The 121,490-nt window shown below is 39.4% G+C and overlaps 8 protein-coding genes and 4 long non-coding RNA genes across 12 annotated transcripts; 8 read left to right on the forward strand and 4 right to left on the reverse strand.

Annotated features, from left to right (window-relative positions):
* Nucleotides 1-2,343: 2,343 nt before the first annotated feature.
* On the reverse strand, nucleotides 2,344-21,108 carry LOC306706640 (macrophage mannose receptor 1-like). Its single transcript, XM_079173789.1, has 32 exons — nucleotides 20,984-21,108; nucleotides 20,479-20,835; nucleotides 20,087-20,257; nucleotides 19,365-19,520; nucleotides 18,968-19,078; nucleotides 18,625-18,762; nucleotides 18,332-18,511; nucleotides 16,983-17,137; nucleotides 16,534-16,647; nucleotides 15,669-15,784; nucleotides 15,397-15,545; nucleotides 15,107-15,306; nucleotides 14,434-14,555; nucleotides 14,203-14,275; nucleotides 13,739-13,892; nucleotides 13,500-13,538; nucleotides 12,745-12,908; nucleotides 12,564-12,625; nucleotides 11,111-11,211; nucleotides 10,826-10,968; nucleotides 10,576-10,681; nucleotides 9,205-9,332; nucleotides 9,057-9,107; nucleotides 8,184-8,258; nucleotides 7,763-7,865; nucleotides 6,537-6,769; nucleotides 5,610-5,775; nucleotides 5,231-5,401; nucleotides 5,025-5,141; nucleotides 4,199-4,357; nucleotides 4,052-4,078; nucleotides 2,344-3,960 (listed from the first exon to the last, which is right to left on the reverse strand). The coding sequence occupies exons 1-32, from the start codon at nucleotides 21,054-21,056 to the stop codon at nucleotides 3,713-3,715; spliced, it is 4,362 nt and encodes a 1,453-aa protein (XP_079029915.1). The 5' UTR covers nucleotides 21,057-21,108; the 3' UTR covers nucleotides 2,344-3,712.
* Nucleotides 21,109-24,283: 3,175 nt separating this feature from the next.
* mrc1b (mannose receptor, C type 1b) lies at nucleotides 24,284-41,755 on the reverse strand. The gene is made up of 31 exons (XM_079173641.1): nucleotides 41,647-41,755; nucleotides 40,745-41,101; nucleotides 40,277-40,447; nucleotides 39,883-40,038; nucleotides 39,118-39,228; nucleotides 37,895-38,032; nucleotides 37,588-37,764; nucleotides 36,414-36,568; nucleotides 35,956-36,069; nucleotides 35,597-35,712; nucleotides 35,338-35,486; nucleotides 35,026-35,225; nucleotides 34,555-34,670; nucleotides 34,201-34,273; nucleotides 33,880-34,033; nucleotides 33,372-33,410; nucleotides 32,615-32,778; nucleotides 32,447-32,508; nucleotides 31,909-32,009; nucleotides 31,634-31,776; nucleotides 30,522-30,627; nucleotides 30,180-30,307; nucleotides 30,045-30,089; nucleotides 29,700-29,802; nucleotides 29,205-29,434; nucleotides 28,714-28,879; nucleotides 27,601-27,765; nucleotides 27,373-27,489; nucleotides 26,679-26,834; nucleotides 26,186-26,218; nucleotides 24,284-25,971 (listed from the first exon to the last, which is right to left on the reverse strand). Exons 1-31 carry the CDS (start codon nucleotides 41,741-41,743, stop codon nucleotides 25,724-25,726), a joined length of 4,290 nt encoding a protein of 1,429 aa, XP_079029767.1. The 5' UTR covers nucleotides 41,744-41,755; the 3' UTR covers nucleotides 24,284-25,723.
* Nucleotides 41,756-47,505: 5,750 nt separating this feature from the next.
* LOC306705929 lies at nucleotides 47,506-48,511 on the forward strand. Its single transcript, XR_013767356.1, has 3 exons — nucleotides 47,506-47,536; nucleotides 48,096-48,224; nucleotides 48,420-48,511. It is a non-coding gene; the product is annotated as an uncharacterized lncRNA (long non-coding RNA).
* Nucleotides 48,512-49,470: 959 nt separating this feature from the next.
* Nucleotides 49,471-55,616, forward strand: LOC306706035 (MAM and LDL-receptor class A domain-containing protein 1-like; the record flags this gene model as incomplete). The annotated part of the gene is made up of 13 exons (XM_079172946.1): nucleotides 49,471-49,648; nucleotides 49,822-50,084; nucleotides 50,696-50,786; nucleotides 50,917-51,057; nucleotides 51,874-51,996; nucleotides 52,873-53,006; nucleotides 53,111-53,282; nucleotides 53,480-53,599; nucleotides 53,694-53,848; nucleotides 53,932-54,027; nucleotides 54,501-54,591; nucleotides 54,684-54,803; nucleotides 55,510-55,616. 13 exons carry the CDS (start codon nucleotides 49,471-49,473, stop codon nucleotides 55,614-55,616), a joined length of 1,791 nt encoding a protein of 596 aa, XP_079029072.1.
* Nucleotides 55,617-55,824: 208 nt separating this feature from the next.
* On the forward strand, nucleotides 55,825-56,797 carry LOC306706555. The gene is made up of 3 exons (XR_013767387.1): nucleotides 55,825-55,849; nucleotides 55,993-56,212; nucleotides 56,753-56,797. It is a non-coding gene; the product is annotated as an uncharacterized lncRNA (long non-coding RNA).
* Nucleotides 56,798-57,366: 569 nt separating this feature from the next.
* Nucleotides 57,367-72,104, forward strand: LOC306706036 (apical endosomal glycoprotein). Its single transcript, XM_079172947.1, has 27 exons — nucleotides 57,367-57,483; nucleotides 57,591-57,669; nucleotides 57,769-57,924; nucleotides 58,648-58,773; nucleotides 58,987-59,202; nucleotides 59,279-59,398; nucleotides 59,777-59,932; nucleotides 60,482-60,570; nucleotides 61,367-61,534; nucleotides 61,827-62,009; nucleotides 62,137-62,245; nucleotides 62,804-62,926; nucleotides 63,110-63,209; nucleotides 63,410-63,569; nucleotides 64,406-64,520; nucleotides 64,662-64,805; nucleotides 65,426-65,613; nucleotides 65,958-66,123; nucleotides 66,726-66,944; nucleotides 67,468-67,646; nucleotides 68,290-68,527; nucleotides 69,166-69,325; nucleotides 69,415-69,529; nucleotides 70,264-70,384; nucleotides 71,145-71,241; nucleotides 71,344-71,419; nucleotides 71,495-72,104. Exons 1-27 carry the CDS (start codon nucleotides 57,379-57,381, stop codon nucleotides 71,594-71,596), a joined length of 3,810 nt encoding a protein of 1,269 aa, XP_079029073.1. The 5' UTR covers nucleotides 57,367-57,378; the 3' UTR covers nucleotides 71,597-72,104.
* A 1,233-nt stretch (nucleotides 72,105-73,337) lies between these two features.
* On the forward strand, nucleotides 73,338-76,348 carry LOC306706334 (peptidyl-prolyl cis-trans isomerase Fkbp12-like). The gene is made up of 4 exons (XM_079173367.1): nucleotides 73,338-73,435; nucleotides 73,535-73,582; nucleotides 74,315-74,427; nucleotides 75,419-76,348. Exons 1-4 carry the CDS (start codon nucleotides 73,399-73,401, stop codon nucleotides 75,545-75,547), a joined length of 327 nt encoding a protein of 108 aa, XP_079029493.1. The 5' UTR covers nucleotides 73,338-73,398; the 3' UTR covers nucleotides 75,548-76,348.
* A 1,358-nt stretch (nucleotides 76,349-77,706) lies between these two features.
* LOC306706037 (plexin domain-containing protein 2-like) lies at nucleotides 77,707-87,700 on the forward strand (the record flags this gene model as incomplete). Its single annotated transcript, XM_079172948.1, has 14 exons — nucleotides 77,707-77,803; nucleotides 80,189-80,403; nucleotides 81,198-81,341; nucleotides 81,849-81,918; nucleotides 82,496-82,618; nucleotides 82,736-82,854; nucleotides 82,934-83,033; nucleotides 83,150-83,245; nucleotides 83,365-83,446; nucleotides 84,388-84,448; nucleotides 84,534-84,762; nucleotides 86,029-86,064; nucleotides 86,539-86,696; nucleotides 86,986-87,700. 14 exons carry the CDS (start codon nucleotides 77,707-77,709, stop codon nucleotides 87,190-87,192), a joined length of 1,737 nt encoding a protein of 578 aa, XP_079029074.1. The 3' UTR covers nucleotides 87,193-87,700.
* Nucleotides 87,701-88,130: 430 nt separating this feature from the next.
* LOC306706038 (uncharacterized protein) lies at nucleotides 88,131-108,099 on the reverse strand (the record flags this gene model as incomplete). The annotated part of the gene is made up of 16 exons (XM_079172949.1): nucleotides 88,131-88,270; nucleotides 88,591-88,651; nucleotides 88,761-88,862; nucleotides 89,077-89,238; nucleotides 89,378-89,560; nucleotides 90,039-90,095; nucleotides 90,607-92,433; nucleotides 93,056-93,363; nucleotides 93,779-93,914; nucleotides 94,678-94,827; nucleotides 95,030-95,110; nucleotides 96,193-96,290; nucleotides 97,219-97,299; nucleotides 100,716-100,852; nucleotides 102,263-102,484; nucleotides 107,990-108,099. 16 exons carry the CDS (start codon nucleotides 108,097-108,099, stop codon nucleotides 88,251-88,253), a joined length of 3,735 nt encoding a protein of 1,244 aa, XP_079029075.1. The 3' UTR covers nucleotides 88,131-88,250.
* A 2,003-nt stretch (nucleotides 108,100-110,102) lies between these two features.
* Nucleotides 110,103-111,661, reverse strand: LOC306706529. The gene is made up of 3 exons (XR_013767384.1): nucleotides 111,522-111,661; nucleotides 110,447-110,573; nucleotides 110,103-110,259 (listed from the first exon to the last, which is right to left on the reverse strand). It is a non-coding gene; the product is annotated as an uncharacterized lncRNA (long non-coding RNA).
* On the forward strand, nucleotides 111,195-113,080 carry LOC306706528 (uncharacterized protein). The gene is made up of 2 exons (XM_079173652.1): nucleotides 111,195-111,466; nucleotides 112,413-113,080. Exons 1-2 carry the CDS (start codon nucleotides 111,214-111,216, stop codon nucleotides 113,012-113,014), a joined length of 855 nt encoding a protein of 284 aa, XP_079029778.1. The 5' UTR covers nucleotides 111,195-111,213; the 3' UTR covers nucleotides 113,015-113,080.
* Nucleotides 113,081-118,539: 5,459 nt separating this feature from the next.
* LOC306705914 lies at nucleotides 118,540-119,977 on the forward strand. The gene is made up of 4 exons (XR_013767351.1): nucleotides 118,540-118,737; nucleotides 118,969-119,064; nucleotides 119,154-119,197; nucleotides 119,301-119,977. It is a non-coding gene; the product is annotated as an uncharacterized lncRNA (long non-coding RNA).
* Nucleotides 119,978-121,490: the final 1,513 nt, after the last annotated feature.

Consider the following 121,490-nt stretch of genomic DNA (forward strand, 5'->3'; position numbering starts at 1 on the left):
GTAACTTTAAAAGTAACTAAAAAAGTAAAGTAACTTTAAAAGTAAAGTAACTAAAAAAGTAACTTTAAGAGTAAAGTAACTTTAAAAGTAACTAAAAAAGTAAAGTAACTAAAAAAGTAACTTTAAAAGTAAAGTAACTAAAACAGTAACTTTAAAAGTAACTGAGTAAAGTAACTAAAAAAGTTACTTTAAAAGTAAAGTAACTAAAAAAGTAAAGTAACTAAAAAAGTAACTTTAAAAGTAAAGTAACTTTAAAAGTAACGTTTAAAAGTAAAATGTGTAGTTTTGGTTTTCCAAATGTGCAAGGTGTTGTAATTAATGCAGTGTTTACTCTGAATCAACACTACAGGGATACGGAATAAGAGTTTTTCAAATAAAAATAAAGTAACTAAAAAAGTAACTTTAAAAGTAAAGTAACTTTAAAAGTAAAGTAACTAAAAAAGTAACTTTAAAAGTAAAGTAACTAAAAAAGTAAAGTAACTAAAAAAGTAACTTTAAAAGTAAAGTAACTAAAAAAGTAAAGTAACTAAAAAAGTAAAGTAACTAAAAAAGTAACTTTAAAAGTAAAGTAAATAAAAAAGTAACTTTAAAAGTAAAGTAACTAAAAAAGTAAAGTAACTAAAAAAGTAAAGTAACTTTAAAAGTAAAGTAAATAAAAAAGTAACTTTAAAAGTAAAGTGACTTTAAAAGTAACTCCGCAGCAACTCCCTTCATCAACATCGATTGTCTTCCTTCAGGATGGAGTCCAATCGCCAAAGACGTTGCACTATTCACATTTGTACAATGTGTAATAAATTATTGTGAAATTCTAATGAAGTGTCTCCTGATTGAATGACTTTTTTGACTGTTTTTCGACTTTAACCCCAGTAGAACAAACTGAAAAAACACAATTGGGTTTCATCATTAAATTCTTTTCTTTACTGCATTTGCACATAATTCACTGAACACATGGAAGTCCAGAAGCATCCAATAGATAAACTGACTGATGAAAACAAGGTAAAAACAATACGTCTGTAATAAAATACACTTTCATGTTCATGTATATGCATAATATAAAAACAATAAAGGAAAATATTTAAATTGCAGTAATTACTATTTACAAAAGGCATTTTCTTTTAAAAGGAACTTTTACAACTTCAGTACCTAAAATAAATCAAACTATATGCAGGTCAGGTGCAGTAGTACAAAAAGGCTTTGATATCAGGAGAGTAAGGTGACAGTTTCACAGCAGGACAGAAAGGCGGGATAAGGCCTGATGAACATTAGGTAGCCTGGAGGAGTTCACCAATGAGGAGCGAGTGCTTTTCCTCCGTTTCGTCTCTGGCCGGTCCAGGTTGCCTTCCAACCCAGCTGATATCACACAGAAGTTCCAAATCATCAAGGTTGATAGGGTGAGGTCATTGCTAACGGAAATAACGAGCCTGTTGACGAGGGCAAACATATCAATGGTACAAACTACTAAACTTTTTCCCCCTATCATGTCCTACAGCCCGTCAACGGCCTCCCTACTGCACAGACCTGCTTCTTCCTGTTTCGCCTGCCCCCTTACACGTGCCAGGCCATCCTCGCTGAGCGTCTGCGTTACTCCATCCACAACTGCCCCTCCATCGACAACTACATGCTGACCCACAACACCGACACAGCAGACAGCTCCGACACAGAGGAGTGAAGCGGCCAGCTGTGGTCAACATGATGAATGTATCTTCTCCCATACCATGCACATTATGCACTGAACACAGACTTCTATTCGCCAAACCTGTAAGGTAGTGTACTGTACTGTTTATATGTTGGTTGAAATTAAAGATATGTGTAGTTTTGGTTTTCCAAATGTGCAAGGTGTTGTAATTAATGCAGTGCTTACTCTGAATCAACACTACAGGGATACGGAATAAGAGTTTTTCAAATAAAAATAAAGTAACTAAAAAAGTAACTTTAAAAGTAAAGTAACTTTGAAAGTAAAGTAACTAAAAAAGTAACTTTAAAAGTAAAGTAACTAAAAAAGTAAAGTAACTAAAAAAGTAACTTTAAAAGTAAAGTAACTAAAAAAGTAACTTTAAAAGTAAAGTAACTAAAAAAGTAACTAAAAAAGTAAAGTAACTAAAAAAGTAACTTTAAAAGTAAAGTAACTAAAAAAGTAACTTTAAAAGTAAAGTAACTAAAAAAGTAACTTTAAAAGTAAAGTAACTTTAAAAGTAACTAAAAAAGTAAAGTAACTAAAAAAGTAACTAAAAAAGTAAAGTAACTAAAAAAATAACTTTAAAAGTAAAGTAACTAAAAAGTAACTTTAAAAGTAAAGTAACTTTAAAAGTAAAGTAACTAAAAAAGTAACTTTAAATGTCTCCGTGGCTGAACGTTAACTGCTGTGTTTTTTTTGGTGTTCTGTTACGTGCTGTGCAGCTTGGGCCAAGTTGCGGTTGTGTTTTAACTGCCCCTCTATGCAGACACTGTCGCAGGGACGGAGTCTGTCGTGTTTTGGATAGTTTGAGAATGTCTCACTCTTTTGCGTCAGTTGGTTGCTCCAGCCACCTTTTGACTGTGCGTGACCTGTGCACGAGCATGTGTGCAAAGGTCTGTTGGTTGCTTGTGAGGAGTGAAGATAGTTGCCTACTTTTGTATTTTGTCTTTAAGCTGTGTTGAGAGTAAATAGCTTTAACCAGTGATCAGCATGCTTTTAGGGCGTGCAGGCTCTCTTTTGATATGCCAAGCACATAGGTAAGAGTGTGCAAGTCATGCATGGGATGTGAACATTAACTTCTGTGAATGTTGTTGGTCTCTGCATTATTTCAATACTATCTATGTATAGTTTTACATAATTTCACATTTAATTTCTGTCTCTGCATGTTTAACCTGTTGCTGCTGGAAACAACAAAAGTCTGAGAATTCTGTCTGATATTCAGCAATTCATGTTAATCTGATGGAGTTTAATTTAGACTTGTGCCTTTCTTGAAAGTGATATGGAAATATTAAGTCTGAGCTAGTTTGAAAGCTGTCGTGACATTTATTTAGAATGGATCAGGGTTTTTATTTAGACATCAGCCAGGCGACATGTTCAATTGCCATCAGATTAAGCCTGTATGTAAAGAGATGCATGTCTGAAAGGGGCCTGCAGTGACAAAGGCCTTAAACAAGAACATGTTGCATTGGTTCCTTTTTATATCATGCTTTGTATTGATACATGGATGTTGAGTTTGGGTATTTAGCGAGCTAAAGAGTTACATCATTTTGCGCTGGCCAGTAAAGAGCCAGTAGGAGAGTGAATATTAAACTTGCTGGATGACCAGAAACATGACTTCAGAGAATTACTAAAACACACTCTCCATGGGAACTTTATGTGGTGATGATACCATGTCGGTGTCGTGTTTTGAGCTTGTCTTGCTTGTTCTGGACATCAAGAACAAAACGGAATAACTGTTTGAACTGTGAATACACAATAACATCGCCATTTACTAGCAGCCTCTTGGTAGGTTTAGATGTGTCTAAAAAGTTATATATCATGAATTCAACAGATTTAATCGACGTTTAATGTTTATTTTACATGTAAAACCTTGAAGAATGATCAGTAACCACAACTAGCAGATAAATGTAAATGATATAAAAGTACAATATTTATGTCAGAGAAGTGGTGGGCTAAAATGCTAATAAAAAACATGAATTGTTTAAGCTAAGTAAAGCTTCACTGAATTCAATCAAATAGATTCTGCTGGTATTTACATCACATGGCTGTAACAGGCCCAGGATTCTCCTCCTCTGCATTTGCTACCAGCTTATTGGTGTCGAACTGCTCGTTGTTGAAGAAGAGTGGGTTGTCAAAGGTAGATAACTTCTTAGGGATAGATAAGCGGCGTCCAGACTTCTTGAAGAGAAACACGGCGATGACTGTTCCTATGGCAATCGCAGTAACGACCAGCACAACTGCCAAAATGTTGTGGCGACGGGTTTGAAGAGCCACCGTAGGATTTACTGTACAGATTCAACAAGTAGAGGATGAGCCAGAAGAACAAATCTATAATTGTTATTCGTCAAATATAAAGAATACAGAGATGTAACTTACCAGTTGTCTGTGGTGCGTTTCGTAATGCTAGAAAGATAACAAACATGAACAAAATCATGTATCATTACATTATACTCTAAATATTTGATTTGGCACTATATGTTCCACATTCCTGTTACTTTAATTCAAACCGCATGATGATCTCACTTTTAGGCATTTTGCAAATGTATCCTCTGTCATACCACCCGTTCCCTGACACCCATTTCCCATCTGCACTTTTAATCATTCCATAAGTGCTGTCAGATGGTTCATCTTCATTCCAGTTGTTGTAGTCCATGGTAGCTTTATCCAACCACTTCCAGAGGCCTGGGGACAAATAGAAATCCAGTATTTATTTTTATTTTTTTACCAGATAAAGCTTTTCTTGAATTTGTTACTTAATATCTGTTTTTTCAATGTGAATGGAAACAAGATTTTGCAACATTTAAGTTTTACAAATCTGCTGGTATAACCTATCATTTCCCATATTATGTTGATTGTGTACTGATCCCAAAGCCACAATAAAGTTGTTTTGAGGAAACACTTTAGCAGACAGTTGTCTGACAGCAAACGCAGAGCAACATTAGCATTTGTAGATGTGTTTCTGGCTACCTGAAGAATGCCAAAAAGAACGTTCAGTCTCCTTTTAGCCCTGTTTTTACTCAGGGGAACATTACTTTTTAGCTGCTTGAAGGAATACGTCAACCTTAAAATTTCCATTTGTGTATCAATTACTCCAATGTTACCTTCAAGTATTGAAGAAAAAGTATTTTTTCTCGCATGCTTCTATTTGAAATAACGATGTTGATGGATATATTCTTTCTTCACTTATTGTTGACCAATCGTAGTTCCAGTTCTCTCTTTAGCAGGCATAAATGATTAAGCTACTGTCGTTCTGTAACTTCTTTGTTTCAGATATAGATCATTTTCCTTCTTAGTGTCAAAATGTAGTTCAATGTTTGTTTTTATGAAAGATAAGACAATGTGACTGTACCTCCGTGAGTTTTATACAAGCCCATCCAGAATGAGGGTTGGATGTCTTTAAATACTATAATATTGCTTTGAATGAATACTTCCTCAGAAGGATCTTCAATGCTGACAAGATTTCCACCTTCACAAACAAAAAAAAAGTCGGTGTTTAGTTGAAGCTAAACACAGTTATTAAGAATCTGTGTTGGTCCATCCATAGAAAATACTTACCATGTCTTAGACAGTTAGAAGATGCATCTGCCCACTTCGTCCTTTCTGTGATAAAGAGGTAACAATTACCCTTAAATGGTTGCCAGTTGTTCATTTTGCGCAAGTATCTTGATGTGTCCGGGTCGTCGGGGCAAAATCCTTGAAAAGCACTTGACTCTGTTGGTGGCACATCTGTGAATGAGAGACACATTCACGCCAGTTAAACCAACTAACCACTGTATAGTGCATGCTTTCAAACACAATTCAATCAAATCGAATACGATGATAACGATTGTAACCATGTACCAAACAGGTAAAGGCAGGATGTATGTCGACGTTACAGGGTGAGATTCAGGAATGCGTCCCAATAAGAATTTATTAAAATATACATGATCCTTACCTGTAGACTTCATGCAAATACTGGCCAAGTTCCGATTGCAGTCAGCAGTCTTCCATTTTCCGTCTACATCCACGAACACACAAGGAAGGGACGGGCTTGGTTCACGTCTACCCCAATAGGTTGCGGTGAGGCGCCAGCCATCAATATTTCTGAAATATCCACCAGTCTGAAAGCAAAGATTGATCAAACTGCATTTCAGTCAGGAACACTCTCGTTATAGATTTTAACCATTTATTGCAACAAATGGAATACAGTTAAACTTGGCTTTAATGGCTCCGCTCTTTGAATGCTCCCCGGATTAGCCAGCAGCTACTGAGCTAAGACCGGGAGCACGAGCAATAACCCCCCTGGGTTTACAGGACAGAGGTACATTTTTTAAATACATTTCAAACATTTGCCAGAAGATGAACTAACAAAGAGGTGGAGGCTGGGGTGGAGGAGGCGAAGCTTCGCCAGCAGTGTGGTCTGTAGCAACGTAGATGTAGAATGAATCAGTGAGAAGGAAGCCATATTTAAATAAACCTCCGTGAAGAGAGAGTGGGCTGTGATTGGTGCGTGGCCGATCGGAAGCTATGATTCAATCGGCTGGCTGTCAGCTGGTTACAGCTGGGGCGTATAACTTCCGTGTCCTGCATGAACTTACGCTAGCTTCATTCAGCATAATATACATTTTTTTTTTTCAACGAAATCTGTAATCTTTGTCATTTTTTAAGTAAATTGGGAACTTCTTCCCCTATGTAAAAGTATGTTAAATGTTTTCTAATCTGAAAACTCAAGTACATCAATGCTGCTTTATCAGGATTGTACGCTACATCATGGACAAAACGTCGCACACATTTAGCTTCATAAAAGCCATCAATAATATAAATTGAGTTGAATATTTGTTATAAATATTTATATTTGAAAAAAAATCTTTCTGTCCTGTACCTCCATTTTGTTCATTCCAATCCACACAGGATCTTTGATGACATTCAAAGCCAGCTGCTCAACATAGCTCTGTGACCACTGGTTTCGCAGGCTAGCCAGTTTGGCACCATCCCTTTCGCAGTGCATTTTGGCTTCCTCCCAGTTCATTTGTTGAGAAACAAGCTTGATAGAGTCATTAAATATGTTGACATAGTCAGTCATTGTCGGTTCAGGGGATTCTGGGAAAGAGGGATCTGTTTAGGGTGAAAAGATAGACAAATTTAGTTTTTTCATTTTTCTTTAAAGTGGCTCTGTTGTAGAGATACTGTACAGTTATTATTTTCAATTTTTTTGAAACTACCGTGTTTGAACAGAGCTGCATTAAAATTGTTATTGATGAAATCAATCAATCATTGGGGAGTTTTGATAACAAAACAGTCACACAACAAATCTCGCTTTGGTATTGGTGCTGTTGTAGGTTGAATTACTCCCAAATTGAAAATCCACGCATTAATATTAAGTCAAAGCTCCACTGAGGAATAGTGTCTAAAGCCAAGTGTGTCCTGAATTATACTTCATTATCTCTTGTGTTTTTATCACCGACAACTATTTGTTCTAAAATCCACCAACAGTCTCTTAGTCATACACCATGCGCCTGCTGCTATAGTGTGAGCTCCCACAACTGGGCACTGTTCAAGCATGTGATGCTTGTGAGTTGATGCTTGGCTGATGGTGTTTTGTCAATTGGGCAGTGGCGGGCCGTGCTTTTTATACCTGGGCCTTCAGTGCTGTCCCACTACAGTTGAACTACCTCCTAATAACCTCATTCTTTGTTAATAAAGAGTCCAATACATCTGTGCGTTTCAGTTCCAGCAAAAGGTCTTTCTCGATTCATGGACGGACGCCAGTGATGACAGCCGAGTCTCCCAAGTTGTATTTCTTGAATACGTTTTAATGCGTTTGTGCGCTGATATGTCCGCTCGACAGAGGTAGTAGATATTGGGATTGTCACCGCCCAACATGTCACTCTAGCCCACTGACCAATCAAGCCGCACGTTAATGCTGACATACTTGTAGGCCAGCTAGACATGTCAAAGAATACGCCCAACATGTCAAACTAAAGATCTGATTGGTTGAAGACTATGACAATCAACAATATCGTCCCCCTGATAAAAGTAATACAATAATATTAATCATTCTAGGCCATAGGAAATGCATTCAGGAGAAACGGCGGAGGATAGGCTCACCAACATTTTGAAGACAGACATATCCATTGGTGTCATTGCAGGACCTTTTCATCCATTTCCCAATACCACTGGTGGGATTGGGAGTCATCACAGCACATCCTCCCTGGTGAAACACAGCGTTGATTGGGTAAAGAGTAATCTATGGTAAGGTCCAGGGGACTGAGAGCATGTTTTCCATAAAAACTAATTACTAATTTGCAAAATATGATGAGTCACGAAGCAGTCCTAACTGTTAATCACCACCATGAGCAAAACCAATGAGATGGCAGGGCACCCAATACTTTCTATACAGTATACTGTACTTCTAAAAGGATTCCCTCTACATTCTTGATTTCAATATTAATTTCATTTGATTAGACATGCATAAATATTTTTACAAAATAACCAATAATCGAGGTGAAGACAAGTGAAGTTGTGTTACCGTGTCACGCTGTATCATATGAAACCTTTCATAATCCGTTTCAAAATCCATGCCATTGAAATGCCTATAGTGCCACTGGAATGGAAAATCAAGGTTTCAGAAATATTAATCAATACACCCAAAAATGTATTACAAACAATGCAGATGAATATCATTGATGAACACTGAATAAAGGTTGTGTATACTTGAGGCATAACCTCAGTTTACAGAAGATATAGCAGGGTATGCTTTGGGGCGTGGCTACTTTGGGATTGACAGGCCGCTACCACAGCGTTGTCCGGGGTTTTCGTCTAATGCTGTGTCCACACTATGAGCAACACGGCAACAAGACTACAAGTTATTTTCAATGGAAGCCTGTGACATGAAGCTACAAATCCAAGTTGAGCTGGTCTAGGTTTTTTTTCAACACTCCAAACCTGAAGCGCCAGCCGATCATATGTTTTTGTTTCACTCTGTTCCATTCCATTTAAGAAATGCCGTTAACCAGTTCCCGGTCTTATTAAATGACATAACTATAATCAACGGGCGCTTGAGCAACACTTCAACGTGACTCAATGACAATGTAGCTGGCCACACTGGCCACTTTGTTGCCTTTGATGCTCGCAGTGTGAACATACCATTTCAACTGTAATTCCTTTCACAATAAGTCTTCAGTTCATGAAAGTTGATATTAACATTTTGGTCATCTAAAAATCTCTTTGAATTTTTTTTTTTTTAATGTATTTGTGCTTTAGAACATAATCACCGTGAAACAGTCAGAAAATAACATTACATTTTTCTGATTCACTGCTTTGTTTTTGCTAACGCCGCTCCCTCTCTTCATTCACACTCTATCTTGCTCATTGCTTGACATTACTACATAGCATACTATACCGAAGAAGGTCTCATTGGTCTCATTGACGCCTCACGAAAGCGAGACTGCAACTATATAGAAAGAGTCACATTTTCAGGAAAAACGATGATTTAAAAAATAAGATTTGTAGTATCATTATGATTTAACAAAATCAAAGTATCCACTTACATTAGTTCCCCAATTGTTGTATCGCATTGGTCGGCCATCAGTCCAGACAAATTGTCTGCCATTCGCATTATACAAACCAATCCAGAGGTCTGTGGCAGGTGCCTCAACAAATGTAGCAGTCAAAAACACTGAAAAACATATTGATCATATCATTTCACCATTTCTTTAACTAAATAATTATAAATGAACGAAATATTTCTACAAAGCTCTTGATCAGTGTGTTGGTCTACTTCAACAACAACAAAAGAAAGCAGAAAACCTCCCATGAATGGCCACTGGTTTACATTTTAATACTTAGTAACACCCATTGTTGCGAGTGTGTATCACAGTCCTGCTCATGCCCTCTGACCTTTTGTTTAGACCAGACTTTGTTGCATATTTATTTTCTGGAGAATTTTCTCCATTTTATTTTGAAGTTAACCCCTCAGTTAGTTATGTTGGTTAGTTATGCTGCCTGCTCTCCAACCTTGACAGTGCGGAGCTCTGATAATGGACAAAGAAGTTGGTTGGTCACTGTTTGATGCAGCATTAGTCTGCTAGCAGGGCTGGTGGGCCGCTGATGTTTCTGTGGTATGTCAGCTACTGAGGCATTAGTCGACACTAACGGGCACCTGTTTGTTACATTGAGCGTGTACAACCCAGTGAATTAGACTTATGATATTTCCACTTAGTGGAAGTCTTCCCATGTTCTGACGATGTAAAAATCAAAACAAAGTTTAACGGTGCCATTTGCAACTTTTTCTCTGGCATTCTCAATTTGGGTTTTGAGCATTTACCAAGACTATTTAAATAGAAATGACAGCGTAGCTTGTATTGTTTCTTACTGACTAGTTAATTCTTGTCACACAGGTGCAAAACATAATGTTCGTGTACAGTATTTGTTTAGTTGGATATTAGATGTAGACTTTGCGTTTCTGAAGAGTGAAGCAAATGCGGAAGTGTCTCCGGGGACGACTCCTCTGGTTGCAAATACAAGTCAGATTGTATGGAAGTCTATGAAAAAATGACTCTACTTCTCACTTGATTTATTACCTCAGTAAACATTGTAAACATGAGGTTATGTTCTTAATTGCTAGTTTCAAGTCTTCCCACCAACAAGCCACCCAACAATATAACCAAAACGGGTTAAATCTAAGGGTGGTCTGATCAATATTCGTTTGTGTGATCATTGTACTTCCTCTAGGTCCTCTTTGACCTCGTCTTGTTCAGGACCTGTGATCTCTATAAAGGATGATCAGAAGAGCGATCAGATGACGCTTCAATTCTGAATTGAAAAATGTTCAATACTTATTTGCCTGCTGTCATGCTTGTTTTTTTTAATTCACTTTCAGGATTCATAATTTTCTACAAAAAACAAAACATAAAACAAACCTTGCACTTTTCTCGACAGAATTGAAGCCAGTTTTCCTCCCATTGCTTTGCATTGTGCCTTCGCTCCAAGCCACGTCTCATTCTGGTTATTGATTATTCTGTAACACTATATTGGAAAAATAAACAGCTCTGTGTGATTATTGTTTTATCCACAAATAGATCAATGCTTTGTCAGATCGAGGGCATATTTCATGCAACATCAGTTGTATCCCCAGTCTGCCAACTATAAAAAATACGAGTGACCTCTGACCTTTGAGTCAAATTTTTTCCAGTTTTGTGGACAGCCACCTGTTGGAAGAACTGTTGGTGCTACAGTGGCGTTGGCATGTGGTGAGTCACTACGTTTGCAAATGGACCTGTGCTCAAATCCACAATTATAGACATGCCAGAACGCTGTAAATCAATCCAAAATATAAAAAATAGATCAGGGGAAAAAAACACTTTTTCATTTAAAATCAAATCTCAGATTAGTTCTGTATTAAATTAATTATATGAATGTATGCTAGTGAAGATTAGTCAGGTTTAAGTTACTCACCCGTAAATGTAGTCATGACAGCACAATTCTCATCATTGTGTTTGAAAAGAGGTTGATTTTCATCCCACCTTTGAAACACCACGGCAGAACCATCCATCCAACTTTTTGGAACACAATAAAATCAGTTAAAAATGTAAAAGACACGTCCATGGCACACTCTTACTCTCTTTTCCATATTGCTTTTCCGTCAAAAACAATGTTACAGACCAGCAATATTATTGTCGGGCATTATGGCATTTACAATATCCAGGTGTCAGACATTCTATGTTATGGATTACGGGCAGGTGCTCTTGAGTCAGCGCTTCATAATTTGCATCTCGTTTTCCGTGATTGTTAAAGCAGACACTAAAAGAAAGGGGAATTATATTTTAAGCAGGAAGAGTGGGGCAAACCACAATCCTTATTCTAACAAATATATTATGCATTTTGTCAATCTTGCATTGTATTCTTTTTATATTATAAATTCTTACATTGAAAAATACATTTAAAATTTTTTTTTTTTTTAATCCAGGTAGTAAAATCCACCAGATTTTGTTTAAAGAAATAATTTAGCTGCTTTATAAGTAAAGCTGCATTAATAGCGACTTTGATGTTAACTCTTATCATCTTATGTTGATTCTTATTTTGAGTATGTGTAATGAGAAAGAGGTTGGCAGATAATGACAAACCCACAGGACTATCTGGGGGACTGCACTTAAAACATTTAATTTACACCTGAATGTGTCAATTATCAAAACAAAACAAAAACGGATTGGATGGCGCGTCCTTCTCTCCACAGCATCCAGGCGTCGTCCTACTGCAGATTCAGCTTGTGCCTTTGGAACCAATGCTATAGAGTGTTTATCACTGCGTATATGCTACCACACTCGATTGTAGATGATACAGAATTAAAGCATAAGGTGTATATATATACGTGCATTTGAGTCAGTCTGTTGTGTTTATTCTAGATGAACGAGCATAAACTACAGCCCAGTAAAGGAATTATCAACAGGTCTGAATTTCACGATGGATTATTACAGAATTAGAATCAGAAATACTTTATTTATTACCGGTGGACATTGAGTGACATTTACATTATTTTAATATTTATTTATTTGTATTGACAATATGCCAGTGAGTGCCTTAACTGTTAAAGTAATTATTATGGCCAATGAGCAACTGTTGAATGTTAATAATTTTCAAAATGTATTAAATAAAATGTTTTTTATGCTTATGTTCTTTGTTTTTCCTATTGTACCAAAAACTTTCTGAACAGTGACCCAAAAACCAAACCGAACCGTGAATTGTGTTCCGTTTAACCCCTCCCCGTAACTAGGCCTGTTTAAAAATGTTCCTATGACATTACATACAGCACAACCCATTATTCAACGGGTAACATCATAGTTTTATATTTTTCTTCAACTAATTTTCTCATTTTATTTAATCCATTAATCATTGATTAAGTCATACTCACCCATATGTTTTATCAAGATCTACGTTCAAGCCTATCCAGTAATACCCATAACTTTTGGACACCTGCACAGAAACAGACAGAGGCACACAGTGGAGCAGTACCTACATTATAGTATGTTCTCAGCTTAAATGCCATGGCCAATGAGAAATGTCAGTAATGAAGAATAAATGTCACTCCTCACCTGTTTCCATAAAAAGACACTTTCAGCTTCGCTGTTGATAACTACCAAGTCACTATGCCTCCTTTGGCAGAAGCTACGAGCTTCTTCCATGGCCATCGTGTTGCTGTTAAAATAATACTGAGCCCCATTCCATTCTAGCCACCCGTCTGAGGTCCTATTGTAGTCTGAAAACATGTCAGAAATATGTAATGTATTACAGAACATGTGCAGGTTCAGATTTCTGTTGCTTTCTGGCCATGCAAGCAGCATGGCTCTATGGATTGAAAAGACATTCATGGTTCCCAAAGTCTGAATTGACTTTGGTCATCCAATGCCACCGGCAGTGAAATATCTCTGTTTCTACTTTGTGGATTGTAACAAACCTTCCAGTTGATGTATCCTATTGACTTTAGGGATCTCCAGACATTTCCTCTTGTACCACCATGAGGCTCACCATTGTGGCTTTGAGTAAAATATCTCAGCAACTATTAGGCTTACCATGAAATTAGCTGCAGATCTTCATGTTCTCATGACATGTTTGCATTCTGATGTTAGTATTTAGTACAGCCGCTAGCACGGCTGTGTGCGTGTTCTTGGAGTATGAAGTTTGATGTTAAAATGTAAAGATGTGTAGTTACAAATATTAAGGGAGGATTAACCCACAAAGAAGTAACAGCGGCAGCAAATTTAAAGCATACAATAGCAAATAAGGTTTGTGCTAAAAGAGTATTTCTTATATTTTCTATGTGGTTGCATTGAAAAAATGGCGCACTTACCAGGAGTGACAGCGTCTGGAGGCGGATTTGGAGTCACTCCTGTAAGGAAATAAATAATATGAAATGATACTCAAATGAGCTCTGGAGTGATAGTAGACAGCGCTGACCTAAATAAATGTGAGGAAGATATTGTTGGAAGGTCAAGCTTGCATGATTAACCTTCAACAAAGTTTACAAAAGAGTGACATGCTCTTAGAAAACTTAACAGAGAATGAAGAGTTTTCATTCCCTCATTTTACCTGCACGAATCTGGCACAGCCAATTGTTGTATTTTTCACAGTGCACATCGTTCCAAGACCCACTGCTGTGCGACTCAGACATCTGGAATTCAGTGCAAGATTCCACATTGTTTTTATTGTTTGGCTCTCCATCTTCCCAGTGTTGGAACTGCAGCTGTAAACAAACATTTTTATTTATAATTTTATAAAGAGCTGCAGGGATGTTGTATTTTTGTAGTTAGCATCGCACTGATTCCCTCGACAAAAAGCCAATAGGATTTTTGCATTGGATTAAATAATTGTTGCTCTGTGACAAACACAGGTATATGATACTTACACGTTTTTGTTAGCACATGCCTTTTTTATGAGAAATTTTGACGTATTTTACATCGTAGGACAAAATGTTAATTATGGAACGAGGGAACAGGAAGTGCAAAAATGCTAACTCATTTCAAGGTTTTTTTAGGAGAAAACCGTTAACTCACTGGGGATCGATCGCTCCATACATAACCGGTGACTGAGTCAGGAGCACTTAACCCAATCCAGACAGTTCCGGAGCTATGATGGACAGTGATTACATTGTAAGGTTATTGTATTGATGATATATTTAAAACCTGTTGAAGCCCTGTCTCATGCTCTGCTGGCCAACCTTCATGTTCTGCTGCAACTCAGTTTTGTATTTTCTTAATTTTGTTATGTGACCAGTCATACTGTACCGGACTGCTAGCTGTTGTAGCTCTTCAGCACTGTGGATGCTGACCAGGTCTCCTCCAATGGCCTTGCAGTAATCATTGGCCTCATACCAGGTTCTCCTTGTTGAGGATGATTGTATAAACATCTTGACCAGAAGACAAAGAGGTTCAACATGATTGGTAGTGTGACTTTCAACAAGCAAACTGTATTTTAATGTCTTTGCATTCTTTGTATGTGTGCCTTTTATAAGTCACAGCACACAGTGCCGCTCTTACACGCACACGCACACACACACTCTACACTAGGGGTATTCAATTAATGTCCAACAAAGTCGATGCTTATCGGAATACACGTATTTGATTGGGTGAGTAGCATTACCTGATGTGATTAACAATGCATGCAATTGGTCGGTATGTTTCCTGGGCAGCTGAGCGAGTGCCGTAAAGTATACCAAAATGTAATGATTCTCACTTATCTATCGGTTGCAGGTCCAGGTCCGGACCGCGTTCCCCCTATTAGTTCCCCCTGATCTACACACAACAAACAGTGCTATCGCTCTGAAAATAACACATTTATTTATTTGTGGGCTATAGTGGATACGTGAAGACGGTTATCGTGGCCAATCAATATCATTTAAATGATAATCTTGTTATATTGCCCAAGACTGAAGCCCAACATGTTACAGACATGGCTCACCTTAAAGCAGTAGTGTCTTGATGCAAATTTACTCCAGCCGTATGCACACATGGTAGAGGGAACACTGGGTGGTGCAGGAGTTAAAACGGCCCCCTCTGCCAGGTGTTTGCAGATGTATTTCTCCTTGTTGGTGCAGGGCAGCACATCCCAGAGGCCAGCAAAAACACCAGTTGTCATGGCAACACAGCCCTGTCGGTGACCTTGCATTGTCGAGGGAGAAATGGTGAAAAGTCAATTGAGATGCCACTTTTGGACAAATCTTACAGATGGAGTTTAACTTTTCTCCATACCTGGCATTTCAGCGTTCCAGTGAGTAAACTTCACTGAATCTCTGTTTGTCCACACAAATTCATCAATGTTGTTCTGATTCGAGAGGCCTAACCAGAAGTATTTCTCTGGTCTCAACCCCACCAAGCTGATAAGGAAGGCATTGTCCACCCTGGAAATATTTACACAATTAGGAGCGTGGGATCTGTTTTTCCGTTTCTGTCCGTAAATGTCAATGTATTTGGGCTCATGAAATGTAGTGTTGCTCAAAACACTTAAAAATATATGTTCTTACACATTTGAAACATCAGCTAAGTAAGACTCCGAGCTTGTGCAGTCATCTTTGGCTTCATCAAAAGTTTTGGTCTGTATCCCTATGAAGTAGCAGTAAGAGCCGTGTCTTTTCCAACCCTGGATTGTTGGAAAAAAAAGTGAAGAAAGATCATTTAATGACCATCATGATTTTTCATAATGTATGTAGTTGGCCAATTTTTAGAGGGGGAAAAAGCAAAGAGCAACACACCCCGCCAACTTTTCCCTTTGACTGTCTAATTTATCAATACATTTACAAACCTATGCCATATCAGAAAAAATGAAAAATGTTATAATCACTACAACCACAAACATTATACATTTAAACTTGGCATAAAAGCAGTATAAAGTATTATAAAGTTATGGATTTTAAAAGAAACCTTTTCTACCACTTGGGCAACTCTACAACATGCTACAACACACACAGCCCTTACATATTATTATTATTATTATATATATATATATATATATATAACATAGTAATTAGGAACATTAGCATTCATTTGAAGCTTGGTTTCGGTCCACCTGTATATTCAGTTGCCTTTTAGCTGTTTGTTTTGGTCTTGGTTGAAAAAGCACTTTATTTTTCTGTTTTGTCGTATTGCTTGTTTTGTGGAGCTATGCAGGTAAAGTATTGAGAGTTTATCTGATCTTTGCTGTGCTGGAGACAACCAAAACCCAAACAAAAAGGCCAAGAAAAAGGCTAAAAGGATCTGTTGAGCTTTGGGAGATTACAGAGTTAAGTTGAAGTTCAGGCACTACACCAAAGTTCAACTTTAGTGATTGTTTCATGAACAAAAGCTAAACAGTTTTTAAATAGATAAAAAAAGTTAATAAACTTAACACACAGTTTTGCAGCCTACATCCTGCTGCACTTCATCTCCAGTGGGTTTAGAGGAACTCATCTTCATACAAATGGAGCCATGTTTGTCCTCACACACACGGTCAGCCCAGTTCCCATTCTGCAACAAAGTACCGTTAAATGTTTATGTGGAAACTGCAGGTACTGGAAGATACTACAGTCAATGCACAGGTAAATCAAATGTCAATAAACTCGCCAAAGTCTTAAAACTATACAGATTTCACATAGTACTGTAGATACAGACATATACAGTTGACAATGTAATTTAACACATGTACAATTAAGTTCACTGTGACATCTAGCTGCAAAATTAGCTTTTTCGCTGCCTGATAAATCGCATTAAAGAGCATCATTAAGATACCGCTTTCTCAAGTGAATGTTATGTGGATAAACACAAAGGTGATATGCGCACCACACCCACATGCTGTCTCTTACCTCTCCCCTCATGAGAACACAGTCCCTTATATCAATGGATGCAGCAGGTTTCCCGAATTCCCAGCTAGTGAAACTGACAGTAGAGTGGTCAATCCAGTCAAACAGTCCCTCTGTCTTTCTGTCATTAAGTCCAATCCAAAGCTCATCAGTGGATACTGCAGAGATGGATAATAGAACTGATCTTTCCGTAAACTATTTGCAATTAACTTAATTAGGGTTCCCATGAATCCTGTAAATCCAGTAAAACAGCTGACACATTTTACAGTCAATGAAAACACATTGAAAATTAGAGAAAAAGTTAAATGTCCTGGAAAATGATTTCAACATTCTCCTATTATCCTTTAGCCAAGAATTAACTACGGGGCTAATTATCAGAGTTCTCCAAAATGGTTAACATTGCTATCTGAAAGGGAGATTCCGGTTATGTTCAGGATCATATAAACGTTTAAATGGCAATCATGGACGAGAGTATTCTGGATAGGCTGCTTTCTGTTATGTTGAAACGCTGTGAACACACCTCCACATGGCAGCACATGCAGGCTGGATGACATAACGATGCTTTCTTCCAAACTTGATTCAAAAGGTTGAGTAAACTTGAATTGGTTGTTTGGTTCAGTTGCTGAGGTTTGACAAAGCTAGCTTGTTTTGCCGAAATGTTTAAGGTTTGTAATTCTACTCTGGCTTGGAGCAATGGTTTCAAATGTGTTTTGGGCATTGTTGAGAGAGTTGGACAACAATGAATGGGAAGCAGGGACCCAAACAATGTATGGAAGTCCGACTGTATGTGAGTCAAATACTGGCTAACTGTACCTTTTTTACTTTGCTAGCATTTTCTCTTCAAACGCAAAGCTGCATTGTTAATGTAAAATGGACAACATGACATGAAATGTTTAACACTCTGTTCCATCAACACTCAAAATAGTGTCATAAAGATGTAAATATGGCAGCTTCATTTCCATTTTATGTACCGTAGACCGTCTACGGTTTATGCACATAGTTTCATCCTCTGTACAACAAATCTCAACGCTAAAGCGGCATGCAAATGAGGAGAATTTCACGTATTCACCTCATTCACGTTGCGTCATTCGCGCTGCCTGGCCACCCAACCTGTTCACCCTCAAGTCAACACTGTTAGCTCTGTCAGCACTGTTGCTGTTTGTGCTGTTAGCACCATTAGCATCAGCTGCATTTATTGGGAAGGCAGCTGTTTAGACCACATTCTATAACTGAACTGACATCAAAAAAATGTATGAAGATCTGTCATCTTCATCTCAGCACATGACAATGAATGATTGTTGATTGTACATTCTCTTGGGTGTTTTTTTTAAATTATTTTTATTTTGACGTACCGTATCCAAGTTGAGCGATGACAAAGCTTTGTTCCTCCACATTTCTGATGCAGACCAGGTCCCCTCCTCCATTACGACAATCTCTCTGAGCATCAGGCCATGTTTTCTGAGTACGATTAAGGTGGAAGCAGTGTCCATTGTAGGGAATCCAAGGTCTTGAACAAAATCCTGTCACACCAGCTGATCATGAAAAGAACAAAGAAATACGGACTGAGTGACGGATACAGTATACAGTGTAGCTATACTGTTCTGAGGGGATGTGTACAGTCTATAGAATACACCTTTTTCTTTACCTTCTGCAGGCAGTGTTTCGGCCACTTCACTGTAGCAGATGTACCCAAGTTTCTTGCTGCAAGGTGAACTTTGCCAGGAGTACTGTACAGCAGGATCAGCAATTGCACAGTTGTGTCCCGGATTAGGAAGTGGATGTCCTTAAAGAAGATAATGGTTATACTTGTTGTTGTTCGTTTTGAAAACAGCCTCATATCAGCTCTCAGATTTGTCTGTTATATTCTTGCACATAACACCCCGTAAAACCACAAAGTGTCATCTTTACTTTTCCAGTTGGAACACTACACTGGATTCTAATATGTTTTGATGTATCACCACTTTAAATATAAAAAAGGAAAAAACTACCTGAGTCCCATTTCAGGTAGCGGTAAGGCCTCCCATTGGACCATATCCAGCCATGTTCTGGATCCAGGATCATCCCAGTCCAGAGCTTATTGCCCCCTGTACCTAGTAGTGCTGTTTGGGGTAATGGTGAACAAAAATTACACAATAATGAGTCTATCCCTATGTCATTAATTGTTCAAGGCTCAAAGTTCCTAACTATTTTGACAACACAATAGTTTCCTTGCCAACATTCAGATATCGATGCAAGTAATGCTAAGAATGTCAAAGAATGATCTTCTTAATTAAGAGTGCTATTATAAATCAAATCCATTAATGGAAAAACAAATAGCACATCATTATTGTATGTGCCCAAGTCCTCTCTTTGTCACATCTTTCATTACAGTCAGTGTCACCTTACCGGTGACGTAAGCCTGCTGGTGAGGATCGGTGATGCTGAGCAGGGAGGCACCCTGCTGTTTGCAGCTTTGTTCAGCTTGAGACCACGTCAGAGCCGACTGTGCGTTCAGCTGGTAATACGCTCCTGTTGTTGGATGTATAGTCCAGCCTTCTTTGGCTGTGAACATACAAAATATGGAAATGTTATGTTTGCTTCAAAGTATAACACTTTATTGCTAAGGCTGTATATTTGTTTTGTCTTCATTAAATAATGGGGGTCGACTTAACTTTACAGTGGGGGTAGGCCCTAAATGAAATGATGCCTGTAGGTGCTGTGAGAATTAATTACGCCATGCACCTCGTGACAGTGTTGCCAACTTGGTCATCTTCTCGCTAGATTTTGCAACGTGTAAGACCTTTTTAGCAATTATCATTTTTGTTTACAAATATAGCAACTATTAGGGCAGACCTTAACTCCTCTCCCATGAAGAGTAATATGTCTCAGTTAATGTGCTGCTTGACAAATAATACAAGTTAATTTCCAGTTAGGCTAGTTGGAGTCTGTTAAGTTTAGCTAGGCTTTTGATTGTTTTTTTTTACATTCATTTAAAAGAGTGACGTTTGCAACACTGGCTCCTAAAAGCTTTCATGACTCACTTCTTTTCAATCGGTATACACTAGCATTGTAAATATGTCCTGATCCCACTGCAGTGTTAAAAGAACATTCTCACTGGTAGTACTCACAAGTACTTGGACAGTATCCCCAGCGTTCATTTTCATATTTTGTCTCAACCGAACACCAAAGATACTTTTCTGAAGAGTCAACCGTAGTGCAGTCTGAGTACCACTGGTCTTTGTACTGGAAGGGAAACATGCATGGCAGTCCAGCAGCATTTCCACCAATTGCATATAGTTCTAAGAGGTGATGAGGACAAAGCAAAGATTAGTTTCAGAACATTTGTACCTGCAGTGAGTGATGTACCTTATTTTTTAACCCAACACAACCTCATCATCTCCCTTAAAACATAATCTCTAAATTTGTCATCGTCATTCTATTTTTGTGCTTGAAATTCAATGAAAATTATGATTTAGTATGAACAGTGCAAGTCCTCCAAAACAACAGTTTTATACTGTACCTCTGTACGTTCTTGCACAAGCACCGTTGGATGTCCCTGTAATGGTGATGTGGCTATTGGACCCGATTGTTTTGGAGAGGACTGCTGTGCTGTCTGCTGTGAGCTCAATGTAAAACTCTTGGTCTTTGAGGGCGAGCACTGTTCCATTCTTGCATTCCCACTTCTGGAGGTCGTTCTTTTCGTCACAATCGTAGAGGCTTATTTCACTTCCCACACTTTTCCCCTGGGCTCCCAGGCACTTCATCCTTTGTGTAACCAGAAGTCGATCACCAGTTGTCCAGCGCATGTCATTGCAGTTGTTGTTTGTTTTAACCAAACAAAACCCAGTGTCCTTGTTAGTTAGTTGAAATGGTGAATCTGTTGAGAAAGAAAGAATTACGCACTTTGTATGTTTATTGCAGAAAGAAAATACTATTTTGACATCCCGTATCTGCAACATATTAAAAACAAAAAGTAAAACCACAATCTCACAAACAACTCAAAATTAAAAGTTGGAATACTGTACCATCGAAAGCCAAACATTGTAATGTTTGGATGAGGAGCACAAAGGCTGTACAAGTTATCTTCATTGTCAGCATCAGTCTGTCTCACAGCTGAAGACTTTATCCATGCATTTCTCACAAGGGATGTAAGAGCTGTGTGAATGATTGTCGAAAGTCAACCTTAATAGAATTGAGACATCCCGTCTCGTCGTGTCGTCATGACTTTTTTTTTTTTTTTTTGGTCTAGTGTTAGACTTCTCACTTATAACCGTTATTTAAAACCGGAACCCAAAAGCTGATATTTGCACATTTGGCTTTTTCATTGCCATACACATTCCCAGAAGACGTTAGTACGTGGATGTGTCATTTGCCATTGCTTAATAAACAACAGACAATGTGAGAAACAGGAAGTGCGGGTATCATGCTCCAGTAACTGACCTCTTCAGTGATGGCCAGTCTACGCACATAGCAAACACGTAGACCAGAGCAAAACATTTCTTTTCGATTTGTGATGGTGATGGTTGTCATTTATCTTTACATGCAGTACAAGCTATTAAGGTAACCACCAGTTACTCCACTTATTGATCATCTACAGTAGTATTCCTTCATGTATTTTACATTCCTGAATGTGACTTAATGGTTTTTAAATGGTGTTTGACACCATATGTAAAGAGAGGAAGCAGATGTGATACAAATTGCGGTTGGAGCAGATAAGCATGATTCACACAGATTGTAGAGAACATTGCAGCTGCCGTTGGGTTCGTCCTTGTCCGTTTCAACTTGACTGGAGGAAGAATTGTGTAATAATTACGATGGAGAGGTTTTCATAATGCTGACTTTCTGTCTTTTTCCTGTGAAATGACGGACCTTCTCAAGAATTTATCAGTTACTCTTTAGTATGTTTTGCGCAATGGCTTGTTTCAAAACGGTTACAATCTAGAATACTTCTCAGCAGACACACCTAAGCAATACTAATGCGGTTTGAAAAAGGGACTGAAGGGAGGCTTATATTCAATAACAAGAGAGCAGTTGGACTAGGAAAACAAAACCAGAAGGCTGAGGGCACCACATGCCAAGTCAACCTTAAAAGAACTGCACAGACAAAGACCTTTGAATGCGTTGCGTGTTATCCCCTCGTACCTGTTAAAGGAGAAATATCATGCTCAATTCCACGTTCCATGCTTGTATTTATGGTTTCTACTAGAACATGTTTACATGCTTTCATGTTAAAAAAAACTAAATATACCTGTATTCACAATCTATCTTAAATTCTCCACGGACTTCCTATCGCTTTCACAGTATTGATATAGCAGTTTGACCAGCGTAATAATAAAAAAGACCTCAAAATCTCACTTTTTACTATGTGGGACTTTTAATGTCTTCCCGTACCTGCATGTGCATACTTCCACAGCCAAGACACCCAGTTTAGGATAATTGGCAACTCTAAATTGGTTGTGCAATTAAAGCCAATGGTACAGCCACAGCACAAAAACTACAGGCAGTGGTCAGCCACCGACGGCTCAATGGCGCCTAAACTTGCTAATATGATTCTTCATAACTGCTTGTCGAATGATCCAATAGCTTCCAAAACCCCCCTCCCACTACACCAATGTTGGATTAAGGGAGACTGTGTGCGACCATTTATTCATCTTTCATGTGGGAGAAGACTGTAAGACTTCCTGGACTGAAAACGTTACTGTTCAAATAATCCAGGCAGCAATTATTTTTCCCTACACTGACAAGTGGAGATGACATAGTTATGGCTGCTGTCTTTGTATGCTAGTGCAGGGTCAGCGGAACAACTCTAGGCTTCTGAGAATCACAGCAGAGGCACGATTACGGCTGATGAATCAGTGTCAGCTAAGGAAGTAAAGGCTGCAAGTCTGCCCACATCCTTAACCCTCGGCTTGCAGAAGCAGCAGAGGAAGTAGGCCCTCATGAGAGAAAGTGTTTGATTAAAGACTTGATTTGATGCTGTAATACTAACTTAAAGGAATACTTCACAATACTTTACCTTGAATTCTTAAACAAAACTTAGTTTTTCTCACATCCCTCCATGGCAAACAGATCTTGATGAAGAACTAATGAGTTGAAGTAAATTGGGCCTAAGTTTAACAACAGCAAAACTATATCGAAACACACGTCTCCAAACTCACACACAACTCGTGTAGTATAATCAAAGTGCCTTTTATTGAATGTTCAAATACATGCATCTTCGGTAAAACCTCATTGTTTTAAACACTTCTAAATAACCAGACCAACGCTTGTGCAGGCGCTACTTGTCCATGCGAATCCAGACCAGTTTGAAGTGTTTTCCATTCCCCGCAGAGGCATGCGAGACAAACAAAGTTTTCTTTCATGAATTCAAGACAACACAGGATGAATAATTGATATACAAAAGGTCATTTTGAGGGTGAAGTATTCCTTAAGAGTTTAACAGATTGATCTGCACACCAAGTAGCTCCCATGAAATAGATTGTATTGATGTGTAACGTTTTGAGCACCAGGCTCTTCCTCAGACTGAAGTGGTCCTTTAAGCACACGTATCTGAATACCCACGCAAGGATAATTATTTCTGTACTGTACATGATTTATATATTGTGTCATAGAGTTAATAAGTAAAAAGGTTGTAGACGGTATGATTTGGTCGATTGGTCCAACTACATTTAAAAGGAAATGCATGTGTGCCTTTTTTTTTTTAAAGAATGTTGTGTTCAAAGAGGAAGTGGCTTCTGTGAATTTGAGAAGTGAGCTGTGGTAACTTTGGAGTTGAGTAAGATGTCAGAATGTAAACAGGTGAGGTGTACTGGTAAAAAAAATTGCTTAGTAGACAAAGCAATTAAGCAACATCGAAATCTTTTTGAGTCTTTCAACACAATTTGGCAAAAACATTTCCTCTAAAGAATATTTGGCCTCCGCAAAATACATCTCCTGTCTATTTTTGAAACTTAATAATGTAAGTGTCTTGCCTGATTATATTAATATTAATGGTGTAAAGTCTTAAGAGGGCAGCGGGTTAGTTTGCTGTTAAGTTGCTGATGGACTCTGTCTGACAATCACCGTCACTTTTACTCATTGTTTTTATGAGCAAGCCGTATGTTAGTAGGTCACCAGAATTTACAGCTGGATAAGACTATGTCTCATATAACTCTCAGCAGGATGAAATACAGAAATGATAACATATGTTATATGTATTACTTTGTTAATGCTATTTAGACATTACTCTCGACTTCACACAGCAGCTGATCCGTAGCAAATACACAGGATTATACTAAAAGTTATAATAAAGTAAAGAAAAAAAGTGTCAATTTCATCCCAGTACATCTAATTAACCAGTCTCTTTTTATTTATTAAAATACATGATTAAATACAGATTAATTCAAACTATCACTTCAATTAAGAAGACCTGCGGTCTAAATTCCTTTGGCCATGTTAGCCACTCATTGCCAACTCTAGTGAAACCATAGACTGTATATAAGAAGTGGATCTTGTCATCGTGACGTCACCCATTGTTTTGTGGACTACCGTTTTGAAGCCTTGAGTTTGGTGTCTTGGCCGTCACCATCTTGGATTATGGCCGTCGCCATCTTGACATTTTTGTAACCAATAAACGGAAGTGACTATATTTGAACGGCAGAGGAGTGACGTAAAGACTCTTTATACGACTCTGGTTGGGTAGCAACCTGTCAATTACAAGGTAGCCCCGCCTTGAATCATACTCTGCTTTATGGTCTATTTTACTCAAAATGGGACCACAATTTATGAAATGAACATCATGCTGTACTGAAGACGACTTGAAACTAGCGATTGAGACCATAAAAAACATGCTAACAATATTTACTGAGTCATTTTCTCATAGACTTCTTTTTGCAACCAGAGGAGTTGCCCCCTGCTGGTCAGTAGAGAGAATGCAAGTCAAAGACACTTTCGCATTGGCTTCACTCTTCAGAACTGGAGGCTTCCGCCTGAGTGAAACTCTTTCTATTTTATAACGGACTGAAATCCTTGGCCATGCAAAAGAGAAAGCCACCGTCCAGATGCCCGCGATAGAGTTTGTGTCCTATTAGATTCTGTTTTGTCATAACAGACTCGGTGCTCTCTTCCTCTGCACTCTCTACTAGTTTATTGGTTTCAACCACTTCAGGCTGTGACCGCTCATCGCTGAAGAAGAGTGGGTTTTCAAAGGTGGTTTACTTGTCAGGGATCGGTAAGCGATGAGCAAACTTCATCGTGCTAATATGTTATTGTGGGGCCTCTGGGGATTCCCACCCCAGGTGGGGACTTTTTGGACAGCTACAAAAGAGGATGATGGGTAAATTGATCCCTCGTGTTATTTAATTTCTTGATGACTTTAATTATTCTTTAGTGCCAAGTTTAATTTTCATTTAACAATGACAGGCAGTAAGATTTCTTTTTTTTTACACATTTCAAGTACAAGCAATGAACAGCATCTAGTGAGCATAAGCATAACATGTAACAATTATATACATTCAATCATAGATATAAAGACAGAATCAGACACCAATCATTCCCACTGAGACATCCTAGAGCCTAAATTGTTCTTTTCCATGAGGTCAGACATCGCCAACTCCATTAAAACTCACACTTAGTGACGTATTGTTAAATAACTGAATATATATTTACTATATACTATAGTAAAAAACCAAAGCTAAAACATTAATGAAGCATCCAAGTGTAATACATCAGTTTGGGATAGAGTACAGTACAGTGCATGTCCCGCTAGATTTCTGCTACTTTATAAATCACAGAGTTATAATCGGCTCAGGGTTTTCTACTTCTGCATTCTCTATCAGTTTATTGGTATCGACCACATCGGGCTGGGATCGTTCACTGTCGAAGTAGAGTGGATTGTCAAAGGTGGGTAAAGAACGAGGAGACTTCTTGTAGAGGAAGAATGCAACAACTATCAGCATAGAAGTGATAGTGATGATCAGCACAACTATCAAACTCGTGTGGACGCGACTGCGAGGATCCTCACCTCCATGAGGTTCTGCACAAGCAAATAGATGTGGATCAGTCAAAACAATTTAAATCAAATGTAGCTTTAAGTATCATTTATATTCCTTTTAATTACATTTCACGACATGTTTTTATTTGTAAAATAACTAAGTTTCATTACATGTAACACTCACCATTTCAAATATTGTTATTGTTGTTAAATTATTAAAATACTCAACTTAAGGAGATACAAAGGTGTAACTTACCAGGCTTTCCTGATCCTGAATCTATGTCCATCACTGTTTAAAGAGAAGAGAAAAAGGAGAAAAAGAAGGGAAAAGTGCTCAGATAACTAATCTTTTTTTAAGGAATACATTCAGGTCTAATTTCCCCTGGAGGGACGGCACTGACCCCTGTCACTCCCCAGTCTACCTTTATTTCAGCACTATATACATAAAGCAACACGTAAAATAACAGAGTCACAAAAGGTGATCTGAGGCTGGCTGTTGAGTTTATGGCAGTTGATGGAGGATTACCTTTTATTACCCCGTAATAACAAACCGTACAAATCATAAAGTTGTAGGATAATAGGAAGTTTTTCTCTCTTTGTTTTATTAGGTTTTTAGGAAAATGGACCTTTTAATAGAGGCTTGAGTGTGGCTCCCTCTTACTCCAAAGGCTTTTTGAACAAGGTACATGTATGAGGAGAACTTATATAAAACACCTTATATTCAAACCACATGGGAATGATAATCTTACCTTTGGGTGTTTTACAGATGTATGCTCTGTCGTGCCATCTGCGACCTGTCCTCCAAGACCCATCTAAGGTTTCAATCTGTGCATAGTCATTATCAGGCTCATCTTCAGACCAGTTAGTGTAGTCCAGGACTGTTTTATCCAACCACTTCCAGTCCCCTAGGGCCAAACAGAAACTTGATATAATACGATTTTCACTTTTATAGTTTGTTATATAACTTTTTGATATAATTATGTATTTGTAATCTGTCAAGGTGCGTACGAAAAGTAAAAAAAGGCCAAAAATATAACAGGGTAACATCTAGTAAACACAATTTAAAAAAAGGGGATTTGAGCTAAAAGTATTTTCTCAAATTAATAATTTTCCCAATTTAGTTTGTTTGTTTCACTTTCATCAGCAGGAATATTTAAAACAATGTTTAATGTATTTTTAAGATGTGATAAAATGTCTTATTCAAGTAGCAAACTGCTCTAATGAATAACTAGGTTGTGTACATAACGTTTGCGGGTGTGTGGTGTAGAGAGAGAGTGTGTGCGTGTGAAGGTGAGTATGAAATAAGCAGTGAGGTCATAGCTGTGAACGCAGCAGTGCAGTGTGTGTGTACGGTTTAATTGTGGGTGAATACACTTGTTTGTTTACAAGAAAACTCCACAGGTCACCTTTTTAAGTACAGTACAGAAAAGAGTGTAATCGTACCTCCATGAGTTTTGTACAGGCCAACCCAGAAAGCGCTGTGGCTATCTTGAAATATTTCCACATTGCTTTTGATGAAATCTTGCTCGGGAGGATCTTCAATGCTAGCCAGGGTTCCACCTTCACAACAACAAAAACAGTCTGATTGTAACAATTGCTAACCACTTATTACTGGTTTCTGTTTATTACACCATACACTTGATCTACTCTAGATCTAAAAGTGTCTCTTACCATGCCTGACACAGCTGCTAGCTGCATCTGCCCATTCAATTTCATCGGTTATAAACACGTAGCAATAACCCTTGAACGGCAGCCAGACATTGCTCTGCCGGTACTCCTCATTCGTCTCATGAGGGCAAATCCCTGGAAAGACGCTTGACTCTGTTGGTGGCACATCTGTGAGTGACAGAGACAGGGATGAGGGGATCAACTACTTACTAAATATTCAATGCAGTGAACTTAAAACCTCAAACTGTCGTTGTAGTAACTCTCTCTGCTCCACATCCTGGATCAATTCATTTATTGCATCTGAGTGAATTGACATTTTTCAAAAAGTCAGTGCTCATGAATTTCTTTAATGGAAGAGTGTGGAAATCACAAACTCTCATCAAGGTGGTTATAAAGTTGAAAAAAAACAACACATTTTACACTAATGGTGCGATTGTTAGACTGTAGACTGTTGTAATATAACTTCTAGCTATCAGTGTAAGCATTGAATGCAATGCTGCTTAACAGTACTCAGCAAAGAAGAAAAGATGTGCCATCTTTGATTTTAGATAAATTGTATTCACTCACCTGCGATCCATCAAAGTATGTCTTCTTTGTAATACTTGATGTAGTGTTTTGAAAAGCCAATATATCAGCTGATATGAGTTTATTGCAGATCTATTGGCAACTAGGTTTACTAGGTTTGAGGTCATTTAGAAAATGTGAACCATGACAGTTTGTCCATCAGATGGCACTGATATATTTAATTTGATACAAATAAAATGTTACTCTTAGTATTTAGTCACAATCCTTTAAAATAACTTTATATGTTTATGTTAAAATAAATCATTACCAGATTATTTAAGGTCTAAAATATTGATAACAGTATCTTCCTCAAAAACCCGGTATCGGTTGGGCTATAGTTTAATCATATAGAACATGACCATATTATCTATTACTGCAGTCATGGATCACAGCGAGGTTAACAAGCTAACATTTGACACACCGTATGCTAAAGACGTAAGCAAAATAAACTATATTACAGCTTTTACAGTAAGATCACTTAAACCTTCAGAAGTTGACACTCGGCATGACTCGTGGATTGTATTAATTTACGCTGCCTGCTGACGACCGTACCTGAAGACTTCTTGCAAACACTGTTCATGGTCCGATTGCAGAAAGCAGTCTTCCACTTTCCATCCACATCCAGGTACACACAAGGTCGGTCTCGGCTTGGTTCACCTGAAGCCCAGCCGGCAGAGGACAAGTGCCAGCCATCAGTATACCTAAAATAACCGTTTAGCTGAAAGCAAGAATGGATAAAATCAACATTTGAATTCAACATGCATTGTATATGGCTTTTTAAAATATCTCTCTTTGCCAAATAGATTGAACAAATGTACATTTTTATAAGACGCCACAGAGTAGATCGTCAGCTGTCTTGTGAGGCTTCTGTGTCGTTTGTCACGGATAAAAGCTAATCATTTTGTAGTAAATTAGTCATTAGTAATTGTTGAATAGTATCTGACTGAAGGATTACAAAAACAACATTTAAATTCCCTGGAACTAGCCGGTAATTGTTTTTTTTGTGCTCCAGTACAGTACTTTCAGTTGGTTGCAGCCTGCACCTGTTTGTTCAGTCCAATCCAAAGAGGAGCCATGAGATTCATAGCCAGCAGCTCGACGTAGGCTTGCGTCCACTCGTTTCGTAGGCTAGCCAGGTGGGCGTTATCACCATCACAGTGTTTCTTGGCATCATCCCAGGTCAGATTTTTAGTCACAAGCTTGATACTCTCATTTCCCAGAGTTACATAGATGTTAGTAACTGCTGGCTCTAGTCGAGTCGGCCACCTTTTGTCTGTTGAGAGGGAGATAAATATAAATACAATTAAAATAAATATATATATTTATTTTTATTACATTTGTACAGACAACTTTATTGACACGGGAACTACAGGTTAAAAGGATTGCTTTCCATTTTCCAAAACCATGTTTACTCTACTACATGGAATGCAAACTGAGTCTTGGGCAGTATGGAGCTGTTCTGTAATGTAAGACATTCTATATTGATTGATTTATTATTTTTTGCCTCAGATAATTTCTTAAAGAGAGAATAAACTCACCAACATCTCGCTGACAGACGAATCCATTGGTGTCATTGCAGGTCTTAATGAACCATTTGCCGGTGCCAAAGGAAGTACTGCTGGTCAGCAAAACACATTCGTCCTGGTGAAGGACAGAGGGAGGGGTTACAATTTAAAAATCTTTTCAATGGGACATCAAAACTACTGACTGGCTTAAACGTGCAGTGGTCTTAAGTGTTTGAGTGAGTGATTGATTTGATTGATCAACCTGATGATTTCCTTAACTCTTTGATGTTTGCTAGCAAGGGACTTTAGTCTGCTCTGTCATGACAAAAACTAAAAAGGAGTTAAATTTTACTTTAAAATCAGTCTTGGATATGTTACCTCATCCCATCTTTGATAAAAGGACCCTTGACGACGTCGATTTGCCTAAAGAGCGGAACAAGAGAAACAACAATTCAAACATTTTTATGTCTATTAAACAAGACTCAACACTAAGCTAAGATTGCGTGTACTTACAGAATAGCCCCAGTTGGTGTATTTCCGTGCTTTCCCATCAGTCCAGTAAAATCCATCTTGTTTGAAAGCACTTAAACCAATCCACAGGTCTGTATTTACCGTTTCAGCCATTTTGGTGGTCAAAAATGCTGAAATTTTAAAATGTAGAAATTAAGTAATTTTCAACTTTATTTTCACGTAGTTTTGGCAAATGTTTAAAGTAAATTCATCACTTTTCCAAAGATATTTTTGTTGTTGTTTTCCAGGTCAAGAATGAACTTTCACACTCGATTTACACTGTACACACGATTATGTATGATTATGATCATTGTTGAAAATATATGCAAAAGCAGTAGGACAAACCTTGCACACGCCTTGAGGGAATTGAGGCCAACTGTCCTCCCATGTCAATGCACTTTCTCATTGCTTCCTCCCAGATGGTCGGCTGGTTACTAATGATACTGTAACACTACAAATGAGAAATGAAATTGTGATTTTTTCACTCTACAACCAAACAATAGGCTTCTTTCATTAAGCTTTGATGCCATCTGATCTGATCTTAAGAAATGCCTGTGTACTTATTTCTCTACCAAACTCTGTATTTATAGTTCCTCCGTTGTTGTATCCCTAAAACCATTGTAACCTAAAAGAGGACGAGACTCTGTTGCATCAGGAATGCATTGTTGCATAAAAGCTTGTCGATAAAAGACATTTGATATTTGGTTGTTTCTTCTGATAATGTTACCTAAGTTTTTTTTCTCTTTTGAGCAATTTGTGATGTTCCAGTAGAAGGCATTTCACATCTTTAGTCTTTTCTTCACTCACTCTTTGTGCTCATTTGTTTTGAAAACCAAATGTAAATGTATCCCGTGTAAAACTCACTCACATGTAACTTCCTACATATGTGAATTCATCTTATGTGAAATAGTGTTTCACATTTGATATATTTTGTATCTTATATTTACATAACTTTATATATAAAGTACTTTTAAGGTTCTATCATTAGTTATATTTCAAAGATGCATCTACTCGGTATTGAAGATAACAATAAGTATAATTCAAAAATAGAAAAACCAAGTAACTGGCCCTATGTATAATGAATTGCCCAAAGGATTGCAAAGCCCAATAACTGATAGATATTATGTTTTTTTTCCATCATACCATTTATGAATGTAGGGTTTCCAAATGAAACTATGACGAGCCTGTTTCTGCTCCACCAATAACACCAATAGTTGCAACAACTGCTTAAATAAGAGCATGTTATATGTGTAAAAAAGGACAAGTCGTGTGGCTTGACTGTAATTCTGAAAGCTGATTATTTTACCACTCGGATATAGAAAAACTGTTTTGTAAATCACACCTGGACACATTCATTCAGTCCCAAATGCTCTTTAATGAGAGCCAATGTCAACTTGTTGAGCAGAGTAAACGAATAAACTGAAAATCGAAACTAACGGTTAACAGTGATTTCTGACCTTTGAGTCAAATTTGGTCCACCTGGGTGGGCAGCCACCTGTAGGGGGAACTGTGGGGGCTGCAGTGGTGTTGACAGGTGCCGAGTTTCCTCGTTTACAAATGAACTGGTGTTCTTGGCCACAATTACAAGTACGCCAGAAGCCTGTAAGTACAGTGGAGCTACAATGAATAACATTTCAGCATATTGCGAGTAGCATACTCCTCTTATCCAGAACATCTTATCTAGGATTAATACTTTGTTTAATTTGTCATTCGTCAGTTTGCAATTACTCACCCATGTAGTAAGTCATAGTAACACAGTTCTCATTAAAAGAATTAGAATCTGGTTGATTTTCATCCCATCTTCGTAACCCCACTGGAGAACCATCCATCCACCTTAAAGCACAGTTTGAATTATGACGTATAATCGTGCAAACAATAATTGCTTCACATTAGACCTTTTTATCCAACTTTTTGCCATTCTGCAGTAATGCTAAATAAGCAGAGGACAAATTAAATATAGAGGTGACAATAAATGTAGTTAAAAAAAACAGACAATCAAGAAAACTGCTTATAAAATCAAGCTGAAGTTTTAAATGAGTTTAAATGTCAGTACTAGTAATACTTACAAATAATAAAATACTGATAAACAATAACTTAAAATAAAAAGTGGGATAATTTCTTTTATATATATATAATATATAATATATGTGTGAGGATAGACATCTTAAAAGTAGTGCAAAGTGACATGCATACTGTAATCGATAGGCCAAAGAGTTTTCACTAACCAATGATTCACTGTATTCAATTTCATGGCATTCATTGATACTCACCATAATGACCTATCAAGATCCACCGACAAACCTATATAATATGACCCATAGGTTCTTGAAATCTGTGAACACATACACATGAATACACACACACTTTTAGACCTACTTCTTTCAATATAAATAGAAGTTGAATTGTTGTTTAGCAAACCAAAGAAAATAAACACCTACCTGTTTCCATAAGAAGACGTTTTCCTCTTTACTGTTGAGAGATACCAAGTCACCATGCCTCTGCTGACAGTAGTGACGAGCATCCTCCATGGGCATTGTCATTCTGTTAATAAGGTACTGATTCCCTCTCCACACAGTCCAACCATCTGAAGTGACGTTGAAGACTGAAAAGGTTTTAGAAACATATTGACAATTTGTGTTTTACTTTGAAGTGTCTTTCTGTTACAGTAAAACTATTACAGCTTAATGTCTGTCAAATGAAAGGTTAAACATCATCAAAGTGAATGATTTGTAATGGTACTCGCTAGAAGTTGTAATATTACTGATGCCAAGTGTTGCTTTTTTAGTTTTGTTTTGTTTTAAGGTGTATTGGTCTGGTCAAGTGGACCAATAATATCCTGTATGTAAATGACCTGATCAATGGAAATGTGTTTTTGACTCTGTGTTGTCTGAGATTTCTAATTCAATTTAATTCAATTTTAATAAACTGTTAATGACTCTTTAAAACATATCTTTGTTCGTATTTCACTTAGATTTGTTCAATTCTGATTTAGCAAAACATCTTAAACAGTCAATTGTAAGACTGTCGTGATCGTTTTGATACCTGCTCATTATTACAGTAATCTCAAAATGTTAAATGACTCCTCAAAAATGTGACATGTGAAGTTATACCCGGTCTAACCAGACATCACCAATGTCCCATTTTCTCCACCCTGTGTGTGTGTGTGTGTGAGTGTGTGTGTGTGTTTTAACTTACCCACTGCAGTATTATTTGGAGGTAGTTTAGGAATCACTCCTGTAAAGCCACAAGCAAGTGTCAATTTCATGTAGAGGGAACACAAACACATCTGCCACTGTCCCCACTCTGTCCTCGGCTATGAGTCGAATATCGTACTGTGGGATAATGTAAACGAATGAGGGGAGCATGGCAGTTCCATGGCCGTTTGTTTGACCACTCGCGCTATTTTTGTCTTTTATTGAAAAGACAAACCTCCATCTTGCCTGGTTTTAATATCTGAACTGGTTACTGGACAGATAAAGCAAAGATAAATCAAGTATGTTATCATACAAGTCACATCAACTCTTCACCCCCACTTTTGGAGATGTGTTTGTGATACAGATGTGTCTTGTGGGCAGTTTTTCAGTATGGATGAAGGCAATCAAAGGCATGAAATATCATGCATGTACAAGTCAGTTTTTCCTGGATGACTGTTAAAAATATTTTATAAAAATAGGCGTTTAGTACACATTTTATTCAACTGTACCTGCACGGATCTGACACAGCCAGTCGTTGTAACTCTCACAGTTCACATCGTTCCAGGACCCAGACTCATCCATGTTATACGTTCTGAATTCAGCACAAGATTCTTCATTATTATGATTGTTTGGCTCTCCGTCCTGCCAGTGCAGATAGTTTACCTTTGAACAGAAAGAAACAACAAACAATACGGTATGTTACACATGTTTTTATATATATATATATATATATATATATATAAATATATATATATATATAAGCACAAAAATACAGGATTGAATGATATGGGATCAGTTTAGTTGTAAAAAGTAGAGCACAGTTAACTAACCGGGGATCCATCACTCCATGCATAACCAGCGCTCGTATCAGGAATATGAAGTCCGATCCAGCCTCTTCCATGTCTGCAGTGCACAAAATTGTATAAATGATTCATCGATCTAACTTATTTTAGCACGCCGTTGCCCTGTAGAGGCAGGACGTAACTGATTCTATTTCATCTTACTTTGATATATTCACTGTGAGTATGAAACTTAAAATATTGATTTGCTTTTCTGTAATCCAATTGTGTGCCTCTGTATGCCAGTATTTGTGCTTTTTAATCCTCTTACATTCAGAGGGATATTTTACAGTATAATGGTTTTGTTTTCCACTGAAGTTAAAGTTATAATTAACCGGCTCGTACCGTCCCACACGTAGCTCGGCATCGCCGTGGATGCTGAGCAGGTCTCCTCCGATGGCCCTGCAGTAATCCCTGGCCTCATACCAGGTCTTCTCGTCTGCCCGAGGCCCTGTGAAGAACTGTGAAGAACACAACGGTGAACGTTATCATTCATTTGACATGAGGCAAGTTCCAGTTTACCTGGCGAAGTCTAATATTTGCTCTGTTTTAACTCTGTATTGGTCACTACCATCTTTTTTTTTTAGCTACTAACTCTTCCAATATGCTCACTAATCAAGAACTATGTGTGTTTGCTGCTGGACGTAGGATAAGTTAAATAATGTTACATTTACAAAATAAAGACAACATATGTAGAAATAACAGCATATGTACCGTATGTTATGGTGATTGTGACAGGACACTGGTTTTGTTTAGTTTGTATTTGCAGGAAACGTGTGTTGATGGCGTTTAGCTGAGGTTAACCTCTGAATGTACCTTCGTGCAGACGTTTCTTGTTCCTACTCGGACCCAGCCCTCCTCGCACTTGATAGGGGTTTGAGTCGGTGGTGCAACGGTTAAAACTGCCCCCTCTGCCAGGTGTTTGCAGATGTACTTCTCCTTGTTGGCGCAGGGCAGCACATCCCAGAGTCCGGCCAAAATCCCAGTTGTCATGGCAACGCAGCCCTCTTGGTTACCTTGAGTTGTGGAAGATACCAAATAGTGAAGTGTAAGTGACATAGCTGCTGTTCGTGCCCTCTTTTTCTTTTTTTAAAGATGGAATCTCTCTCGCTCTCTCTCTCTCCATACCTGGCATTTCAGCGTTCCAGTGAGTAAACTTCACTAAATCTGTGTTTGTCCACACAAATTGATCAATGTTCTTCTGATTCGAGAGGCCTAACCAGAAGTATTTCTCCGATCTCAACCCCACCATGCTGATAAGGAAGGAATTGTCCACCCTGGAAATATTTACAATAGATTGTCTCATCCTGTGAAACACTCGTACAATGTATAGTACTTCCACACACGGTTATATCATGGCGAATAAAAAACACGAGGTGTTGTTTACCCATTTGAAACATCAGCCAAGTAGGATTCTGAGCTCTTGCAGTCATCTTTAGCTTCATCAAACGTCTTCGTCTCTGCTCCCACAAAGTAGCAGTAGGAGCCATGTCTTTTCCATCCCTGTAGGAAGCCGAGCACTGATTAGAACGGAGTAGTTTTAAAATGCAACACATCCATTCTGTTCATAGAAGACATTTATCTGCAGTGCGTGATGTAGATGCTTAGCTGATGTCCAGCTGAACGTGATATTGAACCAGTTACTTTTCAAAGTTAATTTCAAGGCTATCATAGTGCACTTTGATTAGCCAGATGTTTTTGGAGATCATATACTTTTTTTTTTTTATAGATTATACATGTACTCACAAATTTGCAGCCTATATCCACTTCTACTTCATCTCCGGTGCGTTCAGTGGCACTCTGCTTCATACAGATAAAGCCAAGTTTCTCACTACACAAGCGATCGGCCCAGTTCCCATTCTGCAAGAAGAAAACATTTACATACTTGTAGATTTAATGTACTGGACGGGTGGACTAGATGTACTTAAATTCATAATGCTTTCCGCTTTGTAAATATTTGGGTTAAAAAACAACGATGAGAGTAATAATAGAAAAGAAAAGAATCCGACAAAAGGTCTTAATTTGATTGTTCGCTCTAGTTAAAATGCCTGCAAGCGTAAGGCAGTTCAGTATCTGTTGCACAAATCCAAAGGGGCTTTTCTTAAAAAAATTGATATTGATAAAGTGATATACTCAGATATACATGATATGATATAAGAAGATTAAACCATATGTGCACCATCATATCACATGTTGCTCCTTACCTCTCCTCTGATATGAACACAGTCATCTGCATCAGTGGAGACAACCGGTTTCCCATACTCCCAGCTGGTGAAGCTGACAGCGGAGTGGTCACTCCAGTCAAACAGCCCCTCTGTCTGTATGTCATTCAGTCCAATCCAAAGCTCATCAGTGGATGCTGCAGACATGGTCAGGGAGGAATGTGCCTCATGTCAACCCGTGGCTAAAATTTCACAATGTTAATAAAGATCTACATATTGAAATGAATGGAGCTATTGGTACCATGCGAACCATTGGCAAACATGGATTGTAGACATTGAATCTGTCAGTAAGTATTGTCTAAATTCTACTTCATGGAGATATATTGAATGAGTATAGCTTATGTATTTGTTTATTGAATATACTGCATGTTACACGCATCAGTGTCATTAATTAATTTCCAATTTTGAGATTGATTCATGTTTGGATGATTTGAGCAGAATCAAGAAAAGTCCCTTTTTTAACATGATTTGCTTGGAAAAGTAAGTAGATCCTACTGTATTTCTTAGAATTGCAGTCGTGAAAAACTCAATTTTTGATGTTCACAGTTCAGTCAGGAACACTCTCGTTATAGATTTTAACCATTTGCAACAAATGGAATACAGTTAAACTTGGCTTTAATGGCTCCGCTCTTTGAATGCTCCCCGGATTAGCCAGCAGCTACTGAGCTAAGACCGGGAGCACGAGCAATAACCCCCCTGGGTTTACAGGACAGAGGTACATTTTTTAAATACATTTCAAACATTTGCCAGAAGATGAACTAACAAAGAGGTGGAGGCTGGGGTGGAGGAGGCGAAGCTTCGCCAGCAGTGTGGTCTGTAGCAGCGTAGATGTAGAATGAATCAGTGAGAAGGAAGCCATATTTAAATAAACCTCCGTGAAGTGAGAGTGGGCTGTGATTGGTGCGTGGCCGATCGGAAGCTATGATTCAATCGGCTGGCTGTCAGCTGGTTACAGCTGGGGCGTATAACTTCCGTGTCCTGCATGAATTTACGCTAGCTTCATTTTAAAGTCTGAGGTCCTCCCTTCCTATTCTGACTTGTTGAGCTCTTTGGATTCTCATATTTAATGTAAAAAAAGATTTACGTTTTTAAAATCAGTCTACAGCAGAAACACGCAGAAGGTTGGACTGTCTTCCCGTCTATTGTCATCACGTACCGTATCCAAGTTGCGAGACGACAAAGCTTTGGTCCTCCACATTGCGGATGCTCACCAAGTCCCCGCCCTCTTTGCGGCACTCTCGCTGAGCATCAGACCATGTTTGAACAACACGTTGAAGGTGAAAGCAGTGGCCATTGTAGGGAATCCACGGGGGTGAACAAAAACCCTGCTCAACTGATGAAGAAAAGAGCAAAAGATTAACGGGAGTTATTGGCTGATGTCGTGGGGTGAACGTGTCATATAGAGAAACAGTACAGTAGCCAGAGGAGGGTAGAATACAATAGAGTAGAATATGTTTCTGTACTTTGGGGAGGAGATGGCGGGGCCCCGTCTTTGTAGCATATGTAGCCCTGTTTCTTGGTGCAGGATGAGCTTTGCCAGGTTTGCTCCCCAGCAGAGTCAAGAAATGCACAGTTGTGCCCCGGATTAGGAGTTGGATATCCTAAAACAAGATGATGATGATTTAAATTGAGATTCCTCCTTTACTCGTGCAGATCCACATACACCACGTCCTTGAGAGTTTTCATATCAGGTATAACACTTCGATAATGTGAAACCTTTTGTTGGATTTGTAGTTTCAAAAATGAATAGAATGCTGCATTTACTTTCACTTAATGGACAAACTGACTCCGATAACCTGGTACCTACAGTAAAATCTTTAGATATTATAAGGGATAACCTCTCAGTGAATTGAATGCAATGCATACAACTGATCCTGAATTAAAAGGAGAATTGATAGGATCTAGATCTATCGCAAGACATAAAAGGTAGAATTACACAGATGGAAATACTAATTATAATTGATGAAAAGAAAAATGTCGTTTATATGGGCTTGCCTTGTTAAAAAAGTGTACACCTGCATTAACTGGTGTTTGGTCACATGGGGGCAGCAGCAACAAGCAGTAAACACAACACTGACATATCATCACCTTATAGTTTAAGACTTTGCAAACAGTTGCTTATTTACACACACAGCAGATACTAAGCAACATTATCATTCTTCTGGGGCCGTGTTTGTGTCCACCTGATGACGGTAAGTCAAATAGTAACTCTCTTTTGGCTCTGTTTATGGTCTCCGCCAACTCCTGAGGGTAATGCCTGTGTCTGTAGCTGCTAAATGCTCCTCTGTGTTCAGCAGATAGTCGCTAACGTTGTCTGTTTGGTTCTGGGCAGAAAGAAAATGGTTGGTTTTCTGAACTTTATATCTATAAACTCCCTGTGTCTGGAGAAATGCTTGTGAGTGCCATCAGAGTGAACCATAGCCTGAAAGTTTCAGGCTCTAAAACCCAAACAATGAGCTGAAAGCAGTCATTCAAATCCCACAAAGAGCTGGAGGGGAACTTCAAAGGTTTTATGGTGAATCACCACCCTTGAAGACTGGTTGACATTATGCAAACTCACACCAGGGATTTTTCTTTTTTCTTTAAGTTGTTAGTAACCTTCTGTATAGCTCTAGTCTTATATGGTCGTTGCTTAAAGGAACTCCAGCGGAGCATTTTTAACCTTTTTACTGGAGTGAAGACTTACCTGTACTCCATCTCAGGTAACGGAAGGGCTTACTATCAGACCACTGCCAGCCATGTTGTGGGTCCAGCATCAGCCCAATCCAAAGTTTTTGTTTCCCTGATCCCAATAGCGCTGTGTTTATTTGTGTTTGTGTGGTTGAGAGGGACAAAAAAGGAAAAGGACAGAGTAAAGAAATTGTTCCTCTTTTCCACATTGTTCCTCTTTTTCATTGTTTTAAAACAAGTCAGCAGAAAGACAGAATCCACTGCACAAAGAAATAAAACAAAGCACACAAAGACACGCAAGGGAAATTTCTCAAGATGAACCATGAAATACCGTGACTGATACCGGTTTGGTCCATGGGTGCAAAAAGTAACAGTAGTAGTCATTTCATCATTGATTTCCTGTTTTTAAACTAAAACAGAGCTGCAACCCTTGTCTATTATCCATTGAATAATGCAATTTTAGTTGATTCAAAATGTTATACAGGAAACATGTCAAATTATTTTGTAAACATTTTTAAGAGTTTCTTTCATTGTTTCTTAAGTATCAAATGGACTGCATCTTTATCATATTGTTTACTTTCTTAGGATGGATGCATTAAACCTCAAATAGCAATTCATAAAAATGATTCATATTGAATGAGAAGGGGTTTTTTTTTGTATTTATATTAAAACATTTAACTCATGCAATATAGGCAATTTTTTAACAATATCTATATAAAGTAACCCCTCTATGTTGGGTCAGTTTCAGTACCAGCAAACATCCACCAGTTTGACATCTTACCTGAGACAAAAGCCTGCTGGTGAGGATCCGTGATGCTGAGCAGGGCGGCACTCTGCTGTTTGCAGCTGGCATCAGCCTGGGACCACGTCAAAACCGACTGTGAGTTGATCTGGTAATACGCTCCTGTTACAATGTTCTTCGTCCAGTGGTCTGTGGCTGTGCATCGGTACAGCAAAATGGAAAACTACATTCTTTAGTCATCGAAACAGTGTACTACTGTATCCTAAAATGCTGCTCTAATCTTGCATGCTTTGTGTTAATAAGCATCTGAGATGTTGACTAAACTAATGGACAACAACTTGTAATCTAATGTGTGCTCTGAAACAGAATTAATCTTCCTGAAGATGCATGTCGTGCTGGCATGTGGGATTCAAATCTTAAATTCAGTACTCACAAGTAGTCGGGCAGTATCCCCACTGCTCATGTTCAAATTTTGTATTAACCGCACACCAAGAGCGCTTTGTTGAGGAGTCGTACATTGTGCAGTCTGCATACCACCGGTCTTTGTACAGGAAGGGAAACTTGCAGATCTTACCATACGAGTTTCCTTCAATGGTATAAAGCTCTAAAAAAAAAAGGACAAAAGAGGTTGATCACTTTAAATCGTTTTAAATTGTCGCAAATTAATGATTCTGCAAAGATGTATTGTCTTGCCAATTGTTTTCAGGGCAGACCTAAATCATTTTTTCTTCACTACTGATTGACTTTATGCGTGCACAACCAAACTCCAGTCAGGAGGAACTTGATGCATCATTCTACTCGATCATACGTCACCTGACACTGAGAGTCAGGTGTTCAATAAATCCCGGTACAATCATGCATATTTGCTCATGTATTGTGTTGTTCAGTTTTAATACTTTACCTCTGTATGTTCTCGAACAGGAGCCGCTGGATGTCCCTGTGATTGTGAGCTCGTTATTCGGCCCGACAGTTTTGGTGAGGGCGGTTGATCCGTCAGGTTTGACTTCGATGTAGAGCTGTGTGTCTTTGAGAGCAAGCATTGTCACATTCTTGCATACCCACTGTTGAAGGTCACTGCTGTCGTCACAATCGTAGAGGCTTACTTCACTCCCCACACTTTTGCCCTGAGCTCCAAGGCACTTTTTGGTTGAGGTCACAAAAAGACGATTACCGGTTGTCCAGCGCATGTCATAACAGCGGGTGTTTCTTCTCACCAAACAAAAACCAGTGGCTTTGTTGGTGATTGTGAATGGAGAATCTGAAGAGATCAAAAAGATGTAAAAAGAATAAATTATGTTGCATAATATTGTATTTTGTGCATATGGTCCTCTTACAATCATTGTCAGAAAGCATATATATATATATATATATATATATATATATATATATATATATATATATATATATATATGTGTGTGTTTGTATGAGACATCTAATTTCAAATGTACTTTTTTTCATTAATTTTCTTTTCAACTGGAGCTCCTCTCTTTTCAAAACTGTGACAGACCAGAGATGCACTCAGAGCATCCTTGCTGCAGTGGTGTCCACTCTTCGTTAAGCCCAAATATACCATTTTAAAAGCATTTTTTACAAGAGAACGTATAATCATAATTTACAAAATACTCTAAAATAGTTTTGATTTCAGTCCTGTAGTGAAGTCAATGAGAATCTAAATCACTTCCAATACAACAAATATTCAGTAAAACTAATGTATGATGATAGCTGATCTTTTCATCAGCACCATGAGATATTAGACACATAAATAGATACATACACATAAGAAAGCTTTAGTGCATACTGTACCATTTCTTGTTGAACATGTTGGGATGAAGAGCACAAAGGCTGCAAGAGTTATCCTCTGGGTGAGCATTCTTCCGATAAGTCTCAGAGCAGGAGACATTGTCCACGCATTGCAAGCAGAGGACTTATGAGCATGAACATGAAAAGGAGGGAATCTTAATACCCCTGACACTCTCATTTTTTTTTTCTTCTTCTCATTGAGAAAGTGTCATGTTTCAGATTGGCACATTTCAGCATTTTGCTACTGGTAAAAAGGGGGGTTGGGATACAAAAACACACACACACACGCACACGCACACACACACTGTTTTGCTTGCATGGATGTCACATCCTCGAAATGGCAAAAAAGCCCCATCCACTTCCTGTCCTGGAACGAAATGATCTGTGAGAGATTCATGCTAAACATGACTCATGAGTCGATGGTCCAGTGCAGCATCCACACTCATAGACTTTGAGTCACATTCCCGATATCTACTGCACGTTGACACTGCAAAGAGACGACTTTTCAGTGCGTTATAATGCAAACATGTGAATGACAGATATTCTGAAACAATAAAGAAAGAATTGACATTGAAAGAGTCACATTTCCAGGCGTGTAGCAGGAAGCACTGCGTCTAATTCACTGTTCAGTGGTGCCATGTTTATGTGGATCACTAATGTGAAAAACAAACCCGCCATCTTATTAGCGGCACGAAGCGTGGATCAATGTATCGGTCTGTGACTTCATGATTATGTATTCGATATTCTTAAGACTGGTGAGCCATTGTATCTGTTCTATGAAAGCGTTATTATTTTTCTCTTACAGAATAATAGTGGGAGACGTGAGAAGAAAATAACTTCCCAATCAGAGCTGAGTATGTCGATTTGTTCAACTCAAGCCCCTCGACCTCTTAGTAACTTACTGTTTATTACTTATTTATATTACTTGTTGCTCTTGTTTTTTTTTTACTCTGTATCTTGTGTGCACTGTCCACTTTGCTGCTGTGATCCTGTGAATTTCCCCACTGCGGGACTAATAAAGGATTATCTTATCTTATCTTATCTTATTCTACTTTGTAACCATAGATATTTTTTTTAACATCCCACTGTTACTGTTCCTGCAAATTTACCAGCAAAAATGAACTAGAGGAATGCTCTACTCTTTGTACTCTACTCTTTCCTGTGTAGCATGATTGGACTATAGGCTACAACTGTAACTGCAATCGGTTGTGCAACTCTGTGTTACAGAAGACAATAAATGATCCTTGAACCATCCCAAACACAGTAGCAACCGTTGTGCAACCACTTCTTTAAAAATTGCAAAGCAACTGCTCTGTAAAAAATAAGAAATAATCTAGTGAGTTTTGCTTTTCAACCTCGCATGCTTGCATGAAAAGGTGGTTAAAAGTCACAAATATGCTGAGAGCTGATGAAGAGAAAATGTTGTGCATCCTGAGTGTAGCAACACAATATCCTGTTCGGGGGCAGAGGCATTCAGATGTTGAGGTTGGTTCTCCAACTCTGCCTTTACATCTATCATAGCATTTTGTATTTTCACTTCCTCTTTGGTTATTCTCCTTTTTGGCGCGGACGGCTGTGCTGAAATATGAACTTTTGTGACTGCAATGATTGTTTTTATGAAGCCTGTAAGTAGAACTAGTGGAGTTTTATACTGCTGTAGTTTCTTAGTAACTTTGTCCCACATCAGTCCGTCACATCTCTATCTCCAAATATGTTAAGGGTCATAAATGGTGAAGAAACAAGGATTATGTGCCTTTTGTAGGTTTTCTTTGATCCCATCAACCTGCCAGGGCCTGCAGATGAAAATGAGCCTGTTAAATCTGGCACATTTACGAGATGGCTCATGTTATTTGATGTGCATTGTCCCCTCTTAAATGAAATAAAGATAAGATTTGACAAAAAGTGGACTGCTCTGCAGTTTCCCCCTTCAGGACGTCACATATAACCAGCTCGCCCTTTCACTGCTACTTTCAGAGTGCTGCAAGCTCACTAATGGAGCATGCCATGAGATGCACACTTGAAACCACAAAGGACCCCCCAGGGAACCCAATCCCAACCCAAACCAAAAACTGATAAACACAAAGAAACAAATAACTAGACTATAGCTCTAGTCCCCCAAACGGTAAAACAAGACTGATCTACTCCAAATGTGTATCAATAAAGGCGGTGAGGCAAGTAAACTAAATACCATGTGCACCAAGAGCATTGTAATTAATAAATAGACTTATAACACATTTAACAGAGCTTGTAGTGGCTGAATCCAAATGAAAATGGAATTAAATAAAAGTTAACGAGCTGCTGTTTGATTCTTAGCTGATAAAGATCTAACGTCATACCTGCTGTTTCCATTCATCTCGTTTTTCCCACCTCCACCATTATAAACTTGCACACTGTTTACTTTGGTCCTATATGATTAATCTTAATTTGTGGGCGTGTACTTTGTGGCTTTCCCCTTCTCGCACATTAAATGAGTTATCACTGGCCACTTTCTCCTCTTCCCCCTTCAGTCCACAAACAAACCTTGGCTTTTGATAATGTGCCGTTTGTGAGATGATGTCATTGTCAGTTTCATTGGCCGGATGCCTGAACACCTTACAGGTGTGACCTGAGACCTTTAAAATAAGTAGGTTTACAGCCCCTGTAGAGGGAAGAGGAAGAGGATGTTAATGAGGGTATTGAATAGATAGGGAAAGTAGCAACCTTCATGCTCATATTGCTTGTGCCAAATTCATCAAATACTTGTAGTTAATGCTATTTGTTTGAATTCACATGTATGCGTCTTGTTCTAGGTCAAAGTTCAACCTTATTAATATTTACCAAAACAAAAATGTCACTGCTATGTTATGTGACAGTCGTGAGAAATGAGGATCATAAAGACAAGCGACGGAAAAGTAATGCAGTTCACTGAGAACACTCTGGACTTTAAGCTTTAAGGGTTTACCGATAAGGAATCACAGCCTTGGCTCAATTGTTGTAATAAAAGTTGCTCTCCAGTAATACAGTCACAAACTGTTAATCTGACGGTTAGCTGGGGTGGAGCTCATGCTTTAAGGGTCTTTACCTTTTTCTTTTGATTTTCTTGCCATTTGTGATGTTTCTTCAGACATGAAGCAAGTATTTGTTCTGCTGTCAGGTAAGGCTCTTCATAGCTAAATATTACATTGTAGTGAACATTATTAATGTGAATGCTGGTTGAATAAGGAGTGTAAAGATGAGGGAGAAGTCACCAGAAGTTGTGTGTCACAACTTGTTCCAGTGTCAATAATGTTTGTGCATTTCCCCCTCAAATTCTCTTTTGTTATCTCTTTGTGACAAAAATCTCTTTACAGCATTGTTGGTCATCGTGTCTTCTTGTCCTGACGGGGAGTTCAACTGCACATCTGGAGAATGTCTCCCTGCCGGACTCGTCTGTGATTTTAAGAAGGACTGTGAAGATGGCTCAGACGAGGAGTTTTGTGGTATGCTGACAGGCAAACGTTTTTCAAATCAAGTCTAATTTAACTTTTTCTAACTAAATGTCACCGAAGGACATCAGACCGTTAACAAATGTGCATTTAGGATGCAGTACTTGAGATCTGTAGATGGTAAATGGGCTGTACTTGTATAGTACTTGTATAGCCCTTTTCTAATTTTCCGACCATTTAAAGTGCTTTAACACTACATGTCCTCATTCACCCATTCACACACATTCACACACTGATGACAGGGGCTACCATGCAAAGTGACACCTGCCCATCAGGACTATTTAAGCATTCACACCCAAGTGTCTTGCCCAAGGACACATTGACATGGGTAGCCGGGGATCGAACCGACGATCCTCTGATTGAAGGACGACCCTGCTCTACTACTGAGCCACAGTCGCCCAATCTGTTATATCTGGCTTTTAAATACCTAAAAATAAAACAATAAAACAGAATAAATATCACTAAACTGGGAACTACATTGCTTTCGGGTTATTTCACAAAGTCTGTGAATACTTTGTGATTCAATTTGTACTCTGTGGCACCGCTCCTTGTTAAGGGTCATGTGCCTTTGAGCATCACTCCTGTGGTTGGAAAGACATCAGTGGGAACTCCTACCGCTGGAGTCGGCAGATGGCAAACATCACCTCAATACCTGGACTGGACCATACCACAGGAAGTCCGTTTGGTAAACATTAACCTTCTGCCATGTTTCATTTGTGTTGTGATTACTTTGTTGATAATTAGTTTAAAACGGATTCGGTCACTTGCAAAATCTGTGCTAAAAATGTTTTATTAGATGACAAGATTAAGCCTTTGATGATAATCTTATTATTGGATATTTGTCTGCTGGATACAGGACATGTCATGCATATAGATAGCAAACAACCCGGTGGTTATTCTTCGGCCAATTTGGACTATTCTGTTGACAACCTGGCAGCTCTGGGATGCCAGATGAGGTACTAAAAACAATACATTTTATTTAAGATATGTGTTTTATTAATAGATATGTCCTTGATTTACAATGCATTTAAATTATTTCACTAGAATTTGTCTTGAATTTGCCACATATCCCGCGCTAGCTGTTGCCTGCTTTTTCTGATTTGACTGTCGATGTTTTTCAGCTTCTGGTACCATATTTACAATACGTCATCATCATCATCATCAGCACCGACCTTTAAGGTAACAATGCTCAGAGGCAGTGCTGAAAAACAGCTGCTGGAGCTTTCTAAAATTCAGACGGACGGTTGGGAGAATGCCACAGTTTTCATTGGAAATCAGCCGGGAGGATACAAGGTGGGTGAAATATCCTGTATAAGTTTAGGCTGTAGTCATATCAAACTATCATCCATGAATCTGCTTAGAAATCATAGAAAAATTACGTTTCTTACAGCTGCAGAACTTGCCTGAGAATCATCATGTTTAAGTTTTCTTCAGCATCAAAACAATCCAGTGATAGTTGTCTTTACATTCATTGGTTTTAAAGCAAATAGAAACTGCTAATATCTAATTCGTCCTACTTTTAATGGTGACAATTGCCAAAATGTTAACAAACACAGGCTAAAATAACAGGGCTCAAGTTGTAACCCACAGCATACCTCACTGGATCCATGGCAACATTCAATTTCATCTTTACATCCCCAAAGCATTATGGGAACTGTAGTTTAAAAACTTAGAGCACGATTAGAGGTAAAAGTTAGGCTTGACTTTTTAAACATATTTACTACCTGCTCATTTTGTATCTGTTAATACTGCTAACTATGATTTAATTCAGATTCACCGTGTAGCTCTCCTGATTTCTTAACCTTTTATTGTACCTCTACATTTATTGTATCTTTATCTGCTCTGTTTCCTGTTCTTGTGTAACTCTCTGGGAATCAATAAAGCACCTTAGATTATTTTACTTGGCATGATGTTTACTTGGTACATTTTCCTGAATAGTTTTGTGTTGCCATGCAGACACACAGCAAATCCAGGACAGGTGGTACTCAGAAATGGGATGGTTATGAGGGTTCAAGGCAAGCTTCCACATACGTAAAGTATGTTGGGTGATTTGTACTTGAAGTGTGCTTAAAGGCAACAGTGCACATATATACAATACACAGGGAGTGGACAACGCTAGGTGATCAGTCGAGGCTCATTTTTTCACGTCTTCTTCCTAAATCATTTTGAATATTGATTTTCAGAATAAATGCAGAGTAAAGCACTACTCTTTCTACAGCTGCGGTTTTCATCCAGACCTTCGGGAGCCTTTGACGTTATGTTGGATGATGTCAGCTTTGACAACTGTAGAGAAGAAGATGTCCCCGCAGGATCAGACCAACTGTCATGTGATTTTGAAAAGGACACCTGTTCATGGTACCACGACTACACTGCCAGCCTTTTGTGGAAAAGGAGTAATACGGCATTCAGTGAAGACTCAACTGCAAAGGGTGAGTATCCTACTGGCTGTAAACAATATTACTTTGTGGCGTCTTGATTAAGCACATTTTTGTGTAATGCACAAAGTAAGCTCAATATTAACTGAAATAATAAAGGCCTAAAGGCCTCTACAAGGCTCAGAATTATGTAACAACACAGATGATGACATCATTTCAGCTTATACGGTTTATTAGTGGCACTTTCTGGACCTGGACCCTTCGTGGCCCCAACAGGTCTAGTTAGGTCAAGGCTAGTAGCCTGCTTTGCCCTTCAGTTGGTAATCCAGCTTTATGAATAACTCAGCAGCACTTACATGTTGTTATTCACCCATATCAGCACGTTCTGTTTATCGTTTATTTATTTTATTGCCATAGCAGTTGCTAATTCTCCTTAGATGTCAAAATAGAATATGAAAACATTCATGAGAGCAAGGTCCAAATTAGGACCAACAGTGTAAGCACATTTTAAATTCTCTAATACTAGTGCACTAAAGCGCACGGAGTCCTTGATGATTTGGAAAGAAATACATAATTTTGACTCTTTGTTGTTGTTGTTTTTCTTCCTCTGCAGGCTACTACATGATCATAAGTAAACACAACCTGGCTACCTCATCAGCAGCCAGACTCATCAGCTTCCCTCAACCTGCAGGTCAAGTCATATGTGTGAGCTTCTTGTACCACATGTTTGGCCCCAGCATTGGTAAGTGCCTCCCTGTCCATAACCATTTCAAACGTATTAGATAATAAATTAGATTAAACTAAATTCAGAAGTGAGCACAGCTACTTCCAAGGTCCGTACCATTCAGATTAATTCTAACACCTTTACATTTTTCACTGTAATATGCATGCATCCCTCAAATGCACACTCTTTGTTGATATGTTTTATTATTATCAGGTTCATTGAGGTTTATTGCAAAGCGCTCTGGTGAAGCGGAGACGGTTGTATGGATGAGAAGTGGCACCCAGGGAAACAAATGGAGATTTGCAGATCTTACCTTTGAAAGTGAAAAACCGATACAGGTATTTCTATGACTCAATTTTGTGTTTATTCTTCTGAAGATTTATAACAGAGAAAGTTTTTAGAGGACTTTTTAAGAACAGGGGTATCCATAGATTTCAAAGCGTTTTATGAAACTTTCCTCGCAGCGAAATTCTGAACATCTATGAAATAAAATCAACAATGCATTTCCATAACATTTCAACAATATTTACTGTCATTTATTTAAGTAGGATAGTTTAAACATATAGACACATTGAACTTGGAATATGGAAAACAAATATAATCTTTACCATGATTAAAATGAGTCCTAGCACAATGACCTCAAGGCCTTCAAGAAAAAGAAAACGAGACAATCTTCTAAATAAAATAAATAAAAAGTACCTCTTTTAGATAAAGTGCAAACAGAGCAATTTGTTTTTCTACTTCCTAGTGTGAGAAATGTGCATGTGGAGTTAGTGTCGGTCTCATGCACATGTGTTCGATGTGTTGGAAAAAATCAAAGCTCCGTGAAGATTATTGTTTATTCTCATCCCTTTATCAGAAGTTGGTCACGATTCAGGACACTCGGTCTGACTCTGCCATCCGTTGATGCCTGATTGAAAACGATTAAACATGTGCGTTTTCTGTGAAGACTTGTTCAAAGATAGCCAATAATTTAAGCACATGTGACTTAATGTTCCTGCTGAAACACAAGCCTCTTATTTCTGTTTCTTCCTCACTATTTCTTACAACTAATGTTTTTCAATTCTGAGTGAAGTCTAATAACAGGTTAGCTTCAATGCGCTTGCATTAGACTTGATTTTGACTTCCTTAGCCATTTAAAACACTTTAATAATATGTTTCATGACAAAAATCATGAAATGCAAAATGAATGTATGTTGTTCTCCAGTTCATTATAGAAGCTGTGGTGGGTGGTGCGCAGGGCAGCATAGCCGTTGATAACGTAATGGTGTCCAGTGAGACGGGCTCTTGTCCGGCTGAGAGAGAGTGCACCTTCCAGGGCTCCCTCTGTGGTCTGCTGGCCCAATCGTCGGCAGACTTCAGCTGGAGCCGGATCACGGGGACGTCCCGACCAGCCAACTCTTCAGGCCCAGCCACAGATCACACTCTGGGGACAGAGCAAGGTAGACAACCACTTGAGATACAGACTCCACTGGCTAATGTGTTGTGAATCTTAGCAATATTTGAGGATGATGCACAAATTAAGTAATAAATGATACATTAGTTATCGTAGATAAACTATGTGTGATCGCATGTTATATAAAACAACATGTTCACAACTCCACCTTATGTGTAGGTTATTACCTGAGTGCCCAGTTGTGGAGTCACCCTGTGGGGTCCAGAGGCGCAGTGATGACTGCGGTGATGGAGCGCACTGCTGCTGACGGGGAATGCCTAATGTTCTGGTACTACATGGAGGGAAGTGAAGTGGGGGAACTCAGTGTTTCCCTTCAAACCCTTGACAGCAACAGTGTCCCGCTCTGGACCAGAAGTGGAGATCAGGGGACGCGCTGGAGGCACGGAAGAGTGACTCTGTTCAGTCCCAATGCCCGGTATCAGGTACCTGGTAGTTAGTTATCAGATAATGATAATAAATAAATAAATGATTACCCAATCAGTGCAATTAATTGTATGCAGTGATGTACAACACTGTAGATGTAGTTCCATCAAATCAGATTTAAGTGTAAGTTCACATTTGCTCAAGTCTTAAGACAATACTCACATGCCCATAAATACATTGAAACTCCTGTTGGACGCTTTAATTGTTCCTCCTGTCCGTCCCGGCCGCAAAGAGCTCCCTTCTTAAAGCACTCTTGTAAGTGATGGAGGACAAAACATACAGACGTGTTCCAAAATGACACGAAAAGAAAAGACACAAATGATCTTTTAAGTATGACATTTCCTCATTTTGTCTCTATTATTCTGTGGCGCAAAGAAGACATTTTGTACTAAAAAGAAAATAACACTGGAAAATAACATTGTAATCGCTTTAGAAAGGGATCTCTACTTGCCAGTATGTACAGGAGGACTGACGCTTAATAACTCTTAACAACATACGTAATGGCATATGAGTATTGTTTTAGGATTAATTTAAGTATGTGTGGATTGTGACATTCAGCTCAGCTTTTTCAGCAGAGACTCTTAGTATAAATTGTCATTCTGAGTGACAGGTGAACTTTGAGGCGGTGGTTGGGGATGGACTGAGGAGAGATATCGCCATTGACGACCTCACTGTCCTGAATGGTGCCTGTCCCCCGCCAGGTCAGTGACCGCGGTGAACTTCAAACTTTAAAGATGAGAAATTACAAATGGTGTAAATGTGTTTGGAGGGGGGCGTTCTAATTGCACCTCTGGTTGTATACTTTATTTGAATCTGTGTTACTACTTGCAGGATTTTGTGACTTTGAAATGGACTTCTGTGGTTGGGTGAACAATCCTCCAGCAGAGTCCGGAGTGGACTGGGACTGGATGTCAGGGGACAGCGAGGGTCTGCTTATTCCAGAAAATGACCATTCCATAAATTCTGCTTTGGGTAAGTCGACACACATTCTTTAACAGTGAGCGCAGCATTTAGCAGTCCTCAAAATAGAGAGCAAAACAGGGATCTTGTGCTCGAGACAGAGGGAGAAGGGAAACTTGGATTACTTTAATTTACAGGAAAGGGTCACACTGCTTCAAGTCTGTCTAAGGAACAATATGAACACTGAAACAGTTTGTACTTACTGTTATCATCCCTCCTGTTCATACTAGCTATTAAGAGATCACTTCCTGATGTGCGCCCAACGTAAGAGGTGGGGGGGACACGATCTACACTCCTCCTGTACATGAAGCTTCAGCAGTCTGAGTTTGATAAATTAAGAGTATATCTTCCAAAGTTATAATCTTATTGGTGTAAAACTCCCACATTGTCTTTCCCACAAACAGTGTTTCCTTGTTGAGCTGCATTAGAGAGACGCAATTTCACACTTAAGATACTGTAACTCTGGAAGGTACCAACTTGATTCGTTACCTCAGACTGTTGCAGGCTCATATTGACTTCAGATAAACTTTTTAGTACAAAGAGAGTCATTTCTTACTGGCTAGTATAAACAGGAGGGATGATTGTAGCAAGCAACAACTGTTTCAATGTACTGTGTGTATACATAGGATCACATCCGTGTTTAACAGCTTTAAATACTTTAAATTCATTGGGCCAGCTGGGAAGTGCGGTAAGCGACTGAGTAAGATGCTCCTAACAGCTAACCCCCACCATAACGTGAATCTGACATTATGCAAACTATTTGCACTTGCAGAACACTTTTGGAAAATGGTTCTCCTGGATATTTCGTGTTTATTTGTCACTCCACAGGCCACTTTGCATTCTTCAAGTCTAATGAAGAAGATATTGCGCGACTGGAGAGTGAGACCATGGAGGCAGTAGACCGAGCTTGCCTGGAGATCTGGCACCACACCGAAGGGTGGCTAGATGATAGTAAGTATAGTCTTTTCTACTCTGTCAGACATCATTGATTTGGTCATTTGAATGCCACCATTGCTAAAAAGTTGTTTAGATTTTGAGTCAATGTTATATTTAGTGGTTGGTAATTTACAGTAAATCTCTTAAAACCGCAGCCAAATTTAACCCAGAAACCAAAATGTCCACTTTTTCAGCCAGGTTTTGTTTCATCAAATCTCCAAGTTAATTATTATCACAGTTAATTATTTTACTGTGTTATCTTTGCCAAGTTAGCAGCAGCACATACAGACGCACCAATAGTGAATTAGACTTGAAAAGAATAATCAAGAATCCAAGATCAACAGAAACAGATAATGATATAATAACAGTATGATGTATGGAGTTGATTAAAAATAAAATACAGAAATTAATATTAAAAACCCTAAAAGAGAAAAAAAGTGATATTTACAATACAGTGTATACTAATATTTCTAATTACTAATAGTTTAAAGTCGTACATTTCTATATTTAACTCTGTGTAAACATCATACATATCATACTTTTAGACAATGCTGAATACAATCATGTTCTCAACCTCAGAGCTAGTGAGGGGGGCAAAAGTAGGTTTAATGCTTGAAATTTAAGTTCTTACTACACGTGTATTTTACACAGTATGGTACATGTACGCATGCAAAAGGGCCTACAAATAAAATGATGCAAATAAGAGCATGAGGTTTTGTCACTGAGCTTTTCTTTTAGTGCTCTGCTGTGCATGCCTCATTACAGATTTAACTGTCTTACATATATTATTAATCCTCATCTTTTTGTCTGATTGAATTACCAAGAACATGAAACATTCCTGTCAATAAACACACATTGTGGTGTTTTGGTGATGAATTGTGTTTCTTCCAGAGCCCTCATACGTTACACTGACAGTGTTTGTGAACGAGACTACTGGACTGCGTTCTGTTTGGTCTACAAATGGATTCATGAATTCCACGTGGATCCAGGACAGGGTGGACTACAATTCATCAGGGCCTCACCAGGCAAGGCGAATATTATAATTTCATGTTAAACCCTGACAAAGTTTCTGGAGAAAAAAAAAGAAAGAAATCTGTGCAAATTTCTGAACAACAAATTTCATCCGCAGATAATATTACAAGCCAGTTGTCGAAAATCAATGGATGGAAGCTTTGCGCTGGACGACATCCACATCATCAGGGACAGGTTTTGTGATGACATTATCCCAACCACCACTCCGAACCCTTCCACCACGACCCCCACTGCTCCTGCCTCGAACATGGACTGCACTTTTGAACAAGGTGACTTCAGAGACCGTGAATCGTATCTTAAAGTGTCTCAGGAATGGAAAAGACAAATGGATTATTTTTTTTGCTTTTTACTTGAGATAATCTGGATATTTGTATACCTTCAAGTAAATATTATGTTGTCTATATATCCCATTACCGTTGTTACTAATATAGTATTTTAACATTGAAAATAATATTTTGTTAAACAGGTCTATGCAGTTGGGTCCAGGAGGTCAGTGATGATTTGAACTGGACTCTCAGTAGTGGACTTCAAGTGGACCAGCCATGGGATGGACCTCAGTATGATCATACTGTTGAAAACAATCAAGGTATGGCAGCGCTTCTTTGTCAGAGATGAGAAGAACTCTGATCTAGTGCCATGCTCTATTTAGTCCCTCTCTGTGTTTTCATTTGTCCGCCAAGGTTTTTTCTTACTGTTGAATGGATCTGGGTCTAAGGATGGGGAGAGAGCAGCCGTCTCTGTTCCGGTCAACAATCTGACGCCACAGATCTGTGTTGGATTCTGGTACTACATGCTCGGGCCTTCAGTGTCCACCCTGGACCTGCTGGTTGAGATGGTATGTATGCTAGTTAGTACTACTCCAATCCGTCTGTTACAGGCGTCTTTACTTTTGAGCTGTAATGACTTACTTTGTTCTAGAAATCCTCTGAACTGTTAGTCTGGACTCGCCGGGGGACCCAGAATCCAGAGTGGATTAACGCACAAGTAAACGTCAATATGAACAATACCATACAGGTAAAAATGAACTCAACCACATATTCATGTTTGCAATAAAGCCCAACCAATGCTGGATTTTCTAAGGCTCATAACAATATTTGAAAGTTTAAAAAAATCAGATAGCTATATATCAGATATACACACATGTCATAAACTAACATAATTAATTGTGAGATTATGTATACCAAACAGGACCTTTTTACAGTTTTTTAAACAATCTCAAACATAAGCAGGTCTCACATAACTATGCCATTACAATGAAGGCATTTTAATTGTTTTACAAGAGAGTGCCTTGGAGTTTCAATAAGCTAATATTGGCTGATCAGTAGGGCTCAAATCTGCACATGCAATTTATTTATTTTATTAGGATCCCCATTAGATTCATCAACACAGAATTCAGAACAGAAGCAATTTTACAGAAACACAACCAACTTTTTATTTAATAAAGAAAACACATTGTTGTTTTTGTATTAAATGCTGTTCACCCACAGGTGACGTTCACTGGCCATAGAAACACCAACAGTCAAGGATTCATTGCCATTGATGACATTCGAGTGAAGGAGGGGGCCTGCAGTAATCAGTGTACGTAAACACAGACCACCTGTGCTTGATGTTCACAGGAAGTCAAACGTAGAGAGATTGTTAAGTCGTTGCCCTTTTTCACACCATTTTAGTTGCGTGTGGGTTCGATTCCAGCTGGTGTGGCTTTGAGAACACTCTCAATCACAAGGGCCTCTGGGGTCGCAAAAGAGGCACAAAATATCAGGTGGATCACACCTATGGAACGGAAAATGGTGAGAAGAAAACTGTTGTGGAACCAACTTCATGCTGAGAATACATGATTGAAAGAGCAGAGCAATCATGGTCTCACCTTAACTGGATAAAGGTTGTAATCTGTTGTGAAACCATAGTAAGTCAGAAGTTATGCTTATGTGTTAAAGATTGTGTTAGTTCCCAACCTCGGAATCGGGACTCCAAATTATCGGAGGTTCGGTCGCAAAATAACTCAGAGGGGTTGCAAGATGGTTACTCCCACTGACTTTGGTGATCCTGTAACTTTTCATAGAGCACCACTATCAGTTTGTTGATTTCTTTGATTAATAACCAAATACCTGCAAAACTAATGACACGTCCATCAGCCTTAGCTGTGGCATTTTGCAAATGTTAGCATGCTAAAATGCTCAACTAAGATGATTAACATAGAAAACATTAGTCCTGCTCAACATCACCCTGTTAGTATTGTCACACTGTGCATGTTAGCATGCTGACATTTGCATTTTAGCATTAGCTAAGCAGCTAGCAGCTGTTTGCTCATTTGACACAGGTTCCGTGTAGCTATTTGATTCATAAAATATTTACTGTAGTTTTGGAGGTGAGGGGAAAAACATGCAAATATCACAATAAAAGCAGAATCTACAGTGAGCTAAATTATCCAAAACATCAGTCTGGCTGTAACTGGATGTTTCGTTTGAAACGGCTTTATTTCTCTCTTTGCTGAAGGCTTCTACATGACTGTGATGACATCAAATTCTACACAGGTTGAGGTAGCTGAGCTGCTAACACCAGAGTTCACCTCAGCTACAGAGATATGTGTGCGCTTCTGGTGAGTCCAGTCTTGCCATCACACACATTTATGCACTGCTGTCCGCTACATATTGTACTGTTTGTGTTTCTACTGGACTTGTTCAGGTATTGGATACCTTCAGGGTCTTCTAACGTCCTCGGCGTGCATGTGCTGCGGAGCGGGGCGGTTGGTGAAGCACTTTGGCAACGATCTGGAGCGCCTTCCTCAAACTGGGAGTTGGCAGAGGTCACTGTGTCCTCCCCTGGAGAATTCCGTGTAAGATGTTTTTTTTAGATTGAACCCTTTTCTCAAGCTCTCTGCCAATCAAACATTCTTTTGTCACTAAACTGCATAACTGTATTTTATTTTTCAGTCATTCCTGTTATATGCTTCCTAAAACAGTGTATGTCCCTCACCAGGTTGTGTTTAAGGCAGTCCATGTGCCAGGCACCAACTCTACAGTGAAATTAGATGATATTTCTGTGAGGGATGGGGCCTGCAGTCCTCTAGGCAGCTGTGACTTTGAGTCTGGACAGTGTACTTGGGTCAACGTCCCCAAAGAAGATGGACATGACTGGGTGCTGGCTAGTGGAGGCTTCCAGGGTCCACTGACAGACCACACAACTCAATCCCCAGAGGGTAATACGTCTTTGATATTTTGTCAATATAAAAAGATAAACATGGACTTGCAGCTGTTGTAGACGTACCAGCTCTTAACAGAGATCTCAGTAATAGGGAAACATATTCCCAGTATATATTACTTATTCCCCGTGAAATGATCTTTTGAGACTAACAAAAAAGTCTTTATATTATACACAACAAAACCTCAGGAGTAAATGTAGTGAATATGTTGGTAACTATGGTTTAATAGTTGAATATCCAGTTAGCTGACTAATTAGCTCAACAACTGGCAATGTTGCAATTTATGATTAACATGAGTCACTGCAGCTGCTGTTTAACCAGGACAGTCTGTTACTTATTAACTTCTCGTTTTTGACCTGACTTATGTCCTGTTGCTGACATTACCTCCTCCCTGCCACACAAACAATCTCCTTGTCTGTTCTCCAAAACAATCTTTAAATGCCTGACCAATAACAATAAAATGATCAAGTATTGCAAAGTTGTTTTTTGCACTATTCTTATGCTATTTTATATTTGTATTCACATCTTTGAATTCAGGTTGGTTCTTGTTGAGCTCATCAATGCACCGGAACCACAGCAACGTAGCGCAGGTTTTGTCAGAATGGATCCAACTGAGAGACATCTCCTGTATCACCTTATGGTACCATATGGACGGCAGGTCAGCAAAGGAAAATTACAAACCACCACCATTTTCACACCATACAGTATGTGACAATGCAAAGGATGCACATCATCCTGTTTAGTTTCCTCATTCACTTCCTCAGAAAGTGTGCACAAATGTCATGACATGAATCATCTGCCTCATCCCCTTTGACCACGACTAAGAATATTCTGTGGCAGAGTTCACTTACAGATCTGTGTGAGTTGTATCAAAAAAGGCCTAATATCAATTTTTAACAAAATTAATACTTTCAACCGATCAACAGCCCGAAAATGGTTCCGTGAAAATAGATCCATGTAGAATATTAACAGTCAAATTAGCCAAATGAAACAAGGAATAGTTTACAAATTAGCATTCCCTTTTATAACACTGATACAAGTCTTTGCAAAGATACTGAAGAAACACCTTTTGGTTAAACTGACTGAAGATGTTTTCACATACCAAACAAAAACACAACATTTGTCTGTTTTTTGTCAGTGACTCTGGGACGTTGAAGGTATACATGCGTTCAGGGCCGTTGGAGGACGATCTGGTGTTCAACAGTAACGCCAGTGGACGCGGCTGGACCAGGTTCTCTCAGTCTGTAGAGAAGTTCAAACCTTTCCAGGTAATCCAAAAGAAGCCGAGTGGTAAAAAAATAGCAATAATAATAAGAGAAAGAATGGATATTTTATCAATGATATTCACTGATTCCCTCAACGACCTCATGCTCAGCTGCTGATCGAAGCAGAGACTAACAACGTAGGATTTATTGCCATCGATGACATCAGTGTCACACCAGGCCCTTGTCAAGGTGCTGATATTTCCTTAATTTCTAAAGCTAATGACTGAAGTATGTTTGATGATGTTTATATAAAAAAATAACTGAACACTTTTCTTTCTTTTTTTTCAGTAAATGAAACAAATTTGGAATTTGTGGGTTGCTCATTTGAAAATGGAACATGTGGCTGGGAGGACATCAGTTCTGGCCAGTGTCGGTGGGTGAGAGGAAGGAATGCCACTGGGAACACCGGACCCTCTGTGGACAACACCGTGAGCACTGAACTGGGTATGGCTACACAGCAACCCCTCTTCTTCTGTCTTCAGGTTATCTGCATCTGGACCGCTTATACAGCTGCTCAGAGCACACTGACGGGACAGACTGGCTGAGAGTCAAATCATAGAATAAACAATTATCTTTCATGGTTAACAAAAAAAGTTGTACAGCAAGATCTTTTAACCATTTTAATCAAACCTTTCTGGTTATAAAAAGATATTTTGGGTATTATAATGAGAATTGTTTTTAAGGGTACAATAAACTGAATGCGCAAATATGCTGAACAAGCGGAAACTGTTTCCCCTTTCATAGTATGTATGGTAGCAATGTTGGCTGTAGTGTTTCTACATCCACATCCTTGTTTTGTTCTGGCTTGGGTTCCTTGATTTTAATGACTATGCTAAACATTTAATCTACACCTCTGTGATTTTTTTAATTGAACTATGCTGTTTGGTCAACTGTCATCACACCTACAAATATAATGCAAATTTCAATTTTGCACCAACTTCTGTCCCTATACTGCCTCAACCTCTGAAAAGGAGTATCACAAGAGGGGGGAAGTCCATGGGTCATGGTGCCTCCCTGGCAAAAATAAATCATCAGTCCCCCAGAGCAAGAAAAACTGCATAAAAACATTGTATCACTTCCTTACTAACATACTAAATTTAATTAAAACTGAAAATGCAGGAGGTTTATTATGTTTAAAATGCAAATCTTCTATTTTGGTTGTTCCAGGTTGGTACATGGCTGTGGAGCATGAGCGAGGAGATACAGTGAGACCTGCTGCTGTGCAGAGTCCCACCATGAAACAGGCCAGCGCCACCTGCACACTACACTTCTACTACAACACGAAAGGAGAGGGTATGTTTTAAATATTCAAGTGTGTTTGTGCAGACATTATTATCACATGTTCTTGCGCTCTTCTACGATACACTTTATAGCACCCGAAGGGAAATTGGTCTTGGACTCAAATTCTGCACATCTGACATGACAAAGCGCATAGTGATAGTAAAGAAACAAAAAAAAACTACAAACAGAGTCTGCATGCAGTCTTTAATCTGTACATTGTTACAGACATAAAGACGCTGAATGTGCTGCTAAATGAGGGCTCCAGGACCACTGCGCTGTGGTGGCTATCTGGTGACCATGGAGATTCGTGGCATCACGGTGAGGTAACGGTTGGTCGAGTTCCTCGGGACTTCACGATCCTGTTTGAAGCCTCCAGGACCTTCACCAGGCCTGGACACGTTGCCATTGATGACATCGGTTTCACCAACTGCACCCTGCCTGGTAGGCAACCCGCTCTACCTGCACACAGCTGGCAACTTCTTTTTTTTCATTAAATGTGTTTTGGTTTCCTTCTCAGAGCCCCAACCCTTGTGTCCAGAGAATATGTTTGTGTGCAACAACGGTGCGTGTGTGGAGCACAACCAGGTGTGTGACTTCAGCGATGACTGTGGGGACTGGTCTGACGAGAACGACTGTGGTGAGATATCACTCATGTTAAATGCGTTAGTAATACTGGTGCGGTAAATTCGTACAGGCACTCCCTGTGTGCTTCCCCTTTTCCTGAACATTGTTTCATAATTTCCGTTGAAGGTTTAAATGTACATTTTGACATTGAGTAAGATAAATTGTATATCTTAACAGGGGTGTGTGTTTGTATTTAAATACTTTCCCTGAAAGATACATTTCTGTGTTTTCTTTCACATCATTTCTGTGTTATTTTATTAACATAAGGCCGACATCGGTATGCATTGTACTTTATCTTCATATTAGACGTCTTGTATGCTTTATTAGCCCCACATTCACAGGTTGTTGTTCTTGAGCAGCAGTTTATAACTTGTCTCCCTTTTACCTGCAGAGCAACAGGGTGTTGTTGAGCGCTGCAGCTTTGAACAAGGCCTTTGTTTCTGGGAGGAAAGTGAGACAGCTGTAGCTGCGTGGACACACCACAAAGGACAGGAAGCCTGGCCCAAACATGGGCCTTCCAGGGATCACACCCAAAACTCTGATGCAGGTATTAGACTCTCTGAGCTGCTTGGCATGGAGACAATCCTCATGGTTCTCTGAATAACTCGCTAGATGGTTAATGTCCTTTAGTTTATTTTCTTTTGTAATCAGTAATGCTATACTTGAGCTTCCCATTGTATTGTCTAACAAGTTTGAGATTTGAGATGTGATTGTTTACACAATAAAACAAATCGGCAGAAACACAACAACAAGAGAAAAGAAGCAAGTTGTACAAGTGAGATTTAATAATTAAAAAAACACAGAGTTTATAGGAGGAATCTCACCCCAGTAAACATTATAAGCAAATGCAAAAGACATATATTTAACAAAAGTAAACAAACAAGCAAACATAAAATCAAAAAAAACGTGTGAAGTAAGCACGTGTGTGTGTGTATGTGTGTATGCGTGTGTGTGAATGCGCTTACTTGTGTTCAGGGTCAATTATAGTCGGATATGATCTGTACGAATAGTTTGGTTCCTAAGCCTATATTTGAAAATCTTTGAGTCGGGTAGACTGAAATGCAATTTGGATATAACTGCTCCATAACTGTTCCAGGTCACTATGTCGTCCCTGGGAATCTGGCTGGGAACGGCCAGACATCAGAGACTCTCTCCAAAACTTTACTACCCAGCTCCAACTGCACTGTGAGTATACATGTACATGGGTGCATTTGAAGAAGTAATGTAGTGACATCAGGAGGGAACTTGGAGTCGAGCCGCGACTCCTTCGCATCAAAAGGAGTCAGCTGAGGTGGTTCGGGCATCTAATTAGGATGCCTCCTGGACGCCTCCGGGCACGTCCAACTGGGAGGAGACCCCGGGGAAGACCCAGAACACGCTGGAGGGATTATATCTCCCAGCTGGCCTGGGAACGCCTCGGGATCCCCCAGTATGAGCTGGAAAATGTTGCGGGCGAGAGGGAAGTCTGGGTCAGCCCGCTTGGCCTGCTGTCACCGCGACCCGACCCCGGATAAGCGGAGGTTAATGGATGGATGGATGGATGTAGTGACAAGCCAAACTAAGAATGCTGACATGCTAAATAGCAGGTCATGTTTACCATGTTCACCATCTTAGTATAGCGTGTCAACATGCTAAACTTTGCTAATTAGCACTAAACACAAAGTACAGGTGAAGCTAGTGGGAATGTGTTTCAATCTCTGTATTTTTTGCTTTACTTATCTGGCACAGCACAAATAGAAACCTCTGAAGGCTTCTGAGTATATTACAGTAAGACCTGGCTGCTGCTTTGTGTGTTTGTAGCTCTTATTATCTATCTCTTGGTTATCTCTGTTCCACAGTACATTACAGGTTGATCACAGTTCATAAAACTGTTCAGCGTACTTAGATAAAAGCAAGTGATTTAATTATTTTTAAAGCACATCATGGCCTCCTTTTTTCTGTACATCCCTTTACTGTGATGACTCCTATTGTATCCACGTAGGTGAGATTCTTCTACTTCAGCCTGGATGATGCTACAGCCGGACTCACAGCCTGGTCCAGGACGCTGCAGTCTGGTAGTGACGACGCTGCGTTATGGCTCAGGGAAAACTCGCACAGCTACAGCTGGCAGAGGGCAGAGGTCACGTTCTCCTCCTCAGTCAGTAGCAAGGTCAGTGAGGAGACAGTTGGGAGCTCCAGTCAACCAGCTCCTCATGTATGAAAATGATTTGTTAACTCGATATTATCATATGTGTATTATTTAGATGATATCAATCATTCATTTTGCAGGTATATCGCGACACCCCTGGTCTTTAAAATGTCATAAAATGTTTTTTTAGAAATGGCCCATGATAAGTTTCTAGAGCCTGATGTGACGCATTTACGTGTCAAAGGTCACTGTGGCCTCGCAAAACACGTTGTTGGCCATAACTCTGATTTTTGAAAGATTGTCTCCTTCACAGATTGTCTTCAGATATGAGCCAGGTGATGGTCTCAGAGGGCTGGTTGCGCTGGACGACATCTCTTTCTCAAGGGAGTGTCTATTTGACCCTGACAACAACAAACTGCCTGACCCACCCTCCACCTCCGCCCCACCTATATCCTCCAACACTCCAGCCTCAACTGCACCAACCCTCCCCTGTCAGGTAAACTACTTGACAAAATAAGTTCATGCCTGCAAAGGTAAATTCTGTGAAACGTAAAGTAATCCATTAAACACGTTTTTAAACCTGTATAATCCAGAGCCGCTGTTCTCTTTCTTTGGTGTTGCAGGATAATGAGTTTTTCTGCTGGCGATCAGCTAGAAAAGTGTGTATTCTGGCAACTCTACAGTGCGATTATCATCCAGACTGCCCGCAGGGGGAGGACGAGGATGGTTGTGGTGAGCCGACTGACAAATGCTTTTATCATTCTGTCAGCAGAAAAGTACAATGTTGTACGATAACAATTCTTTTTTTATTCGGGTTGATTCATTACCAGGCTACTAGATTTAAAATAGGGTGGTTACTCAGTCTCATTCTTTTAAGTGGGGAGAACGAGATAAATTGAGCATGTGGATCAAAATTACTGTGCAGAAAATGAGTCATGTGATCACTGAGGTTTTCCTGCCAGATGCAATGCGTAGTGACTAAAATGATTAGGAAGGTGAAGAAGTAGTTTTATGTCATTTCATTTCACATTTTGACCTTTTATATGTTCAAATATCAGATAACCTGATTAGTTGCATGTTCCAGTTTTGCAACATCAACTTTTGTATGTATAAGGTATATGCAAGTTGTGATGATGGTTGTGTTTTTTTTCAAACATAAGAGAAACGATTACCATTTAAGGAAAAAGGATGATACTGTTTACTCACAGAGCGTACTCAACCACAAGACCAAGTCTTATTCACCTCCTTTTTTCCCAGCGGTCTTTCTCACGCCTTGTCTCAAACTTTCAGGCCGGTGCACATTTGAGAGTGACCAGTGCCGATGGACGGACACCAGTGTTGGACAGAGCAGGTGGCAGAGACAGAAAGCCAGTAACGACACAGAGCCACCCACTGATCACACTACAGAGACAGGTGACTCTAGGGGCTTATTGACTTATTGAATAGGTTATTGACTTCAATGGAACCACAGGACAAGAATTCAAAGGATAACATGACATCAGATGACACGATCCTGAAATAATCGTAACTACACTCCACTACCTACATGTTTAGGAGTCAACTCTTTTGATTCAGGATGTTTTCTCTCGTTCTCAGGCTACTACATGAGACTGAATTTCAGTCAGGGGTCCACACAGACTGAAGCCCGACTCCAAAGTCCCCCACTCCCCCCTTCGTCCCCCTACTGCCAGATTCTGTAAGCGATAGCCACTATATTGATGGCCACGTTTCTCTTATTATCATCCCTAATGTCTGTGAAATATTTGTTTTGATCCAGAGTTGAATATTTAAAGTATGAATTGCTCAATGTTCCTCACCACCCTCGTCTTTCTACCACGCAATTCTCTTCCCAATCCAACGCTCTCCCCTTCTTCCTTCCTTCTTTCCTAAACGCAGGTTTCACTTCCACATCAGTGCAGAGACTTCTGGGTCACTCAGAGTGCTTATGCAGCAAGCTGAGGGGAGTGAAGCAATCCTGTGGTCACGCAGTCACAACACTCTCTCCCATTGGCCCCCAGAGCATCTGCCTGTAGGCCTGCACCAGCAGCCGTATAAGGTGTGGTAAGGTATCCACTGAACAGTTAAACAGTTAAGTTTTAATCCTCGTGAAAGAGGCATACGCAAGAGTGACATATTAAAGAAAACAAACTCTTAAATGAATACAGGAACATTATGAATGAAGAAGCTTGCATACAGAGCACGAGGGTTCACTGCACGGTTTGACGACAATGAAAATAATGTGAATCGCCACGTTTCAATCCAATTCAATACCAATGGAGAAGGTTGACTGTCTGGGCAGCTTGTGTTGGTCCAACACCTCACTGAGACATCATCTGTATATTCACAATGAATGGAGATCTCATACAGAAACATACATTTGAAAGTGAATATATGTACAACATGTTGTGGAACGGTTGTATTGCAGAATATGTCAAGTAATGCTACTTTTGTAGAGGGTAAAGATATTTCTGTATAGTATACTGTATTTATCATATGCAGTATATCTGAATGTGATAAAAAAAAACCCTAGTATGTGCAATCCTGTTATTACATTTGTATTGGTTGGCTAAATATGATTGTGAATACTGTATATCCAAATTTACTTTTAATACATATTACTGTCACTGCCTGGCTCATGTGGCCGAGGCAGACACATCATTTTCAAAGGTTAAACAAAGGAATTTATTAATAGTAAATAGAATAGATTACATAACATAAAAAGGGTATGGGATGTGATTATCAGTAGTTTAGGGTGTGCAGGATAGTGTGTAAATGTTGGAAACTGGGTTACATTTTATATATGGTCATGCAGTAAGTGTAAGGACAATGTGTCCCTTGTTGTGGAGGACACTAATCTTTCAAAAGCACAAAAGTAATGATTTCTATTGTCAGGTTTGGTTCAGCGGCATGAATCAAGTGATTCAGACGGACACGACTTCTGGAGATTACATTGTTGCCGTGGATGATATCTCTTTTATAAACTGTGAAAGATCCTACCAACCACCCGGTAAGTAAGGTTTCCATCAACATTACATGTAAATGTATTGGACATGAGTAGTAGTGGTATGAATCATTACTTTGTTAAAAAAACTAGAGAGCACTGAGGACGAAAAGCTGGCTACTCTTTAAACTATGTTTCCCTCCTCAGCTCTGTCTGCCTGTGGCTGTTCTTTTGAAGTCGGTCTGTGTGTTTGGGTTCAGGGGGCTGAAGATGAGCTGGACTGGCTCAGCAGGTCTGGTCCCACTGAAACCCCCAACACTGGGCCTGCAGGAGACCACACTACCGGCAAAGGTCCCTTTTATTCCACACCTCCTTTCGACAAGTAGTGTCCTACAACATTATTCTAATAAATGGATAGTGGTGTTTTGCGCTTATTAGTTACTTTTGTTACAAAAAGAACATTAATGCCTGTGCTGGGAATTTTTCTTTGAAGACGGCTTTGGTAACGTTTACAGTTACTGTGGCTTCAAGTGACAAGTACTGGAAATTCACAAGAAGTCACAAGAAGAGAGAAGAGTCATTAAGACAGAAAACAGGAATAACAGGAATAACAGCGGTGCATTTTTATTTCTTATGAATTCATGTTTTTATTTGCGGGAGGAAGATTACGTCATAACTTCTTGTAAAAATCTGTCTTTAAATTGATGACAATAAGGTGTTTCTCAACCTGGGGTTACAAGAAAAGTAAATTCTACCCCCCCCCCCCCCCCCCCATTTTCTCTAATCTTGTCTTTTTTTTTAATCTTTTGTGATTCTTTTGATTTTCAAATGAAAATCCCTCTTTGCTTGAATTCCTCTCAGCTCATAGATTTATACAACCTACGACGAGGAGTTACAAGTTCACATGTCTTGTTGTGTCAGGGCGTCAAAAGCCAGAAAGCTTTAGTATTAATGGTTCTGTTGTTTTACAGGAAAATACATTTACATCAAAAGTTCCCGACCAAGTGTGAAGGGAAATATGGCCCAGCTGAAGTCCTTGATGCTGCCACCTGCTGGTGAACAAGGATACTGTTTCACATTTTGGTACCACATGTTCGGATCTACTGCCGGCTCCTTGAGGATGCTTCTACAAACAACTGATCCCTTGACAAAAACATTGGTAAAAAGATTTATGCAATTTGTAGTTTTCTCAGTTTATTGTATGTTCCAACAAGCATAGAGATAAGGTCAGAGAAGGACACTTTTTTTGAGTCTGGACACCTCACTTCCCTTTACTACAATGTTAGAAAAACGGTTGATTGAGAAATATTTGTGACTGCTCCCACTGGGTTTTCTCTCTGTTATTATACTTTTCACGTAGTTGTGAAATGCTGATTGCAAAATAGCATGAATGCATTGTATAGTGAGTGCAAGCTGCACAGTTTCAGCGCATACCACGATGTTGCAAAAACCTCCTCACATCCTCATTGTGACGAGTGAATCAGCCTCCTGTCTTTCCTGTAGGTGTGGCAAAAATCAGGAAATCAAGGGGATGAGTGGCTGCTGGTGCAGAGCCACGTGAGCTTGCAGAAAGTTCACCAAGTGATTCTGGAGGCTACAGTGGGGGGAGAAGCAGGAGACCTAGCCATCGATGACATCTCCCTCATCAGCGGACCATGTCCTGCCTCTGGTAATAAAAGCTGAAGAGTCCCAGAAAAACAAACAACATTTGACATTTTGGTTCAGTTTAGACTGGAATTCTCAAGTCTGTTCTTCACTTAAAAGTGATTCATTATGTAAAAGATTGAGTAGAATAGCCAGGAAAAGGAGTAATGGCACATTTTCAAAGATCATTGTCTCTCCCCAGTGAGTCACATCCACGCAACCATATCTTCCTCATTTACTGGCTCTAATAGCCCTGCACACGAAAAAAAGATGTTGGAGGGGGGAAATGTTGCCCCGCTCCCTCCTCATCTCTCATTCATGTAGTTGTTGTCGGCACATTTATGTGATCAAATCTTGGGTGATAGGAATGTCTTGATACACCTACATTTAATGGATAAGTCAAGCACTTTCAAGGTCCACAAGGAAAACAGGAAAACAAAGTCACAAATGCAAGATTTTTTTTTTTTAAAGCACTGCCAGTAACCTCCTGTTACGTCCCTGTTTAACATCCCACTTAGACTGACTCCCATACACAGTGTTTTAGCAATAGACTTTGAGTTACCGTTTCTATTCTTTGCAAAGGGTATGCATACTTTTTACAATCCTTTCCAAAACATTACCCTGTAGATTTGTGTGACTTCGAGGAGGGGAGCTGTAACTGGCAGCAGCAGACCACCGATGACTTTGACTGGGTCAGACAGTCGGGCTCCAGCCACAACCCCAACACTGGGCCGGACAGCGACCACACCACCAACACACTCACAGGCCATTACTACTACCTGTCCTCCTCTGCTGCCGACAGTGCGGGACAGACAGCTAAAATGTCTTCACCACTGTACCCTGCAGGTGAGGCAGTCGTGTGTGTGTGTTATTTCCTTTGCAATCCACAAGCTAACATCAACATTATGCTGCCATAGTTTGGTTCTACTCTTGTTTTCCTACAATTACTGAACTTTAACTAAATTGACAATAGGCTCTCAGCGGTCACTTTTTTTTGTACATCTCAATATTTTATGTAGACCGTGCACTCCTCTACACACTGAGTCACTTCCAGGAACAAACATTTAGTTGAATGTCTTGATAGAGAACACACCTGATTTAAGACGTTTGAATACATTGTGATTGGACCCTAGGATTTCCTTTCTCTGACCAATAAATGAGCCTTTTAGTATTCAATTTATAATGTATTCATTCATTATAATGATGATGATTATTTGCTCATACTTTTCTTCTGTGGTATTGGAGGAAATGTTGCGATCTTTTACTTAAAGTACTAATACCTTACTGTAAAAATCTCAAGTACTCAATGCTATAATATCTGGACATCTAAGCGGTCTGTGATCTGGTTTTCTTTCTTCTGGCCCTTCAGGCAAAGGAGCTTGTGTGCAGCTGTGGTACCACATGTATGGCAAAGGAATGGGGCTGCTCAACGTTTACCAGCAGAGTGAAGAAGGGAAGCAAGCTCTGATTTTCTCTCAGACAGGAGACCAGGGTCGGCTCTGGAGGTTCGCCCATGCGTCACTTCTGCCCCGGGTCCAGCCTTACAGGGTGAGTCACACGGATCTGCCCGAGACAGTCAGGTAGTAATACGCTTTGGGGAAAAGAGATATACACGGACAATAGTGGAAAGTACATTCACTCAAGTACTGTAACTGTACTTTAGTAAAATGTTGAGCCACATGTACTTTGCTTTCAATTTGGTGCCACTATTTACTTTAACTACACTATATTTCAGAGGAAAGCTTCAACTTGATACTTTTTCCTAAGAATAATCTGAATCATCTGATAATAAAGTAACATTTTGAATGCAGGACTTCTACTTGTAACAAAGTTGTCTTGGTATAATTTATTAAAGTAAAGGATCTGTGTACATGGAGGTAAATCAGAATATCATTATTTTTCCATGTTGTTTAAGCACACAATTGTATGGAAACCTGTAAAGTGTAAATGTCTTTTAAAGGGTGAGATCACCCAAAGTACAAATGTATTAATAAATCTCACTAAATCAGAATATTTCACAGATGGTGGATAGTTTTCTTTGCGGATGTTTCTTGAGTAAAATGAGTACTAAGTATATTGATACCTCTAAACCTCTGGACATAAAACTAGAATATGGTCTGACCTTTTTAAACTATATATATATTGATATTTAAAGTAAGCAGTTTACATGGTTACTCGCTTTGTGTTTCAGATCGTGGTGGAAGGTGTGAAGGCTGGCCCCACCCAGGAGGGAGACATGGCTTTTGATGATGTACAGCTGACGGACACTCAATGTTCTTCTCCTGGACATTGTGACTTTGAGAGTAACTCGTGTAGCTGGAGCAACCTGGGAGGAGGAGTGGACCAGAGGGACTGGCTCCGCGGTAGAGGAGCCTCCCCAAACCCCAACACCGGGCCCAGTGTTGACCACACCACCAACTCGACACACGGTAACAATGCGTACACGTTAATCTGCGATTCCACGTTTGAACCGAGTGGATGTGAGTGTCATTTAATACGATTTATGGAAACTTACAGAAACTTCATGCCACTGATTGTACATCACGTCTGCATTTTCCTAAAGCTTCAGTAAAATCGTAGTGAAGAGTTTCCCAGCAGCCTTATTAAAATATAAATGTGTATTATGGGGGGTAAAGTAGGGCTTATGAACTGTACACTTCTTTGCTCACAGGTAATGGCAAATCAATTCATATAGCACTTCAAATGCATGCAGTGAAGAAACTTCACATGCAGACCACAGACACAAACCAGAGATACAGACATAACTAATCGAAGTATATTATCATCAGTAGACAAGTTTTCAGTTTGTTTTTAAAAGTGGACACAGTTGAGATGGATCTGAGAGCAACAAAAAACACCCTCACCAGATCTGTATCGTATGACAGGTGCAGTTAAAACCATCAGCACCAGGTCTGACTGGATTTATAGTCAGTAGATAGTAGCTTTATCGCAGCATACCAGCTGTACATATGTTTAGTTTGAAGTGATGTTGACCATACCATGTTGTGAAATGAATACAAGAGTTCTTTCTCTCTATCTTTGAGTGATCATGCCACGTTTCCACCAGGTTTCTATCTATATGTGGACAGCTCAGTGGGCGAGTGGGGAGACATGTCCTTCTTGATCAGTGAAGTGTTCCAGCCGTCCACCAGAGGTCACTGTCTGACATTCTGGTACCACATGTATGGCAACCACGTTGGGACTCTCAGAGTCTACATAAATGACAGGTAACTTTAGCCATTAATGTCTAATGAGTTGTAACATTAAACGTGATCTGTACACGGATCATTTAAACTTGAGCTGTCCTGTCTCGTAGAAAAACGCACGCTGGTGACAACGAAGAAGGGATTCTGAAGTGGATTGAGACAGGAAACAAGGGAGACATGTGGCTGGAGGCCACTGTGACTGTTAAACATAAAGAAGCATTCTGGGTAATAATGAGCTTCTGATCATTTCGTCAGAATGAATGTAGATAGTGTTAGGAAGAAAAACTCAGGGTTTTTGTTTCAGTTTGACCTCTTGGTATTTGCTAGTGGTGAAAAAGTACTGCACTTTAACTGTGGTACTTGCACTTTACTTTAGTATTTCTATGTTATGCTACTCTATGCTATTACTCTTTACATTTCAGAGGGAAGTATTGTACTTTTTTCTCAACGACACTTTTCAAATGAGGATTTTACATAAAATACACCTATGTGTTTTTGAAATACAAATTTAAAGATTAAACCAGAGGTTCCCAACATTTTGGGCTTGTGGTCTTTACAAAAAAGCAGTTGGAGCTTCTTATCAAAGATATCTGAGTTATGAGTTGTTGACATTTGCACTCTAAACCTCTCACAGGGTTTTATTTGAATAATTGTTTGAGGCTGAAAGAGGTGAAATTATTCCACATCTAATCTGGTGACTCTTTGAAGGGGCCCGACCCCTAGCTTAAGAACCACTGGACTAAACAAGTTTACTGAATATTAAGTAATCAAACTAACAAAAAAACTAAAAACTTGGATCTTTCTGATTAAATTCAACTTAAATATACAGCAACATGTAGTCAATTTCATGGTGATAACTTTTATTATCACACATTAAACAATAACAGCAGTATTTTACTAATGTGTATTCTGAATTTCCTGATTGCTGTTTTGAATTTGAACTCTATTTTTTGTTGCAGTTTGTGTTTGTGTATCAGCGGGGTATCAATTCAGGTGGGGATGTTGCTCTTGATGATATCACTATCCTCCCTGGCGGCTGCTACTCAGGGCCCCCCATTGACCCGCCTGAGGATAATAATGGTAACTTGAGACCCTCTTCAGCACTTGTAGAAAGTATTTTGCACTGATATGGGTTGAACTAGACACTTTATCACAACATTTTCCCAATTTAACAGCATTATCTAGACAGTATTTTGTCTGCATTGTGTATAAGCTTGGTGTTATTTCATTTTTTATTACTGTCAACAAAGCCCATGAAAAGGCCAAAACCATCAATGCGTTTGTCCGTCTCTCAGTGCTTTCAGACGCGCGCATTTTTTTTTACTGACAAACCTGAATCTTTAAAATGGGTCACAAATGAAAAGTTGTATTATAAAAAGCTTCAGAAATGTCCTGATCACTGTAGTTTTTAGCAAACATTAAGCAAAGAGTAAATATTTGTTAGGGACTATTTTCAGCCGCGGATTAACATGTATGTTGGTTATTTACGACAGCAGGACAGTGTATGTCGGATTGACACACGAAGCGCAACAATGCAGCTCATTTATGTGCTTTTAAATGTTTTTGGACCACAATGGAGCACAGAATAATACGCTTTATCAGGCTTTGACATCACAGTCATTACTTGATGAATTGAATGAATTCTTCATTTTGGTCTTTTCATTTCATGACAATAAGAAAAATGTAAAATATCACCAGCCTTATTTAAGAAATGTTGGAACAACCAAATCAAATAATTCCGTATCCAAATGCTCAAAATTAGGGCCGTTTAAGCCTTAGTGCAAGTGGAAAGAGTTTGAACAAAGTGTTAGGCTGATGTCAACTGTTTCTGTGTCTGCAGACATGTTGTCTGCAGGTCTGGCTGTTGGCCTGACTATGCTGGCTGGAATCATCATCTCCATCGTCCTCTTTATGCTGAACAGGACGTGTAGTACAATGTACACTGTCGTTCATAAATACATACATAATTTACATAATGTATACAAAAACACGTAAGAATCCTTACGGTGTCGGCTGACATTTCTGCTTGTGTGTCTCAGAAATCAGCCGACAATTATGAATAACAACGAAACTGAAGAGAACTCTGCGCTTGACCTCTTTGACTGCAAAATAGATGTAAGTAAGCAGGATTTTCTTGTCCAGCATTCACAGAGCATAGATGATTTGAAGAAATATTGTTTTTTTTCCCAGGGCACACAACATGGAACTGTATCAGACTTTTCCTTCTTCAACCGTCTGTATAATCCATCTCCACATGTGACTGACGCCATAGTAGCTTCATCTGATGCTTAGTCCAGATTAATAACTCCAATGAAACAAATAACCCATTTACCAATTTGTAAATTTTACCTGTGTTCTTGGAGATATTTCATTCCCATTCTGTTATTTAGAATATTAAATATTGATGTGAGTGGGGTATTTTGCTGAGAAAATAATAGATCAAAGGATGTAATTTAAATGAGAAAGTATCAGTGACTCTTTATTTTTAAATGTGACAAGTGGATTAAGAAATACATGAGCAGATTTATTGCTTACCTACAACCCCCTTGACTGAGGATTAGCGAACACTGAAAATTTTAACTTTTTTAGAAAAAAGAATGAAACATGTTGTAGCTTGTTTGATGTTGTTGTTGAGTATACCTAAACTATTTTGCAAAAAGCTTTTAGTCATGTTGTTTGAAGAAACTGTAGGTTGTAAAGATGGCTGTCTTTCTGTTCTGCTTTCTGATTTGAAACAGTTTTATTAATAAATGTTTGTTACAATTTAAATAAAGATGTGAATAAAAAACCTCATGAACAATCGAAATGTACAGCTAAAGCTTCATATCCTTAATATTTTTTTCATTATTGAATTATTATATTTAATTTGTAATGTCCAGGGCCGGTATGTATACAACTTCTAAAACCTTAAGAACACCATTTTAAATATTCCTCAAAAACTGGAGGCCCAAAAATATGTTTTCATGTTAATCAAACACATGTTTCATCAAACACGTAATATGTTTTTTCTCCACAGAAATAGAAGAGGTTAGCTTGAACAAATTACACATCTCCATTAAAAGTTTACTGGAAAGTTATACATATTTAAAATGTCCTTTGACTAACTGTATACAAACTAGTTTAAACCAGTTCCACCACGACCAACTGTGACAGTAAACTGCTCCTCGTGCATGTATGCATCAATATTACAAATCTAATCATGTCATGTATAATAAGCTTTCACATACTGGGGGCATTTTTCTACAGAATGAATAAATTACATGTTATGAGCCGGTAAGGTTCATAAAACGGGTAAATATTCAAGTGTGTAAAGTGCGGATTTCTTTTCTATCAGTATGAGCCGGTAAGATAAGAAAAGACAGTTCTGCCTAAAGGGAGTGGGAGTGGACGAAACCAAGTGTAGATATAGGAGGGAGGGGGGTGCCTGAGATGCTCTACTATTATTTTAGACAGTTAATTGAACTATTTTGCAGTCAACAGTCATACCTAACCTACAAAGCCAATAACGTAAACACGTAAAAGCAATCCCACACTATGGAAAGATGCCTCTCCACCCTGGCGAGTTTAGTTGAACTATTCTCTTATGTGCGACCATATATGTGCACAACACGCTCCATGCCCGCATAGACTGTAGGTGTAACCGGCAAAAAGCCATAAACCAACCTCCACGATGCCGAGGAGGGATTATAATTATCTGTAAACTCATATCATATTCATGGTCTACTTTATTACCTTTATACAAGCCCTGTCAAGTATTACAATTCATTATGAAGAAACAAAGGTTGATCCTGTTAACAATTTGATTTGGCTGCAAAATATATATACTGAAATGAAGATGTTTTAAGACGACCTGTTTCTAAAGCATTTAAAAGCCAATTGTCCTTAGTAAAATCCGTAGTCAAGTAAAACGTGCTTTTATCAGTGAAGTCTTGAAGAGGTGCAGCACCAAGAGCCGCGACCACTAGCGGAGCCTTTCCGCGCGGCGCGCCCCACGCGCCGGCCGTGACTACGTTATTTTCTGACGTGATGACGTTGTTTTCTCTACGCTTGAGAGAGAGCGAGAGAGAGACAGGGAAGACTACACGGAAAGAACAATGGGCGTAGATCTAGAAACCATTAGACCAGGAGACGGTAACAGATTGATTTTTTCCCCCAAATCACTCGATAACTAAAGTAAATTTCTTTTTTAAAACTTAGCCGATTTTTAACCAACGATTTTTCTCATTTCAGGAAGCAGTTTCCCGCAGAAGGGACAGACGGTTTCCGTGCACTACGTTGGTAATACATAGCTAACGTTATTTAAACACTGACTGGTTGTTTAGTTCACCCACATTGCATTTACTATAGCAAATGTTACCCACTCAAACACCCACGGGTGGTCGTTAGATGAGAGAATCGATGCTGCTCATGTCTGTACGTTTATATTAGCTTAGTTTAGCTTAGCGTAGCTTAGCACAAGTACTAGCCTGGCTCCGTACCAAGTTAAACATGTGCTAACCAGCACCCAACATGCTCGCCATTTTATACGCTATACCTCGTTTGTTAGATCCGTACAAACACTGAAGTGCAAAACAACAATTATTTCTCCAGCCTAACGTTAGCCGCCCTCACTGTTTCCTGTGTGTGTGCTAAGCTAACTGTAAGCTTACTTCATTTTGGGTGCGTTAAAGGTGATATAAATCTCCCCTTTATTCATTTAGCTAACGTGAAAGTGCATATTTGTCCTCCTGCATGTAGTGTTGTTTATCAGTCTAGATTGTTTTCGTGTGAGTTGTCATGTTTTAGATATATACATATATCTATATATATATATATATATATATGTCTGTCTGTCTGTCTGTCTTCTCTCGGCTATAATGGCACTCAAAGCCACACATTTGAAAAACTCAATATAGCAATAATTCTTTCCAAAAATCATGACCTGGGTTACCCCAGATAATCTACAGACAACTGCTCACAACAAGCTTTATATATATTTAAAAGGTCTTTTTTTTCTTGGTTGTTGAACAGGCACGCTGACAAATGGAAAGAAGTTTGACTCCTCCAGGGACAGAGGAGAGCCCTTCAAATTCCAAATTGGAAAGGGTGAAGTCATTCGTGCTTGGGATGAGGGTGTAGCTCAGGTAAGGAGATTAACCTCTAACGTTTTTATACATCTAGATAGATAGATACTTTATTACCGCTACAGCAGCATTTATGGCACATGTAAAGCAATACGAACAGATGAGCTTCCACATCTTGGGGATTACTATTGAACCTGTGAATTAGGGGCGTGGCAAAATTAAAATGTTTTTTTCCAAAGCTGGGCTAGTTACATTTTTAAAATTCTCTCTGCAAAACGTGCCAGGACCACAGCATTATTGAAGTGCTATAATTATTTCAGCCATTAATGTTCAAGGCAGTTGAGCAGAATAACTAAATTCAAGCACCGCCCCGTATTCCTGTCTTCACTTTGATATCTGCAGACAGCCCACTAGCTTTGGCTACCCTGAAGGTAGAAACACTCATCAAAGTAAAATGTGCACACCGGTTGGTCAACTCTCATGGCTTCACATCTTGTTACCAGAAATAATGTATCGTTAACGATCACAAACCGAGCGTTAAGAGTCTCCTTTGGGACCGTTAGATTTGCTAAGAGAAAGCCACAGATAGCTTCACCTGGAGTCAACACAGTCATATAAACCGATGTAAACGTGTTGCAAAAACAGCTCTCACTTCCCAAAGTAACCGGAACGTAAAGTGGTTTCCAACGACGTAAATATTGCCGACATCGCAACAGAAACGATAAAGAAAAAATACAAACGATAGACATTTTAATATAATTTGAAGATGTGTATTACCAAGCCCTAGCGTCGACCAGGCAAGGAGGGTCTAACAAATTACGCCATTGATTTGCATTGTGGGAAATGTAGTATCCAGTGTTTTTGTAGCTTGTCCCTTATTGGGGTCTAAAAGTTTACCTCCTCTTCTGTTATATTGGTATTGGGTACTTGCTGTAATTGTATTACTAAATCACTGGAATACCCCTTTAACAGATGCCAAAAAGAGGGTCAGCCATTCAATATCGAACCGCATTACTACCGTTTTTCACGTAGCTTGCTCTCACCTTCACAGATGACCATTGGCCAGTTGGCCAAGTTGACCTGCTCACCGGACTATGCGTATGGTGCTCGAGGATTCCCTCCCGTCATTCCAGGAAACTCCACTCTCATCTTTGAAGTGGAGCTGCTGGGTTTTTCTTAAAAGTTGAATGTCGCTCTTCACAGTTTCTCATGCCATCATCATCTCTGACACAAATAGCTGTTTATTTAAAGGTGCTGTCGGTAGCATTTATAAACATGATTAAATTATTGTAGAAAGAATTCTCATACCGTGGGATGATTGAGACAAATTTGACACATGCCCGGCGCTAATGTTAGTGCTGAGATGACACCGGGATCAAAGACACGTAAGGAAACAGTACAGCTTATTTCTTCCAGGATTCATGTGGCCTCCATTTCTACATTAGTCTGATGAATCATGGAATTATTAGACAGACTGGTGTTGTTTTGTGTTTTAAAACTATCCAACAGAATGACCACCTAATCTGAACATTTAACACTAAATGTGCACAGAATGAATCTAATTTGTTCGTACCTTTTTATTCCAATGTCCCAAAAATAGTGCGGAAATGATTATTGTCTAAAATGCGTATGAAACACCTTTTTAATGAAGAGTCTATTTGTTCTTTCTTGCATTATGTATTTCTCTAACAGATGCATTCAGTTGATGACCTGGAACTTTGACACAATGTAAAGAATGTCTTACAGACAATAACGGCTTATGATTTCATTTTCATCCCTCCATGTATTGCCTTTCATCTTATCAGATTCTGAATCCTGACTCAACTTTATTCTTGTCTTTTTGGCATAACAAGTTAAAGGCCTCAAGTGTCCTTGTGTTATGTCATGCTTGACAATTCTTTTGGCAATGTTTTACTTTATTCATTGAGAAAGGGTATTTTCCGTGGGTTCTGCATTCTTGCATTAAAACAAGTATACAATATTAATGTGGCATTCATTGACATTCACATGATTTACACTTTGAACAAGTAGTTCTGATAAACACTTGTGTACTCGTTTTTCTCTGAGAATCAAACTTTTCTTTCCAGGCGGTGCTACAGATTTGTACGCTGTGAGTTTAAGTTCAGATGCATCAAAGTGTTTTTGGTGTCCTGTGACTCGGGTAGACCGCCAGGTAAGGCTTGAGGAATGTTTTCCCCTAAACTATATTGTTGTCAAACTAGATTCTGCTCTGTGTTCAAGTGGATTGTAGCGAATCTGATGCAGCCGTCTGATAATAAAACACATTAGCTAGCAGGTAAACTATCTTAGCTATCCCTACCGCTCGTGAGACAGTTAAAGTTCTTCCCAGTGGTGGAAGAAGTGTTTTACTTTAGTAAAAGTAGGGTACCTACCAATACCACAATGTAAAAATACTCCATTACAAGCAAAAGTACTGCATCCAAAATGCTACTTAACGAAATGCACATTAGTATTGCCATGAAAATGTACTTAAAAGTGAAACTACTCCATGTAGACAAATGAACAGAACTTAATACATTTCCACAAAGTGTGAGTGAAAACTACAAGTAGTTATTCTCAAGTAAGTTTAGCATTCGTAGATATAAATATTAACTCTGTGCAGAGTAATATTTACAGGCATTTAAGTTTGGCTGTTCTGACAACTGATTTACCAAAAAATATTAAAATACTAAGCCAATGTTGTCAAACCATACTCTAACTCTTTGTAATCTTCAATCGATTCATTGAGAAAACTATCAGCAGATTAATCCATAATGGAAATAATTAGTGGTTGCAGTCTCATACAATAATGTTTTTAAAAAATAGCTCCACCTCAATTAATTATAACAGTAAAATCCACAATTTTTAATGCATCAGTAATCATCTAATGAAATACAATGTAACAGTTACAGGGGCCATTTTTCTGCATAGAGTAGGCTACTTTTAATACTATAAGTGCGTTTTCCTAACCAAACTTTTACTTTAAATGCAGTATTTCTACAGTGTGGCGCGCTATCAGTTCCCCGAATAGTTCCTCCAACACTACCTTGGGCTCATATTAGTGACAATTCCGACGGCATTTGAAGGCAGCATTTGGTCAGCGCTCATCACAGCAGAGAGCTCCACACCTGAAGAAGCGTTACACTGACGCACAGTCTGAAAGTTAAACATGGACATCAACATGACGAGAAACTTTACGTTTGGCTACATTAATAGTTAAGTTTGCCTCGTCTTCGTTCGTTTGTTTCTCTTTAGTTCGACTAGACGAGTGCTCGTTAGGCTCATTGCGCTTTAATCATTCTTTGCGCTTTGGCGATGCGTTGCGAGCCGAGAGGAAGGATGGCGATGACCCTGACAAAGACGGCTCATCTCATCACTGCGCTGGTTTTCGTTTTCCAGTTACAAATAAGCTTCACGAAGCTTAAATCCGTTTATGGTAAGTTATAAAATATGTGTCTATTCTTTAATCTGCCATTAATTGGTTTTTAGGCTAACCCATCTTTAGGAACAGGTCAGTTTGCGCAATACAGTAAAAACGGTAACGCTGCCTTGTAGAAGTAAACTATTATTTGAACATATCACCTTAAGTTATGGGATATTTCTGTGGTGTTAAAGCTAACATAACTAACAATACATTTACCTACTTACTGTGTTAGTGTAGGGTTTCAGTGTTTGTAATTATTCCATTTTATACATAGGCATATCTTGATTTTAAACATGCGTTGTTCAATAATCTATATCTGGGGATTGAATATGCCAAGCATAGAAAACGTGTGCAGATGTTTTGATATTTTCTTAAATAAGGTATTCCTTGTATTTTGTGTTTGGCTGAATGAAACATCTTAAACAGTATGATAAATCTGACTTTGGTTGATCTACAGACTAGGTATTTTAGCAAATTTGAAATGGCAGTAGCTGCTTTTATTGACAATAAAACGGCTCCTGATACTTGCACAGAAAGCATCAATACGCTGCCCACCATGTGACAGAACTATAGACACAGCAGTCACAGCTGTCTGGCCTCACATGCCTGGTCCTGGACCTGCTGGTGTGAAGAATGTGAAGCATGCTTTCACCCTCTGCTGTGAAACGAAAAATTCGGACGCACAGTAGTCACTGGAAAGGGTCGAATGACGGGATGAGCAGGCATGCTTACCACATGGCACACGCTGTGGAATTGTTTATGTCCTGTTGCATGTGAGAAGAAGATGTTTGTTAACTGGTGAGATGTTCAAAGATGCATTCTATCTAACATTCCCTTTACATACAATGCCCCTTGTTTGTCACTAGGTTGGTTACAATATTCCACACTGACAGTATCTTAGCCTTAATGTTGTGTGCCAGTTTATTGAAGCAATATGATTTTTATGTGAAATATTCAAACCCAAGACAAATGGAAGTATTCTTTATGCCTTTTGCATTATTGTATACAAACTCTCCCAAAATTTAGCCTGGTATCTTTGGAAACTTTAAAATATGGAATTGGCAAATTACAAATTATAAGTTCAGTGGGTTTGAATTAGAACTGCAATTAAATCAGCAACTATATTTTGACAACCAATGTATCGTTTAAGTTCTTTATTTTTTGCAAGCATTATTGAGAAACATTTGATGGCTTCAAGTCCTCAATTGTGAGGATTCGCTGCTTTTCTTGGTTTTACTATCTAGCATTCTACTGCAGAAAACGGGATATTACTTTGGGTGTCCAGTTATGGCTGCATGCACAAGGATCTCTCGTGGGCTCTTAATCGCCTCCCGGCCACTAGGGGCCGCTAGTGGTCACACAGCGAACGTAAATGACGTTGTGTTCTGCTAACAGCTAACGTAATGAACGTTGTGTTTGGCTAACAGTTAACGTAATGGACGTTGTGTTTGGCTAACAGCTAACGTAATGGACGTTGTGTTTGGCTAACATCTAACGTAATGGACGTTAACATTAGTGTTAATAAAGGGGGTTCAGCCTATTGTGGGTTGTATTCATTCAACCACACGATACACCTGTGGTCTTCCAGACACACCTGGTGGACATCTGCACTCTAATGAGTATCTTTCTAGTCGATTGTGAGAACCATCTTAAATCGCAGCACTAGTTTGAATAATGTGTTGTTGCATGGTTAGGGGTCATTTAGCTGATAACATGCCAGAAAACTGAAGAAAAAATAAATCAAAATGACGTTGAGCCCGAGGTAATATCTTCAAATGGCTTGTATTGTTGTTGTTTTTTAACGATATTACATTTTCAACTATTGATATGAGAAGCTGGAACAAGCAAATGTTTGGCATTGTTAATTGATACGTTACTTGTAATTATAAAAATGTCAGTTTTTTCATATTTGGAACGTTTTAAATTGTGAGGAAATGCTTAACGTTGATTGTCAGTTTGAGGTTTTTGAGTTGCCCTAAGTTCTTTTCTTTTCTTTTTTTTTCTTTAAATGATTTCTTCTCTGAATATGACAATATAATTAAATTTTAACAATTTATTTTTGATCTTTGTGTTGCTTCATTATGCCTACTATACCCTGAACTGGAGAACAGTTTTTTTTCTTTCCTTATTTGTTTTTATGTTAGATTAATCATATATACAAAATGATAAGTTGCAACAATAAAACATATTCTTGTTTTTCTTTGTTAGTTACATTTGTTTTAAGTATATTTGTATAGAGAGTCCTCTAAAATGTGGATATTTTGTAGCTCACAACTCAGGCATTTTATTTGTATCGTTAGTGATATAATTATGTATTGAATACTCCAAAAAACAAAACAGTAAGCAAATGCTGTGTTCAAAAGAAAAGTAATGACCTCCCTCTTGTTGATTCCTCAGGAGTCTACCGTACTGACACACGGGGGCCGTCTCCTCCAGAGGTGCAGCCATATGTCGTCTCAGGGAACAACCAGCCCAGGGAGAGGAGTCCCAGGTTTGGGGCCCCTGGCTGGTCTGCAGATAAGAGGGGCCACTACAGAGACCAGCACAAACCAGAGGAGTCAGATCCAGACCTGCTGTTGGACGAGGGGCACAACAATTCCACACAGATTGTGGTAAAGTTATTTACAGCTAAGAGAGGTTTTGCAAATTAAGGAAAACGTAGGAACTAAAGTCATATCTGAAAATAATATTCCAGGGATGTCTGTGGTAATTGATGTATTTAGTCTTTAAATAGGATGCTAGTTCGGGACGGTTAGGTAACAATTGTTTGAAAGTGGGCAAGATTCTTGATGAAGCTTTCAGCTATATAATTCTCGGCACATAATGTTTCATTTTCTCAAATACCAGACTTTTTAAGGAAACTTTATCTATCAAAGCATATTGATCTTTTGGATAATCAAACCCCAAAATAGTTACAGTTAAAAGTCTCAGTGTTGTATGAAGATATGGGGGAACATTGTTTAAAATTGTTCTAAAAATGTTAGCAATTAACAACAGAAATTGTGTTTCCTGGAAGTAAAAGTAATGTGATTTGGAATATTCAGGGCAAATTTTAGAATTTAATACAATTTTGGTATTTCATATTAAATATGTAGAGATTAGCGAGAAAGATTATGGAAAAAATAGACAAATTACATTTTTAATGCAGTGGTTCTGAAATGTTTTCCCTCTTTGTGACCAGAAATTAGAACAAATACAAGACACATTTAGTGTTATTTCTTGACTTTGGTTTTGACTGTTGTGTTTGCTCGATGACCTGTTTTACTTTTCATACCTGTCATAAATCTGTCCATCTCACACTTCTGAATCTGAAAAATGCTACGCTAAAACTTGATAGCCTCACCAACATAAACACGTCACATGTGTTGTCCCTAATTCTGATTTCAATCCCTACATTTTTGCACAGGACATGGATCACGCTTACTATACATCTAAAATCTACGGTTCTGGAGACGCAGCCAGTAAAGAGCTGTGGGTGAACATCGACGAGGTCGAAGAGGATGAGTGGAAGGCCTGTGGCTTTCTGTCCAACACCTACAGACAAGCTGAGGTATGAAGTCGGTCTGTGCGAATAAATAGGACAGTCCGATTTTCAATATAAATATCTCATGTAAAAGAAGTTCGGTGGGCAATCCATCTTTAATTAATCTATTTACTTTCACTTTCCAGAATGAAAAAGTGACACTTTTTCAATTGTATTACTGAACTGTTGATCAGTGCATTACAGTTCTGTTTCTGAATGTGTTGAATTGAGAACACTGTATTAGCACAAAAACAATTAACTCTCAGTCACAGTAAAACCTATTGAGAGATGTGTTTGAGTGAGAAAGGGTACTTTAACTTGGTGTAGGTTATTTCGTCGTTCATATTTCATTATGAACATACAATTGGATTTCAATTTTCCACGAAAGAAAAGCTACAAAAATGTTTTAGGATGCCAATTGTAGTAAGGAAGAAATAAAATGGAAACCGGCAGGTCATACTTTAACAAATTTGGAATTGCCCGAGAAAATTGCAAATGGTGCATCTCTAGCACTTTTTCTTTCTTCTTTTCCAGAGAGTGAATCTTTCCTTTGACTTCCCTTTCTATGGACACATACTAAAAGAAATCACAGTGGCAACTGGAGGTAAGTCTTTAACTACACGCCCCTTCTTTAGAAGTTGTTATGAGGCTTAGTGGGTATTTAAAGTAGTTTTGGACGTCATCTCTTCTCCTGAGTTACAAGTAGAGCTGCGTTATATGAATTGGGAATTTTTATTATATATTTCTTCACTTTTTCCCTTCATAGCACAGTGCATACTTAGGATACAATTGACCAAAATGTAAGTGAAATCAATTTAAAAAGCATTGATCGCTGCTTTAAGAGACTATAACCTGCTTCACAGGTTTCTTTTGATGTTGTGTGTAAAGTGTTCTGATATATGCTTTAGTATTCTGTATGGTGTAGATCTCTTTCTATTCAACATCTCCATCTCCAGCCTGAATAAAGTACTGAAGTTCAACAACAGTAATTTAAGATCTAGATTAATCTGCAAAAATACAACAGAAAAGAAGCAGAGTTACTGTGAGTGAAGGAGTTTGTTTTGGGGGGTCCTGTTAGTTGGCCCTTTGTCTCATATCTTGTCCATGATTAAAATGATTATTGTGAATATCACCCTGCGTTGCATATCAATGAATGCTAGTAACCCCGGCATGTTTTCCAGGTTTCATTTACACTGGAGATATACTTCACCGTATGCTCACAGCCACTCAGTACATTGCCCCTTTAATGGCGAATCTGGACCCAAGTCTGTCCAAAAACTCTTCTGTGTTTTACTTTGACAACGGTAAGAGAGACCATTTTACTCAACTGTCCTCGATTGTTCAGTTTGCTTGTGTGTCTGCTGTAGAATATTTATACTACATGTCTGTGATGGTTATGTTTATGTGTGTCTACCACGTAGGCACTGCACTGGTGGTTCAGTGGAACCGGATTCACCTCCAGGACAACATCAGTCTCGGTACTTTCACCTTCCAGGCTGTTCTGCACAGCGATGGACGTATCGTCTTTGCATACAAAGAGGTGACGTTTCCTTTCCTCTTTTAGTTCTTCTGTTAATGCGAAATTTGTTTAATTATGCTGCTTTTTTTTTTTTTTATAGATTCCTTTAGACCTCAACGACATCAGCACAGAGAATCATCCTGTTAAAGTGGGCTTGTCGGATGCTTTTGTGGTTCTTCATGAGATACAGCAGATCCCCAGTGAGCGACACATTTGGTGTATTAAAAAAATGCATTTTCTTACTGTATTTTTACTAACCAAAACAATAGATCTCACTGGTAGTTAACAACATTATATCTTTCCTGACCTGCTCCAGATGTTCGGAGGAGAACTATTTATGAGTATCACAAAGTCGACATCCTCAAGTCCAAAATCTCAAATTCTACAGCTGTGGAGATGCTCCCTCTCCCAAGTACGTTTCATGTTAGCGTCTACGTTGCAGCATGGCCTGTAAAAATACATTCAGGTTTAATTCACAGAAGCCAAAGCCGTCTCTTCCGCCTCACTCTTCACCGTTTTCTTTATTCTCAGCATGTCTCCAGTTCTCCAGCTGTGGTCCATGTGTCACTTCTCAGATTGGCTTTAACTGCAGCTGGTGCAGTCGGCTACAAAGGTAAACTGGAAAGTACTCGGAGCACCGACAAGACTGCACATTCCAACCGATTGTATTTAAATAAATGAAAACAACAGGGATGTTTAATCTTCATCTGAATCCAGGGTTGCATTAAAAAACACAGATGTTGGTTGATGGCAAACATTATATAAAAATGACCTTTTTGCAAAATTCAAAGTGAGTCAGACTCTTGACCGCTGCATTTTAATTTATAATGCTGTAGTGCTTCCAATAAGTGACTTTTTGCTGTCGGATATACTCAGTGTTGATTTGTGCTTTTATCATCTAAATTTGGTTGCAATTACACAATTTGCAGTTATACAGACACACGAATTGTTCAACCAATGAGAGGAAACTAACATCTTTCAATGTTCTCGTCTTATTGGTTCTAAATTTCATGCCACAAAAAGTTTGGAAGATTCCTGCTTGATCTGATCAACTTACAAGCCTCAGTTTAGCTTCGCTGAATGCATTTCTTTGGAGAGAATGAGGACTCTGGGTTCTGTCACACATCACCTACATTGCAATTGTCCAGTGTGGACAGAGGAGAAACAATTACAACAACCTTAAGCTTTTCAATGTGGGATGAGGATTGTATCAATATAGAAAAAAACAATGACTTTCTTTTGTTAAGTATAAACCAATTTACAAAATCTCTATTTCCCCTGTTGCTTTTCTACATGCTGCCCTATTGCAGTGGAGTAAACGGTGTAAGTAACTATATTCTACATGATTCCTACCAAAGCCTTCATGCAGAACACAGTGTCATAGTATTTAAACTACCTGATAAATACAAAAATAAATCATCAACTGGTTACAAAAGTCTTTAATAACATTTGGTTGTGAAACACTTTGTCAATACAGTAGCTTGAATGTTTGTGAAGGTAAGCCTGTGATGACGGCTCAAGCTCGCACTAATAGTATTTACTTTCTTTTCTTAGATGCTCCAGTGGCTTTGATCGTAACCGGCAAGATTGGGTCGACTTCGGCTGCCCGGAGGAGGTTCTCATCATTTTGGGATTTGAGTAAACTGCAGAAAGTTAAACTCTGTTAGAACAAAATAGTTTACTGATGTTTGTTTTTCCAGAGAAGAGATCTCCGGTGTCTCGGAGCAACTGATGTCACAAACGCCACATCTCGCCACCTCACACGCACGACCACTTCTGTTGCAACGACCACAAAGCGGCAGCGGCCGTCCAGCATGACCTCCAGACCCCCCCACAAGACCTCCTCCGTCACCAACCCCTCAACACACAGCAGCACAGGCAGGAGAATAATGTCCACTCCACAGCCTCCAACCAGCAAACCTGCAGAAGGTAAGCAAATAGTCTGTAGTAAACAAAACATGTATGTTTTAGTAGTCTTAGCATTGATTCATTGGCGCGGGTAGGACATTTTATTTACTAACTCGTTATCGGTGGATCTGGGCTCCGATTGCTGCGTGTTCACCACCAGTCACACAGGGACTTACATCGCCGTTATACAAACTCTATTTATCATGTTCAATTCCAGAGTTTTTAGAATTTTATAAGCTATTTATTTAGATATTAATCCAGATTTTAAAATCCTCTGTCGGTCGCCCTCTGCAGCTAAAGACTTGTCCCACTACCTCTTCATGGAATCATCTTGTTTGGTAGCTTTATGTCACTTAATTTCAGTTTTTTCTTACATTTAGGACAGATTACTGCGAAGGACATGGCAGGTGTCATTACTATCTCATGAATTAATACTTGTTGCATTGTATCCACGGCCGGTGTTTTTTGTAAAGTCTGACAGTGTGAGGGTCAAGTGGTCAGCTATTTCCCAGCCCTCTGTTAGCTCCTAGCTGAGTGTATACAGCGCCATGTTAAATACTACATAGTATCCTCAGTTGCTAAAGGATGACTCAATGTATGCCTGTCACTCTGGTTTAGTCAGAATAAAGGAGGGCTGTTATTTTTGGCTGCAGTGGATATTGTTTGTTAGCTGGAAGTAAAATAATATTATTTTACAATCATAAAAAATATAAATACCGCTTCACCCGATGACAGTTATCACATACATTTACAAAACAAGGATTAAATGACACAAGGCTTATTTCCACTGTGATCCTCTGATTGTGGGGCAAAATGCCAAATCTGGAAAGACCGACAACCATCAAATCCCACACAATCAACACACACATAAAATGACTATTTGTGCAAGGTCCCTATTGTCAGGGACCATTTGATTGCCTTTTTAAAATGTCTCTCAATGCTTGAATTAGGTAATTGCAAACGACCCCACGCTGCTCCAATTTGTGATGCCTGTGGGGAAACAACTAGATTTGCACTTTGTGATTTCACTTGTAGTCGAGTACACTTCAGTAAAAACGTACACAAGTTAGATTAAAAGGATCATCTTTAAAGACTACTGCAGTAACAAAAAGCTTCTCTATTACAGTAAAAATGGACGTGGTCAATCTCTTAAATTGTTGTTTACCAGAGAGGTTTTTTAAAAATTCCGTACATCACAACCAATTTTTTTTAAATAAGTGACACATAACTTACTGTATGTCTTATCATTCAAAATAGTATATCATGTCAATGTCTTTCTTTTTCTAGATGACTCAAAGATCTCTTTGCACATTAATGAAGCACGTAAGTCATTCCTACTGTCTGTTATTAGTTCATAATGTTTTTCAGAAGTTAAGTCAGCTCTTTATCAAAACTTACATTTTTGTGTTAAAGGCACAGTGTGTAGCAGGATCTATTGACAGACCTGGAATATAATATTAAGTATGTTTTTGATAGTCAATCACCCCGAAAATAAGAATAGTTGTGTTTTCAGACGTTTATATCTACATATGGAGCTTGCTGCCGTGTTTCTACAGTAGCTCTAGATAGTGCATTCACCATTCCTGCTGCCGCTGTAGCTCTCCCACACACTTGGCACGCGGGAGATGTTTCAGTTGGTTGCAACCTCCCCGCTAGATGCCACCAAATCCTTCACACCACATCTTTGACGTGGTAACCGCTGCATGCGTGTGCTGTTTTTAAGCCCAATCTCAAGTGTTCCTCAGTTGTATCCGAGGAAGGGATTGACCGAGACTCTCATCATCCCCGTCTGTGCAGCGGGACACGAGGAGACCACGGGAGAGAGCGACGAGCGGCCGCAGACTGGTCTACTGGCGGGCATCGTCATGGTGATGGTCGTCATGGGAGCGGCTGTCCTTATGTCTGTCTACATGTACAACCACCCGACGTCCAGCGCCAGCCTCTTCTTCATGGAGGTCAGTGACGCACCGATCCACTTCCCAAAGCACACGTTGTGTTCTTACTTTGAAAGTGAATGAGGGGGGGAAGTACTCCATCACACCCAAATCCAAGCTGGAGAGTTTTTAAGAGGCATCAAGTAATATTTATTCATCCGAAGCGATGCAATTACAGTATATTTAGTGGAATAGAAATACACATCTCATACAAAGTTAAAATGCATAAAAGGAAAGTTTTATATTTGTATGTATGTATTCTCATTATATCCAGTTTCGTGTTCATTTTCTGTCACTTTCCTCCTCTCAGCGGCGGCCGACTCGCTGGCCAATCATGAAGTTCAGACGAGGCTCTGGTCGCCCTTCTTACACTGAGGTGGAGGCTCCGAGTCAGGACAGCATGGTGGTCATCGACCCCAAACAGTCTTTTGTCATGGCAGACAGAAGAGAGAGTGAACAGAAAGAAGGATTCATAGTTCCTGATCAGAGGGAGCGCTTCCTAGTCTCAGAGAGCTGACACTACGTATCCCTGGAGGTTTTGGGACAGAGCTGGATCTCTATGTGACGGAGACTTTGTTTTCCATTCAGCTGCTACTCAAGTTCATTTTAAGGATAGAATTTGAGTGTTCAGAGAGGAAAACACCAAACCTCTATGAGGAAAGTAACTACAGAATATATCTACAGTTTGGCTTCACGTTTGCATTAGCTTAGTGAGCCATTCCTAATATAAAAAGTTAAAGATAAAATGTACTTAGTCCAGGTCACCGGTTTGTTTACTACAGCGTCACAAAGTGCAAAAGCTGAATGTTTGTTTTGAGACCATTTTCTCACAAAGACGGTTGTTATTTTCCAGAGTTATGTGTTGTTCCCACACCTTCTTCACAAAGAGGAATGTCGTATTTGGGTGTCATTTCCTCATCTCAAAAATACAGACTGAATTCCTCACCATTACACCCACCTTCATCTGAGGGCAAACAGGGTGCACAGTGATTTACCTTTCAGCACAATGAGTCGAATGTCTGGGACCTTTTTGAATTTTTACTTTATTTTCTGAAGTAAAAGCAGATATAACATTTACTGATTGGTTTGCTGTACACTTCCACATCACAAACATGGAAAAAAATACAAGTCTATTTGTTTTTAACATGATACCGTCTCGTCTTTTCTTTCGGTAAAAACAGTGCAAATTGCATGTATTTATTTATAACTAATGATGAAACAATGAAGTCTATAAAAAGTATAATAATTGTTTAGGACATATGCAATCATCTTTTATTTTAAAAAGTCTTAGAACTCAAGTGTTACAAATTTTACCAGCTTGATCACAGCGCATACATTTTAAACATTAAGAGTAGTTTTAACTTCTGCACATTTTTACAAGATAACATGAGAATCAACCGTTTCCTGCACTCGGTGACAACCGGTACTAGTGTCCAGTATTATCTGAGGCATGTTTAGTTTAAAATTAAATTAAGGCAAATGAATGGATCACTTAATACTGGCCTGTAGGCTGCACAGTTTTAGGGTCAAGGCACATCCGTGTTGAAGATGCGGCAAAGGTCCTGGCTCGATGATTTAGGTTTCCTCCTTGTCTTCTGAAAGAGAACCAAACAATGTAGAAACGTATGCATGTATTATAATCAAATATCAGTCAAATAGCACTTCCTATTGAATAATTCATAAATGTCATCAAATTGTTTTGCTTTTACTTGACAACCACAATGCTATATTAAACCTAAGCAGGATATGAGTGTGTTCACATTGTAAAAGTGACAAAAGCACATTCAAAACAGTTACAATGCAAACTGAGAAAATAGCTGTTTCATCCTTTAAAAAGCCATTTAGTGAAGTTTGATTTCCTGTTAGTGCAAGAACAGTGTAATGCCCTGTATACAGGTAGGACGTTGTTCCTTACCTTTCACTGGCGGTGCAGGTAATCGCCTCCTCAGCTGCCTTGATGACTCCACAGTTACAGGCTGCAAGAGACGCATGTGAAACTTAAGTTTTTTTGTAATTATTATTCTTGCACACAGTGTTTGACACAAGGTTGTGGTAGTCATGATTTATATTAATGTATACAGGTACCATGATTGGAATGGTCTTGGTCTTAGTGAAGCGTGACTGTTGTGTGTCCACATTGAGGCCTGCACTCTTCAAAGCAGCAATTCTGGCCGAGATGTCGCAAATCTGGAGCAGAAACAAGCAACGCGGTACATGTTTGATTGAGATCCGACTGATGATATACTGTAGTTGTGACTGTACTTGCAGCACCCCCTTATGGCCAATCTGTGTTTTTATGAATTCATCACACAGCTTCCAGAAATTCAGGCCTAACAAAAAGCAGCAGAGCACTTTAACATGCCATTTTCAGCTACAAAATGCATATCTAGTTTCAACTCACCTGCAGCTCAGACTGTTGAACCTTAGCAGCTGCTGATGCTACCTGCTCTTCCAGGAAGGACAGCTCTGTGTCCGACGTGGCGCTGCAGATGCCCCTAGCACACTCCTCCAGGTCACCCAGCTCCGCCTCCAGACTGTACACCTCCCCAGCTGCCACGTACACCTGCAGCATGTCCAGTTCAACACCGGATTAACTTCAAAACTTGGTAATTGCAGCAAAGTCAAAAGAAGGAATTGAATCTTAAGAATGACTTTGACAGACCCAGTGAATTAAACAAATATAAATAAAAAGCTAAACTTACGTTCTCCTCCAGTCTAGAGAACTGTTGATCCAGTTTCTTAGGATCCGCGTCGGGGGGCAGCGAAGTGTTGGAGAGTCGGGGGCCGTCTCCTCCCTCCACCCCCTGCAGCAGCAGCTCTTCAGTGGCGTTCAGCACCTTCAGGACCTCAGTGGTGATGCTGCGCAGAGACACCGCCGAGTACCTCTACAACACACAGACAGACAGGCTGACGGACAGCTTTGTAACACCCAAGATTTGTGTTTATGTAAAAAAAACAATTTGGTTTATTTTTGCCCCCTCAAAATCCGTGGCGGGTGGTTTACCTTCCTTTTGTCTGCTTTGCCCATCATGAATAATAATATGCAAATTGTGTAGAGCTGATTAAAGACCAGATGTCCATAATTCATTATATATAAGGTTTGTGATGTGGATGTTGTAGATGTCCTGGTGTCTGGCGATGATGTTGCTGTTCTGTCATTTGTTATAGCATCATCTAATAAACTACAGTGTGAGAATAAAAGCATACTGAAATCAAAACTATGGAATGAGATGCATGCATGAAAAATGCAATAAGCAATAAGAGAAGAAAATGTGAGTGAAAAAGTGCAAATAAGGAACATTTGCTTCCTAGATCTGCAATGATCGCCACGAGCTGCATCCCTCAAGCAAAACAAGTTCTCACCTGCTCCAACAGAGTTGATATAAACTGTATTGTTTTGTAAAGCTCCGTGTCGCTACCCTACAGCAGAGAGAAGCCCAGAAGAAGAAAAGACAGGCCAGACAGGAAAACGAAAAACAGCACCAAGCAGAGTTGATTAGTAGTTTGTTAGCTAAGAACAGTTTATAAAGAGAGTTACGCAGTAATGTAATGTTTTCTTTCAAGTGGGCCTGTCCTAGCTGAGCTCTGTGGCAATTACAAGATGAGTAACTTTGAAATGATGTACGGCGATCAAATGTGTATCAAATGGGGGAAAAGTCATGAATTCATTCATAAACAAATAATCTTAACTCAACAGCCACTAACCAGGTTTCTCCTGAGCTGAGAACTGCGCAAAAAATCTTACATTTTTAATTTGTTAGAGGACGAATGTCATATTTTCAAAAGTTACTAACAGTAATTCTATAATCACAACAGACTGTACGTGGAGAATATAGGTTATTGAAACTGCATCCGAGTGTTGATTACTGACAGTAATGTTGCATGTATTTTGAATCACTGTCCATAGTGAGATAAACATTTTAGTTCTTACATTTTGAATCTCCTCAGGTGACAGTAAACCCTCCTGAAGAGAAGACGTGCTCTGCTCCATGTCGTCTGTATTTCCTTCTTTGGTTTCTTTACTTTCACAATCTCCCTCTGCAGCACCTCCCAGTGTGTCCATGACTTTCAACTCATCAGTGACTTTTCTGTCCTCTCGTTCGTCATCATCCATTTCTAGTCTTTCATACGTTTGTTTCGCCTCGAGTGTCTCTTTGATTTCTAAATGTATTTTTTCTTCTGCATCTCTATCTTTTTCCTGCCGCTCATTTTCATTTGTGCCTGTAGCATCTCCACTCCCCTTTCTTCTGTAAATATCTACTCCAATTTGCTTACCTACATTTCCTCCTGGTCTTTCTCTCACAGCCGACTCTGGCGTTACGTTATCGCCTCGACTTTGAAATTCTTTTGCACTTCCTGCCTCCTCCGAGGCATTTGTGCTTTGAGGATCGACAACGTTGTCTTTAAATCCACCTTCTCCCTCAATGTTTACATCCTCACCTGTCTCTACTTCACCTGGTTCTTTACTTATGCTCCCATTTTCTGCAGCTTCATCTTTTATTGCCTCCATCTGCATGTCCTCCAAAGTCATCATCAACATGCTGCTGATTATTCTGTCAAATTCTGCATCTTCCTCATCACTGTCTGTTGCTGTATCCTGACTCTCTTCGTCGCCTCTAATCTTTCCCTCTTCTTGTCCCTCTCCTCCTTCCTGTTTGTCTGGCCACTTCGTCTTGGGCTGATTTACTTGTTGGACTTTTGTCTCGTCCAAGGACATTAACTCCTCTGTTCTCTTTGCTTGGACCACCGTTTCTAACTCCATCTCGTGTCCTTTCTCTGTCTCTTTTGCTTTTTTAGCCATATCTTCTTTCAAAAGTTCTACTTTTTCTTCACATGTGGGCCCCTTTGCCATCCTTTCATCCTCGTCTGTTACTCTCTCCTTCATGCGATCTTTCTTTTCCTCTACCTCTGCTCTATCTTGTTGGACATCTTCAACTTCTTCATCGCAGCTCTCCGTCTTAATTTCCTCATTTTCATCCCTTAAATCAAACATATTTACATCCAAGTTTCCAAATGATTCTCTCCTATCCCAATTCTTTACCACTGCTCCCTCACTCTCAATTCCTTCTTCATTTATTTCCTCCTCCACCTCATTCTCTCCAACTTTATCCAGCTCATCTTCAGTGGAAGAAAACTGAGAAGCACTAATTAGACTGGCCAAATCGCGCAGCGGAACGGCTTGGACGTCTTTTTCTGCCTGCAGTTTCCACAAATTCTCGTCTATCGCTTCCTCCCCCTCTTCACCTCTGCCTGCTCGGTCCAACTCATCCTCCGTGGAGGAAAATTGGGTGGCGTTGGCCTGATTAGCTAATCTGCACACTTTCACCGCCAGCTCCTCCTCCTCCTCTCCTATCTTCTCTTCATCCATGACGCCAACTCTGTCCAACTCATCCTCTGTGGAGGAGAACTGGTTTGCCCTGACTTCTTTTTCCAGCTGACAGAGTTTAGAAGTAAGTCCGTCCGTCTTTTCCTCCTCCATATCTTCCTCTTTGGCTCCTTCCCATTCTCCTTCACTCTGGCCATCTTTGTCCAAGTCATCATCAGTCGACAAGTAAGTGAGTCTGGACTGTGCGATGAGCCTGTATAATCTGTATTTCATCTCTTCATCTACTTCATCTTCCTCTGTTCTTCCTTCATCCAAGTCGGTCTCCATCCTCCACCAACTCTCATCTTCACCTCTGTCCTTGCTTCCTTGTCTCTTTTCCTCCCCCTCCTCGCCATCTTTATCAACATCTCTCGCTTCAACATCTCCTCCTCCGGGTGGGGAGTCAGTAACTCTGCCTGCTAGCTGTTGTAGTTTCAACGTGAGCTCCTCCTCCACCTGATTGGCTTCATGCCCTGTGGTGTCACTCTTAAGGTGTAAAATTTCAGGGGTCGTAGCTCCTGAGGTCAAAGTGCTAGGGGTCGCAGCATCAGACGAATGTTGGGAATGGTTGTCTTTCTCCCTGTAATCCTGTGAAGGTAAGAAATAATAGATTTAAGAATATTCTTTTTCTGGTGAATGAAGTATGGCTTTCTATAATGTTTGCATTTGAGCATCTTACATTTTCTAACATGTGGGGAAATGTAGCAACGTGATCCACCTTACTGTTATTTATTTCTGTGTAATTGAGGAAGCATTTTAACTGTACAATTCTGGTACTTTATTTTCTGCTATGAATCAGAGATCTTTCTATCTTATTTCATCTCATCAGTTTGTAGTTTTTATTTCTTACCAGCACCGAAGAAGACAACTCTTTTTTGCTCCTCCTTTTCTTCCGGGATCTCCGGACTTTCCCCCTATCTGGCTTGGCAGCCCCCTTTCTTTCCTCTTCGGCTCCTTCCACATTAAAGTTTACATCGAGGATGCTGGTCCTGCATGAGGATGAAGAGCGACCGACCTCTGTGGGCACCTTCCTCTTAAAACGAGCCAATAGAGGTTTCTTAGGCTTCCAGTTCCCCTCAGGGTCTGAAAACAGATCGTCTCTGCTGCCTGTAAGCGGGGACGGGGTCCTGACACGGGCGCTGTGCTCGGATTTGGTTTCGTTGTCCGAGTCCATGCCTTCATAGGCGGACACCACTTCAGACTCTCTCTCCAAGGCACTGAAGACCAGGCTCTTCCTCCTGGTCAGCAGACTGGGACGAGACAGCTGGGTGCTCTGCAGGGCGATCCAGTTCCCGTCTGGGCTCTTCAGCACCGAGGACACACCTCCGTACACACCTTAGCATGCACACACACACACACACACACACACACACACACACACACACACACACACACACACACACACACACACACACACACACACACACACACACACACACACACACACACACACACAGTATGCAGACAAGCAGAGACCATATGCCACACAAGCGCACCACACAGAATAAAATTGCATATGCAGCAACATAAAAAAACAAAAGCAGTGGACGAGGTAGGTATTCGCCGACATTGACTATTATATCAATTCGAAATTACTAATATTCTATAGGCTTGCTATCGATCAAGTAAACTTTTCTTTGTTGATAGTTAATTAAATATATTTAATGTGCAAAGGTAGCCAACCAAAACAATAATGACTGGTGGATTTAAAAAGTTGAAGAGCATTTAAAGATCTTACCAGTGTTGTCCAGTCGTTCAACACTCTTCCAGGTGGACATAGCCGACCCACCTCCGTCCTCCTTTAGCGCCTGTGAAGAGTCCTGTATCAGACCTGAAGGGTCATTGTCCAACAGTGAGAAGGCAGAGTGAGACCTCTGAGAGAAGATGACAAATAAGAATGATTGATTGTTGCGTCACGGTCACACGTGATGACGGCAATGAAGTGAAGTCAATAGATCATGTTGAGCAGTTTAACCAGCAGAGGTCAGCTCATCTCACCATGAAGACGAGTTTAGTTTCAGTTTTTTCAGAAAGGTTTTGTTTTAGTTTTTAAATATTTAGTTGTAGTTTTACAGTAGTTTCAGTTTGTTTTTGTTGGGGGGAAGATATCATTTCTCACAGTATGAAGCTACATATACATAAATACATGGATGGAAAACTATGATGTCTAATGTTTAATCTTCATGCTACTTTAATGTCAGATATGAAGCCACAGCGCCATCTCCTGGAATGTCAAGTCCGATCAATTTCTGTGCTTCAACGTCACCGGAGTGAACAGAAATTCATGCTTTCTATTTCTTCGGTAGTGATACATTGTAGCTAAAAACCTAAAATGAATTCACATTCCATTTCGTTTTTAACCAGGTGGTTTAGTTTCAATGTTTCTTAAAGGATATAGGACAACTAACAATACTAACAATATAATACAATATCATTTTCACTGCTTTTTAGATTACTGTAGCAAACCTGATCTGAACTCATAGGATCTCTTTTTGTAAAAAGTTTCAAGCCAAAAAGGTTGACAGTCACTGGTTTAATCTTCAGTACTTGAGTAAATGAACTTTTCACCACTATTTCTTCTACATGGCTTTTAACATTCATTGTACAGAGAAACCCGAGTGAGAGTGACTATTTTACCCAGAGATCTGGTTGGTGTTTAAGGGAGCTGGATGCTTGATCACAGTCAGACTGATGATGATGGTGATGAAGGTCAGGGTTGTGTTCAAGTGGCCAGTCCTGGTCATATTCTGCCCTCATCTCAGTCAAAGTTTTCCTCCTACTAATAATCTAAGAGAGACAGGGACACGGTTAGTGCTGCATATGGCTCTGTACAAACAGAACACAAAAAGCTGCTGCTTCTAATGGTTTTGTATTCATATGTGCAGGAGTTATACATTGAAGGAGCAAAACAGCTGACTCACATTTGAGTATTACACACAGTAAATCAACCTAATCACACACACTATACAACATGTGCTACTTTTCATACTTTTTGCACAATAGTTTTTGACAGTTCCTCAATGAGCTCTCCTCTGTGCTCCCGGAGATAGTGAGCCTCATTCTGCTTCTCCTGGTAAATAAAAAAAACAAAAACGCATAAATAAGAAAGCTATTCAGCACCACACACACCCATAAATGCACGCTATAAGCTGATTACTCTTCTAAACACACACTTTAAATACACATTTACTGCTCTCAGTTCAAAAGCGTCGGGATACTTTAACAGATCAGTGAGAAGTATTATTGTTTGACATACAGTGGTATTCTGAAAGGTGGCTGCAGAGCTTTGGGATATAATTTACAGGTAGTTCTTGCAGATCCCCACTGATACTCCTATATTCTGATATACTGCGATATTACACTAAATAATTGAGCACACTATGCAAAATATTTTAGATGCAGCTTATATTTTCTTAAAATGGAGGTACTCTGCTGTTCTGATTTAAATTGCTTGAATACTAATTTCACTGTATTTTAATGAAATACACAATGAGGACATCTCTACTTTTGACTATTCTAATGAGAAATAGTCACTTAAAACAGATACTCTGACCCAGAAGCACCTTGACCTCTAAGGAGATGAGGTGAGCCTGATCTTCAACAAAATCTATGTTTTTTAGAAAGTTTATCGTATCAATAGTGTCTCTTGTGAAAGTGTTTTCAGGTTGATAAACAACGGGAACTTTAAATCATTAAATTAATTCTTACCAGCAGAGTTTGTTATAAAAGTGATGTTGAATAGTGCAGTAAAAGTAACTTCTTTTTGTTCAACATTATTCTGCATTTTTATTGTTGGCCTAACAATGACCCTGATACTGTAGTATTAAACTCTCCTTTGGATTGCAGCATAATCTTGATGTTTTTTTTTATAATCAGATTTAAACTGAAAATAAAAAAGCAGAGAATTCAGATTAAGGAGGACCACAGATGATACTTATCAAAGCACATGGACTGCAGACCAACGACAAATAACATTCTGCAGCATCTACAACACGTCACGGGCAGAAAATAATTTACAGAAAAAAGGTAATTATAGTGCAATTAATGTCAAATCAAACAGCAGTTTTTAGAACACAAAGTGCAAGACAGTGTGTGTATACAAGTAATCCATCAATGAATGACTTTTTATGAGATGTGAACTAAATAAATAACCTGACTGGCAGAGTCAAACTCAGCCTTTGAAATGGCCTCATCTATGGCTTCCTCTGCCACCCGCGAGGCCACAGTGATCGTCTCTGCTATGCTGTGCTCTGAACACAAAGAAACAATAATCACTTGTTATGTTGTTACCTGAATGAACCTTCAATTAGAAATCATAAACATAGGAAGGAGTAATTGCATTATTTTCAGCTTTTCTTTCATGTTTGCAGTCGTTTAGCCTGTTAGTGAACTGGGAGAATGAGGAGACGTCGGGACAGCAAACCAGAGAGCAGAACAGACTGCACACATACCAAAAGATTACAACAAGAATCGAGATCAAAATGCATCTCTCCACTGTTTCATCTGCTGTAAAAAAAAATGATATTCATGGCAGCTGGGAACAAATATGAGTTTATAGATTCCTGAGAGGATTACAATGAATGACCATAAAAAACAACAACCTTGAACTGGATAATGTGGCCTCAGAGGGCCAGTTGCAGAGACGCTCTTATGCAGATTGAATTAAGATCTCGCTATTACAAGGCTGAATTACCAACTGGCCAAGTAGGGCAAACGCCCCGGGACCCTAAAGATGACGGGTTCACTGAAATGAGTTATAAACTGACATGGAAAAGGTCTGACATTGACTCCTGCATTTCATATGATACATTCACTTGGGACATGAGAATAAAAGCCCCTTTGTCAGGATTAACTTTAGGCTTTTATTCACTTGGGACATGAGAATAAAAGCCCCTTTGTCAGGATTAACTTTAGGCTTTTAGCATTTATTTTCTTTGTTCTGCTATTTAGTGACGATTTTATTAGAAGTGCTGCACATAAACATATGTTAACTGAAAGTATGTAGAAGTATATACAGTAGTATAATAACTGAAGTAGTTATTCTAGTTTTGTGTCACGTTACAAGAAGATACAAGATGCAGGAACATTGTATTATTCCAAAGATTAATTTACTAAATGTTTCACAAAAAGGTGCACAGAACAAACAAGGTTTAGTGAAATCCTAAAATATATCTGCACCTTGAGTTTGTCTGTAGAAGGTTGAGTCACTCCCACAGAAGCTGCCCTCATTGCAGATACTGTCCTCATAGGCGCTGCTCTCTGCGCGTACACACACACACACACACACACACACACACACACACACGTTGACAAGTACATGAAAAGACAGATTCACATGGGATTAAGGAAAGTTTGTCTCTTGTGTCGTTCCCTTTTAAGGTGTGTAATTGATGTAGCACATTGTACTCAAGAGAAATGGCCAACTGTTACCTCACTAGACTATGTTGAGTACATGCAATGTTTGTACATTCAAATGTTTAAAAAAACAAACAATCAAAACATGTTTGAAATCAAGCGAGGTGGCACGATGAGTCTGCAAACATTTCAGGGGGTTTAAGACTATTTGTAAACTGTGAATATAGTTGAAAACCTAATAAAGAGGAAATCTGCCTTTTAAAATTAAAGGTTTGTTATTTTAACTACATGACTTGATTTTAGAGAGTTGGTGACGGAGCAGCAGATCGTTTCTCCTTCCTTCTCTGAGCTCTGTGCCGTCCACAATGCAGCCCTACGTGGTTACATAAGTGCATTAGAACGGCCTCACATGTGGCATTACCGGGCTACCTGCTCTGTGGCGCTGGTTCAGAGGTACAGTCGGGTACACAGGGTCACTTCCAATCATATTAAGGGGCAAACAGAGGACCTGGACTAAGTGATGTGAACTGTAGATTATTTTTTAAATACAGTGAGCACTCTACTCTTTCATTACTAAAAACCCTTCAAGCAAGCATGAGTTCACTGAGGTGACGCATCCTGTAAATTAAGACAAAATTATGTATTTTAGGGACATTTGATCTGTGACGCCAGTATACAGTATATGTATGCGTGTGTGTAGATGTCTGTGTTGTATCATCTAATGAGTTGGGACACATTTGGCCGCAGCACAGGGAGATATAAAAAGACTCGTGACCGATGAGCAGCTAAGGTCACAGTAACCCTGAAGGCAGCATGAGACTCTTTGGCTCCATACAGGTGTGTATGTGTGTCACTGTATTATGTTGATGCTTTGAAACACAAGACTAATGTGATGTGTATCATACATTAATTAATAGCCCTGAAAAAATGGATAATATATAGGAGGGAATGTTTAATATCAAGCACCTGCATACGTAAGGCGGAAACGTTAAAAAAAAAAAGATTTGAAACTATAAATCTACAGGTAATCTATACACAGATATATATCTACACACTTAATCTATAAATAAGTCATTCTTGATACTGTTTATTTCAATTCTTACCAAAAACTCCTAAGACAAGTGAAAATTGGAGATCATATTGTAGCAAAAGCAACTCATATAATTTAAAATATTCTTTCACTAATGAACACATTTTATCAAGAGCATGACATGTGATGAGAAACGACGTAATGTCAGCCATACAACACACTCCAAATGTAAATCTTTGAAACACACAATGTGCTACAACCTCTGCCTTACTTATACACTTGTTTTACATTACGGATATTAATGGTCCCTAGAGGTTTAAGCTCACTGACTTTGGTGATCCTCTGACTTTTCCGCTGGCGCCATCACGAGGTTCACATTTGTGGCTTTGAGCGAAATATTTCAACAACTGTTAGTTCATTTGGTACAGACATTCATATTCCCCCGCAAGATAAAATGTAACAGCTTAACCTTACTTTTATTCTGCCATCTTAATGTCAAAATTGTAATTGGTTTATGACCAAACACCTGCAAAACTAATGGCATTCCCATCAGCCTCAGCTGTACTTTGTGTTTAAAGTTAACAAGCAAATGTTAGCATGCTTCCACGCTAAACAGATCTGCTCAACAGCATGTAAACATCGCTACTGTGAGCATCATGTAGACTGTAGTATTTTACTCAAAAGCACTACTGTGACTAAGAACAGTAGAGCTGCTAGCAAGGCTGTAGATCCCCGTGTTGCTAATGTAAATGTATATTGTCTAAATAAAACATAAAGGAGGAAAATGTAAGGAACAAGTTAACAGAGTTTGGTTAATACCCAACAATATATATATTCATGGTTCTGCTTTCAATATTTCTCTTGATGTCTGTAGCTGTATGTACTGCATGCAAAATAAGCATCAAATAATGTTAACTGTGTCTGTATGTGTGTGTTCTTCCCCAGGGTCAGTGTGTGTCATGGGGGAAATGTTTCACTGCGACACACCTCTGACACATGGTGATGCCTCTATTCAATGCTGTTAGTTTCCAAATGTCAGCTCTATTCATTCTGATGCTTTTTATGCAGCTCACATTGTTTCTTATGCAAAGTTACATCAGCAGAGCTTTTTTATGAGTCAAACGATGCAGATGAAGATTTGGCAGTTGATTAAACACAATTTCCCGTCATAAACAAATGAAACGATATGATACAGTTTGTGCGTGTGAGCGGAGAATGAAACAGTAAACCGGAATGTGACGCTGAGCGGGGGCCTGATGCCAGCACACATCAGTCCTCCTCCCACAGGGGTCAGAGCGCTGCATCATCTGCAGCCAGCGACCTCGCCTCCACAAAACACTCATAATTCTCTGAAATCCCTTGTCTGTTCAATCAGATCAGAGTCTCTGAAGTAATGGCCCGGAGATGCACTCCACAGCCTGTAACGCTCTGTCCCCAACATGCTGGAGCATATGTTGCTGGGTGAACAGTCCTATTCAGAGCACTGTAGTATGAATACATTGTCAGCATGGCTGGCTACAGCAAACATCTAACCCTGTGTGTTTACACTATGAAATTATAAAATGTCAGTACAAAATGTGATGCAAGATACAAAAGCCTATATTCTTACTGTCACTGGTGAACTATAAATAGGTTAGAATTGAGGAGGGGAAAATAGTAAGCCTTGAGGACATATTTATGTTGTTTAACTATTATTTCCAAGGTCAAGAATAACTTTCAAGCTCAATTTAAAAATAAGTGACAAATTGAACGATGGTCATTTTTTTTTTTTTTTAAATCAGTCGGCAACCTCCGGTTCTGACGAGTGAAGCCAAAGTGGAAGTGTCTTAAAACTTGCATTCTCTCTGCTGGCCGGCAGTGAGCAACTCCCCCGGTTACAAAAAGAAGTTTGGTTGTATGAAAGTCTTTGAGAAAATAACCCAACTTCTCACGTGATTTATCACCTCAGTGAACATGGTAAACATGAGATTATGGTCTCAATTGCTAGTTTTAAGTCTTATTCAACACGGCATTGAATCGTCATTCGTGACGAATGTAAGTCCAATATTTACTCCCCTCTTAGCTTTGTTTGGCTCTCCACCAAATCTGTCTCTTTAGCCAGTAAACACAGTGGAGCATTTAGCAGCTAGTTAGTCGCTAACTGAGCAGGTAGTGTCCGGTGGGTTTTTAGAGCTTTGTTGCTGTAAACTGCCTGTTACTATACTGCGGTATCACAAAATGTGTCAAATAAGATATGTTCAGTCATATCACCAAATTAACAGAAACAACACTAATAAACAGAGGGGTTTACCAGTAAGCTCTGAAAGCGTGCTGTGTTCCGCCAAGTGCTTCCTGTAAAGAGTCTTCAGCACTTTGGCGCTGCCAAACCTCTTGAAGCGCGTCTTCACATTAGTGTAGAACCATTCCAGTGACTGTGTCTTCAACAACCTGAGAGAGACACAAACAGACATCAGGTTAAATATAAATAACCTATATGTATATCTAACAAGTGTCAAACGCCGCAGACTTTGTTGTATTGGTGATATTATATGCTGATGATACATTTCTGGGTATTAAACCGCTGTAGCTTTCCAGTTCACTTCCAATGAGAAACTGCAGGAATATCACCTGAGAGACATTACCAAATGAGTTTATAAAAGCAGTGAGAAACAAAGCAGGATATGTGGCATGAAAGCTTTTGCTGGAAGAATTTATTTGTTCTATGACTTCTGTATGAGACACACACAGACTTTTTTTTTGGACTGGATATTCTGTAAACTCTTGTAAGGTTTGACAGTCTGTTTAAGTTGTTTTTATTTATTATTGTAACAAAGTTTTTATTAATGTTTCGTTAAAACTTTCACCTGCTTAATTAATGGAGACATTAATGTTTCCTCTAAGTCATTTAGGGTATTAATCAGGTTGGCACATGCACACACTGAGTACTACTGTAGTACACTGTATCAGACAAAATCTACTAAATATGTGACTAATCGATTAATGTAATTTTGAGATATTTAATGATTAACAAATAATGTCTGCAGACACATCTGCAGGCGGCTTCTCAGTGTGGCTGCTGTAGAACAAAGTTAGTCAACACTAAGGAAGGCCACTAACCCAACAGTTTATTTTGATCCTCTCTCAGAAACGAGGAGACGCTTCTATCTGATGACAAATGTCGTTTTTGAGTGCACTAAAACCATATTTCTATTCATAAACATTAGAATAACACCAATCTTATCCTTTAACAGCTAATTTTCGTAAACCAAAATAAACATACTAGTACACATCTTCCAACTCATCCAAAAGGTTCTCATACGTTCGTGCACGGAGTAATCCACACGAGAATTCATAAAACATCTGGGCTGCATCAACAAACTGACATGACACAGCAATACAGAAATACAGCCAACCATTTGAAACCTGAACCGCTGTATGGTGCACCAAAGCTAAGAAGCTGCATTCAACACAAAAAAAAAAATGTAATAAAAGAAAAAGGAGTAGATCGTCGTTGCACATACATTGTTTGTTGCTTCACATCTTCCAACACCAGCGACTAGTGAGTCCAAATATTTCAGCCAGTGGAAGACTTGATCCTGTTCTGTATCTTAGTGACTACAATGTGAGTAATAAACACAAATTCCATGTCTCCAGCGGTGCAGTGAGAGCTTAATAACCTTTGACGTCACCGTCTCATCACTTAACTCATGGACTTGACACACACACACACACACACACACACACACACACACACACACACACACACACACACACACACACACACACACACACACACACACACACACACACACACACACACACACACACACACACACACACACACCTCAACCCTTATACCTGCTCTTCTGGCAGGCGGAGCAGAGCCAGGCTTTGTCCCGCTTGTTGTAGACCCGGCAGGCCTTGCAGACGTTGTAGTGGCAGTCGTGGCACTGGCGCTTGGGGTTGAGCAGGAAGGTGAAGGGCGAGCAGCAGCGGATGCAACAGCGCTGGTTGAAGCAACTCCGCCGTGACAGCAGGAGGCAGCGACTGCCCTCCTCGTCCAGCTCCTGCTTCAGTTCACTGGGGAGGAGGAGGGGAGAGAGAGGGGAAGGTTAGAGGGAGGACGATAGTGAAACCAGGAATGTGTGTGAGAGACAGAGTTATCCTTAATCGGGGGGGGGGGGGGGGGGGGGGACAGAATATTTATGATATTAGTTATTCTCTGTGGGTTTATCGAGTCAAATAGGATGATTATCAAAATGGACAAGTACACATAAACAGTCAGTCACACTGATCCTTTGCCTCTATTTAATGAAAATGGAGCAGAAATGAAGGTGGTTTCACAGAGTCTGTCATTTTATTCACGTTCTAGACATCATTTAAAAGATAAATGATGATTGAAAAAAAAGCAGCAATATCTCCATTATTGTACTATTCATTCTAGGGTGGTGAAATGCCGGCAGAGCTCTTATTAAAAGTGAAATTCTCATTCAGAAATGTCTTGATTGAATATTTAAACGTCGCCTGCTGTGCTCGTGTAAAGGTTAACGCAGGAGGGTCTGCTCAATAATACATCAGTGTGTTCTCCTTGACAGCAGCAGGAGCTTTTCTGCCGATATGTAAGAGTACCATAAACATTCATTATAGCTTGAGGTCCATTTAGTGGCTGATCTGAAGCTTTCCATCATATGATATATGACTGTTTGCCCAGTTGTTATGCAATTAAAGATGCTTAAATATAATTTCCTTGAGCATTTTTTGTTTTGTTAATCAGTTGAATCCTTTTGCAATTACTTATTTAATCCAATTAGGTTTAAATTCTTGTAAACATTTTTATAAAGCTTTAAGGATTATTTGAATATTAATTATCAGAAATATGACGCACAGATTCAGTATATTACCATTGTATTAAAAATATTTTTTGAAGTATTACATTTGATAAAAGATGGGATTATGAATAAAATATATAATAAATATGTAAAACACAGGCATATGAATAAAATGCAGAAATAATTGTATTACTCATTAAAATAAAATTATTTCAGCATCGTTATCAATTGCACTGGACTGTCATAAAGTGATACCTTTATGACAGTAAAAATATTTTTGAAAAGGAAAGTCTGAAATAAAAAATGCTTGAATGAAATCCAATAAAACATAACAGATAATAATGAGGTTGATTATTGGTCTGTTTTTATTCATAAGGGTTAAATTATGGAACAATGCCAACATAAATGTAAGAATGTGTAACTCAGTTTTGGTTTTCAAAAGAACGGTTGCCATTTGTGAGGGTTAGCATGAATGATTTCTATTTCATTTCCCCAGGGGGAGGAGCTTAAATTAATAAGAATGTAGAATGGTCATATGCAAGTATTATGCTTCTGCCTGTGCCTTTTCAGTAATATTGTTTACTAGATTGTATATCGTACAGTATATACCGAATATATTTATTGTATTTTGTGTGAATATTTAGTAGTTTAACAACACTACAAGAAAAAATATGTATCTGCGTACAAATAACTGAACATAAGCTTACTGCTGCTGTGGTCATTTTGAGCTTCCAGAGAGTACTCAGCATATTAATTGATGAGTACTGTAGGTAAACGATTGCAGAGGATTAAGGAAACAGATTAAACCACATCATTCATTTTCTGAATTTAAATGAGGCTTTCACCTTCCTGTAACACTGAATACAAGTTCACTTCCTCTCTCAAATCAGACGGGATTAACATCCACGCTAAGGCTCAGCATGTGTGTGTGGCTGATGGCGCTACAGAGATACGCATGCCAACAATCCCTAAATCATCAGGTGCAGTGGCAGTGAAGCGGCTCTGGTGGCTTTTTTCCTGAGTACTTGTTATTCTGCTGTTAGACCTCAATAAGATACACACACAGTCTGACATTTGTGCCACATCAAGATCCTCACATTTTATACCCAATTCATATTCACAACAATGCCAGTCTGCTGCTGAATAGATATTTCTTGAATCTAACAAATTGTTTTCAGGAATATAAAGCCTATACACTCAATTGTTTATTAGTACACCTATAGCTGAAACTAATGCAGTATAATACAACAATAAATTGTAGTTATGATCATGTTTAGTTTTAGTTTCAGAGACGTCTTGATTCTATAGATTGTGTTGTACTAAGTAGACAATAAAATAAGACAATTAAAAAACAAAAATAGACAAAATGAGTAAAGAGTAAGAACAGAAAAGTTTTAATGTTACACGTATGTTTGTTTGTTTGTTTGTTTGTGAGAGTCGTGTTGTCTTTCACAATAAAGTGTTTCTGATAACAGACCAGCACCATATTCTAATTTGTAAAAAAACAACAAAAACATCCAAAATGGACATTAAGTTGAATGAACACCTCTCTGAAACAGTTCAACAAAAATTCAATATAACCTTCATGCAGGTAGAAATGATTGCAGGACTGTGGTATTAGGTCGCACTAGTTTTAACTCTGTAACTAAAAGACTGGCAGCTGTGTGTATCTCAGTTGGTTTAACAGAAACTGGATACGAGAGATGTGTGGAGGGGAATTTATGTAAATACATGCATATGCATAACTACAAGCTTTCCCTAATGTCACAGATTATAAGAACAAAGTATAGTTGTTTTTTCACAATTTTAAAACAGGATTACAATGGATCACTGTGAATACATATTATACTGTACACACACTAAGTAGGTGTGATTAAAATCATTCATTAGTTATAATAACCCACATTAAAAATGTTCACTGTGGAGATTAAAAGCCTTTTCTCTGCTCAACACTCCCCCTGCTGGCTGGTAGATGAATCTCATCCTAAACTAGAAAGTACTATTATCTGCAGTAGTTAAACTGTGGCAACAACCTAGAAAACAAGGCACATTAATATCAGTTCATTAACAAATGGAGTGCGTGATATTTCAGTTAGTATTCTCAGACACTTTTACAAGATTGTGTCCACTGAATTAGATGAGCTCAGTCAACAGTGACACTTTCTCTCTGCATGAGAAGAAGGGAGGGTGAACAATTGAACACTGTATTCATGCATCTGTATTCCCCTCTAATCTTCAACTCCCCCGTCTATCACGCATCGCTGTTTGACATTCAGTGAGGCTCCGGGATTTCATCTCAGAGGGTTGTCAGTAAAAGAAATTGAAAAGCAGGATGCATGGAGTCGAAGCCCACTTAACGACTAGACAAGAGGGATTCACCCCTTAGATATCTGAAAATGGTACAAGATGTCATGTTTCAATGTACTTCTGCTGAAGAGGGGATGTGGTGTGAATGTGTTTGACATCATTTAGCAAGTTAAATATAAAATAGGTCTTCTTGGATTTTTCACAAATAAAGAAAATAATAATATAATAATAATAATGTATAAATACGTCCTCTTTTAAGCTAAATGTCAGTACAAGTCTAGTCATCTAGTACAGTAAACAACAAGATTAGCTATAAGTAGGCACCTTAATTGCTCGACACTTTTAGTAAGAGGAAGTAGAAAGCTCACCACTTAATGGCTTTGGATAACGTCAAACCTCACAGGTACAAGAGTAACTAACTCATTTAGAGCTAGATTTACACAGTTGAAGAGATTAACTAAAATACTGTTCTCATGTACAATTAATGAGGTACTCCTCCATTTCAGGGGCAAATATTTGTGTATATTGTAGCTCAAGATGTCACAATAGTAAAATACATAGGAAGAGCTTATAACATGCAAACACTATCTGGTTGGGGCCCCAGGATACAATTCAGATGTCTGAGTTCCACTAAAGAGACATGTTCCCTCCATTTCCTCAAGATGGTTTGATTCAAATAAATTAAGTAAAAGTTAAGATACATTAGCTTGAGTTTCACCATCTGCAACAGTAAAATGCTTGAGGTCAAACCTGTTGAATGCTGATTTTAAATCCTGTGTTTACATGTTGACTAACTTGCATTATTTCTCTTGTCTTTTTTGCATATTGTTTCATTGTATTGGCTCATTACTGCCACCTGCAGGTCAGTGTGTGACCACTGTGACATCACTGTGTGCATGCATGTGCATCCTTGTGGACGTGCACGAGATAAACAAAACAAGGGCTCACTTAAAGAAAAACAGCTCCACCGCTACAAAATATCAAAACTCCACAGAACTACTAAAATGATTACTTTAAAACAGAATTTATCAGCATTGTTGAGAGCATCTGTCACAACAACAAATGTCACCTTATATGAACTTGCACTGTGTGCAATTTGTACATACGGCTGAATTCAGTGTTGGATATCTTGAGGAAATTACAGCATTAAGTTTATCTTCCATGTGTGGTGCAATTTGTTTTTGTTTGATTGGGTTCCCTGATGTCTGAGAGCCTTTTTGATACGAAGAAGAACAATATTATGTAAGCATAATGAAGTACAAGGAGCAAGTAACAGAGTCACGAGAACATGACATTACCATGTTATTCATAACCTCTGACAAGTAGACAATCATTTACCACTATTATGCACCCCTCTCTCTTTATCTCTCTCAGGTCGAAGGTGCAGATCAAACCCATCCTATTGGCTTATTATTCTGTCTTTGTGTTCATACATGTTGTGTTTGGGCTTTGAAGAAGCCAGTCTAAGTACAACAGGAAAGGGCAGTCACTTCCTGTCCAGAAAGGCAGGATGGGAAACACCCGCAGGGGTCTAAAAATGCCTCGAATGTACACTGAGCTCCACACAATGTGAATGTATACTGCTTTTACTATATATTTTATTTTGTTATTATTTGGATGTAATTAATCTTTTGACTCACAAAGAAAAGTTATTTGAGTTGATCTAAAACCTCCTAATGAACTGTGGTTGTAATCATTGAGAAAAGGATTGCTCCAAATGATCAACTTAGAGGATTATCACTTGAATCTGTAGCTCCTCTCAGCTTTATGGATTAGTGTTTGTGTCCACCTGATGAATGCAAATCAAACATTCTCTCTCTTGTAGTTCTGTTTTTTGGTCTCCACCAACTCCTGAAGGAAATATCTGTCTCTTTAGCTGCTACAGGCTCATAACTGTGTCTCTCTGTTGTTTGGTGCTGAGCAGGTAGAGTACAGTTGGTTTTTAGGTTTTTTTTCTCTGAAACCAGCTGCGGCTGATAACAACGCCCGTAGACTTTAAAGTTGAGGGCAGTAAAACCGAAACCGTGAAGCTAACATACGTTGAAATGCTTTAGAAAGTCGAGGGGAGCAGCAGAGTCGGGTGATGATTCTCTGTGTGTTTATAACTGATGTAAAAGCAACTCACATTTCATCCACTGTTCATTTGAAATCTTATTAGAGCAGCTTTAAACAAGATCAAAGAATGTCTTTGTTAGACTGTCTTATACGAAACGCTTTCATGTAGTTTCTATAAACAGCGGTGAAATATAACCATGTACATTTACTCAAGGAATTGGTATTATTTTTATAAGTTTGAATGCAGGACTTTTACTTGTAACAGAGTATTTCAACACTGTGGTATTGCTACTTCGGTAAAAGGCCTGAATACTTCCTCCACCACTGACCCAGAGTAGTAAATATACACTTGCAGTTTTCTGTGTTAAAAGTCAGCGTGTAGGTCAGAACTAACCTGAGGCGCTGCTCCTCCTTCTTGCGCAGCCTCATGTCCCTCTGCACCACCTGCAGCACATGCTCCGCCTCGTTGTCCGTCAGCCCCGACAGATCCAACTTCCTGCCCATCGCTGACACACCTCAGGCTGTCACTCAACCCCTCTGATCAATCAGCTCGTTGTTATCATCTAAAGAAGAGATATGAATCAATAAAAAATTAAAAAAACAGCAATCAGAGAACAAAATGACAGTGAAATTAGGTATTGGTTGACAAAAATTATGAAATATAGTTCAACTGCAGCATCTAAATCAAGCATAAAGTGGATTCAACAGCTCTCAGAAACAGTTTTAATAAATGTTGAACATGATCAACTTCATGAAAGTAGGATTAACTGTTGTATTAGACTATTAGTTATAGCTATGTGTACCTAATAAACTAGCAACTTTCTAAACAGTTTTAAATGAATTATATGCATTTATCCCGGCACCACCTACGCATGTAAAACCTCCTGGTTTATATAATAGAGCACAGACCTGAGTCCATAAGCACTTAAAACTCATTTTGACGTCCTACAAGCCACTTACTCAAGTAAATCAGGGGTATTAACACCGAGCAGGAGTTGGGATTTTCTGCATTAGCATTCCTGAGGAGGAAAATCTCTCGGTCAGACAAGTTGAGGCCAATGTTTTTATGATGGAAGCAGACATGACAGCAGGTCAGGGTGTCTGCAGTGAATCCCTGTGGATGTAAAGATCAGCTGTAGAGGAGAGCTGTAAGATTGAACAAAAAACGCCAGTAAAAGCAATACTGTTTATCTTAACATTAACAGTCACAACCATGAGTACTTTTACACTTTCGATGCATTAGATCTTGAGAATTATATTGCTGGGATGTTAAACAAATAGCAAAGTATTGAAACTTGAATAAATAACAGAAATAAAGGTGACTTTTCCTCATGGAGTATCCTGGTGATAATAATGTTGTTGGTGCAAGTTGCAACAAACAGTATATGTCAGTATATGTCATTTAAAAAACAAAAGGTTTTGCGCATTATATTTTACATCTTTCTGTGACAAGAGTTACACAAAAATCATAAAAAAAACTCACCGATCTCTCTGTCTGTCTCCGGCCGGGTGAAACTGACCACCGGTGCACCCTCACGGACACAATAAAATGGAGGAAAAAACCCGAGAGCAATTAGTTCACTCCTCGTCCCATTTATGAGAGTTCTCACCAAAAATATATTTAATACCAAAACTGTAAGGAGTCTTCAAGACGCTCTTTTTACAATCTTTCCTCGTGCTTTGGTTGAGGTCTGATTCGTGCAGCCTGTCCCGGTTTCTGAGAGTAAATCAGGATAAAGCCTGATCCGGGTCCACTTCCAGTGTTTCTCTGCTGGGAACAAGGAATTAGGTGGCATGGAAGTGATGACAGTTTGAGTAAACAAGTGAGAGGGGGGAAAAAAGATTATACGATTTAAAGACGTATTCTTATGATGCGGATTTATCTTTTTGGAAATTTCTAACGGAAAAAAATGAACTTTCTTGGACACATCTGTTTTGGGCGAGCACAGCGCAAAAAAAAATTCTAGCTGACACTTTATCACAATGCCTTCCATAAATATCTGTTAAAATGTGTAGTACAAGCAGACTCACAGGCCAAGTAGTTGACGATAAATTGATATCCTGTGTTGTGAAACAGACTAATTGCTGCAGCGCTACACACAGCATTTCGGTGTCTGGAGGAAGCTGGAGTCTGATTGGGAAATGAGGAGCAGGTGTGCTGGTGGCGGGTTGTCGAGGAGCGCGTGACTGAAGACACTCAAGAAACTCTGAGGCCAACTAGTGGACAGGTGGAGCATTACAGTCAGAAATGACAGGAGGGACGTTAGTGCTGTAAATACAGAGGTGAAATGAATGAAACTAACAGACGTAAACTTCATTTTTATTGTCACAAACATACAAGTACATGAAATGCATCCTCTGCATACTTTTGCATTGAATGCTGAGCTGTAGTTCACAAACAGCATCCATACATGAGTGTCCCTCCAGTCCAGGTGGGAGAGAACAGTGCTCTGTTTGGGCAGTATGCAAATTGCAGGGGGTCAAGGGGCGAGTGGCAGCATGGGGCAGATGAGGGATTTAACCAGCCTCTAAAAATACTTGCTGGCTGGGTGTGAGAGCAATTGGACGCTGGCCACCTTTTGTTGTTCTGGAAGATGAAGCGTGGCGGTCGTCATACTCCTGTATCAAAACTTCCTGTCCCAGCAGATTCACGCTGACACATTTCTGCACAGATAAATCAAAAGATGGTCAGAAATTTAACCAGAGGGGCATTTCCAATGCTGGAAAAATGTTTTGATTTAAGACAGCATAGAGCTGTCAGATATTATTATTATTGATTTCAAAACATTCAAAACATTGATTTCAGGACCTTTTGACAATACGAGAAGCTCGTTACTGTGGATCTGCTCACCAGACCAGGAGGCTGTTGAGGATCTGTCCCCAGGGCGGCTGCATCAGCAGAAGTGAAGGCTGTGATGAGCAGGAAGACCTGCAGAACCAACAGGACCAGCAGCACACTTCTCTCCTTGGCGAATGAACTGAAGAGTTGGATACACACAGGTCTTTATATACTCACTGCCAACCAACCACTTTCATGTGGAGAAAGGGAAAGCAGTTACGAGGAACTTAAATTAAGAAATGCCAAGAACACACACACACACACACACACACACACACACACACACACACACACACACACACACACACACACACTTGTGTTTTAAAACAAATGAATAACTTTTATTTAATTCACTAGAAATATGAGTGATATCTGACAACTCAGTGCTGTCTGTGTTAAATCAAGACACTTTGCCAGCATTGGAAATGCCACTCTGGTCAAATTTATTGTTGCAACAAACTGGATGAACTTCAACTACTGGTGGGAACAAGCACTTGTATAAAGAGGCAGGTTTAGTATGGAAGTGAGAGACGCTAAACGACTGTACTCTGAGAAACTGCAACAGCAGCTCTCAGCAAGTGACTCTGCTTCTGTCTGGAGAGGTCTCAGGCTACATCCATACTACTTTTAAAAAAGCATCCTCTTCTAATTGAACTGCATCCACATGGCAACCTTAGAAAACGCATATCACGTGACCATTAACGTACACTGAGCATGCGCGCGGCGGTGTAAACAGGAAGAAGATGATCGACACGCTGCAGTTGGTTAAGTTGCAGAAAATGCGTGGAAGAACAACAATGGCCAAACGAGGGACCAGAGACTTTTTCGCATGGACCGACGACGAGGTCGAACTGCTCCTGAGAGTCACACAGGAGTACAAGGAGGACAAAGCGGCGCAAAATACGGACTGGGAGTCCGTACAAAACAAGTACGGGGACATATTGTCCCGTTTCCGTGAGCATTATCCCACCCCGGCGGACGCCAGGACAATGGGAAAAGACTACCCACACAAGAAAAAAGAACTTACCAAAGGTATGGAGCCCCAGCTAAAAAGTGTTGGCATGACGTTTTAAAGTAATAAACATACCTGCACACGTGACGCTTTTCGGCGAAATTCGCCGTTTTGAATCAAAATTTCATCCACGTGAATCGTGTAGATCCGTAGGGGGGTTTTTTTTAAGGGGGGGGGGGGGTCATCTGGCCAGCCAACGTTTCTCAGGTTGGAGTGAGACGAGGAGAAAAGGTGATGTTGTGATCTTCGCAATAAACCATCTTTGATGTGACGTGTCGCGTCTTGGCCAATCAGCGTTAAGATGTCTACAGCGTCTTCATTTCGCTCCGTTACCGTTTATGTTCCGTTACCGTTCAGACTTGCTGGGTTAAGTTAACGTTCACTGCATGCGGAGCTTTGTCGACTGTTAACGTTCGTCATGATCGCGATTTAGGAGAAAAAACGTAACGTGATGAAACATGTTCCGGTTCAGTTCACGCGGTCACTCGTTAACGTTAAACCGGAACACCGGCGGATCTGCTGGCAGGTTTGTTTTTTAAACTCAAAGTAGAATGAGGCGATTTCGTGGTGATGATAACTTGAAACATGAGGCCCAGATACTGATGAGATGATGCGGTCAAAGTGCATGTTAAGTGCATGAGTGTTAAGGAGCCTGTACCTTCATCTCAGCGGGTTGCTAATGCAGAGGTTTGTATAGATGGTGGGGTGTGTAGAGCGAAGATGAGACTGGTATGATAACCACCCACAACTTAGCAATGCTTCAATCCAGTATGTCTTTGGTGTTAAGTAGCCAAAGTAGAGTAAACTACATTTAATCAAGTACTGTACTTAATTACAATATCAAGGTACTCTTATTTCAGTATTTTGTTTGTGTATATCTATTTTGTGATACTTGATACTCCTACTTCACATGTGATGCCTTACACAACAGATATTAAAACATGTCTTTCTGTTTTGTGTTCACAGTTAAAGTAACGACAAAGATTAAGGCCATTCGAGTCCGCTACAGACAAGCGATGGAGTCTGGCAAAAAACGTGGCCATGGACGAGTCGTTTTGCTGTATTTAGAGCTCTGCGAGTCGATTTGGGGAGGCTCTCCAGCTGCCAGTGCCATTGGCGAAGGGATCAAGATAGAAGACGGGGAAGGGATCAAGACAGAAGACGTGGCAGTGGAGGCCCTGGGAGCCAACGGCAGCACCTCTGAGTGTGGGTCATCTTCCATGCCAGGTGGGGACAGAGGGACAGGGGATGCGACCTCTGCAGAGACGGTGGCGAGTCGCCGCCAGAGACTGGATGCGTCCCTGGGTGGCCACGGGAAGGAAAGGCTAAAGAGGAAACTCTCCATGGACTCAGTGGCACAGGAAGATCTTGAAATTAAGAGGCGGCTCCTTCAGTGTCTACAAGCCACAGACGCCGAGTTAGTGGAGACAATGGGCCGGTGGTCATCCTCCATGGACCGCCTCAACACCAACATTGAGGTGCTGATTCAGCACATCGTGGGATCTGGGAACCAGCCTACGACGCCACACTCATCGCACAACCAGGCACATGGACAAACGCCTAGTTAAGTTTATTATGTTGCTGTTTATTTTCTATTGTATATTTTATTCTACTGTAATAAAATGTCCTTTGATACCAAACCTGAGATCTGACTCTTCCCAACACATTCACTGAAGCAGAGATGAATTTAGTTTTTTTTTATTTGATCATTTACACACAATAACCACCAACTAAGATACTCCAATGCTACACGGTTATTATCACACAAAAAGACTAAAAAATCAAGTTAAAAATGAAACATCTACAACCTACAAACATGCAGATGGTGTGTTTTTTGCTCGTACGTTTAGATAAAGTAAACAATAAAATAAGACTGAATGCACTTCCGTCATCACCGGAGTGAGGTCAGCCAGCATGCATCAGATATTCAGGGTTAGTGTTGTATCACTGTACTCTGCAGGCCCCTCTTTCGTACAAAAAGCACTTATAAGGAACACTAGCAAATACAAGTTTTACTAAGTTATGGGTCAAGAAATGTGGTTAGCACACGTCTCACGCGCTTCCCCTCGGTTTCGTTGTTGTCTGCTCCCGTGTCTCTGCTCGGTGGCTGGAAGTCCCTGTCGTACTGCAGAGCAGCATTTACGCATTGTTCGCTAACAGTTTCTTTGTGAACCTCACAATAGTTGTGTAGCACAAAACAAGCATAGATGACAAAGGGAAGGTCCTCCATGTTTATGTCCATTGCCCTCCTTAAAGAAGCAAATCTTGCCTTCAAACGTCCGAATGAACATTCAATCACCGTGCGTGCCTTGCAAAGTGATAGCCCATAATACTGCTCCTGTGGTGTAACTCCGCCATCGGGGTATTCCTTCATGAGATAGGGCATCAGGGGATAAGCCGGATCACCCAGCAGAAAAACGGGGACCGCATCTTCGCCCTCTATCAATTCTTTAGGGCATGGGGGAATCGCTCCATCTTTTAGGTCACAAAAAAATTTCGAGTTGGCAAATATACGCGCGTCGTGCACACTTCCCGGCCATTTCACAACTACGTCCATGAAACAGTATTTGTAGTCACACACGGCCTGTACATTCAAAGAATGTTTCCCCTTTCTGTTGATGTAGTCTGTCGGTTTAGCGCGTGGTTGTTTCACTTCGATATGTGTACAGTCAATGGCCCCCAAGCATTGGGGCATACCGTGTGCTTGGTAGAAGTTGACCACAAGGTCCCTCACTTCGGGCTCTGTACTCGGTTTTCGGATGTACTTGGGACCCAGGAAGACGGTAATGGCCTTACAGACTTGTCGGATGATGACTGAAACAACTTGTCAAGATAGTCCAAATGCATCAGCGGTTTTCCGGAGTCTGCCCCCGTCACTCAGGTAATACAACGTGCACGCTACCTTTGAAAGTACATCCACGGGCGCCCTCATCGTGGTTGTTGCTCCCTCCACATGCGGACGTAATATTTCGCTAAGGTTGACCAATGCCGATCTGGACATTCGAAAGTTTTCCCGCCATTCTTCGGGAATCATAACTTCATTGATGAAATTGTTCCACCAGGCGCTCGTTCTTCCTGGCCTCACCCAAAACCGGCGCTCCACGTAGGGCTGACGACGCCTCTGGACACGGGAACTGTCGCACAGCGCTCGAATAATAGCTTGCCTCCTTCGCATGTAGGCAGTAGTAGCATTATAAAATGCAGCATTTAACTGCATAACAGCTGCCAGTACAGACAACAAAGCAAGTAATGCTTGAAATTCGTTATCCATGTTGAAATGAATCACTGGTAGCCCTGGCTGTTTGTTTTCTTCCGGGATAGGGTCACGTGATAGGGATTGTGACGAATCAGGAAAGGACACGTCATCACTGCTAAGAACCAATCAAGTAGCGAACGCGGGTGTGGGCGTCATCGTTTCCAAACTTATCCGTTTTCGACTGTCCACACGAATACGCAACCCCGGTGTTTTCAAACTTATCCGTCCTTGGGAGCGTTTTAAAACTCCTCCGTGTTCGGTGCCGACGTAGTGTGGACGCTCAGTGTAAACGTAGTGTAACCCACCTGTGAGGTAAGTTCTCACTGGACCAGTGTCTAGATTCGTAAGGAGAGGTAATGAACAATAATAGGATACCACAATGAGTAAACAGAACACAGTTAAGTGAAGGCAGGTGAAGAATGTCAAGGGTCCTTAATCCAGTTGTTCACATGGGTGGCTCACCACCCCCCTCGTCAGGGAGAAAATCCAATCCAGCGAGGAGTCCAAAATCCAATCCAGGATTCAGGGGTATCCAAAAACCTAGCCGAGAAAAGAAAAGAATAAAACGAGGGTCAAGTAAAACACAAGTAACGTGTAGTATGTCATTTCAGTGTCTCCGTACTTCGCTTGCCGTCAGGTCAGACTGCGTCTCGTCTAGTCTGAGCGAAGGAGGCGGGACTTAAGCCGTTGTGCACCGATGGCAATCACCTATTCAGTCTTGAACCAATAACTTTGGCTGTTGTCAACGTTTCTTCCAATAGAGCCATAGAGCCCTTATAATGCAAAATTAGACCTCTGAGCTAAAACTACATAATAAATGAAATACCGAATAAAATAAAGGGGGATCAAATAAAAGATGTGGTCATTTTTCAATTAACATAATGATCAGTGAATGGAGATAATCCTAAATATTATAGTAACTAATTTACAATGGGTTACAGTAGCAAAACATATGAATAGTAGTGTGGACATGGCCTGAGACCGATCACCAACTACAAGCCTAAAGCCCCCCACTCCATGAACGACCTACACCTGGCAGACGAGCTGAACGACTTCTACTGTCGCGTTGAAAGACAATGGGACAGTCCGGACCTCATCCCCCGTTGCTCCATCAACCAGCCCCAGACCACCAGGTCCCCCTCCTCCAGCTCAGCAGGGGCCCATGCCTCTGTACCCCCCACCCCAGTGACGAGTCTCTCTATTCTGTGACGACTCTCTCTATTCTGGAGCCTGGTCCTGTCCCACCTAAAAACCCTCACTGGCCCACTCCTGGACCCCCTGCAGTTCGCCCACAGAGCCAACAAGTCTGTAGACGACGCAGTCAACATGGCCCTTCATTTCATCCTCCAGCATCTAGGCTCTGAAGCGAGCAAGAAGGATTGTAGCCGACCCCTCTCACCCTGGACATAAACTCAAGACCTCACGCCACATGAACAGTTTTTTCCCCATCTGCAGTCATCAACAAAGCCCGGGACCCCTACTGACTGTCATCCCCAGGACAATTTCCTACCGGTCACTCCCCTGCACATCCCTTCTATGTTTCTATATTTAAATACACTTGACACTCTTACATTACACTTACATTATACTTGTTTAAAGTACTGATATCCGTTTGTCTGTGCACTATATTTTATAGTACATTTTAATATGTTCCTATTTTTTGCCCTGTGTTGATTGTTTAATGTTATGCACGATCCACCATGTCAAATTCCTTGTATGTGCAACATAAACGGCTCTGATTCGGATTCTCTGCACTTCTGCTCCCTCAACAAAAGAAAACAACATTGTGCAATAGGGACAAACAGCGACATCAAGTGGACAAAATAAACAGGTGCATGTGACTAACAGAACCCGCGAAAATACAAAAAAAAAGACATACCTGCAGAAGACAAGACAACACGCGCATGTATTAACTTCTGGTCTCCCTCTGCACTTCTGCTCCTAAACATGCAAAACAACAGAATTCACACAAGGGAACGAAATCTCTGCGTCGCTACGTCCATTTTCTATGAGACCAAAAACAACAAATAAAGCAGCCACAAAACTCACACTTTCAACTGTCAAAGTGACTCATAAGTCGGATAACGCGATCGCATCAGCGGCTACCCAGGTGTGCATCGTAAACAGTTACATTCTTGAAGATTACAACCTAAATAGTGCGTTAGCATTTTTTTCTCCACACAACTTACTTACCCTCAACAACACAAAACACCTTTGTGAGGAGAAGACGGGACTATGGAAGTTTAGGAGGTGCAGATGAGGTGAGACGTCATTTCCGCAGGAAACAGTAGTAAATAAATAAAATGACGCCAAATAGAAAATAATCATTAAGATAAAATCCACACATACTCAACAGGATCTTTAAATGACAAACAAAACTAAAATATTACAAATCGCAAATAAGAAATAATAAAGTAAATGTTTAACTCTGTTACAGTAGGACAGAAGTAGGCCACAGTAGGCTAACGCCAGTCCAATATTCACTCTCTTTAAGCAGTTTTTGGACTCACACGTGGTCTTTAAAACTCCTGAGGGAAGTATATTTGTTTATTTAGCTGGTAAATGCTCTACTATGTCAACCCGTTGGTCAATAACAACATTCATTTGGAGTCATGTTTCTGGTCTCAGCAGCAAACAAAGACAGACATTTTGCATTTTGATTTAGGAAACTTAAGGTGCAATTTGTAAAACTGGTGAAATGTTTTTCTTTTAACATTTAGCTGGCAGATTATTTTTAAAAATATATATTATATTTGTTAATCAATAATTATAATAATAATCCAATAGTCTAGCTTCTGAAGTCGACCATTCTGCATAATGAGTAGGCTAACTTTTACTTTTAGTACTTTAAGTGTGTTACGGTGTTAATGCTTTTGTACTTTTACTTAAGTAGAATTCAGGACTTTTACTTGTGATGGAGTATTTTTTACACTCAAGTGAATGATCCGAGTACTTCTCCTACCATCCCAGCCTGCAGAGGAAAAGATATCAGATAAAATCAAATAAACAGTCAATGTTAAGGTTTAATTGGACTGGTTGATTGTAGATCGTCTGTACAGGTTAAGACAAGACAAGAAGGTAAACAACAGCAATAGCAATATTTTATGTTACTCATTTAAAATGCTGATGCAGCGGGGGAAATACAGTAGAGAGAGATATTTATTACTGCTCTTTCTTTTTCTCTTTTTCTAAATCAGTTATCAGTGAAGTAAAAAAAAAAAACAGGACAGAAGAATTGTAGATTGAATCATTTTCTGCAAACGTGTAGTATATGTTATCAGCTGTAGTTTCAATCAACAGAATAAGTGATGCTGCATAATGTGTCCACAAGATGGAGTCAGTCTGCCTTCAAGTGTTAGGAATTGAGAATTCATTATTGAGAGCATTCTACATGTAGTGTAATTTAAATGTTAAAATATTTAAGGAAAGCTCACTATTCGTGCTAGCAGTGGTCAGCTGGGTTGGTCAATGCTGCACCTTCCTACTTTCTAATCAGGAAATCAGAACAGAGGAGGTTGTACTCCTCTCTGTGTCGACTGCTACACAGCACTTTGTGAAACTCATAACCCATTTTGTAGGGAGGATTTCAATATTTTCCTAGAAGTTGTTCAACATTCTCAATTCTTTGTAACCCGAGTCGTCATCAACACATCATCAAATAGTACCTTTACTTGCACATTATTGTTCCTGTTATGACGTATGCCGGTTTTAATCATATTCAGAATGTGATATGGAACATTTTCCCACCGGGGATCAATCAAAAGATTGTTATCTAATAAATTGGCACACGGTTTGATGACTGAAATGGGCAGGGAAGTCAAAAGAGGGATTACAACAGAAGGAACAATGTGGAAGCGATCAGCAGCGAGTATATAAAGATCTGTGTGTTTCCAACTCTTCATATCATCAGCCATGGACAAAAGTGTGCTGCTGGTCCTGTTCTCTCTGCAGGTTTTGCTGCTCATCACAGCCTTCACTTCCACTGATGCAGCCACTTTGGTGAGAGATGATCAGCGACTGCAGTCTCCTATTCTGGTAAGAAGACCTATTCAGGAGCTGGAAAAGCTTTGATTCTAATTGTGTTTTCTCTCAGAACCGTCTCAGTCTAAATGTCAAACATGTTGCTGAGAGAGAGAGAGATGTCAAACACCATTTTGTTCAGTTAGTATTGGTAGTTTTGAGTCACGGCACAAATCAATACCAGTGACTTTGAATACAAGTACACATTAGACCTGACAACTCAAAATTATTTTGTTGTATGTGAAGGAAGTAAGTGAGCCCGACAAAGGAAAGGGTGGACAAAAGGTGAAACGACAAGCCGGCTGCTGGTTCAGGCCCGGTGCATGTTCACTCGTTGGATCGGTAAAAATGTCCTTGAATTTAGGATAAATTGAATTCCTGAACTGAACTGAACTGTTTTAGAGACTTTTTTTTTCTCTCTCTTCTTACAGTTTCCTACACCAGACCCTCAGCCTTTGGCAGAAATAATGTAAATGTGCGTAAACAGAACTGACCTAAACAGATTTAAACAGAAACCAAAATTGAGATGTTTCCCTGCTTTACATCTCACTGACTTTTATCCTTTTTTTCTGCATCAGTGAGAAGAAGAAACTCCAGCAAGTCTTGCATCAGAACTGAAGACAGACACAAAAAACCTGCATCTTCTCTTCTAGAAAGCTGCTCTCTTTTGCTTCGCCATTTACTATTTTGATGACAATAATCAATCATTACATGAGCAATACTCCTCCTTTACTCCTGTGCTCAACAAAATGACAGCAAGCCATGAAATATAACATGTATTCAAATTTTCAACTGGTTTTCATATAGAAGCTTACAAGCGTTTTCTGCTACTTTGCTATTTTTTTTATCATAAGTTCCCTACAGTGAGTTAAAATTGTTGTTATTTTGTACTTTGGCTGCAGTTCAGTAAATAAAAACAAGTGTTTTGTATTAACAATAAAAGGTTAATCCAGCCATGGCTACCCTAAATCATGTTGGAGGTTATTGTATCTTGTTAAGAATTAAAGAAACAGGACAGAATTATTGCAGAATGAAACTAACATCACATTGCTTAAGATTTGTAGTTTTCTTACATGTGGTTAGGGGAACGAAGCAGATAATGTGAGTCAGTGTGATAATTAAATCAGGCTTGTGGTTAAACATATGCATGTGGATTGACTATTTGTATCTGCATACACCCTCTTTGTTCACATCAAACTAACTGATGGCAGTTAGATATGTCACTCTGTATTAAAGGATTTCTTGCTACAGAAAGCATGAACCTGGTGTCTTTACTGTATTTCACTTTACACTCACATACTTAGTTTTAATAACCTCACCACAGCCAAAACCACGAGGAATGTGGAAAATTACCCTTCAGCTTTAATCCATCAAGATCTGGCCGTAGAGGCTTGTTTCTTTTTCTTTTTTTGAGATAAATACTTCCTTCTCCTGTTTTGTATTGCCTCAGCTGTCCAGCTGCACCACCCAGTAACAGAAAACATAAACACTGATTCTTTTTTTCAGCACGAACTTTTGGTTCCTAGTTGGCCACATAAATATTTATGTATGGAGAACCAAGTGGAGAGATTAAGTAGTTTGTATTATTCCACATGTCTATAGTGATCATGGTCCCTGCCTGTCTGCTCTCCCACTCCCGCACCAGAGACCACATCACCCCAGTCCTTCAAAACCTCCACTGGCTCCCCAAACAGCAAAGAATCCAGTTCAAGATTCTTCTCATCACATACAAAGCCCTTCATAACCTCGCCCCTTTCATACCTTTCGGACGCCCTGCATCGACACGCTCCCAACAAGACTTCGCCCCAACCTCCTTACCCCCCCTACTCTGTCCAAACATCGGACCTGAGGGGACAGGGTCTTCTCCATTGCTGCCCCCTCCCCCCGAACTCCTTCCCCATTCTTCTTATTAGTCTGAATTCAGACCTTTTAAATTATCATTTTGTTCATCATCAGGGAAAGAAAACTTAAAGGTGATTTAAAAAAGTTTCCTATGGATGGTTTACACCTTGTTCCTATATATAACAGACACTATGAAAGAAAGCTCACTGTTACAGACATTCATTTAATGTTTCACGAACATGCCAGGAGGCCCCCGACTCTATAGACTAGGTGATGCAGGAACTCACAGGGCTGCTGATGAACTACTCTTGAGAGGCTAACAGCTAACACATTAGGTAGCATGCTACTCAGACACTTATGTCACAATCGTGTCCAAAATCACTTCCTCGTTCATTCCACTTACCGCAAATCATTTTGCATCATCACTGGCAGGTGTAGTGATGCGCAACTTTTGCTTTGCGTCACATTGTGGGGTTGTTAGTGGAAAGTTTACATGTCACAAGACTACCTTTTTGTTCCATTGTGGAAAGTTTTGAGGCCATTTTAAATATTTTAAAATGTCCATTTAGCTGTTTACAGCTACATTAAAGTGTGCATTTATTATAGTGCTTATAAATGAACCAAGGATGCCCCCTTGTTCAGACAAACAGCTGCAAAAGATGCCTCTATGGTATGATGCCTCTATGGTAGATAAAACATTATAAATTGCCCTCTAGGGTGCACTTCCATTAAAGAAAACATGATGAAGTGCCCTCCATGGTGGCCTTCCAGTGGAGAAAACATGATGCCATATAGGCGGCTGTAAATGCTAGAATACTGTCTGCGTGCTGGTGCCCAATCACATGCAGCTGGTGCCCTTTTCCTAAAACTCACAGTTCAAAATCTTGGTTGAGGAACTTTCTATTGAACAAATCATTTTGCTATAC

This window comes from Pholis gunnellus (genome assembly GCF_910591455.1).
Source record: "Pholis gunnellus genome assembly, chromosome: 14".
In the NCBI taxonomy this organism is placed as follows: Eukaryota; Metazoa; Chordata; class Actinopteri; order Perciformes; family Pholidae; genus Pholis; species Pholis gunnellus.

Bases quoted from the DNA above. Each gene is read 5' to 3' on its own strand.
- mrc1b (XM_079173641.1), bottom strand. From the start codon at position 41,743: ATGTCTCCTGCTCTGAGACTTATCGGAAGAATGCTCACCCAGAGGATA. The intron at 37,765-37,894 runs GTACAGAAACAT...TTTCTTCATCAG, and splicing joins CCCGCCATCTCCTCCCCAAA to TTGAGCAGGGTTTTTGTTCA. The intron at 35,487-35,596 runs GTAAACAACACC...AAATATTTCCAG, and splicing joins TTGGCTGATGTTTCAAATGG to GGTGGACAATTCCTTCCTTA.
- LOC306706036 (XM_079172947.1), top strand. From the start codon at position 57,379: ATGCGTTCAGGGCCGTTGGAGGACGATCTGGTGTTCAACAGTAACGCC. The intron at 58,774-58,986 runs GTATGTTTTAAA...ACATTGTTACAG, and splicing joins CTACAACACGAAAGGAGAGG to ACATAAAGACGCTGAATGTG. The intron at 60,571-61,366 runs GTGAGTATACAT...GTATCCACGTAG, and splicing joins TACCCAGCTCCAACTGCACT to GTGAGATTCTTCTACTTCAG.
- LOC306706334 (XM_079173367.1), top strand. From the start codon at position 73,399: ATGGGCGTAGATCTAGAAACCATTAGACCAGGAGACG. The intron at 73,436-73,534 runs GTAACAGATTGA...TTCTCATTTCAG, and splicing joins AACCATTAGACCAGGAGACG to GAAGCAGTTTCCCGCAGAAG. The intron at 74,428-75,418 runs GTAAGGAGATTA...TCACCTTCACAG, and splicing joins GGGATGAGGGTGTAGCTCAG to ATGACCATTGGCCAGTTGGC.
- LOC306706640 (XM_079173789.1), bottom strand. From the start codon at position 21,056: ATGCTGACAATGAAGATAACTTGTACAGCCTTTGTGCTCCTCATCCAA. The intron at 14,276-14,433 runs GTACAGTATGAC...TGTCCATCATAG, and splicing joins CTACAACAGCTAGCAGTCCG to CTCCGGAACTGTCTGGATTG. The intron at 8,259-9,056 runs GTATAGTATGCT...TTTCCATTCCAG, and splicing joins GACCAATGAGACCTTCTTCG to TGGCACTATAGGCATTTCAA.
- LOC306706528 (XM_079173652.1), top strand. From the start codon at position 111,214: ATGCGTGGAAGAACAACAATGGCCAAACGAGGGACCAGAGACTTTTTC. The intron at 111,467-112,412 runs GTATGGAGCCCC...TTGTGTTCACAG, and splicing joins GAAAAAAGAACTTACCAAAG to TTAAAGTAACGACAAAGATT.